This window comes from Salvelinus namaycush, chromosome 29, assembly GCF_016432855.1.
Source record: "Salvelinus namaycush isolate Seneca chromosome 29, SaNama_1.0, whole genome shotgun sequence".
Lineage (NCBI taxonomy): Eukaryota > Metazoa > Chordata > Actinopteri > Salmoniformes > Salmonidae > Salvelinus > Salvelinus namaycush.
Window position 1 is genome coordinate 29211538 of NC_052335.1, and position 115000 is coordinate 29326537.

At 43.5% G+C, this 115000-nt stretch overlaps 3 protein-coding genes across 3 annotated transcripts in view; 1 reads left to right on the forward strand and 2 right to left on the reverse strand.

Annotated features, from left to right (window-relative positions):
- The window catches only part of LOC120024241 (translocating chain-associated membrane protein 2-like), a 30566-nt gene extending 22938 nt beyond the window's left edge, over positions 1–7628 (reverse strand). The window contains exons 1-2 of the mRNA XM_038968435.1: positions 7484–7628; positions 4700–4843 (exon numbers count right to left, since the gene is read on the reverse strand). Coding sequence (XP_038824363.1) covers positions 4700–4843; positions 7484–7628 — 289 coding nt within the window. The remainder of the gene's footprint in view (positions 1–4699; positions 4844–7483) is intronic.
- A 14723-nt stretch (positions 7629–22351) lies between these two features.
- On the reverse strand, positions 22352–80218 carry LOC120024242 (protein eva-1 homolog C-like). Its single transcript, XM_038968437.1, has 4 exons — positions 80128–80218; positions 34320–34543; positions 25043–25166; positions 22352–22524 (listed from the first exon to the last, which is right to left on the reverse strand). The coding sequence occupies exons 1-4, from the start codon at positions 80216–80218 to the stop codon at positions 22352–22354; spliced, it is 612 nt and encodes a 203-aa protein (XP_038824365.1).
- Positions 80219–89385: 9167 nt separating this feature from the next.
- Positions 89386–102234, forward strand: mrpl19 (mitochondrial ribosomal protein L19). The gene is made up of 6 exons (XM_038968329.1): positions 89386–89483; positions 89726–89849; positions 90090–90208; positions 98323–98457; positions 100978–101159; positions 101479–102234. Exons 1-6 carry the CDS (start codon positions 89405–89407, stop codon positions 101698–101700), a joined length of 861 nt encoding a protein of 286 aa, XP_038824257.1. The 5' UTR covers positions 89386–89404; the 3' UTR covers positions 101701–102234.
- Positions 102235–115000: the final 12766 nt, after the last annotated feature.

Sequence of the window (115000 nt, forward strand, 5' to 3'; positions counted from 1 at the left end):
CTCACCACCCCCCGCCTGAACCCTTATCCCCCTATCCCTACCTCTCCTTGAGGGTGCCCGTTGGCCCCAGGTTTTCTCCAGACATGACGCTTGGCAATCAGGCCATCTTGGTTTCATCAGTCCAGAGAATCTAATTTTAGAGTGGCCTTTTATTGTCCCCAGCACAAGGTGCACCTGTGTAATGGCCATGCTGTTTAATCAGCTTCTTGATATGCCACACTTGGCAGGTGGATGGATTATCTTGGCAAAGAACAAAATGCTCACTAACAGGGATGTAAACAAATTTGTGCACAAAATTTGAGAGAAATAACACTTTACATGTTGCGTTTATATTTTGTTTAGTGTAACTTCCGACATTTGGTAGGCCATTTGTTTGTCAACTAGAGTTAAATACATGCAGCTTCTCTTCTGTCATAGCCTAACTTGTTGCCCCAGAAGAATAATTACAGTAGTCCTCACCAGAATAATGTCTTACATCGATAGAATGAAGGCATTAGTAATACAGTTAACACCGGTAAAGTTGTCTGTTTCGTTTAGGGACCGGGGGAAAACGCAATAACTTCAAAACAGTGGAAAGATTGGTCCTGTGCAAAATGTCCAAATGACATCAGTTTGACGGGTTTTAAGGAAATAACAAGCTTAGAGAAGGATGAAAATAAGTCTTCAGTTGGTCATCACTATGTGGTTGAAATACTGTCTGCTTGCATAACAGTGTCAAAGATAACACATTACACACACTGTTACGTCCGTCATCGGAAGGAGCCCAAGGTGCAGCGTGGTAGGCGTACATATTACTTTTATTTTCAAAGATACCAAAAAACAACAAAATGCAAAACGAACGTAAAGCTCTATGCAGCGCAGAAAGCAACTACACACAAAACAAGATCCCACAACTGAAGGTGGGAAAAAGGACTGCCTAAGTGTGATCCCCAATCAGAGACAACGATAAACAGCTGCCTCTGATTGGGAACCAACAAAGAAATAGATAAACAGGCTCTCTAAGGTCAGGGCGTGACACACACATTCGATGCTGAAAGAAAGAAATCATATTTCTCCACTCCTGTTCCCGAGACAAAATGAACATTTGTTGTATCATTTTACTGCAAGAAATGCATAATTCTGCAGGAGTTAATATTATTCTATATGTTAGAGGTTATAGACCTACAGTTAATATTATATTATATGTTAGAGGTTATAGACCTACAGTTAATATTATATTATTTTATATGTTAAAGGTTATAGACCTACAGTCAGTGTCCATCTTTCAGTTACTGTTCCATTTAACCCATATGAACTTCAATGAGGAATATTGTGTTTATTCATGGATACAGGGATACTCGTGAGCGAGATATCAAAGGTGCATGTAAACAGTTTATCCTGAATATGACCATAAGCGGGATATAAGCGATTATCCGGTATACTGTGCTCATGTAAACGTGGTTACTGTCTGGCAAGCCTCTGTCTGGCAAGCCTCTGTCTGGCAAGCCTCTGTCTGGCAAGCCTCTGTCTGGCAAGCCTCTGTCTGGCAAGCCTCTGCCGAGTCCCCAACAACCGGAAGTTCTGATTTTCAGGGAAAATTAAAAGAGATGTGATGCGACTTCCGCATTTGATGGTGAACAACGCGACCTTCCATCTTAACCCCTCCTCCATATTTACTGGATTGGTTGAACATGGCAGAAGAGAACCTCCCCCAACAGTTATTTTCTTCTCGTGAAGACCCAGTATGTAGTGGATCTAGTTTCCGACATTTCTTTTACGTCTGCTAGTTTAGGTTAGGCAAGCCCAGACATACTAGGAAAGGAAACCTAGGAAATCCTATGGTTTACTTCTCCCACTGTGATACCATAGACATATAACCACACTGCATGATTTATGAATGGCAAAGGGATATTTGAGATTGACTTTATTCAGTCAGTTTGACACCTTTTATGAACAATTCAACACTTGCTGTTCAGTTGTCAATCAAAGCTCAGTAAATAGCCTATGTGCCACGACTCCAGGCACCTATTCTGTCAATAGATCGCGAGAAGGTGCTTATCGTTCAATCCCGGCAGGAGAGGGCTCGACGTACTAGCGAACTGAAACTTTTAAATGAAAAGTAGACTAGTTAATATGAAGTGGAAAAAGTAGTCGGCTGAAAATGAGTCTGTAGCCTGCTCAGACGACGACAGTCGCTAATGGAAAACTCTGCATTCTACTACAGATAGAAGGATTTCTCCTTGCCAAAAGTCTCCCCTGCACTACACACCCTGCCTCCACACACACACACACACACACACACACACACACACACACACACACACACACACACACACACACACACACACACACACACACACACACACACACACACACACTCACACACTCCTTCTCTCTATCCATTTCCCTACATTACGCCTACTCCATTCTTTCTTTTCCTTCCATTTCTTCCCACCATACCTAAGCACACACTACATCTCTGGAGCTGGTCAAATCAAATCAAATCAAATTTTATTTGTCACACATACACATGGTTAGCATACATACACATGGTCAGGAGCACACACTACATCTCTGGAGCTGGTCAGGAGTACACACTACATCTCTGGAGCTGGTCAGGAGCACACTCTGGAGCTGGTCAGGAGCACACACTACATCTCTGGAGCTGGTCAGGAGCACACTCTGGAGCTGGTCAGGAGCACACTCTGGAGCTGGTCAGGAGCACACACTACATCTCTGGAACTGGTCAGGAGCACACACTACATCTCTGGAGCTGGTCAGGAGCACACACTACATCTCTGGAGCTGGTCAGGAGCACACACTACATCTCTGGAGCTGGTCAGGAGCACACTCTGGAGCTGGTCAGGAGCACACACTAATCTCTGGAGTGGTCAGGGCACACTCTGGAGCTGGTCAGGAGCACACTCTGGAGCTGGTCAGGAGCACACACTACATCTCTGGAGCTGGTCAGGAGCACACACTACATCTCTGGAGCTGGTCAGGAGCACACACTACATCTCTGGAGCTGGTCAGGAGCACACTCTGGAGCTGGTCAGGAGCACACACTACATCTCTGGAGCTGGTCAGGAGCACACTCTGGAGCTGGTCAGGAGCACACACTACATCTCTGGAGCTGGTCAGGAGCACACACTACATCTCTGGAGCTGGTCAGGAGCACACACAACATCTCTGGATATCAACGTAGAGACGAGGAGGGTCAGACAGAGATTAAAAAGACTCTCAAATCTCAGTTCTACTGTTTTTCTATTGATAGATACTGGACAGTTCTTGTTCTGATAGATACTGGACAGTTCTTGTTCTGATAGATACTGGACAGTTCTTGTTCTGATAGATACTGGACAGTTCTTGTTCTGATAGATACTGGACAGTTCTTGTAGAGCATTCAAACAGGGTTCGGGACAGAGGTTGATCAGCATTAGGGGGTTGTGTGTGAGTGTGTTGTGTGTCGCTGCTGACATGTTCGGTCTGAGAGGCTCCAGACCCTGGCATTGATGGATCAATCCCCGGATCAGCAGGCATCTGGACAACGTGTGTGTGTGTGTGTGTGTGTGTGTGTGTGTGTGTGTGTGTGTGTGTGTGTGTGTGTGTGTGTGTGTGTCCATTAGTTTATGAATGTGTGTGTTAACGAATTATATTGTGCCAGCTCAGGATTAGCCTGGGGGTGTGGTGGCTGGATAGACGGAGACGAAACCAATCTCTCTTCCGTCGAGACAGAGAGCAGAAACTAAACTGTCAAGCACCACTCCTACAAACACCAGACAGTCATCAGACATACATGATAAATATAGACAGACAGACGGACAGAGACAGACAGACGGACAGAGATAAAAGACCGGGAAAAAACTTGGGCCACATACGTAGTTGTATCAAAAGGCAGCCATCCACATCAGCCCCCCATCGACATAGATCAACACACACACACACACACACACACACACACACACACACACACACACACACACACACACACACACACACACACACACACACACACACACACACACACACACACACACACACACACACACACCTGCTGCAGTCTCTTATTAAGATTGCTAAAAACTGCACAATTTAAACACTTTACCAATCCCCTCATCCCCAAACGTGTGTAAATACAGTACTATAAATTGGGCCTTCCTGTATTATACGGATGTTAAAATGTTTATTCTGTTCTACTGAGACATTTACTTTATGTTCCTATTATTATTTATTATTGTTGTTGCATTGTCCAGAAGGAACCTGCAAGTAAGCATTTCATTGGACGGTGTATACCAGGGTTCCCCCAAATTCTCTTTGCAAAGAAGACTGTAAAAACACCAGCCAATCAGCTCCAACTGATGAAAGAAATCTGTTCCACAGTGTTCCCATGCATAATAGAGAGATATATGTGATCGTATACAAATGTAAGCAAGGTTTGAAAGGACTGTTTTAGTAAAACATATCTGTTTGGGCTTCTTGCAATCAATTTTCAGTCTACAAATGATTTGTAATTCTGTTCCGGCCTCCTGACCATATGCTTAAGAAAAACACCGTCCCTCGGCTGAATCTAATTGATGATCCCTCGTTAATATACTATGTGTATCTCCTACGACTAATAAAACATGAAACTTGAGAGAACAGCTCCCCCTAGTGTCCACATAAGGAACTGCTGACTAGGTGTAGTGTGAAAGAACTGCAGCCGGTACAACTGGAGACTCACCACAGGTGTAGATGACACTGAGGTATTTCCTGGTGCCAGAGTAACAGGGGTCCCCGAACTCTCGTGTGGACGCCCGGACCAAACAGCTCCGTTTCCCCTGACAACGGGCCATCAGCACTTGGAGAGCCACGCCCGACTGGCAGTCTGAGAGAGAGAGGTGGGGGGGGGGGGGGGGGGGGGGGGGGGAATTAGAGAGAATAGAGGAAGACACCCTCTGATTCCATAGAGAATACCAGTAAGCAGGAACAGAGGAGTCTCGTAGGACACATTCTATAATATTACACAGGGCACAGAAGGACTGCACAATCTGCAAGCCATTTGGCTCCTTACAACTGTGCATTCTCAACAGTCATTATAGCTGTGCATTCTCAGAAGTCATTATAGCTGTGCATTCTCAACAGTCATTATAGCTGTGCATTCTCAACAGTCATTATAGCTGTGCATTCTCAACAGTCATTATAGCTGTGCATTCTCAACAGTCATTATACCTGTGCATTCTCAACAGTCATTATACCTGTGCATTCTCAACAGTCATTATAGCTGTGCATCCTCAACAGTCATTATAGCTGTGCATTCTCAACAGTCATTATAGCTGTGCATTCTCAACAGTCATTATACCTGTGCATTCTCAACAGTCATTATACCTGTGCATTCTCAACAGTCATTATAGCTGTGCATTCTCAACAGTCATTATACCTGTGCATTCTCAACAGTCATTATAGCTGTGCATTCTCAACAGTCATTATACCTGTGCATTCTCAACAGTCATTATAGCTGTGCATTCTCAACAGTCATTATAGCTGTGCATTTTTAACAGTCATTATAGCTGTGCATTCTCAACAGTCATTTTACCTGTGCATTCTCAACAGTCATTATAGCTGTGCATTCTCAGCAGTCATTATACCTGTGCATTCTCAACAGTCATTATAGCTGTGCATTCTCAACAGTCATTATACCTGTGCATTCTCAGAAGTCATTATAGCTGTGCATTCTCAACAGTCATTATAGCTGTGCATTCTCAACAGTCATTATAGCTGTGCATTCTCAACAGTCATTATAGCTGTGCATTCTCAACAGTCATTATACCTGTGCATTCTCAACAGTCATTATACCTGTGCATTCTCAACAGTCATTATACCTGTGCATTCTCAACAGTCATTATACCTGTGCATTCTCAACAGTCATTATAGCTGTGCATCCTCAACAGTCATTATAGCTGTGCATTCTCAACAGTCATTATAGCTGTGCATTCTCAACAGTCATTATAGCTGTGCATTCTCAACAGTCATTATACCTGTGCATTCTCAACAGTCATTATAGCTGTGCATTCTCAACAGTCATTATACCTGTGCATTCTCAACAGTCATTATAGCTGTGCATTCTCAGTCATTATAGCTGTGCATTTTTAACAGTCATTATAGCTGTGCATTCTCAACAGTCATTTTACCTGTGCATTCTCAACAGTCATTATAGCTGTGCATTCTCAGCAGTCATTATACCTGTGCATTCTCAACAGTCATTATAGCTGTGCATTCTCAACAGTCATTATAGCTGTGCATTCTCAACAGTCAAAAAGTAATGAGATTTTTACAAGAACAGTTTAATATTAAGTGTTAATGAGAATGATAAAAGTAACAAAATATGGCTATTATGTTTTGAAAGGAAACTAAATATCCCAAAACTGCCTTCTACTTTTTTTTTTTAAGTGGTCACTTTCTGAGATGTGTATTTAAATTGTTTTAAAAAGTAGTCATTTTTGATGATCTGTTTTCAAACAGATGTAGTCACCGCCAAAGTAACTATTTGTTCCCCTTCCACAAAGCAGTTAAAACAGGTCTGCTGCACATCGACTTGAGTCCAAATAATTTGGTCATAATGACGATTGAGGCATTTCCATGGTTTAAAAAAAAAATGTATCCGTGAGTCATTATAGCGGTGCATTCTCAACAGTCATTATACCTGTGCATTCTCAACAGTCATTATACCTGTGCATTCTCAACAGTCATTATAGCTGTGCATTCTCAACAGTCATTATAGCTGTGCATTCTCAACAGTCATTATACTTTCCAAATCATTAGGCTCATTAAGTAATTTTTCACAGATAGGAATTAATAAGCCATAAATCTGTCTATAGGCCGACAGTAAAGTAAATCCTAACATGAATAGGCAAGTATCAACGGTCCATGTCTATTCACATCATCATATACATTTATTTATATTCCTGACTCTGATATTGCTCGTTCTGATATTTCTTAATTCCTTTCTTTTAATTTGGGGGATTTGTGTGTGTTGGTAGGTATTACTGCACTGTTGGAGCTAGAAACATAACATAATATCTCTCTCTCTCTCTCTCTCTCTCTCTCTCTCTCTCTCTCTCTCTCTCTCTCTCTCTCTCTCTCTCTCTCTCTCTCTCTCTCTCTCTCTCTCTCTCTCTCTCTCTCTCTCTCTCTCTCTCTCTCTCTCTCTCTCTCTCTCTCTCTCTCTCTCTCTCTCTCTCTCTCTCTCTCTCTCTCTCTCTCTCTCTCTCTCTCTCTCTCTCTCTCTCTCTCTCTCTCCTGACTGGGCTTATTTTCAAGATCCCCGGGACTAGAGGACATCTCGGACACTCCACAAAGGGTCTGTCCCCCCATATCCCTGTCCAGACCTATCCCAGGGACATCCTGGGGCCCGTGTCCAGACCTATCCCAGGGACATCATGGGGCCCCTGGCCAGACCTATCCCAGGGACATCCTGGGGCCCCTGGCCAGACCTATCCCAGGGACATCCTGGGGCCCCTGGCCAGACCTATCCCAGGGACATCCTGGGGCCCCTGTCCAGACCTATCCCGCGTGGGCCCCCCATTGTGAAAAGGGACACCCGAGCTCATGTAGGGGGTGAGAGGGAAGAGGGGGACACACCTGTCAGAGTGATAGATGGAGGGCTCATACATCATCACTAAGCGCCTGCCAGCCCCCCCCCCCCCCCCCCCCCCCCTTCCCGACCCTTACCACCACTCTTCTCATCCTGGACAGATGATGCTCCACCCTTTTCTTTTCCTTTCTTCTCCAGGGAGGATAGACAGAAGGATGTTTTCTTCTCTTCTCCAGGGAGGATAGACAGGCTGCTTTCCTCTCATCTCTTCTGTTCTCTAGGGAGGATAGACACTGGCTTAGTCACTGGCTTACTGGTGCTCTTCCATGCCGTCCCTGGGAGGGGTGCGTAACTTGACTGGGTTGAGTCATTGACGTGATCTTCCTGTCTGGGTTGGCGCCCCCCCTTGGGTTGTGCCGTGGCGGAGATCTTAGTGGGCTATACTCGGCCTTGTCTCAGGATGGTAAGTTGGTGGTTGAAGATATCCCTCTAGTGGTGTGGGGGCTGTGCTTTGGCAAGTGGGTGGGGTTATATCCTGCCTGTTTGGCCCTATCCGGGGGTATCGTCGGATGGGGCCACAGTGTCTCCCGACCACTCCTGTCTCAGCCTCCAGTATTTATGCCACAGTAGTTTATGTCGGGGGGCTAGGGCCAGTCTGTTATATCTGGAATATTTCTCCTGTCTTATCCAGTGTCCTGTGTGAATTTAAGTATACTCTCTCTAACTCTCTTCCTTCCTTTCTTCCTTTCTTCATTTCTTCCTTTCTTCCTTTCTTCCTTTCTTTCTTCCTTTCTTTCTTTCTTTCTTCCTTTCTTCCTTTCTTTCTTTCTTTCTTTCTTTCTTTCTTTCTCTCGGAGGACATGATCCCTAGGACCATGCCTCAGGACTATCTGGCCTGATGACTTCTTGCTGTCCCCAGTCCACCTGGCCGTGCTGCTGCTCCAGTTTCAACTGTTCTGCCTGCGGCTATGGAACCCTGACCTGTTCACCGGACGTGCTACCTGTCCCAGACCTGCTGTTTTCAACTCTCTAGAGACAGCAGGAGCGGTAGAGATACTCTGAATGACCGGCTATGAAAAGCCAACTGACATTTACTCCTGAGGTGCTGACCTGTTGCACCCTTGACAACCACTGTGATTATTATTATTTGACCCTGCTGGTCACCTATGAACATTTGAACATCTTGGCCATGTTCTGTTATAATCTCCACCCGCCACAGCCAGAAGAGGACTGGCCACCCCTCACAGCCTGGTTCCTCTCTAGGTTTCTTCCTAGGTTTTGGCCTTTCTAGTCACCGTGCTTCTACACCGTACTGCTTGCTGTTTGGGGTTTTAGGCTGACCATCATTGTAAATAACAATTTGTTCTTAACTGGCTTGCCTAGTTAAATAAAAGGTAAAAAAATAGACAGGTGATTCAGGAAATGCTGTCTGATGTACTAACATGTTGTGTGTCCACATTGATTGAAATGTCCTTTAAATACAGCAGCTGTGTGGGACTATATATATATTACTGATGTGCTTTTAATGTTTGAACCACAGAATCCAGTTTGAACCACAGAATCCAGTTTGAACCACAGAACCCAGTTTGAACCACAGAACCCAGTTTGAACCACAGAACCCAGTTTGAACCACAGAACCCAGTTTGAACCACAGAATCCAGTTTGAACCACAGAATCCCAGAAGGACTGCTGTAGTAGTAAAGGAGTCCTGGGCCCATTATCACAAAGTAAGAGTGCTGATCTCGGATCAGGCCCCCCTGTCCATGAATAGTATTCATTATGATCTAAAAGGTCAAACTGATCCTAGGTCAGCACTCCTACTCTGAGATGCTTTAAGGAATTCGGGCCCAGGGCTGCGTTTTCAAGGTCTAATAGTTTTGCATTGCCAGATGGATAGGGTTTGTAATTTCGGGACAATTCCATACATGGAAACTCCATTGGTTTCACTGTGCCAGGCTAGCCCAATGAAATGCATCTATAAGTATTTGAAAGAAAACAAAATGGACTATTTGAACCCAAGTCGGGTCGGGACACCAACAAAGACTCTGGAAATGTTGTTGTTAACCCCTGGTTCTGGAGGACGCCCTTTAGGAGGACATGGAACATTAAACCTTACAACAGACCAAGTAGGAGAGAGAGGGGAGTTCCATATGAAAACAGACCCTACTGGACTCTCTCACAGTGTGTCAACAGACTCAGGAAGAATGATGATGGGGGTCACAGGTCAAATAGCCCAACTCAGGAACTAAAGAGCAACACTGACACCAGTTGAATCCTTTCGAGATGCATTGTTTCTTCCTCATTTCTTTGGAGATAATCACTGATCTGCTGTGACAGGATTGGAGGACTTGATCATTTAAATAATAATATGGGCATTTAGTAGACACTTCAACACAAAGCAATTTACAGAACTAGCAACATTAACTGACACATACCAGATATAATCAGTCTGCAGGAATCAAACCCACAACAGTCCCGTACTGGAACCCAGTGATCCATTAGAAAGTCAAGTGAAGGAGTAAGTCAGGGTGGAAGAGTGAAGGTACCAAAACGGAGGAACACTCTCATGGATGACTATATCATTCTAGGTGGGTAGTGAACTTTACTATTCAGAAACAGCAGTCAGGAAACCCCAGCAGAATGCCATCCCAACATCCGTGTCAATCTCGGAGAGGCTGTTCCTGGAACGCTCCCAGCCGGATCGGACACGCTGTAATTTCCCACCAGGATGTGTCGGCCTGACAGGTTGTGGAAACGTTGTGGGAACGTCGTAACCGGAACTGAGTAACGCTGTCACACCGCAATAGGTCGCAGCTTTCTCATTGGAACCTCACGGCCGCACACAAACAACCATGCACGTACACACACACACACACACACACACACACACACACACACACACACACACACACACACACACACACACACACACACACACACACACACACACACACACACACACACCCTTTTCTAACTCTCTCTGAACAAAATGAGTTATATGAATCGCCAGTGTGGCATTGCAGTTGAATCACTCAGTGTGTTTGAAAGAAAACAAATACTATTTGAACTCGGGTCTGTTAAAAAGTCATTTCAAAAGGGACCACAACACACTTTGATCCGTTCAGTTTGTTGGTACCACAACAACATGGCCTCTTCTGTCAGGCTGCGTAATCCTCTTCTGTATCCATTGATACAGCATCCATACACTGTGTGATATTCTTCTCAGTACACAGATACAGCATCCATACACTGTGTGATATTCTTCTCAGTACACAGATACAGCATCCATACACTGTGTGATATTCTTCTCAGTACACAGATATAGAATCTATAGACTGGGTGTGATATTCTTCTCAGTAGCACAGATATAGAATCTATAGACTGGGTGTGACATTCATCTCAGTAGCACATGACTGTAATAGTATGATGTTTGAGTGTATGCCATAACTCCTCTAACACAGAGGAGTTAGCGATAGATCATACACACACAGTGACATGTGTGTGTGTGTGTGTGTGTGTCTTGGCCTGGGTCCAGGACAAGGCCTAATACTCAGTCCAAATAGACCTGTCTTATGCTCAGTGGGCAAAACCGGTTGTAATAACATCAGACTGACGTCCTGGTCAGGTTGTAGTCTGAATGTAAAAGGACGTTTTTTTAGACTGTTTCAGCATCCAGAATAAGACGCCTTTACCTGGTTGTATCAGTCACTTAAACAAGACAACAATCACGATATGACGTCTTTCCAGGCGCCGTGATTTCTTCATGGAGAACTCTGTTCAATAGGTCTTTATTTTCCCTGAATGGCTAAAAGACGTCTTTAAATGGTTGTAATCTGACATTGTATATCAGAAAAATGATGTCCCTTGACAACTTTTGCCCGCTGGGTAACTGTGGAGAAGAATGAGTTCAGTGTAAGGTTGTGTTCGTTGCCACGGCACCACCCTGGTTGTGTTGTTGTTTGTGTGTGTGGTCCTGTCAGGGGAAATGCCAAGTTCACCCGCTCTGGAATGCAGCAGACAGGGCTATGCCAGCAGGTGTGTGTTTGTGTGTGCACAATAATAGTAAATTAAAAGGATTTTGACCAACTAGGTCAAATGCTATTTCTAGGGGGTTTAGGGTTAAGGTTAAAATTAGTGTTAGTGTTAGAATTACGTTAAGCGTTAGGCACTAGGGTAAGGTTTTCGTGTTAAGGTTAGGGTAACGGTAACGGTACGGGTTAGGTTTAGGGGTTAGGGAAAATAGGCTTTTAAATGGGACTGAATTGTATGTTACCACAATGTTAGTTAAACAAGACTGTGTGTGTGTGTGTGTGTTTGTGTATAGTATGTGTATGTTTATGCACATGTTTTCCCCCCAGAGGGATTGTATCAGTCAGTCAGTGTCATGCTGAAACCCTTCCCCCTGGAACAAGAAAGGCCAGTGACAGACAGGCCACTATTAGCCTGCAGTGGATGTGGGCACTGGCGCATTTGGTGACTGTTAGTTCTCAAAGATGATCTTATTTAAAACTATATAGATCCATTAACTTTTCTACATAATGTATATCTAGTTTTAGTAGTTTACACTGAAAATGTTTTACCATTCAGATTCATTTGTTTCATATATACCAGTACTCCTTGTGTATAGCCTGTATATAGCCTCGTTGTTGCTATTGTGATACTATTTATTTATCTATTTGCAAATATTCTTACTTTTTAACTGCGTTGTTGGGGATCGTAAGTAAGGGGTCATAAGTAAGCATTTCACGGTAAAGTCTACACTTGATATATTCGGTGCATGTGACAAATACAATTTTGGCTAGATTTTCTATGATTTGTGTATAGCCTATATAAAAAATATATATATATTTTTTTCAGTGGTGGCCATGATATAGCAGCAGCGGCGCACCACCAATAAATACTCAATAAGAAACCAATAAATACTCAATAAGAAACCAATAAATACTCCGTAAGAAACCAATAAATACTCCGTAAGAAGCCAATAAATACTCAATAAGAAACCAATAAATACTCAATAAGAAACCAATAAATACTCAGTAAGAAACCAATAAATACTCAATAAGAAACCAATAAATACGCAATAAGAAACCAAGAAATACTCAGTAAGAAACCAAGAAATACTCAGTAAGAAACCAATAAATACTCAGTAAGAAACCAACAAATACTCAATAAGAAACCAATAAATACTCAATAAGAAACCAATAAATACTCAATAAGAAACCAATAAATACTCAGTAAGAAACCAATAAATACTCAGTAAGAAACCAATAAATACTCAATAAGAAACCAATAAATACTCAATAAGAAACCAATAAATACTCAATAAGAAACCAATAAATACTCAATAAGAAACCAATAAATACTCAATAAGAAACCAATAAATACTCAGTAAGAAACCAATAAATACTCAGTAAGAAACCAATAAATACTCAGTAAGAAACCAATAAATACTCAGTAAGAAACCAACAAATACTCAATAAGAAACCAATAAACACTCAATAAGAAACCAATAAATACTCAATAAGAAACCAATAAATACTCAATAAGAAACCAATAAATACTCAGTAAGAAACCAATAAATACTCAATAAGAAACCAATAAATACTCAATAAGAAACCAATAAATACTCAATAAGAAACCAATAAATACTCGATAAGAAACCAATAAATACTCAATAAGAAACCAATAAATACTCAGTAAGAAACCAATAAATACGCAGTAAGAAACCAATAAATACTCAGTAAGAAACCAATAAATACTCAATAAGAAACCAATAAATACTCAATAAGAAACCAATAAATACTCAGTAGGAAACCAATAAATACTCAGTAGGAAACCAATAAATACTTAATAAGAAACCAATAAATACTCAGTAGGAAACCAATAAATACTCAGTAAGAAACCAATAAATACTCAGTAAGAAACCAATAAATACTCAGTAAGAAACCAATAAATACTCAATAAGAAACCAATAAATACTCAGTAGGAAACCAATAAATACTTAATAAGAAACCAATAAATACTCAGTAGGAAACCAATAAATACTCAATGAGAAACCAATACTCAATAAGAAACCATTAAATACTCAGTAAGAAACCAATAAATACTAGATAAGAAACCAATAAATACTCGATAAGAAACCAATAAATACTCAATAAGAAACCAATAAATACTCAATAAGAAACCAATAAATATATTTCATTACATTTTTCAAATGATCTTTACCAAAATGTTTGTATATTGTCATATACGCCCTTTTTTAATGTATTTTATTTTATTTTGGTGACCCCATTGCAGTTCCTCTTAAACCCACTAGCATTGCGATGCTATGCTATCATCAGTATCCAATGCCAGAGAGTGTGGGCGGACCTGGATGATGTCACACGTCTAAGACATGTGTGTTGTTTTTGGCCGCTCTAAGTTCACACAGGGTGAAAGGAGCGAAACACACACGTGAACACTGTGTCCTGAAACAAGGTACAATAACACACACCTTTCCTTGGAATGATCCAAAACACACACCCACACCTTTCCTGGAACCTCCCAGACAATGGGTGGACATGCTTACCGGGAGCTGAAGCACCCGTCTCCTCTTCCACTATGAGTCATACTTGAATACCATTGAACTTCACATTTTACACACAAACACACACCCACCTGTTGCAGCATATACACTACACCAAGAAGATGTACTAAAACCAGGGTTATAAAAGAGGGTATATCACGGGAAACTTTCAAAGGGAGGGTATATCACTGAAACCTTTCAAAGGGAGGGTATATTACTGAAACCTTTCAAAGGGAGGGTATATTACTGTTAACTTTCAAAGGGAGGGTATATCACTGGAAACTTTCAAATGGAGGGTATATTACTGTTAACTTTCAAAGGGAGGGTATATCACTGGAAACTTTCAAATGGAGGGTATATTACTGGAAACTTTCAAAGGGAGGGTATATCACTGAAACCTTTCAAAGGGAGGGTATATTACTGGTAACTTTCAAAGGGAGGGTATATCACTGAAACCTTTCAAAGGGAGGGTATATCACTGAAACCTTTCAAAGGGAGGATATATCACTGGAAACTTTCAAAGGGAGGGTATTTTAATTGGAACTTTCAAAGGGAGGGTGTATCACTGGTAACTTTCAAAGGGAGGGTATATCACTGGAACCTTTCAAAGGGAGGATATAGGACTGGAACCTTTCAAAGGGAGGATATTTTAATTGGAACTTTCAAAGGGAGGGTGTATCACTGGTAACTTTCAAAGGGAGGGTATATCACTGGAAACTTTCAAAGGGAGGGTATTTTAATGGAAACTTTCAAAGGGAGGGTATATCACTGGAAACTTTCAAAGGGAGGGTATATCACTGGAAACTTTCAAAGGGAGGGTATTTTAATGGGAACTTTCAAAGGGAGGGTGTATTACTGAAAACGTTCAAAGTTTACCAGTAAACTACCAAAATGTTGTTAACTTTCAAGGATTTTATATAATGTTTCACATTATCATAGGTGTTTAATAATCTCTGGCCCTCTGTGTGGCCTTATCACATGTAAAATATATAAAATAATCAAATACTCTGATTTTAAAATAAAAAATAGAATGACATAGCTGTAAAGCATTATTCTAAGTATAAACCATCAACTCAGTGAATACTCTTGGTGTTTAATATGAAGGTTTCAGCATGAAATGTCCTTTATATGTTTAACACACTTTTATTTGACTATGTCAATATGTCTTTGTTGAAAATGTTTTGTCGCCAAACTGGTGGTAGTTGTGAAAAAAGTTAGTAGTTGGAAGAGTTGCAGAATGAATTAAAATAATGCCATTGTTGATTAGATCCCGAGTGGTGCAGTGGTCTAAGGCATTGCATCTCAGTGCTAGAGTTGTCAGTACAGACACACCTGGTTTGAATCCAGGCTACATCACAACTGGCTGTGATTGGAAGTCCCATAGGGTGGCCCAGTGTCTTCTGGGTTTGGCCGGTGTAGGCCGCCATTGTAAATAAAAATCTGCTCTTAACGGACTTGCCTTGTTAAATATTTTTAATTGGATGTTTAAAAATAATAATTAATTTGTCTATTTTCTCTTGAACCATATGGTCAATCCACTAGAAACTAATGGACAATATGGACACAGATATAACAAAGATGACTATATAAGAATAATATATATTTTTTAAGTTATCAAGTATAAATTACCTAAATTACCATAGATTACCTATTATTAAATATTCTGGTAATTTTGATACATTAGAACATAGAGTACCAGTCAAAAGTTAGGACAAACCTACTCATTCCAGGGTTTTTCTTAATTTGACTATATTCTACATTGTAGATGTATGAAATAACACATATGGAATCATGTAGTAACCAAAAAAGTGTTAAACAAATGAAAATATATTTTATATTTGAGATTCTTCAAAGTAGCCACCCTTCGCCTTGATGACAGCTTTGCCCACTCTTGGCATTCTCTCAACCAGCCTCATGAGGTAGTCACCTGGTATGCATTTCAATTAACAGGTGTGTCTTGTTAAAAGTACATTTGTGGAATTGATTTCCTTCTTAATGTGTTTGAGCCAATCAATTGTGCTGTGACAAGGTAGGGGTGGTATACAGAAGATAGCTCTATTTGGTAAAAGACCAAGTCCGTATTTAGGCAAGAACAGCTCAAATGAGCAAAGAGAAACGACAGTCCATCATTACTTAAAGACATGAAGGTCAGTCAATCCAGAAAATATCAAGAACTTTGAAAGTTTCTTCAAGTGAAGCATGGAGGAGCATGAAGCATGGAGGAGGAGGAGGTGTGATGGTGTGGGGGTGCTTTGCTGGTGACACGGCCTGTGATTTATTTAGAAATCAAGGCACACTTAACCAGCATGGCTACCACAGCATTCTGCAGCGATACACCATCCCATCTGGTTTGCGCTATCATTTGTTTTTCAACAGGACAATGACCCAACACACACCTTCAGGCTGTGTAAGGGATATTTGACCAGGAAAGAGAGTGATGGAATGCTGCATCAGATGACCTGGCCTCCACAATCACCTGACCTCAACCCAATTGAGATGGTTTGGGATGAGTTGGACCGCAGAGTGAAGGAAAAGCAGCCAACAAGTGCTCAGCATATGTGGGAAATCCTTCAAGACTGTTGGAAAAGCATACCAGGTGAAGCTGGTTGAGAGAATGCCAAGAGTGTGCAAAGCTGTCATCAAGGCAAAGGGTGGCTACTTTGAAGAATATCCGATATAAAATATATTTTGATTTATTTAAAACTTTTTTGGTTACTACATGATTCCATATGTGTTATGTCATAGTTTTGATGTCTTCACTATTATTCTACAATGTAGAAAATAGTCAAAATAAAGAAAAACCCTTGAATAAGTTGGTCTGTCCAAATGTTTGACTGGTAGTGTAATTTAACAATATTAGGCTGAGTTAATAAAACAGTAAAACCTATGCACATTTGTTTTTAGTGATACAATCTTTATCAAACAAAAACATACATATGTATTAACAAAAGCATACATACTGTGTCTAAAACAGAAACATTCATATCTTTAAAAACAACAGAGTACATATCTAAAAACACTAAGGTTATTTCAGTCGTTGGCGCACATGCACCTCTGTGTAAACTGATAGATTATCAGAGGCTATAAAAACAACCCTGTGGCGCCTAAACGTGTGTGTATATGTGACTGCTGCACAATGTTCCTCCTGTGTCATTTCCTGACATTGAAGTGCCTGGTCACCTCAGAGGCCTCTGACTCGGGCTGTTGTCATGAAGACATCCAGAGAAGGGTCAAACACACTAATTGTTCCAGAACACATAACATGGGATTCGTCAGCCTACTTCACAAATCAAGACAGAGTGTGCACTGTGCTGCTAAGTCACATACTCAATAACATGACGCTCAATGGTTGTAACAGTGTGTTTGTAGGACTACACTAACAAACAATGTTGGGGTCACTTCATTTTTTAAATTCAGTCAAACATTGAACATTTTTTGTTGAAAATGTATGCGTTTGTACTGTGCTGATATCAGATGAGCAGTCTTCTTCAGGCTACAGGACCAGAGCCATACTTCTTAGGTGGGTTTCTGATCAGGAAAGATCCACAACTATTCTGAGAACAAAATCCTTAAAGACCAACTTAGAAAAGTCAGACCTGGGCACAAACAAACAGTGTCCCCAGACACCTTGGTCCTGGTATTACACAGGAGGGGAAAGCATAATTAACACTGTTAGTCTGGCCTGTCACTCAATAAAACCTCACTTCACTTTCTCTGTACGGTGACATGGTGCCACATGTAAGGGAAGACGACCGGGGGAATCAAGTAGGGGACAGTTTGTGGGGCAGTGGGACATGGTGAGAGAGAGTCAATGATTGGGACAGTTATATGAAATACACAGCACAGGGAAAATATGAGAAAGAAGGGGACTGGGAGGAGATTTGCTCTGTGCTTAAGGTAGTGTAAACCCTCCTTAGAACTAGCCTCGTACTACCGTCCAGATCAGGCAAGCTTAAATACATGTGTTTAGCTGATTCAGTGTAGTGAAATATATGTATGTGAGCTCGCAGATCTGGATGGTAGTTTGAGGCTACCTTACAGTGAGAGCATTGTCGAAGAGAAGTTTAAAAATGAATTATGATGATCTGTGCTCTTTTGCATTATGAAAATGTCACGCTGAGTGTTTGAGGCTGTAAAGAGATCTTTAGAGAATTATGTTTTGTGTACTAAGTCTGACATCTCCCCATTATACCATGATAGTCTTGTGTCTTTCTGTAGTAAAACCGTATAGGACAGCCCCTCAACTACCTCAACAGTAGGAAATGGCATCGTTGCTGCGGGGAAAAAACCTGACTCTGTTTTAACTCACAAACTGTCCTATATTCCTTGTCCACCTGCCAGTGGTGATTATTTGTCACATGCGTGGAATACAACAGGTGTAGAGCTTACAGTGTAATGCTTACTTATAAGCCCTTAACCAACAATGCAGTTTAGAAAAATACCTAAAAAAAAAGAAAGAAAGAAAAGTAGCAGTAAAATAACAATAGAGTCAATGTGCCGGTTAGTTGAGGTAATATGTACATAGTTATTAAAGTGACTATGCATAGATAATAAAAGAGAGTAGCAGCAGCGTAAAAGAGGGGGGGGGGGGGGGCAACGCAAATAGTCTGGGTAGCCATTTGATTAGCTGTTCAGGAGTCTTATGGCTTGGGGGTAGAACCTCTTGGACCTAGACTTGGCACTCCGGTACCGCTTGCTACGGTACCAGAGCACCGGTATCTGCTACGGCAAGCGGTAGCAGAGAGAACAGTCTATGACTAGAGTGGCTGGAGTCTTTGACAATTTTTATGACCTTCCTCTGACACCGCCTGGTATAGAGGTCCTGGATGGCAGGAAGCTTGGCCCTAGTGATGTACTGGGCCGATCGCACTACCCTCTGTAGTGCCTTGCGGTCGGAGGCCGAGCAGTTGCCATACCAGGCAGTGATACAACCAGTCAGGATGCTCTCGATGCTGCAGCTGTAAAACCTTTTGAGGATCTGAGGACCCATGTCAAATCTTTTCAGTCTCCTGGGGGGGAATAGATTTTGCGTGCCCTCTTTCTAAGTTGGTCTTAAAATAGCCCCATGGGCCCTGATCAAAAGTAATGGACTCTATAGGGCTTAGGGTGCCATTTGGGATGCACCCACTGACTGACTGACTGGCTGCTCATATCACATGAAGGACACACACACTGTCGATATCTGACTCTGACACCTGATTCAGCCTCCTGGCCCTATCCTGACACCCCTGTCACACACACACACACACACACACACACACACACACACACACACACACACACACACACACACACACACACACACACACACACACACACACACACACACACACACACACACACACACACACACACACACACACACACACATTTGCCATGGCGACACACACACACACACACACTTGGGGGCATGTCCCCAGTGCATTGTTTGAATCGTGAATTGTGCCAATGACATTTGACCCACTCACCCACACCCACACATGCCTCTATACTTTTCAAAGGAGACAAATTATCAGGACATAGGGCGGCGCACAATTGGCCCAGCGTCGTCCGGGTTTGGCCAGTGACTTACCTAGTTAAATAAAGGTTCAATAAAAAATAGAAAAATGTTTTCAAACGTTAGCAACGGAAAACTAAAATGAGAGTTTCTTATTAGTCCCCCCTGCTTCAGTCTGTTTCCTTTCGTTTGGTGCCTGATAGACGATTCCACGGAATGACTGTTGGCCATACCAACAGAGTAGCTGTAGTTGGAGTGACACCTACCTATCCTAAAGGGGAGTGGTAGCCTAGCGGTTAGCGTGTTAGGTCAGAAACCAAAAGATTGCTGGTTTGAATACCAGAGCAGACAAGGTGAAAACACATTTCACTGCACCAATCTACCTACATGTACAGTACATTAACTCATTTACCTGGACTAACTGGTGCCCCCGCACATTGACTCTGTACAGGTACCCCCTGTATATAGCCTCCACATTGACTCTGTACTGGTACCCTCTGTATATAGCCTCGCTATTTTACTGCTGCTTTTTAATTATTTTTCTTAAAACTGCTTTGTTGGTTAAGGGCTTGTAAGTAAGCATTTCACAGTAAGGTCTACACCTGTTGTATTCGACACATGTGACAAATACAATTTGATTTGGTCTGTTTTTATTTGATTAGATCCAAGAATACAGCCATTAAAATTCCCTTCAACAACATTGCTGCCTGTGAGATATCTCGATACAGCCTCTACAACAAGCACACACACACACACACACATTTGTTAAAAACAAATTACTATCTAGTCTTCTGACTTTCTTTAGGAATGTTCTATTTTTTTTTAAAACCACAGTATTTTTCAGTCCAGTTAGTACATACTTAGCAACACGCATAACCACCAAACCAGACAGGCAAATTCAGGGCAGCTAAAACAACCCAAGCCAAGAACAAATCGCCTTAAATCTACACTTTTATATAGAGCCATAGCTGAATGGAACTTTACCAACCCATATTTCTCAGGCAAAAAGTCAATCCACCTTCAAGAAAAAAATAAAAGAACATATAATGTGATAGACCATATGACTGAACAGGAAATAGAACGCATCAACTGAATGTTAAATGTATTTCCTGTCAGGTATTTAATTGTCTGTATTGTCTACTTGTTGAATGTTTGTGAAGTCTTGATTTGTGGTTGTTTGTAATGTCTTGTTAATTGGTGTTGGACCCCAGGAAGTTTAGCTAGCGTTACGGCGTTAGCTAATGGGGATCCTAATAAAAAGTACACTCACATGCACATGCTCACAAGCACAGACATACACAAACACACCTCAATCCTGTCCTTTTATTACGAGCCAAACTCTCCCCTGTGGATGACAGAGAACTCTGATATAAAGTCCACACCTATTCCTTTGGCTGTGTGTGTCCACTATAGGCATATCCTACAAGCATTTGAAACCTCATGAATACAGAACCAACCATCAGACACACAGTATGTGAGTGATTACTTCCTGATCCAGTATGTGAGTGATTACTTCCTGATCCAGTATATGAGTGATTACTTCCTGATCCAGTATATGAGTGATTACTTCCTGATCCAGTATGTGAGTGATTACTTCCTGATCCAGTATGTGAGTGATTACTTCCTGATCCAGTATATGAGTGATTACTTCCTGATCCAGTATATGAGTGATTACTTCCTGATCCAGTATGTGAGTGATTACTTCCTGATCCAGTATGTGAGTGATTACTTCCTGATCCAGTATATGAGTGATTACTTCCTGATTCAGTATATGAGTGATTACTTCCTGATCCAGTATGTGAGTGATTACTTCCTGATCCAGTATATGAGTGATTACTTCCTGATCCAGTATATGAGTGATTACTTCCTGATCCAGTATATAAGTGATTACTTCCTGATCCAGTATATGAGTGATTACTTCCTGATCCAGTATATGAGTGATAACTTCCTGATCCAGTATATGAGTGATTACTTCCTGGTCCAGTATATAAGTGATTACTTCCTGATCCAGTATATGAGTGATTACTTCCTGATCCAGTATATGAGTGATAACTTCCTGATCCAGTATATGAGTGATTACTTCCTGATCCAGCTGGAGTGATTCACTTGTAGAAAAAACGGGTTCTGAAGCAGCGGCCATTGGTCAGTTATTGGGGCATATAATTAAGTTAATGCTCGGCCCACTGACATAACAAACCCTACCCCTGCACTATTTGCAAATCTGACGGGACAGGTGAAATAAATAAATATGGAGGACACTTCCCTAAGACCTTTGGAAAGCTAGGTGGAGTAACACCATTGGGTGCCAATTTACCAGTCCCTTCAGGTTTCCAAACAATGAAGGTTGTTGTAGGGGCAGGCACCCATAGTGATAGTAAGTGCCTTTTCCCAACTGACCAGTGTATAAAGCCCTTTTCACATCAGCAGTTGTCACAACGTGTTATACAGAAACCCAGCCTAAAACCCCAAACAGCAAGCAATGCAGATGTAGAAGTACAGTGGCTAGGAAACACTCACTAGAAAGACAGGAACCTCAGAAGAAACCTACTGTACAGAGGAACCAGGCTCTGAGGGGTGGCCAGTCCTCTTCTCGCTGTGACGGGTGGATATTAGAAGAGTACATGTGTGGCCATAAAGGCCAGATGGTTATTCTGAGAAAACCTTTCAGTCCTAGTTACCTAGAGACTACAGGCCAAGAGTGTTGAATGATCAGATCAAGCTTTGGGGAAAACTCCAGGTTCTATACATGGGTGACGGTCTTACCTACGGAGGGTGCCCTGTGGTGGGTAGGACACTCCAGGGTCCCCTGTTGGGTTCGACCAAACATGGCAGAGTAGACGGCAATCTGCATCCCCTGTTTACAGCTCAGCTTCATCCTCTCCTCCTCACACACCACCGTACTCTTATACTCATCTGGAAGGGGGTGGAGGGAGAGATATCATCTTTAGTATCATCACAGACACACCTTACCCTTTCTGTCGGTCTCAGGCTTACTCTGAAGTTAGCCTTTTATTTTCCCTGTGAGTGTGCAGGTGTTCAGGTGTGCACGTGTGAAGGTGTGAAAGTGTGCAGGTGTTCAGGTGTGCACGTGCGAAGGTGTGAAAGTGTGTAGGTGTTCAGGTGTGCACGTGTGAAGGTGTGAAAGTGTGCAGGTGTTCAGGTTTTCAGGTGTGAAGGTGTGAAAGTGTGTAGGTGTTCAGGTGTGCACGTGTGAAGGTGTGAAAGTGTGCAGGTGTTCAGGTTTTCAGGTGTGAAAGTGTGTAGGTGTTCAGGTGTGCACGTGTGAAGGTGTGAAAGTGTGTAGGTGTTCAGGTGTGCACGTGTGAAGGTGTGAAAGTGTGTAGGTGTTCAGGTGTGCACGTGTGAAGGTGTGAAAGTGTGCAGGTGTGAAAGTGTGCAGGTGTGAAGGTGTGAAAGTGTGTAGGTGTTCAGGTGTGCACGTGTGAAGGTGTGAAAGTGTGTAGGTGTTCAGGTGTGCATGTGTGAAGGTGTGAAAGTGTGCAGGTGTTCAGGTATTCAGGTGTGTGTGTTCTAAATACTTCTCTCCATCATCCCTTTCTAAGCACCATGAGCCTTCCCTCACTCTTTCTGTCCTACATCCTCAAATTTAAACCTCTCTCCCCATCCATCTTTCCTCCCCTCCCTCCTTCTCTCCTTCTCTCAGAGCCAGAATACTAGTGGTGTAATCCCTTCTCTCAGTCAGAATACCAGTGGTGTAATCCCTTCTCTCAGAGCCAGAATAACAGTGGTGTAATCCCTTCTCTCAGTCAGAATACCAGTGGTGTAATCCCTTCTCTCAGAGCCAGAATACCAGTGGTGTAATCCCTTCTCTCAGTCAGAATACCAGTGGTGTAATCCCTTCTCTCAGAGCCAGAATACCAGTGGTGTAACCCCTTCTCTCAGTCAGAATACCAGTGGTGTAATCCCTTCTCTCAGAGCCAGAATACCAGTGGTGTAATCCCTTCTCTCAGCCAGAATACCAGTGGTGTAACCCCTTCTCTCAGAGCTAGAATACCAGTGGTGTAATCCCTTCTCTCAGAGCCAGAATACCAGTGGTGTAATCCATTCTCTCAGAGTCAGAATACCAGTGGTGTAATCCCTTCTCTCAGAGCCAGAATACCAGTGGTGTAATCCCTTCTCTCATAGTCAGAATACCAGTGGTGTAATCCCTTCTCTCAGAGCCAGAATACCAGTGGTGTAATCCCTTCTCTCAGAGTCAGAATACCAGTGGTGTAATCCCTTCTCTCAGAGCCAGAATACCAGTGGTGTAATCCCTTCTCTCAGAGCCAGAATACCAGTGGTGTAATCCCTTCTCTCAGAGACAGAATACCAGTGGTGTAATACCTTCTCTCAGAGCCAGAATACCAGTGGTGTAATCCCAGCCACCCAGGGTGTTGTAGTAGCTAAATCCATTCATGTTATTCCTGAGCTGTGGTGTGGTCACACTAGACTGACTGGGAGTGGCCACTCACTCCACTGACCCCTCCACTACCCTGACCCTGGACCAATCAACAGCTCTTTTGTCCTCTGTCACTTAACCAATGACTTCTGGGCGACAGAGAAATGTCTCTGTAGGATCTAAGTGGGGTTGTAGTGAGGTGCAACGAGCAGGTGTCACTGCCTCTGAAAGGAAAGAGGGTGAGGGAGGGATGGAAACAGATGAATAGAGAGAGAGGGAGAGAGAGCTGGGTTGAAAATCATCTCTCTCTCTCTCTCATTCCTTGTCCCAGTCTTCTCCGCTGCATTCCTGTCCCACTCCCCCATGTCCATAGTTTGGATTTTCAGAGAGTTCAGCTGTCACAGGTTACTGTGACTGGGCTCTGTTTGTGGAATACCTGTGCATGGCTAAACACATCCACATTGCAGGTTGACAATCATTGGGATGACTCTTGTCTTAGAGGCAGAGCGATTTACACTAGATGGACCAGCTGCAAAGTCAAAATTGTCTATATATCGGAAAAATGTATTCAAACAAAAAATTGCTTTTTGGTCTCAATTTCAAGTTAGTTAGGCATAAAATAAACGGTGTGATCAAGGTCAAGGTTAAAATCAGATTTTATGACTTTGTGGGTGTGCCAGCTAGTGACCACCCTGCAGAGCTGCCTCCAGTACATGAGTCAACCCAATAAATGCCAACTTGCATCCACATTATCAAGGCTTCTGTTTCTGCACATTAGTATGAATGGGATTTAAACCTTCATAGTGTCACCAAGGATGTCTTTGTGTATGTGTGTGTGTATGTGTGTGTGTGTGTGTGTGTGTGTGTGTGTGTGTGTGTGTGTGTGTGTGTGTGTGTGTGTGTGTGTGTGTGTGTGTGTGTGTGTGTGTGTGTGTGTGTGTGTGTGTGTAAGAAATAGACAGACAGGATCAGTCACTATAAGGTAGAGTATAAATGACAAAGAAACTCAGGGGTGATGAGGGAGGGACTTACTAGGCATGCATTTGTACCACACAATGAGGTATTTGCTGCTACTGGGGCACGGGTCCATCCCGAAGAGACGACTGGTGACAAGGACCTGACAGATCCTCCTGTCCTGGCACTCATCCAACATTTTCTACCATTGAAAGAGAGATATTGAGGGAGAGAGAGAGAGAACAATGATCAAGCCGGAGGGCACACAAACCAAAAACCACTTCAAACACCCTAACCATCCCCTTCTCCCAGGCCATGGGAACAGTTCTACACTCCAGCTTCCTGGCTTCTCCTTCTCCTCCCAGGCCATGGGAACAGTTCTACACTCCAGCTTCCTGGCATCTCCTTCTCCTCCCAGGCCATGGGAACAGTTCTACACTCCAGCTTCCTGGCATCTCCTTCTCCTTCCAGGCCATGGGAACAGTTCTACACTCCAGCTTCCTGGCATCTCCTTCTCCTTCCAGGCCATGGGAACAGTTCTACACTCCAGCTTCCTGGCTTCTCCTTCTCCTCCCAGGCCATGGGAACAGTTCTACACTCCAGCTTCCTGGCATCTCCTTCTCCTCCCAGGCCATGGGAACAGTTCTACACTCCAGCTTCCTGGCATCTCCTTCTCCTTCCAGGCCATGGGAACAGTTCTACACTCCAGCTTCCTGGCATCTCCTTCTCCTCCCAGGCCATGGGAACAGTTCTACACTCCAGCTTCCTGGCATCTCCTTCTCCTCCCAGGCCATGGGAACAGTTCTACACTCCAGCTTCCTGGCATCTCCTTCTCCTCCCAGGCCATGGGAACAGTTCTACACTCCAGCTTCCTGGCATCTCCTTCTCCTCCCAGGCCATGGGAACAGTTCTACACTCCAGCTTCCTGGCATCTCCTTCTCCTTCCAGGCCATGGGAACAGTTCTACACTCCAGCTTCCTGGCATCTCCTTCTCCTCCCAGGCCATAGGAACAGTTCTACACTCCAGCTTCCTGGCATCTCCTTCTCCTTCCAGGCCATGGGAACAGTTCTACACTCCAGCTTCCTGGCATCTCCTTCTCCTCCAGGCCATCGGAACAGTTCTACACTCCAGCTTCCTGGCATCTCCTTCTCCTTCCAGGCCATGGGAACAGTTCTACACTCCAGCTTCCTGGCATCTCCTTCTCCTTCCAGGCCATGGGAACAGTTCTACACTCCAGCTTCCTGGCATCTCCTTCTCCTTCCAGGCCATGGGAACAGTTCTACACTCCAGCTTCCTGGCATCTCCTTCTCCTTCCAGGCCATGGGAACAGTTCTACACTCCAGCTTCCTGGCATCTCCTTCTCCTTCCAGGCCATGGGAACAGTTCTACACTCCAGCTTCCTGGCATCTCCTTCTCCTCCCAGGCCATGTGAACAGTTCTACACTCCAGCTTCCTGGCATCTCCTTCTCCTTCCAGGCCATGGGAACAGTTCTACACTCCAGCTTCCTGGCATCTCTTTCTCCTTCCAGGCCATGGGAACAGTTCTACACTCCAGCTTCCTGGCATCTCCTTCTCCTTCCAGGCCATGGGAACAGTTCTACACTCCAGCTTCCTGGCATCTCCTTCTCCTCCCAGGCCATGGGAACAGTTCTACACTCCAGCTTCCTGGCATCTCCTTCTCCTCCCAGGCCATGGGAACAGTTCTACACTCCAGCTTCCTGGCATCTCCTTCTCCTCCCAGGCCATGGGAACAGTTCTACACTCCAGCTTCCTGGCATCTCCTTCTCCTCCCAGGCCATGGGAACAGTTCTACACTCCAGCTTCCTGGCATCTCCTTCTCCTCCAGGCCATCGGAACAGTTCTACACTCCAGCTTCCTGGCATCTCCTTCTCCTTCCAGGCCATGGGAACAGTTCTACACTCCAGCTTCCTGGCATCTCCTTCTCCTTCCAGGCCATGGGAACAGTTCTACACTCCAGCTTCCTGGCATCTCCTTCTCCTTCCAGGCCATGGGAACAGTTCTACACTCCAGCTTCCTGGCATCTCCTTCTCCTTCCAGGCCATGGGAACAGTTCTACACTCCAGCTTCCTGGCATCTCCTTCTCCTTCCAGGCCATGGGAACAGTTCTACACTCCAGCTTCCTGGCATCTCCTTCTCCTCCCAGGCCATGGGAACAGTTCTACACTCCAGCTTCCTGGCATCTCCTTCTCCTTCCAGGCCATGGGAACAGTTCTACACTCCAGCTTCCTGGCATCTCTTTCTCCTTCCAGGCCATGGGAACAGTTCTACACTCCAGCTTCCTGGCATCTCCTTCTCCTTCCAGGCCATGGGAACAGTTCTACACTCCAGCTTCCTGGCATCTCCTTCTCCTCCCAGGCCATGGGAACAGTTCTACACTCCAGCTTCCTGGCATCTCCTTCTCCTCCCAGGCCATGGGAACAGTTCTACACTCCAGCTTCCTGGCATCTCCTTCTCCTCCCAGGCCATGGGAACAGTTCTACACTCCAGCTTCCTGGCATCTCCTTCTCCTCCCAGGCCATGGGAACAGTTCTACACTCCAGCTTCCTGGCATCTCCTTCTCCTCCCAGGCCATGGGAACAGTTCTACACTCCAGCTTCCTGGCATTTCATCCATAGCTCAGATTTCACAGTCTTAAGGCGTCAGCATGCTTTGCCTAGCTGAACGATTGTGCTCGCAAACTCCCTTAAAAGACTTTAACTTGAAAAACAAGCGGCAATAGTACCGTTTGTCCATCTTGAGACGTCATTGCCAGTCTGCCTCAAAATAGTCTAATTAATCTAAGGTAACTCAAGAAATCTGTCAATAATACATCGAACTAAGATGTCTGGTGAAGTATTTCTCAAGTGAAGAAATTTGCATGAAAAGGATTTGTCTCTCATTAAATGACAACAAACACTTAATTGAAGAATCCCTACTGTTGACCAATCACAGACGAAACAACATAGATTTCGCCTATCGACAACAGGCTTGCCTCCTACAAAAAATTGTGAGCGTGAACAGCCGAAGAAACCCATGCCAAAGACTAAAACGTCACAAAATGTCGTCATAACATATGCATATGAACTGTTCCGAAACTTTTGGGATGGGATGCATGAAGAATCCTTCACACCTTTCCTTCTTTTCTGAGTAACATTCTACTACATTCCACAACAAGGAATTATACCTCCCTCCCTCCCTCCCTGACCAAATTCCCATTTCCTAGAGGTGAATAGAAAAATTATTTAAAATTATTTTGTTTCTGTAATTTTTTACCAGAATGCATCACACTATTGACGTATGCCACTTTTATGCTGGGCGGCGCCCATTTATGATTGCATGTGGAAGTGGGAGTTGTGACCAGTAGATCGGTGCCTTTTTCTGGGCAAAGTTGGCAAACGAGCAATGACTTCCATTAAAACAAAAAGAGATGTTTTGAAGACGTCTCCTGGCGTGTAGAAGACAACCTCCCAGAGTTCTGGTGTGTAGAAGACAACCTCCCAGTGTTCTGGTGTGTAGAAGACAACCTCCCAGTGTTCTGGTGTGTAGAAGACAACCTCCCAGTGTTCTGGTGTGTAGAAGACAACCTCCCAGTGTTCTGGTGTGTAGAAGACAACCTCCCAGTGTTCTGGTGTGTAGAAGACAACCTCCCAGAGTTCTGGTGTGTAGAAGACAACCTCCCAGAGTTCTGGCGTGTAGAAGACAACCTCCCAGTGTTCTCCTGGCGTGTAGAAGACAACCTCCCAGTGTTCTGGTGTGTAGAAGACAACCTCCCAGTGTTCTGGTGTGTAGAAGACAACCTCCCAGAGTTCTCCTGGTGTGTAGAAGACAACCTCCCAGTGTTCTGGTGTGTAGAAGACAACCTCCCAGTGTTCTGGTGTGTAGAAGACAACCTCCCAGAGTTCTCCTGGTGTGTAGAAGACAACCTCCCAGAGTTCTCCTGGTGTGTAGAAGACAACCTCCCAGAGTTCTCCTGGTGTGTAGAAGACAACCTCCCAGAGTTCTCCTGGTGTGTAGAAGACAACCTCCCAGAGTTCTCCTGGTGTGTAGAAGACAACCTCCCAGAGTTCTCCTGGTGTGTAGAAGACAACCTCCCAGAGTTCTGGTGTGTAGAAGACAACCTCCCAGTGTTCTGGTGTGTAGAAGACAACCTCCCAGTGTTCTGGTGTGTAGAAGACAACCTCCCAGTGTTCTGGTGTGTAGAAGACAACCTCCCAGAGTTCTGGTGTGTAGAAGACAACCTCCCAGAGTTCTGGCGTGTAGAAGACAACCTCCCAGTGTTCTCCTGGCGTGTAGAAGACAACCTCCCAGTGTTCTGGTGTGTAGAAGACAACCTCCCAGTGTTCTGGTGTGTAGAAAACAACCTCCCAGAGTTCTGGTGTGTAGAAGACAACCTCCCAGTGTTCTGGTGTGTAGAAGACAACCTCCCAGTGTTCTGGTGTGTAGAAGACAACCTCCCAGAGTTCTGGCGTGTAGAAGACAACCTCCCAGTGTTCTCCTGGCGTGTAGAAGACAACCTCCCAGTGTTCTGGTGTGTAGAAGACAACCTCCCAGTGTTCTGGTGTGTAGAAGACAACCTCCCAGTGTTCTGGTGTGTAGAAGACAACCTCCCAGTGTTCTGGTGTGTAGAAGACAACCTCCCAGAGTTCTCCTGGTGTGTAGAAGACAACCTCCCAGAGTTCTCCTGGTGTGTAGAAGACAACCTCCCAGTGTTCTGGTGTGTAGAAGACAACCTCCCAGTGTTCTGGTGTGTAGAAGACAACCTCCCAGAGTTCTGGTGTGTAGAAGACAACCTCCCAGAGTTCTCCTGGTGTGTAGAAGACAACCTCCCAGAGTTCTCCTGGTGTGTAGAAGACAACCTCCCAGAGTTCTGGTGTGTAGAAGACAACCTCCCAGTGTTCTGGTGTGTAGAAGACAACCTCCCAGTGTTCTGGTGTGTAGAAGACAACCTCCCAGTGTTATGGTGTGTAGAAGACAACCTCCCAGTGTTCTGGTGTGTGGAAGACAACCTCCCAGTGTTCTCCCGGAGTGTAGAAGACAACCTCCCAGAGTTCTGGTGTGTAGAAGACAACCTCCCAGTGTTCTGGTGTGTAGAAGACAACCTCCCAGAGTTCTGGTGTGTAGAAGACAACCTCCCACTGTTCTGGCGTGTAGAAGACAGCCTCCCAGTGTTCTGGTGTGTAGAAGACAACCTCCCAGTGTTCTGGTGTGTAGAAGATAACCTCCCAGAGTTCTGGTGTGTAGAAGACAACCTCCCACTGTTCTGGCGTGTAGAAGACAACCTCCCAGTGTTCCGGCGTGTAGAAGACAACCTCCCAGTGTTTTGGTGTGTAGAAGACAACCTCCCAGTGTTCTGGTGTGTAGAAGACAACCTCCCAGTGTTCTGGTGTGTAGAAGACAACCTCCCAGTGTTCCAGCGTGTAGAAGACAACCTCCCAGTGTTTTGGTGTGTAGAAGACAACCTCCCAGTGTGCTGGTGTGTAGAAGACAACCTCCCAGAATTCTGGTGTGTAGAAGACAACCTCCCAGTGTTCCAGCGTGTAGAAGACAACCTCCCAGTGTTTTGGTGTGTAGAAGACAACCTCCCAGTGTGCTGGTGTGTAGAAGACAACCTCCCAGAGTTCTGGTGTGTAGAAGACAACCTCCCAGTGTTCCAGCGTGTAGAAGACAACCTCCCAGTGTTCTGGTGTGTAGAAGACAACCTCCCAGTGTTCTGGTGTGTAGAAGACAACCTCCCCGTGTTCTGGTGTGTAGAAGACAACCTCCCCGTGTTCTGGTGTGTAGAAGACAACCTCCCAGTGTTCTGGTGTGTAGAAGACAACCTCCCAGTGTTCTGGTGTGTAGAAGACAACCTCCCAGTGTTCTCCTGGTGTGTAGAAGACAACCTCCCAGTGTTCTGGTGTGTAGAAGACAACCTCCCAGTGTTCTGGTGTGTAGAAGACAACCTCCCAGAGTTCTCCTGGTGTGTAGAAGACAACCTCCCAGTGTTCTGGTGTGTAGAAGACAACCTCCCACTGTTCTGGCGTGTAGAAGACAACCTCCCAGTGTTCTCCTGGTGTGTAGAAGACAACCTCCCACTGTTCTGGCGTGTAGAAGACAACCTCCCAGTGTTCTCCTGGTGTGTAGAAGACAACCTCCCAGTGTTCTGGTGTGTAGAAGACAACCTCCCACTGTTCTGGCGTGTAGAAGACAACCTCCCAGTGTTCTCCTGGTGTGTAGAAGACAACCTCCCACTGTTCTGGCGTGTAGAAGACAACCTCCCAGTGTTCTCCTGGTGTGTAGAAGACAACCTCCCAGTGTTCTGGTGTGTAGAAGACAACCTCCCAGTGTTCTCCTGGCGTGTAGAAGACAACCTCCCAGTGTTCTGGTGTGTAGAAGACAACCTCCCAGTGTTCTGGTGTGTAGAAGACAACCTCCCCGTGTTCTGGTGTGTAGAAGACAACCTCCCAGTGTTCTGGTGTGTAGAAGACAACCTCCCAGTGTTCTGGTGTGTAGAAGACAACCTCCCAGTGTTCTGGTGTGTAGAAGACAACCTCCCAGTGTTCTGGTGTGTAGAAGACAACCTCCCAGTGTTCTCCTGGCGTGTAGAAGACAACCTCCCAGTGTTCTCCTGGCGTGTAGAAGACAACCTCCCAGTGTTCTCCTGGCGTGTAGAAGACAACCTCCCAGTGTTCTGGTGTGTAGAAGACAACCTCCCCGTGTTCTGGTGTGTAGAAGACAACCTCCCAGTGTTCTGGTGTGTAGAAGACAACCTCCCAGTGTTCTGGTGTGTAGAAGACAACCTCCCAGTGTTCTGGTGTGTAGAAGACAACCTCCCAGTGTTCTCCTGGCGTGTAGAAGACAACCTCCCAGTGTTCTCCTGGCGTGTAGAAGACAACCTCCCAGTGTTCTCCTGGCGTGTAGAAGACAACCTCCCAGTGTTCTGGTGTGTAGAAGACAACCTCCCAGAGTTCTTCTGGCGTGTAGAAGACAACCTCCCAGTGTTCTGGTGTGTAGAAGACAACCTCCCAGAGTTCTTCTGGCATATGTGTGCTGCTGCCGTATGCTGCCAGATCATAAATCTCAAGCACGCTGACATTTATGTCATGTCGTCACGCGTCATTAAGGAGACATAATGGCCAGGGATAGGATATGGGAAAAAGTACAGCAGCCTATACCCCCCATGTAGTCCTAAAAAAGCTTGTGACTTCGTATCTACCTGTCTTCAAAGCTCTTTATATTAAAGATTTTGAAATCGGGATTAAAACCGCTACCATCACATCAATTGTTTCTTTCAAGACGTTGTTGGAACAGACAAGAGTTGAATTGAGCAAAGTTGCTACACTCTAGTACCAAGTGATTGCAACTGAGGGCCTCTGGGTTGGTTTCTCTCATTTGGGCACCATCTCTAGATCTGAAGCTTAGCGCTCATGATCGTCATTCAGCTATTTTGAGATAAAGTGGGAGGGAGACGAGGGCAACAGAACTCTGAAAGGACAGGAGTGGGTGTGTGTGTGTACCCCCCACACAAAAGGAGGCCTTCAGTCTATTCGTTGCACCCCCAATCAATTTAAGATGGGGATGTCGTGGCAAAGACTCAATGAAACGGCTTTGTGTAGTAGGGCTGGCTGGGCCTGCCTCTCCATGCCTTCTCCTTAAAGTGTGTCACTTGCCGGAAAACATTCTCACACAAAGCGTTACGCAATCAGCGGTGGCGGCATTGGCATTGGCTGGGTTTTAACCCTTGTTGTGTGGAGGCTTTTCTCTTTCTGGAAGTTTCTCAGACGGCTTTAGGTGCCAAACAACGACAGGCTCTGTTGAGATGGAGGGAGGGATGTGGTAGATGAGTGAATGAGGATCCAGAAGGGGGGGGGGGGGGGGGGGAATACATGAGAAAGAGAGAAGGGTGCAACCTTCTCTGAAATCCCCAGAGCATTATAGCTACTGTTTCAAATGCCTGGGTCTGTATTCAAAAAGCATCACAGAGTACTGATCTAAGATGGGGCGGCAGGTAGCATAGTGGTTAGAGCAGGTAGCCTAGTGGTTAGAGCAGGTAGCCTAGTGGTTAGAGCAGGTAGCATAGTGGTTAGAGCAGGTAGCCTAGTGGTTAGAGCAGGTAGCCTAGTGGTTAGAGCAGGTAGCCTAGTGGCTAGAGGCAGGTAGCCTAGTGGTTAGAGCAGGTAGCCTAGTGGTTAGAGCAGGTAGCCTAGTGGTTAGAGGTAGGTAGCCTAGTGGTTAGAGCAGATAGCCTAGTGGTTAGAGCAGGTAGCCTAGTGGTTAGAGCAGGTAGCCTAGTGGTTAGAGCAGGTAGCCTAGTGGTTAGAGCAGGTAGCCTAGTGGTTAGAGGTAGGTAGCCTAGTGGTTAGAGCAGGTAGCCTAGTGGTTAGAGCAGGTAGCCTAGTGGTTAGAGCAGGTAGCCTAGTGGTTAGAGGCAGGTAGCCTAGTGGTTAGAGCAGGTAGCATAGTGGTTAGAGCAGGTAGCATAGTGGTTAGAGCAGGTAGCCTAGTGGTTAGAGCAGGTAGCATAGTGGTTAGAGCAGGTAGCCTAGTGGTTAGAGCAGGTAGCCTAGTGGTTAGAGCAGGTAGCCTAGTGGCTAGAGGCAGGTAGCCTAGTGGTTAGAGCAGGTAGCCTAGTGGTTAGAGCAGGTAGCCTAGTGGTTAGAGGTAGGTAGCCTAGTGGTTAGAGCAGATAGCCTAGTGGTTAGAGCAGATAGCCTAGTGGTTAGAGCAGGTAGCCTAGTGGTTAGAGCAGGTAGCCTAGTGGTTAGAGCAGGTAGCCTAGTGGTTAGAGCAGGTAGCCTAGTGGTTAGAGGTAGGTAGCCTAGTGGTTAGAGCAGGTAGCCTAGTGGTTAGAGCAGGTAGCCTAGTGGTTAGAGCAGGTAGCCTAGTGGTTAGAGCAGGTAGCCTAGTGGTTAGAGTGTTGGGCCATTAACCGGAAGGTTGCTAGATCAAATCCCCAAGCCGACAAGGTAAAAATTTGTCGTTCTGCCCCTGAACAAGGCAGTTAACCCACTGTTTCTAGGCCGTCATTGTAAATAAGAATTTGTTCTTAACTGACTTGCCTAGTTAAATAAAACAATAGGATCTGGTTCTCCCTGTCCTTCCATTCCTGTTCATTGTGATCTAATAGCTAAAAGTGATCCTAAATCAGCACTCCTTTTCTGAGATGCTTTATGGATATGGGCCCTGATCTGACTAAAGAGGAGAAGAAAGTATTGTTTCCCAGAGAGAAAAATAATGAGCCATTTTGATAAGAGGCTTTTGGGAAACACAACCTGGACAAATGTCGAAACCAGAAGATGAGCATTATTGAATGACTGTCGTTACTGTACTAGTGGCAGAGAGAAGCATTAAAGTACATGGGGTGTGTATGGTTACCTGTAGTGCAGTGGACATGTAACAATATGTGTCATCCTCCAGTGGGTGTGTCCCTACAAGGGTGTATCTCGGGTAGGACGGGCACTGCTGGGGGTGGGAGGGGCCTTTCCTGCCGTAGAAAGCCGATTGGACGGTGATGGTGGTGCGGGGCGGGCAGCGGACCGACAGGAAGTCGCCGTCACAAGCCTGCTCGGTGTAGTTCCTCAACACTTTGGATAGGTAACCTAGGAGATAAGAAAAACACCATGGTTACCACGAAAACAGCTGCACTCCAACACCTATTTACAGTCCATCAACTCTTAAGTGGTGTTCCAGGTCATCTTTTCAGCAGATTGCTATATCATGTCAATGTGTATTTCCTGAGATGCTAATCACTTCTACAGGTGTTGTGAGATCTGATCCTCAGTGCAGTGTGACTGCATTAAAGACAATCTGGAATGCAAAGCCTAAAATCATACTCCAAACAAAAGACACGATGAATAGGAGACCATTCACTACAAAACAAAGATTATCTGAATAGGAGACATTTCACTCCTCCACCTCCCCAGTGTAAAGAAACACACACACACAGTCCCCAGGATGTTCAAATGGACAAAGCCATGGGTGTGTTGAATCCTGAAAGACTTTTACTTAGAATGTGTGGCACACAGCTGCAGCAGTTCTATCTCAGTCAATTGGCATCAAAGAGGAACAAAACACATACTGGATAATAAGGCAATCAGCAATGCCAATCACACACACAGCCTGGCAAGCTTTGCTTTGTCTTGCATGGGTTGGACCACCTCGGAAGAAACACTCTCCTCCTTCCTTTAATTTAATCCCTCATTTCATGGTGATGATGTCATATTGAGAGAGCTAGCGTGTTGTCTTATCTGCGCTATATTTTGTTTTTGTTCGTTAACACAGACACACCCTGTCAAGGGAGGCAGCGCCAATATGGTCGCGTAGTGGTTTTGTGTCTAGATAATAGGAAGCTTCTGTGGAAGAGCCCCCTGTTTCCATGGTCCATTAGTCATGTTACACATCAACAAGCCCTGACAAAACGACTGCCTTCACTTAACCATATCAAAAACCATGGCTCCGGGCCTAGAATACCACAACACTACACAGACGCTAAAAGTCCTGGCCCTAGCGTCATTAGCTGTTAGCATTGTTAGCCTCCAGGCATATCTAAAGAACAGACCCAGCATTTAAAGCTATCTGAGCTTCCTAGGCTTGAGCTAAAGCCCTCGCTAAGCTAACCAGCGCGAGTGCTAAGTCTGCTAACCCTGAGTTTGTCTCACCCTGTCTCCATCGGTAAGCCCTTTGTTTGTTAGAGTTAGTGAGTCTCTTCTCGGACTAGGTGTCAGTTAGCCAACCACCATGTTTAGAAATGCATTCCATATTTAAAAAGTGTATTTAAAAAAAAAACATAAATAGGCCTATTGGGAAACAATCATAAAACACTTGTAATGTTATTTTACTTGAAACTTCACAGGTCTAGACTGTCTCTTTGAATGCTATAGCTAATTACGGTGTTAGCCAGCATTCTCTGTCATTGTGAGCCCCCAGCCTGTCAGTCAGTCAGTCAGTCAGTCAGTCAGTCAGTCAGTCAGTCAGTCAGTCAGTCAGTCAGTCAGTCAGTCAGTCAGTCAGTCAGTCAGGAGAGCTGAACCCCATCACAAAGAACCAGCACCATTAACATTCCTGCCTGCGAGAAGGAGAGCGGAGATAAAAGAGGGAGCACTGCTTTGTCATATGGTGTCTTTTTTCCTCCTTCTTTGTGAAACTATTCAGCCAAATGATTGACAGCTGGCAGAGGAACATTCAGGACAAAAGTTGTCAAGATAAACAGAGGCTGCGTCTCAAGTGATACTCTATTCTCTGAATATTGCACTACTGTTGACCAGGTCCCAAGGAGCTCTGGTCAAAAGCAGTGCCCTAAATGGGGAATAGGGTTCCATAGAGCTCTGGTCGAAAGTAGTGCCCTATATGGGAAATAGGGTTCCATTGGGCTCTGGTCAAAGTAGTGCCCTGTATAGGGAATAGGGTGCCATTTGGAACAGAAATCGGCCTATTGGCAGTAGGGAATTGTTTTCAATACAGGCCCTGTGCCAAAATAAGGTTTGAAACCCATGTTCCACTTTACTTGAACCCATCGACCATAAGGGCTAGATAAAACTATCATACCAATGACCTTATCATCTATCATAAGCAGTCATAAGCAGTCATGACTGTTCGCGTCAGCTTATGACAAATTACTGTTAACGAAACCTATAACATGCATGATGGAATAAAACGATTTGACATAGGCCCTCAGATCCTCAAAAAGCTCTACAGCTACACCATTGAGAGCATCTTGACTGGATGCATCACCGCTTGGTATGGCAACCAATAAGGCGCGACAGAGGGTAGGTCATACGGCCCAGTACATCACTGGGGCCAAGCTCCCAGCCATCCAAGACATGTATACCAGACGGTGTCAGAGATAGACCCTAAAAATTGTCAAGACTCCAGCCACCCAAGTCAGCCACTCGCTTGCACTGGATCTATGCACACTCACTGGACTCTACCCACAGTCACACATCCTACACTGACAATCCAAAGTACACATGCCCACACACTACATACGCTAACATACAGAAGACACACACACATGCAGATTGACGCCACACACAAGCTGCTGCTACTCTGTTTATTATCTACCTTGATTGCCTAGTCACCTTTACCCCTACCTACATGTACATACAGTTGAAGTCGGAAGTTTACGTAAACTTAGGTTGGAGTCATTAAAACTATTTTTTCAACCACTCCACAAATTTCTTGTTAACAAACTATAGTTTCGACAAGTCGGTTAGGACATCTACTTTGTGCATGACACAAGTAATTTTTCCAACAATTGTTTACAGACAGATTATTTCACTTATAATTCACTGTATCACAATTCCAGTGGGTCAGAAGTTTACATACACTAAGTTGACTGTGCCTTTAAACAGCTTGGAAAATTCCATACAATTATGTAATGGCTTTAGAAGCTTCTGATAGGCTAATTAAAATAATTTGAGTCAATTGGAGGTGTACCTGTGGATGTATTTCAAGGCCTACCTTCAAACTCAGTGCCTCTTTGCTTGACATCATGGGAAAATCAAAAGAACTCAGCCAAGACCTCAGATAAAAATTGTAGACCACCACAAGGTACCACGTTCATCTGTACAAACAATAGTATGCAAGTATAAACACCATGGGACCACGCAGCTGTCATACCGCTCAGGAAGGAGACGCGTTCTGTCTCCTAGAGATGAACGTACTTTGGTGCGAAAAGGGAAAATCAATCCCAGAACAACAGCAAAGGACCTTGTGAAGATGCTGGAGGAAATAGGTACAAAACTATCTATATCCACAGTAAAACGAGTCCTATGTCGACATAACCTGAAAGGCCGCGCAGCAAGGAAGAAGCCACTGCTACAAAACCGACATAAAAAAGCCAGACTACGGTTTGCAACTGCACATGGGGACCAAGATCGTACTTTTTGGAGAAATGTCCTCTGGTCTGATGAAACAAAAATAGAACTGTTTAGCCATAATGACCATCGTTATGTTTGGAGGAAAAAGGGGCAGGCTTGCAAGCCGAAGAACACCATCCCAACCGTAAAGCAGCATCATGTTGTGGGGGTGCTTTGCTGCAGGAGGGACTGGTGCACTTCACAAAATAGATGGCATTATGAGGTAGAAAAATTTGTTGTTGTGGCAAAATGGCTTAAGGACAACTAAGTCAAGGTATTGGAGTGGCCATCACAAAGCCCTGACCTCAATCCTATAGAAAATTTGTGGGCAGAACTGAAAAAGCGTGTGCGAGCAAAGAGGCGTACAAACCTGACTCAGTTACACCAGCTCTGTCAGGAGAAATGGGCCAAAATTCATCCACTTATTGTGGGAAGCTTGTGGAAGGCTACACGAAACATTTTACAGAAGTTAAACAATTTAAAGGCAATGCTACCAAATACTAATTGAGTGCATGTAAACTTCTGACCCACGGGGAATGTGATGAAAGAAATAAAAGCTGAAATAAATCATTCTCTCTACTATTATTCTGACATTTCACATTCTTCAAATAAAGTGGTGATCCTAACTGACCTAAGACAGGGAATTTTTACTAGGACTAAATGTCAGAAATTGTGAAAAACGGAGTTGAAATGTATTTGGGTAAGGTGTATTTAAACTTCCGACTTCAACTGTATTACCTCAACTATCTCGTACCCCTGCACATTAACTCAGTACTGGTACTCCTTGTATATAATCTTGTTATTGTTATTTTATTGTGTTACTATTACCTTAAAAAAAAAAAATCCTTTGCATTATTGGGAGAGGGCTCGTAAGTAAGCATTTCACAGTAAAGTCTACACCTTTTGCATTCGGCGCATGTGAAAAATTCATAAAATCAAATTGTCTTTACCCAAAACAAGGAGCCATTTTAAGGCTGTCAGCAATCCATTGGTACAAAACTTTGCTTGGAAAATTAAGTTTAAAAAGATGACCAGTTTGATTCAGCCAGCTGAACATCAATATGTCAAATGTTTCCACTGTTGAGTGCTTCGCAAACACTACAGGTACATTAGAGGATGTAGGAACTGTTTCCATACACAGTGACACACACACACACACACACACACACACACACACACACACACACACACACACACACACACACACACACACACACACACACACACACACACACACACACACACACACACAAACACAAACACACAACACACACCTTTTTACCATGGTTACCTCTAACAGTGCAGTAGTTCCATAGAGTGTGGTCATGAAACTCTGATAGCTGAAAGAGTCAACACCGGGACATAATTAGACAACAGTGGCGCCCAGCACAGCCTCTGTTCTTTCGCTGTTCTATTGACACTGCCTTATCTCGAAAATGAAAGCAGGAAAACTTGACTTCAATGCTTTTAACTATTACAGTAAGCTACTTAAGCTTTAATGGCGATGCCTTTTAAGGCCAGAGAGATTTGCAGAGTCAGGTATAGATCGACCTCTTTGATCATAAAACGCAAAGCTAAGTTAGCCTGGTCTGAAGTGCACACACTTGGAACTAAGTAACTTCACAAACACACACCTCTGCTGGCATAGCCCTGTCTGCTGCATTCCAGAGCGGGTGAACTTGGCATTTCCCCTGACAGGACCACACACACAAACAACAACACAACCAGGGTGGCTGCCGTGGCAACGAACACAACCTTACACTGAACTCATTCTTCTCCACAGTTACCCAGCGGGCAAAAGTTGTCAAGGGACATCATTTTTCTGATATACAATGTCAGATTACAACCATTTAAAGTCGTCTTTTAGCCCTTCAGGGAAAATAAAGACCTATTGAACGGAGTTCTCCATGAAGAAATCACGGCGCCTGGAAAGACGTCATATCGTGATTGTTGTCTTGTTTAAGTGACTGATACAACCAGGTAAAGGCGTCTTATTCTGGATGCTAAAACAGTCTAAAAAAACGTCCTTTTACATTCAGACTACAACCTGACCAGGACGTCAGTCTGATGTTATTGCAACCGGTTTTGCCCACTGAGCATAAGACAGGTCTATTTGGACTGAGTATTAGGCCTTGTCCTGGACCCAGGCCAAGACCATGATAGAGCATGTGCACTGCCAGCCCTATACCGCTCCAGCCACTGAGCTGGGTGCCACATGGAAAATGTGGCAACTACCAAGCATGTGAGGGACAAGGGAGAGGGACAAACAGAGGATTGAAACGATAAAGGACAAGTCACACAAACACTAACAAGAAATATCCAGACTTTATCCAACAACCCAGCAGGCAAATCTAGTTGAAATTACACCTTTGCATTTGCAAACAGTTTGTAACCGGAACTGGATGCAATTTAGTCATTTCAAGCCGTTTTGACAACTGGTAAAGGACTTTCTCAAAGGTGAAGCGGTGGGTTACTAACTAAACCGTTTTTTACTTGTTCCTGAAGCAACTGTTTCTGAGCCACAAAACACACTGCAACACCTTCCTTCATCTTGTCCTGTGGGATTGTGGGTAAAAGCAAACAGATTATCTCATAAACGCCCCCGGAGCACTTTTCCACTTTTTGTACGTATTGTTCCACCCTCCTCTGTTAACCCTCCACCTGTTGATTGACGCCCCCTTTCACGACTAACAATCAGGCGGGGTTAAGACACCTGTGTAAACCAGGTAGCCAATGACATGCGTCGCCCTGAGGGACAGCTTGGACAATGCCACCAGGGGGAAAACACAGACACACATCTCTCTCTCCTTTTTCATTTGGGGCCATCCTAACTCCTTCTCTAGATAAAAAATAATAATAATAATCTTATTTGCAATGACGGCCTACCCCAGCCAAACTCTAACCCGGACGAAGGAAGGAGAGGAAGGAGAGAAGGTTATGTCTGATGGTGGCTATGTGGGGTGAGGAAGGAGAGGAAGGAGAGGAGGTTATGAATGATGGTGGTTATGTGGGGTGAGGAAGGAGAGGAAGGAGAGGAGGTTATGAATGATGGTGGTTATGTGGGGTGAGGAAGGAGAGGAGGTTATGAATGATGGTGGTTATGTGGGGTGAGAAAGGAGAGGAGGTTATGAATGATGGTGGTTATGTGGGATGAGGAAGGAGAGGAAGGAGAGGAGGTTATGAATGATGGTGGTTATGTGGGGTGAGGAAGGAGAGGAAGGAGAGGAGGTTATGAATGATGGTGGTTATGTGGGGTGAGGAAGGAGAGGAAGGAGAGGAGGTTATGAATGATGGTGGTTATGTGGGGTGAGGAAGGAGAGGAGGTTATGAATGATGGTGGTTATGTGGGGTGAGAAAGGAGAGGAGGTTATGAATGATGGTGGTTATGTGGGGTGAGGAAGGAGAGGAGGTTATGAATGATGGTGGTTATGTGGGGTGAGAAAGGAGAGGAGGTTATGAATGATGGTGGTTATGTGGGATGAGGAAGGAGAGGAAGGAGAGGAGGTTATGAATGATGGTGGTTATGTGGGGTGAGAAAGGAGAGGAGGTTATGAATGATGGTGGTTATGTGGGATGAGGAAGGAGAGGAGGTTATGAATGATGGTGGTTATGTGGGGTGAGAAAGGAGAGGAGGTTATGAATGATGGTGGTTATGTGGGGTGAGGAAGGAGAGGAGGTTATGAATGATGGTGGTTATGTGGGGTGAGAAAGGAGAGGAGGTTATGAATGATGGTGGTTATGTGGGGTGAGGAAGGAGAGGAGGTTATGAATGATGGTGGTTATGTGGGGTGAGGAAGGAGAGGAGGTTATGAATGATGGTGGTTATGTGGGGTGAGAAAGGAGAGGAGGTTATGAATGATGGTGGTTATGTGGGGTGAGGAAGGAGAGGAAGGAGAGGAGGTTATGAATGATGGTGGTTATGTGGGATGAGGGAGGAAGGAGAGGAAGGAGAGGAGGTTATGTCTGATGGTGGTTATGTGGGGTGAGGAAGGAGAGGAGGTTATGAATGATGGTGGTTATGTGGGATGAGGGAGGAAGGAGAGGAAGGAGAGGAGGTTATGTCTGATGGTGGTTATGTGGGGTGAGGAAGGAGAGGAGGTTATGAATGATGGTGGTTATGTGGGATGAGGGAGGAAGGAGAGGAAGGAGAGGAGGTTATAAATGATGGTGGTTATGTGGGGTGAGAAAGGAGAGGAGGTTATGAATGATGGTGGTTATGTGGGGTGAGAATGGAGAGGAGGTTATGAATGATGGTGGTTATGTGGGGTGAGAAAGGAGAGGAGGTTATGAATGATGGTGGTTATGTGGGGTGAGGAAGGAGAGGAAGGAGAGGAAGGAGAGGAAGGAGAGGAGGTTATAAATGATGGTGGTTATGTGGGGTGAGGAAGGAGAGGAAGGAGAGGCGGTTATGAATGATGGTGGTTATGTGGGGTGAGAAAGGAGAGGAGGTTATGAATGATGGTGGTTATGTGGGGTGAGGAAGGAGAGGAGGTTATAAATGATGGTGGTTATGTGGGATGAGGAAGGAGAGGAGGTTATGAATGATGGTGGTTATGTGGGGTGAGAAAGGAGAGGAGGTTATGAATGATGGTGGTTATGTGGGATGAGGAAGGAGAGGAAGGAGAGGAGGTTATGAATGATGGTGGTTATGTGGGGTGAGGAAGGAGAGGAAGGAGAGGAGGTTATGAATGATGGTGGTTATGAGGGGTGAGGAAGGAGAGGAGGTTATAAATGATGGTGGTTATGTGGGGTGAGAAAGGAGAGGAGGTTATGAATGATGGTGGTTATGTGGGGTGAGAAAGGAGAGGAGGTTATGAATGATGGTGGTTATGTGGGGTGAGGAAGGAGAGGAAGGAGAGGAGGTTATGAATGATGGTGGTTATGAGGGGTGAGGAAGGAGAGGAGGTTATAAATGATGGTGGTTATGTGGGGTGAGAAAGGAGAGGAGGTTATGAATGATGGTGGTTATGTGGGATGAGGGAGGAAGGAGAGGAGGTTATAAATGATGGTGGTTATGTGGGATGAGGGAGGAAGGAGAGGAGGTTATAAATGATGGTGGTTATGTGGGATGAGGGAGGAAGGAGAGGAGGTTATAAATGATGGTGGTTATGTGGGGTGAGAAAGGAGAGGAGGTTATGAATGATGGTGGTTATGTGGGGTGAGAAAGGAGAGGAGGTTATGAATGATGGTGGTTATGTGGGGTGAGGAAGGAGAGGAAGGAGAGGAAGGAGAGGAGGTTATAAATGATGGTGGTTATGTGGGGTGAGGAAGGAGAGGAAGGAGAGGCGGTTATGAATGATGGTGATTATGTGGGGTGAGAAAGGAGAGGAGGTTATGAATGATGGTGGTTATGTGGGGTGAGGAAGGAGAGGAGGTTATAAATGATGGTGGTTATGTGGGATGAGGAAGGAGAGGAGGTTATGAATGATGGTGGTTATGTGGGATGAGGAAGGAGAGGAAGGAGAGGAGGTTATGAATGATGGTGGTTATGTGGGGTGAGAAAGGAGAGGAGGTTATGAATGATGGTGGTTATGTGGGGTGAGGAAGGAGAGGAAGGAGAGGAGGTTATGAATGATGGTGGTTATGTGGGGTGAGGAAGGAGAGGAAGGAGAGGAGGTTATGAATGATGGTGGTTATGAGGGGTGAGGAAGGAGAGGAGGTTATAAATGATGGTGGTTATGTGGGGTGAGAAAGGAGAGGAGGTTATGAATGATGGTGGTTATGTGGGGTGAGAAAGGAGAGGAGGTTATGAATGATGGTGGTTATGTGGGGTGAGGAAGGAGAGGAAGGAGAGGAGGTTATGAATGATGGTGGTTATGAGGGGTGAGGAAGGAGAGGAGGTTATAAATGATGGTGGTTATGTGGGGTGAGAAAGGAGAGGAGGTTATGAATGATGGTGGTTATGTGGGGTGAGAAAGGAGAGGAGGTTATGAATGATGGTGGTTATGTGGGATGAGGGAGGAAGGAGAGGAAGGAGAGGAAGGAGAGGAGGTTATAAATGATGTTGGTTATGTGGGGTGAGGAAGGAGAGGAGGTTATGAATGACGGTGGTTATGTGGGGTGAGGAAGGAGAGGAAGGAGAGGAGGTTATGAATGATGTTGGTTATGTGGGGTGAGGAAGGAGAGGAGGTTATGAATGATGGTGGTTATGTGGGGTGAGGAAGGAGAGGAGGTTATGAATGAGATGAGATTCTCAAGACAGAAATACAGTGCGACAGACTGGGTTTGATTCCGGGTCTCCTGCACCCATAAATTCCAGGGCTTTACTTGACTTTACCTCAACATCCTGTGTGTGTTCGCAGTCTGAGGTAAAATCATTAGGTGTGGGAGCTAAGGCAAGTCTTCAGCTTCTCAGGCAAGGCTACTACTCATCATGGTAGCTTCATAAACCAGCCCCATTTACATATACAACGGAACGACATCCTCAATCCCGTCATCTGCAGGATACTGGTAAGCAAATGACTACGGGTCAATTCACAAGGTATATAATGCATGAATTGTGTACACAAGCAGGTAGTCTGGGCATATCATATGCATGGGGCATGACAACTCAACCAGCCCTAAAATAGCTGGTGCAGAGTTGTAGCTTCCCCTCATAACACACCATGTCATAACCCCCAAGTCATGTGATAGGAATTAACCGTAATTGGGCTTCCACTACGTCATGTGATCTCCCATGCCCGTAAGCCTATCACAATGCTGAAAACCCGAGGAGGTAATTAGTTCCTCATTTGCGGTTATGTGATGGCCCCGCAGCCTAACCCTGGCGTTAGAGGGGTCAGGTAGGGCTGAGATTAGGGACAAACCACTGTGTTGTGTCAACATGGGTTCCTACCCCCCGGCCCATCACACAGAGACTTCCTGTTCAGGACTCACTGATTAGATGCGGTCCTACAGCAGGTCCAAAGAGATGTTGAATCCATGCTTTCCTCATGATTCAGCTCAGAGAGTAAGTATGAGGAGAGAGTGTGTGTGTAGGCCAATATATCCCCTTGCCTGCGGTGTGGTGTGGTGTGGTGTTGGTGTGTGTGTGTGTGTGTGTGTGATGTGTGTATGAGAGAGAGAAAGAAAGAGAGAGAGGTGTGCATAGATTGTTGACTACATATGTGTGTCCGAATGTAAAAAAGTCAAATATGATCAACTAATTCAACAAACAACAGCAGGACACATTGCAAAATCCCTGGCTCTCCCTCCACTATGCAGAGGTGTCAGCTACAAGCTGGAATGCATAGAGAGATGTGCTCTCTGGTATGAGCAGTGGTGTGGTGGGGAGGCAGGGAGGGAGTCAGGGATGTCTCTCTAACTGCACTGTCTGCCTGCTAGGCTAGGGATTACTCTCTACTCAGGGCTTTCTCCTCTGTTTGAAAGATGCCACCGTATCCCATTGGAGAACTCAGCTCAAAAGTAACCTATGCAGGTTAGAGACACTCTGCTGGGTTCTCTGCTACAGAGGATTAATGCAGCACTGATAACAGGGTAAGATCTTATCATATGGCTGACTCTAGTACTCAATAAAACAGTCAATAGTACATGTTCCTCATGCAACAACTTCATAGAGCACACAGTATCAAACATTATGAAACATTTTACCGCCCCAAAAATTACATACAAAATAACGAATATACATTTTAAAGGGATAGTTGAAGGGATAAGCATCATTTTCCCAGATTTTGTTGTTGTTGTTGTGAGAATAGATTATAAAGTTATCATCTTGGTGCATTAGGCATTTACACGAGAGGGAGAGACAGAGAAAGAGTGAGAGACAGAGAGAAAGAGAGAGAGAGACAGTGATGTGGCAGTAGAAAGGCCACAAGGGCCGGTGGCTTTAGATCTTGTTAGTAATTAGTCCTGACCATGGTTCTATCCATTGGCCACAGAACCAGCCTTAACAGAGCTTGGCCCCATCCCTAACTGGCTTTTTTTTTTTATCATCTAGAATACAGATGTTTGATTATATAACGTCCAAATTCATGATCACATTTAAAAACATTTACACTTCAATCGCATTCATTAGGCATCAAATGGAAGAAAACAAACTGAAACAAGGAGAGACTACCAAAACCTAAAACCTGTCCAATAAAATGTTTTGCTACATTTTGCAGAAATGAAATAGACCCATGTCTGGCCTGAAAAGCTCCTGAATCATACTGTGGTCATAACTCCCCATGCACTGCTATCCCCTCCAGCACTAAGTGTAAGGTTAGGTAAACTACACTCCTGTGTGATTAAGTAGGAGTGTATTGGTTTAGGTTATCTAAACATAGACAGGCTGACAGGTTCATGAAGTGTGTGGAGGGGGAGATAACATGGGACTCCAACAGACCAGAATATCAGAGAGACTCTACATTCACATTCATTTCAATAGGATGGAATTATGTTGTTTATCACACATGATTTGTGATAATTAATACATTCAATGGCCCTGTACATACAGACAATGCAACTACTGCTGCTACTACTGTAACTGCTGCTATTTCTACTACTACTGTTACTGCTTCTATTTCTACTACTACTGTTACTGCTGCTATTTCTACTACTACTACTGTTACTGCTGCTATTTATACTACTACTACTGTTACTGCTGCTATTTCTACTACTACTGTTACTGCTGTTATTTCTACTACTACTGTTACTGCTGCTATTTATACTACTACTGTTACTGCTGCTATTTATACTACTACTACTGTTACTGCTGCTATTTATACTACTACTACTGTTACTGCTGCTATTTCTACTACTACTGTAACTGCTGCTATTTCTACTACTACTGTTACTGCTGCTATTTATACTACTACTACTGTAACTGCTGCTATTTCTACTACTACTACTGTTACTGCTGCTATTTCTACTACTACTGTTACTGCTGCTATTTATACTACTACTGTTACTGCTGCTATTTCTACTACTACTACTACTGTTACTGCTGCTATTTCTACTACTACTACTACTGTTACTGCTGCTATTTCTACTACTACTGTTACTGCTGCTATTTCTACTACTACTACTGTTACTGCTGCTATTTCTACTACTACTGTTACTGCTGCTATTTCTACTACTACTACTGTTACTGCTGCTATTTATACTACTACTGTTACTGCTGCTAGTTCTACTACTACTACTGTTACTGCTGTTATTTATACTACTACTACTGTTACTGCTGTTATTTCTACTACTACTACTGTTACTGCTGCTATTTCTACTACTACTACTGTTACTGCTGCTATTTCTACTACTACTACTGTTACTGCTGCTATTTCTACTACTACTACTGTTACTGCTGCTATTTCTACTACTACTACTGTTACTGCTGCTATTTCTACTACTACTGTTACTGCTGCTATTTCTACTACTACTACTGTTACTGCTGCTATTTCTACTACTACTGTTACTGCTGCTATTTCTACTACTACTACTGTTACTGCTGCTATTTCTACTACTACTACTGTTACTGCTGCTATTTATACTACTACTACTGTTACTGCTGCTATTTCTACTACTACTACTGTTACTGCTGCTATTTCTACTACTACTACTGTAACTGCTGCTATTTCTACTACTACTACTGTTACTGCTGCTATTTCTACTACTACTGTTACTGCTGCTATTTCTACTACTACTGTTACTGCTGCTATTTCTACTACTACTACTGTTACTGCTGCTATTTCTACTACTACTACTGTTACTGCTGCTATTTCTACTACTACTACTGTTACTGCTGCTATTTCTACTACTACTACTGTTACTGCTGCTATTTCTACTACTACTACTGTTACTGCTGCTATTTCTACTACTACTACTGTTACTGCTGCTATTTCTACTACTACTACTGTAACTGCTGCTATTTCTACTACTACTACTGTTACTGCTGCTATTTCTACTACTACTGTTACTGCTGCTATTTCTACTACTACTACTGTAACTGCTGCTATTTCTACTACTACTACTGTTACTGCTGCTATTTCTACTACTACTGTTACTGCTGCTATTTATACTACTACTGTTACTGCTGCTATTTATACTACTACTACTACTGTTACTGCTGCTATTTATACTACTACTACTACTGTTACTGCTGCTATTTCTACTACTACTACTACTGTTACTGCTGCTATTTCTACTACTACTGTTACTGCTGCTATTTCTACTACTACTATTGTTACTGCTGCTATTTCTACTACTACTACTACTGTTACTGCTGCTATTTATACTACTACTACTGTTACTGCTGCTATTTCTACTACTACTACTACTGTTACTGCGGCTATTTCTACTACTACTGTTACTGCTGCTATTTCTACTACTACTATTGTTACTGCTGCTATTTCTACTACTACTACTACTGTTACTGCTGCTATTTCTACTACTACTACTGTTACTGCTGCTATTTCTACTACTACTGTTACTGCTGCTATTTCTACTACTACTATTGTTACTGCTGCTATTTCTACTACTACTACTACTGTTACTGCTGCTATTTCTACTACTACTGTTACTGCTGCTATTTCTACTACTACTATTGTTACTGCTGCTATTTCTACTACTACTACTACTGTTACTGCTGCTATTTCTACTACTACTGTTACTGCTGCTATTTCTACTACTACTACTGTTACTGCTGCTATTTCTACTACTACTGTTACTGCTGTTATTTCTACTACTACTACTGTTACTGCTGCTATTTCTACTACTACTGTTACTGCTGCTATTTCTACTACTACTGTTACTGATGTTATTTATACTACTACTACTGTTACTGTTGCTATTTCTACTACTACTGTTACTGCTGCTATTTATACTACTACTTTTACTGCTGTTATTTCTACTACTACTACTGTTACTGCTGCTATTTATACTACTACTGTTACTGCTGTTATTTCTACTACTACTACTGTTACTGCTGTTATTTATACTACTACTACTGTTACTGCTGCTATTTCTACTACTACTGTTACTGCTGCTATTTATACTACTACTACTGTTACTGCTGTTATTTCTACTACTACTACTGTTACTGCTGCTATTTAAACTACTACTGTTACTGCTGCTATTTCTACTACTACTGTTACTGCTGTTATTTCTACTACTACTACTGTTACTGCTGTCATTTATACTACTACTACTGTTACTGCTGCTATTTCTACTACTACTACTGTTACTGCTGCTATTTCTACTACTACTACTGTTACTGCTGCTATTTCTACTACTACTGTTACTGCTGCTATTTCTACTACTACTGTTACTGCTGCTATTTCTACTACTACTGTTACTGCTGCTATTTCTTCTACTACTACTGTTACTGCTGCTATTTCTACTACTACTACTGTTACTGCTGTTATTTCTACTACTACTACTGTTACTGCTGTCATTTCTACTACTACTACTGTTACTGCTGCTATTTCTACTATTACTGTTACTGCTGCTATTTCTACTACTACTACTATTGTTACTGCTGCTATTTATACTACTACTACTGTTACTGCTGCTATTTATACTACTACTACTACTGTTACTGCTGCTATTTCTACTACTACTGTTACTGCTGCTATTTATACTACTACTACTTTTACTGCTGTTATTTCTACTACTACTGTTACTGCTGCTATTTCTACTACTACTACTACTGTTACTGCTGTTATTTATACTACTACTACTGTTACTGCTGCTATTTCTACTACTACTGTTACTGCTGCTATTTCTACTACTACTACTACTGTTACTGCTGCTATTTCTACTACTACTACTGTTACTGCTGTTATTTCTACTACTACTACTGTTACTGCTGCTATTTCTACTACTACTACTGTTACTGCTGCTATTTCTACTACTACTACTGTTACTGCTGTTATTTCTACTACTACTACTGTTACTGCTGCTATTTCTACTACTACTGTTACTGCTGCTATTTCTACTACTACTACTACTGTTACTGCTGCTATTTCTACTACTACTACTGTTACTGCTGCTATTTCTACTACTACTGTTACTGCTGCTATTTCTACTACTACTACTGTTACTGCTGCTATTTCTACTACTACTACTGTTACTGCTGCTATTTCTACTACTACTGTTACTGCTGCTATTTCTACTACTACTACTGTTATTGCTGCTATTTCTACTACTACTACTGTTACTGCTGCTATTTCTACTACTACTACTGTTACTGCTGCTATTTCTACTACTACTACTGTTACTGCTGCTATTTCTACTACTACTGTTACTGCTGCTATTTCTACTACTACTACTGTTACTGCTGCTATTTCTACTACTACTACTGTTACTGCTGCTATTTCTACTACTACTACTGTTACTGCTGCTATTTCTACTACTACTACTGTTACTGCTGCTATTTCTACTGTTACTGCTGCTATTTCTACTACTACTGTTACTGCTGCTATTTCTTCTACTACTACTGTTACTGCTGCTATTTATACTACTACTACTGTTACTGCTGTTATTTCTACTACTACTGTTACTGCTGCTATTTCTACTACTACTACTACTGTTACTGCTGTTATTTATACTACTACTACTGTTACTGCTGCTATTTCTACTACTACTGTTACTGCTGCTATTTCTACTACTACTGTTACTGCTGCTATTTCTACTACTACTACTGTTACTGCTGCTATTTCTACTACTACTACTGTTACTGCTGCTATTTCTACTACTACTACTGTTACTGCTGCTATTTCTACTACTACTACTGTTACTGCTGCTATTTCTACTGTTACTGCTGCTATTTCTACTACTACTGTTACTGCTGCTATTTCTTCTACTACTACTGTTACTGCTGCTATTTATACTACTACTACTGTTACTGCTGTTATTTCTACTACTACTGTTACTGCTGCTATTTCTACTACTACTACTACTGTTACTGCTGTTATTTATACTACTACTACTGTTACTGCTGCTATTTCTACTACTACTGTTACTGCTGCTATTTCTACTACTACTACTGTTACTGCTGTTATTTCTACTACTACTACTGTTACTGCTGCTATTTCTACTACTACTACTGTTACTGCTGTTATTTATACTACTACTACTGTTACTGCTGCTATTTCTACTACTACTGTTACTGCTGCTATTTCTACTACTACTGTTACTGCTGCTATTTCTACTACTACTACTGTTACTGCTGTTATTTCTACTACTACTACTGTTACTGCTGTTATTTCTACTACTACTACTGTTACTGCTGTCATTTCTACTACTACTACTGTTACTGCTGCTATTTCTACTACTACTACTGTTACTGCTGTTATTTCTACTACTACTACTGTTACTGCTGTCATTTATACTACTACTACTGTTACTGCTGCTATTTCTACTACTACTGTTACTGCTGCTATTTCTACTACTACTACTGTTACTGCTGCTATTTCTACTACTACTGTTACTGCTGCTATTTCTACTACTACTGTTACTGCTGCTATTTCTACTACTACTACTGTTACTGCTGCTATTTCTACTACTACTGTTACTGCTGCTATTTCTACTACTACTGTTACTGCTGCTATTTCTACTACTACTACTGTTACTGCTGTTATTTCTACTACTACTACTGTTACTGCTGCTATTTCTACTACTACTACTGTTACTGCTGCTATTTCTACTACTACTACTGTTACTGCTGTTATTTATACTACTACTACTGTTACTGCTGTTATTTATACTACTACTACTGTTACTGCTGCTATTTCTACTACTACTACTGTTACTGCTGCTATTTCTACTACTACTACTGTTACTGCTGCTATTTCTACTACTACTACTGTTACTGCTGCTATTTCTACTACTACTGTTACTGCTGCTATTTCTACTACTACTACTGTTACTGCTGCTATTTCTACTACTACTACTGTTACTGCTGCTATTTCTACTACTACTGTTACTGCTGCTATTTCTACTACTACTGTTACTGCTGCTATTTCTACTACTACTACTGTTACTGCTGCTATTTCTACTACTACTGTTACTGCTGCTATTTCTACTACTACTACTGTTACTGCTGCTATTTCTACTACTACTGTTACTGCTGCTATTTCTACTACTACTACTGTTACTGCTGCTATTTCTACTACTACTACTGTTACTGCTGCTATTTCTACTACTACTACTGTTACTGCTGCTATTTCTACTACTACTACTGTTACTGCTGTTATTTCTACTACTACTACTGTTACTGCTGCTATTTCTACTACTACTGTTACTGCTGCTATTTCTACTACTACTGTTACTGTTGCTATTTATACTACTACTACTGTTACTGCTGTTATTTATACTACTACTACTGTTACTGCTGCTATTTCTACTACTACTGTTACTGCTGCTATTTCTACTACTACTACTGTTACTGCTGCTATTTCTACTACTACTACTGTTACTGCTGCTATTTCTACTACTACTACTGTTACTGCTGTTATTTCTACTACTACTACTGTTACTGCTGCTATTTCTACTACTACTGTTACTGCTGCTATTTCTACTACTACTGTTACTGCTGCTATTTCTACTACTACTACTGTTACTGCTGCTATTTCTACTACTACTACTGTTACTGCTGCTATTTCTACTACTACTACTGTTACTGCTGCTATTTCTACTACTACTACTGTTACTGCTGCTATTTCTACTACTACTACTGTTACTGCTGCTATTTCTACTACTACTACTGTTACTGCTGCTATTTCTACTACTACTACTGTTACTGCTGCTATTTCTACTACTACTACTGTTACTGCTGTCATTTCTACTACTACTGTTACTGCTGCTATTTCTACTACTACTGTTACTTCTACTACTACTACTGTTACTGCTGCTATTTATACTAATACTACTGTTACTGCTGTCATTTCTACTACTACTACTGTTACTGCTGCTATTTATACTACTACTACTGTTACTGCTGCTATTTATACTACTACTACTGTTACTGCTGTCATTTCTACTACTACTACTGTTACTGCTGCTATTTCTACTACTACTACTGTTACTGCTGCTATTTATACTACTACTACTGTTACTGCTGCTATTTATACTACTACTGTTACTGCTGCTATTTCTACTACTACTACTGTTACTGCTGTTATTTCTACTACTACTGTTACTGCTGCTATTTCTACTACTACTACTGTTACTGCTGCTATTTCTACTACTACTACTGTTACTGCTGCTATTTCTACTACTACTACTGTTACTGCTGCTATTTCTACTACTACTACTGTTACTGCTGCTATTTCTACTACTACTACTGTTACTGCTGCTATTTCTACTACTACTACTGTTACTGCTGCTATTTATACTACTACTACTGTTACTGCTGCTATTTATACTACTACTACTGTTACTGCTGTCATTTCTACTACTACTACTGTTACTGCTGCTATTTCTACTACTACTACTGTTACTGCTGTCATTTCTACTACTACTGTTACTGCTGCTATTTCTACTACTACTGTTACTGCTGCTATTTCTACTACTACTGTTACTGCTGCTATTTCTACTACTACTACTGTTACTGCTGTTATTTCTACTACTACTACTGTTACTGCTGCTATTTCTACTACTACTACTGTTACTGCTGCTATTTCTACTACTACTACTGTTACTGCTGCTATTTCTACTACTACTGTTACTGCTGCTATTTCTACTACTACTGTTACTGCTGCTATTTCTTCTACTACTACTGTTACTGCTGCTATTTCTTCTACTACTACTGTTACTGCTGCTATTTCTACTACTACTACTGTTACTGCTGCTATTTATACTACTACTACTGTTACTGCTGTTATTTCTACTACTACTACTGTTACTGCTGTTATTTCTACTGCTACTACTGTTACTGCTGCTATTTCTACTACTACTACTGTTACTGCTGCTATTTCTACTACTACTGTAACTGCTGCTATTTCTACGACTACTACTGTTACTGCTGCTATTTCTACTACTACTGTTACTGCTGCTATTTATACTACTACTACTGTTACTGCTGTTATTTATACTACTACTACTGTTACTGCTGCTATTTCTACTACTACTGTTACTGCTGCTATTTCTACTACTACTGTTACTGCTGTTATTTCTACTACTACTGTAACTGCTGCTATTTCTACTACTACTACTACTACTGTTACTGCTGCTATTTCTACGACTACTACTGTTACTGCTGCTATTTATACTACTACTACTGTTAATGCTGCTATTTCTACTACTACTACTGTTACTGCTGCTATTTCTACGACTACTACTGTTACTGCTGCTATTTCTACTACTACTGTTACTGCTGCTATTTCTTCTACTACTACTGTTACTGCTGCTATTTATACTACTACTACTGTTACTGCTGCTATTTCTACTACTACTACTGTTACTGCTGCTATTTCTACTACTACTGTTACTGCTGCTATTTATACTACTACTACTGTTACTGCTGTTATTTCTACTACTACTACTGTTACTGCTGTTATTTATACTACTACTACTGTTACTGCTGTTATTTCTACTACTACTGTTACTGCTGCTATTTATACTACTACTACTGTTACTGCTGCTATTTCTACTACTACTACTGTTACTGCTGTTATTTATACTACTACTACTGTTACTGCTGCTATTTCTATTACTACTACTGTTACTGCTGCTATTTCTACTACTACTACTGTTACTGCTGCTATTTCTACTACTACTACTGTTACTGCTGTCATTTCTACTACTACTGTTACTGCTGCTATTTCTACTACTACTGTTACTGCTGCTATTTATACTACTACTACTGTTACTGCTGCTATTTCTATTACTACTACTGTTACTGCTGCTATTTCTACTACTACTACTGTTACTGCTGCTATTTCTACTACTACTACTGTTACTGCTGTCATTTCTACTACTACTGTTACTGCTGCTATTTCTACTACTACTACTGTTACTGCTGTCATTTCTACTACTACTGTTACTGCTGCTATTTCTACTACTACTACTGTTACTGCTGTCATTTCTACTACTACTGTTACTGCTGCTATTTCTACTACTACTGTTACTGCTGTTATTTCTACTACTACTGTTACTGCTGCTATTTATACTACTACTACTGTTACTGCTGCTATTTCTACTACTACTACTGTTACTGCTGTTATTTATACTACTACTACTGTTACTGCTGCTATTTCTATTACTACTACTGTTACTGCTGCTATTTCTACTACTACTACTGTTACTGCTGTTATTTCTACTACTACTACTGTTACTGCTGTTATTTATACTACTACTACTGTTACTGCTGTTATTTCTACTACTACTGTTACTGCTGCTATTTATACTACTACTACTGTTACTGCTGCTATTTCTACTACTACTACTGTTACTGCTGTTATTTATACTACTACTACTGTTACTGCTGCTATTTCTATTACTACTACTGTTACTGCTGCTATTTCTACTACTACTACTGTTACTGCTGCTATTTATACTACTACTACTGTTACTGCTGTCATTTCTACTACTACTACTGTTACTGCTGCTATTTATACTACTACTACTGTTACTGCTGCTATTTATACTACTACTACTGTTACTGCTGTCATTTCTACTACTACTACTGTTACTGCTGCTATTTCTACTACTACTACTGTTACTGCTGCTATTTATACTACTACTACTGTTACTGCTGCTATTTATACTACTACTGTTACTGCTGCTATTTATACTACTACTACTGTTACTGCTGTTATTTCTACTACTACTGTTACTGCTGCTATTTCTACTACTACTACTGTTACTGCTGCTATTTCTACTACTACTACTGTTACTGCTGCTATTTATACTACTACTACTGTTACTGCTGCTATTTATACTACTACTACTGTTACTGCTGCTATTTATACTACTACTACTGTTACTGCTGCTATTTATACTACTACTACTGTTACTGCTGCTATTTCTACTACTACTACTGTTACTGCTGTCATTTCTACTACTACTGTTACTGCTGTCATTTCTACTACTACTGTTACTGCTGCTATTTCTACTACTACTGTTACTGCTGCTATTTCTACTACTACTGTTACTGCTGCTATTTCTACTACTACTACTGTTACTGCTGCTATTTCTACTACTACTACTGTTACTGCTGTCATTTCTACTACTACTACTGTTACTGCTGCTATTTCTACTACTACTACTGTTACTGCTGCTATTTCTACTACTACTACTGTTACTGCTGTTATTTCTACTACTACTACTGTTACTGCTGCTATTTCTACTACTACTGTTACTGCTGTCATTTCTACTACTACTACTGTTACTGCTGCTATTTCTACTACTACTACTGTTACTGCTGCTATTTCTACTACTACTACTGTTACTGCTGTTATTTCTACTACTACTACTGTTACTGCTGCTATTTCTACTACTACTGTTACTGCTGTTATTTCTACTACTACTACTGTTACTGCTGCTATTTCTACTACTACTGTTACTGCTGCTATTTCTACTACTACTACTGTTACTGCTGCTATTTCTACTACTACTGTTACTGCTGCTATTTCTACTACTACTGTTACTGCTGCTATTTCTTCTACTACTACTGTTACTGCTGCTATTTCTACTACTACTACTGTTACTGCTGCTATTTATACTACTACTGTTACTGCTGTTATTTCTACTACTACTGTTACTGCTGTCATTTCTACTACTACTGTTACTGCTGCTATTTCTACTACTACTACTGTTACTGCTGCTATTTCTACTACTACTACTGTTACTGCTGTTATTTCTACTGCTACTACTGTTACTGCTGCTATTTCTACTACTACTGTTACTGCTGTTATTTCTACTACTACTGTTACTGCTGCTATTTCTACTACTACTACTGTTACTGCTGCTATTTCTACTACTACTACTGTTACTGCTGCTATTTATACTACTACTACTGTTACTGCTGCTATTTATACTACTACTACTGTTACTGCTGCTATGTATACTACTACTACTGTTACTGCTGCTATTTATACTACTACTACTGTTACTGCTGCTATTTCTACTACTACTACTGTTACTGCTGTCATTTCTACTACTACTGTTACTGCTGTCATTTCTACTACTACTGTTACTGCTGCTATTTCTACTACTACTGTTACTGCTGCTATTTCTACTACTACTGTTACTGCTGCTATTTCTACTACTACTACTGTTACTGCTGCTATTTCTACTACTACTACTGTTACTGCTGTCATTTCTACTACTACTACTGTTACTGCTGCTATTTCTACTACTACTACTGTTACTGCTGCTATTTCTACTACTACTACTGTTACTGCTGTTATTTCTACTACTACTACTGTTACTGCTGCTATTTCTACTACTACTGTTACTGCTGTCATTTCTACTACTACTACTGTTACTGCTGCTATTTCTACTACTACTACTGTTACTGCTGCTATTTCTACTACTACTACTGTTACTGCTGTTATTTCTACTACTACTACTGTTACTGCTGCTATTTCTACTACTACTGTTACTGCTGTTATTTCTACTACTACTACTGTTACTGCTGCTATTTCTACTACTACTGTTACTGCTGCTATTTCTACTACTACTACTGTTACTGCTGCTATTTCTACTACTACTGTTACTGCTGCTATTTCTACTACTACTGTTACTGCTGCTATTTCTTCTACTACTACTGTTACTGCTGCTATTTCTACTACTACTACTGTTACTGCTGCTATTTATACTACTACTGTTACTGCTGTTATTTCTACTACTACTGTTACTGCTGTCATTTCTACTACTACTGTTACTGCTGCTATTTCTACTACTACTACTGTTACTGCTGCTATTTCTACTACTACTACTGTTACTGCTGTTATTTCTACTGCTACTACTGTTACTGCTGCTATTTCTACTACTACTGTTACTGCTGCTATTTCTACTACTACTACTGTTACTGCTGCTATTTCTACTACTACTACTGTTACTGCTGCTATTTCTACTACTACTGTAACTGCTGCAATTTCTACGACTACTACTGTTACTGCTGCTATTTCTACTACTACTGTTACTGCTGCTATTTATACTACTACTACTGTTAATGCTGCTATTTCTACTACTACTACTGTTACTGCTGTTATTTCTACTACTACTACTGTTACTGCTGTTATTTCTACTACTACTACTGTTACTGCTGCTATTTATACTACTACTACTGTTACTGCTGTTATTTCTACTACTACTACTGTTACTGCTGCTATTTCTACTACTACTACTGTAACTGCTGCTATTTCTACTACTACTACTGTTACTGCTGCTATTTATACTACTACTACTGTTACTGCTGTTATTTCTACTACTACTACTGTTACTGCTGCTATTTCTACTACTACTACTGTTACTGCTGCTATTTCTACTACTACTGTAACTGCTGCTATTTCTACTACTACTACTGTTACTGCTGCTATTTCTACTACTACTGTAACTGCTGCTATTTCTACTACTACTACTGTTACTGCTGCTATTTCTACTACTACTGTAACTGCTGCTATTTCTACTACTACTACTGTTACTGCTGCTATTTCTACTACTACTACTGTTACTGCTGCTATTTATACTACTACTACTGTTACTGCTGCTATTTATACTACTACTACTGTTACTGCTGCTATTTCTACTACTACTACTGTTACTGCTGCTATTTCTACGACTACTGTAACTGCTGCTATTTCTACTACTACTACTGTTACTGCTGCTATTTCTACTACTACTGTAACTGCTGCTATTTCTACTACTACTACTGTTACTGCTGCTATTTCTACTACTACTGTAACTGCTGCTATTTCTACTACTACTACTGTTACTGCTGCTATTTCTACTACTACTACTGTTACTGCTGCTATTTATACTACTACTACTGTTACTGCTGCTATTTATACTACTACTACTGTTACTGCTGCTATTTCTACTACTACTACTGTTACTGCTGCTATTTCTACGACTACTGTTACTGCTGTTATTTCTACTACTACTGTTACTGCTGCTATTTATACTACTACTACTGTTACTGCTGCTATTTCTACTACTACTACTGTTACTGCTGTTATTTATACTACTACTACTGTTACTGCTGCTATTTCTACTACTACTGTTACTGCTGCTATTTCTACTACTACTACTGTTACTGCTGCTATTTCTACTACTACTACTGTTACTGCTGTTATTTATACTACTACTACTGTTACTGCTGCTATTTCTACTACTATTTTTTCTTCTACTACTACTACTACTACGTACTATACACTAGTGAGGCTAGTTCCTCCGTGGCCAGAGTGGCCACATTCTGGATTAGTTTTTTACAGTTCCTGAGGCTGATCTCATGGTTTCATTGACACAAGACAGCCACCAATAACATGTGTGTGTGTGTTAGTTTGTGTTTATGTGTATAGTGACAGAATCAATGGTTCTAGCTCACGAGGGAGGGGTGTTGACTTGGGTTGGCTTACGCCCACCCTCCAATCCACTCCTGATTCCACCATGTGCACACACAGTTATTTCTGTCGCACGCACACATCCCTCCCATCCACCCACAGATATGTGTGGGGATCAGCTGAGGGGGCTTACTCACATGAGGTTGAACCTTGCATGGCATTAATAACTGAAAAAGTGGACTATAGTTCAGTATGGCAGACCCTGAGCCTTGCTTGTACACTAAACCTCCAGTAAGGGCCACACACGATCCAGGCAACCCGCCTACTCACTGGTGAGTGAGTGAGTGTGTGTGTGAGAGAGTTACTGCTTTGCCCTCCCAAGTCTCTCCTGGGTTCTTCCAAAGCATTTTCCTATGTCTCCAAATGGGTGAAACCACAATTTCCCTTTTACAGTCCGGTATCAGGGGTGAAACCACGATTTCCCTTTTACAGTCCGGTATCAGGGGTGAAACCACGATTTCCCTTTTACAGTCCGGTAATCAGAGCTTACTTAGCCTGTATATACTGTACAAACAAGTGAATTAGGGAGATATGTGGGAATGTGAACGGTTACAGATTAAAGAGTGAATGAAGGGAACCTCTCTCTCTCTCTCTCAAAGACCGCAGATGGAGGGAGTGACACAGTCAACGAGCCTCGCTGGCTTTGTGTCTTGTGATGGGGTGTAAATCATCATGGGCTGCAGAGCAACTCTGCTGTCCTCACAACTGGATCATTATACACTGATTGACATGTTTTCCTCCTCCTCCTCCTCCTCTCTCTCTCTTATGAGGCCTAGGCTACTATATGTGTTGTAGGTCGGTTGCACATTGCTAGAGTAACATGGCAATAGGTCTAGGCCAACTATGCATTTCTTTCATAAACTTTCCTCAGCTATAGCCTCAGTGTTCTTTTCACTCCTCTACATCTTGGTATTGTTTGCTAAATTTTACTTCTTGTGGCCTGAAATATTTGTCAATTCAAAATAAATCTGTGAATGAGAATAGCATAGATGGAAATGTTCATATTTCCATTTTAAAGCTGCAACTTTAGGACATTAAGCACTGTTAGAATAGTTTGGAAAATACTCTTCATAATATGAATTTGTCTTTATGATACTTCAGTTAGTAGGATTAGGCTTTTGGTCATTTGGTTCGCTACAACAAGGAAGGATTTTTTTGCTGGCCTCAGATGCCTGCATCATTTCTGTCTTATAATGCTTTGCTCAACTATAAGGTTTGTTAAAATTTCTCATTCGATTTTTATATCTTGCTTTTACATTTTAGCAGACACTCTTATCCAGAGCGACTTACAGGAGCAATTAGGATTACATGCCTTGCTCAAGGGCACAGCAGCAGATGTTTCCAGCTAGTCGGCTCATGGATTCCAACCAGCACCCTTTCGGTTACTGGCACAACACTCTAACCCGCTAGACTACCTGCAGCCCCTATTGTTTCTTCTCTCTCATTATTACCTTAGGCCTCCCATGTTTTTGGGATTATTCAAAAACAACTTCAAACTTTCTGAAACAACCTAGAAGTCTGTTAGATTCATTCATTGTTTGATCATGGGGGCTCCCGAGTGGCGCAGCGGTCTAAGGCACTGCATCTCAGTGATAGAGGCGTCACTACAGACCCTGGTTTGATTCCAGGCTGTATCACAACCGGCTGTGATTGAGAGTCCCATAGGGCGGCGCACAATTGGCCCAGCGTCATCCTGGTTAGGGTTTGGCCGGGGTAGGCCGTCATTGTAAATAAGAGTTTGTTCTCAACTGACTTGCCTAGTTAAATAAAGCTAAAATAAAAATAATTAAATAGTGTGGCAGAAGAAATCTAGCATTACACTGGAAGTGGCTTAATAGGACAAGTTATATTCATATCAAATGAAAAAAAACAAAAAACACTTGGGCTTCTACAACGAGACACCCGAGTCCCCGCTATAAAAAACAGACTTCGGCTATTGGCCTAGATCAGACATTTGAGAGAGAATTCTGATCGGAGTAATTGTTTGACAATGTGATTTTTTACCTGTCAATTCGGACAACTGAAATCTATTTTCTGGTTATCCGACTATTTTTAATGTAATGGTTGTAGTGGAACTCCCGTGCCCTTTTGCCCCTCCTGTCCTTCCCTGTAAGGGAGAGTGGAGCCTGACTGAGTCTGAGGACAGCTGAAGCCATAAACACAGTCTAGTCTAGAGACAAACAACAACACCGGCCTGACTGTTCCAACTGTTTCCCAGAGACACTCCGGCAGTCTAGAACATTTCCCCAAACTCAGCACCCCTCCCTGGCATCTAGGCATACACCTCTACCCCAACCCAAGACTCCTATCCCCTACTGTAGGTAGCCAAATGGAAGATGGCCCGGTAGTAAACTCTCTACGGACAGATACTGGTTTACGGCACAGAGGTTGGGAACTCCATGTCCCCATCCCCAGATTGACTAAACAGAGGGCTATGTATTTGTCCATGTCATTTTGAGTAGCCTATACTGTAGATCCAATTGTGACAGTCCCTCCAGGCGTTTATATAGCTAGGCTGTGTGTTATGACTTATAGAGACTGACACCAGCTTAGTATAGCGCCAGGAAGTCGCCCACAAAGCAAGACCTGAGAGAGAAGAGAAAGAGCTCATCCTCAGGGAATATCTGTCAGATTGTAATGTCTTTTACGAAAGTTCAAATCAGGAAGGCTGGTCTGAATGCTCTTTTAAATAAAACATTTACAATAAGTAAAATACAAATCTGCTTTATATTCATAGCACCACTCCAACATCAACATACAATACCAGTCAAAAGTTTGGATACACCTACTCATTCAAGGGTTTTTCTTAATTTTTACTATTTTCTACATTGTAGCATAATAGTGAAGACATCAAAACGATGTAATAACACCTATGGAATCATGTAGTAACCAAAAAAGTGTTAAATCAAATTATATTTGAGATTCTTCAAAGTAGCCACCCTTGGCCTTGGTGACAGCTTTGCACACTCTTGGCATTCTCTCAACCAGCTTCATCTGGAAGGCTTTTCCAACAGTCTTGAAGGAGTCCCCACATATGCTGAGCACTTGTAATCGCCACCAAAGGTGCTTCTACAAAAGTATTGACTCAGGGCTGTGAATACTTATATATATTTCTGGATTTAATTCGCAATACATTTGCAAAACTTTCTCAAAGCAGGTCTTCATTTTTTATTATGGGGTATTGTGTGTAGATGAGTGAGAAAAAACTCAAATGTTATACATGTTGAATCCAGGCTGTAACAACAAATGTGGAATCAGGGGTAAGAATACTTTCTGAAGGCTCTGTGTGTCAATGTTGGGGTGGTGCTGGAGATGAATAATATCAAGTTGTCATTGTTTTATTTGCTCAAGTAAGCATAGCATAATTCTCTGTTTCGTATTCTAGGGGCATAGTGGGAAAGAATACAAACGTATCATCATCAGCATAGCGTCTTGTTTACATTTACATTTAAGTCATTTAGCAGACGCTCTTATCCAGAGCGACTTACAAATTGTTTGTTCTCCTCTTTCCTATTAGCCATGTGTGGAATGTCATTCCCTTATTAACCTTATAGCCTATAAGCACAGCATAATAATGCACATTCCCTGATCTTGCTGTTTAACACATGGGCTCACTCTTGTAATTATCACCTTCTCTCTCAACCAATGGGTGCAAATCTCTGTATATATTTATATGTCAACTTATCCATGTTCTCTCAATTGCTGTTTTTCAGCAACAGTTTTCAACCTCCCCAAAACCACCAGCTATAATAACCTTAAAGCAGCAATCAGCAGTAGAAGCAATAACAACGTGGCCTCCCCACCCCTGCACAGGGCTACCTGCCATCACATCATCTGGCTCCGAGAATCTTCCATGAGATGAGGACATTCCCCAAATTATTTAAAAATGTCATTTGCATTCCGTCTTTGTTGTTCATTCAGTTAAGCATGTACTAGATTGAACTGTCCTTCTTAACCTAATTATCCTAACCTGCTGTGTAAGTTCTCCTAACCTGCTATGAAAAAGTAGTAGCTGTATGGAAGTGGAGTGTTTTTAGGGAATCTCAGGAGGGCAGCTCTCCAGGAACAGGGTTGGCGAGCTCCGCTTTAGTGTGTGGTCAACTATGGTCCAGTAGCAACCGTTTTTATCCAGTCATTTACACAACTATAGACATCGACACATTACCAGTAGCCTCCACGTAGCCCATGCAGGAATTTAACCCACAACTCTCGTCTTTCCAGTGTGGAGGATATGAAACTTACCCAGTTACCTGGAGACATCAACTTCAATGAGATCTGAAGCCAATCATGAGCGACAGACCAGTAGTAATCTCTTGCTCGGTTGGTGGTTGGCATTGAGTGTACTTGTTGTTGTGTAGAAGGTTGCGAGTTGTAGCCCCGCTCGAGGCAGAACAGAATGCACTGTTACACCAGCACCTGCTCTAACCTACTGCGTCATTAGAATCACATATCTGTGTGGGCATCTGTGTGGGCATCTGCGTGGGCATCTGTGTGGGCATCTGTGTGGGCGGGCTTTCTGTGCAAGCTTGAGACAATGAGAAAATGTCCACCTGTGAGCCTGCTCTCTACGTCTCTCATGGGGTTCTGTAGGTCATCTTTAAAGAAACAATCTGGAGATTGTCATTCAGCCTCAAGATAATGCCTTTAATATCTGTTGGGGCTTGAGGTATCTGTAAAGCCCTCTCTCTCTCAGCATGCTAGAGGCTCCTTACAGCTTAGCTTCCGAAGGGGTGCCACTGCCCTCTCGGCTAGCGCGTGCCTGTCCCCCTGACCCCTGTAGGTCAGAGGTCAGCAAGAGGACACTTTCACTCTGAGATGTGGGGGGGGGATATCCATTCGGCTGCCCTCTGACTCTAGCACACCCACACACACCCACGCCCTTTCCCTGACAGTCACCATTCATCAATTTAATGCATTAACAGTCACACCACATACCTTTTCAGGAGGTTCAAAAGCCCAGGCGGGGAAGACAGGGAGGAGAAAAGGAGGAGGAATTCCCATAACAAAATGGGGGAGTGGGTGGGCCCAGAAAGGGAGAGCTTTGCCTGGGAATTAACAGGCTTATCCAAGGGTCTGTTCACAGAGGAGTGAACCACAGGTGGAGGGGCAGACTAGCACCTCTGTGGGTTGAAAGAACAGGGACTGAGGGAAGCTTGTCCAATAGGACTTAACCAAGAAGATCCTAATAGACCTAAGGCCTGATGGAACAGCTAGCCACTAAGAGTCTCTTATGGTTCAGCTCACTAGACAGACAGACAGGAGTGGGAACTTCCTTTTTTTCTGTCCTTCTCCTCTCTCTTCCTTCCTTCCTCTTCTCACTGCAGACTCCCTTCTTGCTACCTCCCTCTATCCTGATTTCTCATCTCTTCTACCTCCTCTCCTTCTCTCACCAAACCAGCTTCATCTCTTCTACCTCCTCTCCTTCTCTCACCAAACCAGCTTCATCTCTTCTACCTCCTATCCTTCTCTCACCAAACCAGCTTCATCTCTTCTTTTGGTTTCTCTCCCCCTCCTCCTCTGTCACTTCCTCATCTTACCACACCCGCTCTCTCTTTTCATTATTTCTCCCTCTCTCACTTCTCCTCCCTCAGTCTGAGCTTACCTGAGGTTGCCAAAACAATCAATCGTCTGCAGAGCTCCCTTCCTTTCTGTTCCCTTCATTCTTTCATCCCCCTCTTCCCTTCCCTCCATCTGAGCTTACGTGAGGTTGCCCCGGGCCCAGGGAGGCTGAGCAGCAGCAGACCAGTATGGCTTTGAGGGCTCTGCTGTAGCATGCCGTAATGCAGACTGTCAGTCTGAACCAGGGGCTACACAATGGCTCCTTGTTTCAGCTGGTCCCACCACCACTGCACCCTGCACTACTCTACCTTTCCTCTCTCTCTCTACATCACTTTCTTTCAACCTGTCGCTCTTTCTCTCCCTCCCGCCCGCTCTTCTCCTCCTCCTGCCATACCTCTAATGGGCCTTCAAATATCTTGTTCCACCCTGACTGTGCTTGTATCGTCTCCCGTAAACACATCATAAAATGAGAAGAGGGGGATAAGGGAAACGAGAGAGAGAGAGAGAGAGAGATGGATGGATGAAGGGATGGATAAGAACTTGTAAAGGGCTGTATTGGAACAGACGCGTCGACAGCTCTTCACAAGGAACATAAATCAGCGACCAGGAAGCAAGGGAAGAGTGAGAGAGTGAGGGGGGGGGCATCAAAGCGTGGCTGACATTCCCTCAGCGCAGGAGCGAGGGGTGGTGGGGAGGGGTGGCAGTGTTGAGAGGATAATTTGATAGCCACACGTAAGTGGGGTGGACGGGGAGGAGATAATCGTTGATGTACACAGACACACCCACCGGTCTCCAGCTACATCTCCGACCATAATAACTCTCAATAGCACCGTCTGGAAACATCGATGACGATAACGTATTATTCTCAGTAAAGTCTGAGCAAAGCCAGCGATGCTGCAATACAATCTGAGTAGTGAGACAGTCTGTGTCCCCCCACTCCCTACCTGTAGAAGCAAGCCTGGGCCATCCCTCTTCATCATTTCTTGAACGTTTGATTTGTGTTTCATAGTGTCTAGAGCTTCCCGACCGCTTTCAGACAATGGAACTGGAATTTACTTGATGAATGTTGCCTAACCGCAAACCAAAATGAGAACTGACTGAAATCCTAATTCCCTTATTTTCAGCGAATGTTTAGACAAATCTGCCTTTGACTGACTGTCCATCTGAGTCTAAGCGTTGATCAGGAGTTCAACAGAGAAATACAAGGGTGTTAAACTGATCCGTTTCATTGATGTTGCATTCAGATTCCAGCCGGCGCAGCAGTGCAGAGGTGTCACTTAGGAATCCTCTGTGTGTTTGCTTTGGGGCTCCTCATCTAACCCCCATGCCAGAAGGGGCAAGCTCCAACACACCTCCGCCGCCTAGATTAGACTGGCTGGTTCAGGGGTTAAACGTTTCGGGAATGAAGTTCACCACCATAACAGTCATTACCGCATGTTATTACTGTAACACCCTCCAACTAGGGATCTGATTGGGCGGTTAAGGGAGGGTTTTTAAGGATAAAAAGCCATCCCTATGCAAAATAATGATTATAAAATGAAGTTTCAGCCCTGGGTTGGTTGTGGGGGATGACTGTTTAATGCAGGCCTTGTTCGAGACAGTCATTACCCTCATTAGGAGTCAACTTCCGTCAGGATTTACACATTCCCTCTATGTTTGTGTTGGGATTTCTGGGATCCAACATTCCATGGTTTATCTGTTATTAGTGAGTTATCATATGACGTTCAAGCTCTCTGGGTTTGTTGGTTGTGGGTTAGACTCTGGTGGAGAAGTGTCCTCTTTAAAAAGGGGATGATTATAAAATTCAGATTGCCTAATTGGCATGTCTCTGGGGGTTTGTGAGCCATGGGTGCCACAGCTACAGAGTTGGTTTTTGTCTTCATATTTCATGATTTAATTACAACCGCGGCAGCGGCCAAATCATGTAACAGGCATTATTATCTCACTCAGGATGTGTTCCCTTCCCCTCACATCTCTAGTCATGTAGCAGGCATTATCTCACTCAGAATGTGTTCCCTTCCTTTCACATCTCTAGTCATGTAACAGGCATTATTATCTCACTCAGAATGTGTTCCCTTCCCCTCACATCTCTAGTCATGTAACAGGCATTATCATCTCACTCAGAATGTGTTCCCTTCCCTTCACATCTCTAGTCATGTAACAGGCATTATTATCTCACTCAGGATGTGTTCCCTTCCCTTCACATCTCTAGTCATGTAACAGGCATTATTATCTCACTCAGAATGTGTTCCCTTCACATCTCTAGTCATGTAACAGGCATTATTATCTCACTCAGAATGTGTTCCCTTCCCTTCACATCTCTAGTCATGTAACAGGCATTATTATCTCACTCAGGATGTGTTCCCTTCCCTTCACATCTCTAGTCATGTAACAGGCATTATTATCTCACTCAGAATATGTTCCCTTCCCTTCACATCTCTAGTCATGTAACAGGCATTATTATCTCACTCAGAATGTGTTCCCTTCACATCTCTAGTCATGTAACAGGCATTATTATCTCACTCAGAATGTGTTCCCTTCCCTTCACATCTCTAGTCATGTAACAGGCATTATTATCTCACTCAGAAAGTGTTCCCTTCCCTTCACATCTCTAGTCATGTAACAGGCATTATTATATCACTCAGAATGTGTTCCCTTCCCTTCACATCTCTAGTCATGTAACAGGCATTATTATCTCACTCAGGATGTGTTCCCTTCCCTTCACATCTCTAGTCATGTAACAGGCATTATTATCTCACTCAGGATGTGTTCCCTTCCCCTCACATCTCTAGTCATGTAACAGGGATTATTATCTCACTCAGAATGTGTTCCCTTCCCTTCACATCTCTAGTCATGTAACAGGCATTATTATCTCACTCAGGATGTGTTCCCTTCCCTTCACATCTCTAGTCATGTAACAGGCATTATTATCTCACTCAGAATGTGTTCCCTTCCCTTCACATCTCTAGTCATGTAACAGGCATTATTATCTCACTCAGAATGTGTTCCCTTCCCCTCACATCTCTAGTCATGTAACAGGGATTATTATCTCACTCAGGATGTGTTCCCTTCCCCTCACATCTCTAGTCATGTAACAGGCATTATTATCTCACTCAGAATGTGTTCCCTTCCCTTCACATCTCTAGTCATGTAACAGGCATTATTATCTCACTCAGAATGTGTTCCCTTCCCCTCACATCTCTAGTCATGTAACAGGCATTATTATCTCACTCAGGATGTGTTCCCTTCCCCTCACATCTCTAGTCATGTAGCAGGCATTATCTCACTCAGAATGTGTTCCCTTCCTTTCACATCTCTAGTCATGTAACAGGCATTATTATCTCACTCAGGATGTGTTCCCTTCCCCTCACATCTCTAGTCATGTAACAGGCATTATCATCTCACTCAGAATGTGTTCCCTTCCCTTCTCTAGTCATGTAACAGGGATTATTATCTCACTCAGAATGTGTTCCCTTCCCTTCACATCTCTAGTCATGTAACAGGCATTATTATCTCACTCAGGATGTGTTCCCTTCCCCTCACATCTCTAGTCATGTAGCAGGCATTATCTCACTCAGAATGTGTTCCCTTCCTTTCACATCTCTAGTCATGTAACAGGCATTATTATCTCACTCAGGATGTGTTCCCTTCCCCTCACATCTCTAGTCATGTAACAGGCATTATTATCTCACTCAGAATGTGTTCCCTTCCCTTCAGATCTCTAGTCATGTAACAGGCATTATTATCTCACTCAGAATGTGTTCCCTTCCCCTCACATCTCTAGTCATGTAACAGGCATTATTATCTCACTCAGGATGTGTTCCCTTCCCCTCACATCTCTAGTCATGTAGCAGGCATTATTTCACTCAGAATGTGTTCCCTTCCTTTCACATCTCTAGTCATGTAACAGGCATTATTATCTCACTCAGAATGTGTTCCCTTCCCTTCACATCTCTAGGCATGTAACAGGCATTATTATCTCACTCAGAATGTGTTCCCTTCACATCTCTAGTCATGTAACAGGCATTATTATCTCACTCAGAATGTGTTCCCTTCCCCTCACATCTCTAGTCATGTAACAGGCATTATTATCTCACTCAGAATGTGTTCCCTTCCCTTCACATCTCTAGTCATGTAACAGGCATTATTATCTCACTCAGAATGTGTTCCCTTCCCCTCACATCTCTAGTCATGTAACAGGGATTATTATCTCACTCAGAATGTGTTCCCTTCCCTTCACATCTCTAGTCATGTAACAGGCATTATTATCTCACTCAGGATGTGTTCCCTTCCCCTCACATCTCTAGTCATGTAACAGGTATTATTATCTCACTCAGAATGTGTTCCCTTCCCTTCACATCTCTAGTTATGTAACAGGCATTATTATCTCACTCAGGATGTGTTCCCTTCCCCTCACATCTCTAGTCATGTAACAGGGATTATTATCTCACTCAGAATGTGTTCCCTTCCCTTCACATCTCTAGTCATGTAACAGGTATTATTATCTCACTCAGGATGTGTTCCCTTCCCTTCACATCTCTAGTTATGTAACAGGCATTATTATCTCACTCAGGATGTGTTCCCTTCCCCTCACATCTCTAGTCATGTAACAGGGATTATTATCTCACTCAGAATGTGTTCCCTTCCCTTCACATCTCTAGTCATGTAACAGGCATTATTATCTCACTCAGGATGTGTTCCCTTCCCCTCACATCTCTAGTCATGTAACAGGCATTATTATCTCACTCAGAATGTGTTCCCTTCCCCTCACATCTCTAGTCATGTAACAGGCATTATTATCTCACTCAGAATGTGTTCCCTTCCCTTCACATCTCTAGTTATGTAACAGGCATTATTATCTCACTCAGAATGTGTTCCCTTCCCCTCACATCTCTTGGCAACGTGGCCAACCAACGCTGCTGTTTGACTGGATTACAGACAGTTTTATAGGCAATTTGCAGAGACTTGAAAAAGCCAATGCAAAAGTAGCCTAATCATATCAAGACTGCAGGCTACTTCTCAGAGCACTTTAGGCCAATGCCTTTCCACACGAAAGTAAAGCACAAAAAAAAAGAAAAAAAAGAGACTAAATGTAGCCAAAATATTAACTCATTTTGACAGCAGTATTATAGACAGTCTGATAAATTACATTTGTCATAACTCTATCCTGAAAAAGGCCCTGAAATATCTGCCTTGATTGAAACTGGGTCATGTTCATTATGCACCAAATAGTAGAAAACAGGGGTTTGTCCAACCTGACCTTGTCCAATAGGAAAATGCTAATTTGTTTTGGGCGCAAAGCATTTTGTAACAGTGTGTCCTAATGAACACAGCCCAGATAATTCCCCCCCATGTTGACCTCACATGGGGAGGTGTTTCCTTCTGTAAACAACACGCCCAGGCATCTCTCGTCGCCAGTACATCTCTCTGTTTCCACAGGAGCCACACTCTCGATGTGGGGTATAGGAGGTAGGTAAGGGTGTTAACAAGTTTGGCCTCACCCTCCCACACACACAGGTAAACACACACACAAGTGCCAAGTGTTAGAGAGGATGCACACTGGCCATGTCCAAATACACCTACTAGCGTACTACAAACTTAAACATAGTATGTACTCATCATCTCATAGTATTTAGCAGGTACTGTTTAGTAAAAAGTATGCAGTACACGGCTGCAACGTAGTAGCTACTCCTAATTGGCTGGGGCGGGGCCGAGTGCGGGTGGATTTTTACAAATTCAACATGCATCACATTAACCAGCCTGATAATAGCTCATTTACCATTTGATGCATTTCTCTAAACTGAATAGAATAGGAATGGAGTTATTGGCCTATTCAGGCTGGTTATAGTCAGACTATCACATTCAACCTAATGGAGTTATTGGCCTACTCAGGCTGGTTATAGGCAGACTATCACATTCAACCTAATGGAGTTATAGGCCTACTCAGGCTGGTTATAGTCAGACTATCACATTCAACCTAATGGAGTTATAGGCCTACCCAGGCTGGTTATAGGCAGACTATCACATTCAACCTAATGGAGTTATAGGCCTACTCAGGCTGGTTATAGGCAGACTATCACATTCAACCTAATGGAGTTATAGGCCTATTCAGCCTGGTTATAGGCAGACTATCACATTCAACCTAATGGAGTTATAGGCCTACCCAGGCTGGTTATAGGCAGACTATCACATTCAACCTAATGGAGTTATAGGCCTACCCAGACTGGTTATAGTCAGACTATCACATTCAACCTAATGGAGTTATAGGCCTACCCAGGCTGGTTATAGGCAGACTATCACATTCAAACTAATGGAGTTATAGGCCTACCCAGGCTGGTTATAGGCAGACTATCACATTCAACCTAATGGAGTTATAGGTCTACTCAGGCTGGTTATAGGCAGACTATCACATTCAACCTACTGGAGTTATAGACCTACTCAGGCTGGTTATAGTCAGACTATCACATTCAACCTAATGGAGTTATAGGCCTACTCAGGCTGGTTATAGTCAGACTATCACATTCAACCTAATGGAGTTATAGGCCTACTCAGCCTGGTTATAGGCAGACTATCACATTCAACCTAATGGAGTTATTGGCCTACTCAGGCTGGTTATAGTCAGACTATCACATTCAACCTAATGGAGTTATAGGCCTATTCAGCCTGGTTATAGGCAGACTATCACATTCAACCTAATGGAGTTATAGGCCTACTCAGGCTGGTTATAGTCAGACTATCACATTCAACCTAATGGAGTTATAGGCCTACTCAGGCTGGTTATAGGCAGACTATCACATTCAACCTAATGGAGTTATAGGCCTACCCAGGCTGGTTATAGGCAGACTATCACATTCAACCTAATGGAGTTATAGACCTACCCAGGCTGGTTATAGGCAGACTATCACATTCAACCTAATGGAGTTATAGGCCTACTCAGGCTGGTTATAGGCAGACTATCACATTTAACCTAATGGAGTTATAGGCCTACTCAGGCTGGTTATAGTCAGACTATCACATTCAACCTAATGGAGTTATAGGCCTACTCAGCCTGGTTATAGGCAGACTATCACATTCAACCTAATGGAGTTATTGGCCTACTCAGGCTGGTTATAGTCAGACTATCACATTCAACCTAATGGAGTTATAGTCTGCCTATAACCAGGCTGAATAGGCCTATCACATTCAACCTAATGGAGTTATAGGCCTACTCAGCCTGGTTATAGGCAGACTATCACATTCAACCTAATGGAGTTATTGGCCTACTCAGGCTGGTTATAGTCAGACTATCACATTCAACCTAATGGAGTTATAGTCTGCCTATAACCAGGCTGAATAGGCCTATCACATTCAACCTAATGGAGTTATAGGCCTACTCAGGCTGGTTATAGTCAGACTATCACATTCAACCTAATGGAGTTATAGGCCTGCTCAGGCTGGTTATAGGCAGACTATCACATTCAACCTAATGGAGTTATAGGCCTACTCAGGCTGGTTATAGGCAGACTATCACATTCAACCTAATGGAGTTACAGACCTACCCAGGCTGGTTATAGGCAGACTATCACATTCAACCTAATGGAGTTATAGGCCTACTCAGGCTGGTTATAGTCAGACTATCACATTCAACCTAATGGAGTTATAGGCCTACTCAGGCTGGTTGTAGGCAGACTATCACATTCAACCTAATGGAGTTATAGGCCTACTCAGGCTGGTTGTAGGCAGACTATCACATTCAACCTACTGGAGTTATAGGCCTACTCAGGCTGGTTATAGTCAGACTATCACATTCAACCTAATGGAGTTATTGGCCTACTCAGGCTGGTTGTAGGCAGACTATCACATTCAACCTAATGGAGTTATAGGCCTACTCAGGCTGGTTATAGTCAGACTATCACATTCAACCTAATGGAGTTATTGGCCTACTCAGGCTGGTTATAGGCAGACTATCACATTCAACCGAATGGAGTTATAGGCCTACTCAGGCTGGTTGTAGGCAGACTATCACATTCAAACTAATGGAGTTATAGGCCTACTCAGGCTGGTTATAGTCAGACTATTACATTCAACCTAATGGAGTTATAATCCTACTCAGGCTGGTTATAGGCAGACTATCACATTCAACCTATAATGTAACCCATATAGCCCATCAATCCTATTTAAAAAGGACCTTCAGATAGAAACAGATCATTTGGTTCCATTTCAACATATTTATTAGTGAAACCAAAGTGCTGTAACATATCAAATAGCCTAGTACACACACCAAAACTGTTCAAAATGTTCAAATCAAAAGGCTATCGCACAGAAAAACGTAGACAGTCAGGTGTGTCGCACATTTCCAAACCGCTGGATAGCAACATAATAAACTAAAGCAGTGATCATTGGGAACGACAACATACTAAACTAAAGCAGTGATCATTGGGAACGACAACATAATAAACTAAAGCAGTGATCATTGGGAACGACAACATAATAAACTAAAGCAGTGATCATTGGGAACGACAACATAATAAACTAAAGCAGTGATCACTGGGAACGACAACATAATAAACTAAAGCAGTGATCATTGGAAACGACAACATAATAAACTAAAGCAGTGATCATTGGGAACGACAACATAATAAACTAAAGCAGTGATCACTGGGAACGACAACATAATAAACTAAAGCAGTGATCATTGGGAACGACAACATAATAAACTAAAGCAGTGATCATTGGGAACGACAACATACTAAACTAAAGCAGTGATCATTGGGAACGACAACATAATAAACTAAAGCAGTGATCATTGGGAACAACAACATAATAAACTAAAGCAGTGATCACTGGGAACGACAACATACTAAACTAAAGCAGTGATCATTGGGAACGACAACATAATAAACTAAAGCAGTGATCAATGGGAACGACAACATAATAAACTAAAGCAGTGATCATTGGGAACGACAACATACTAAACTAAAGCAGTGATCATTGGGAACGACAACATAATAAACTAAAGCAGTGATCATTGGGAACGACAACATACTAAACTAAAGCAGTGATCATTGGGAACGACAACATACTAAACTAAAGCAGTGATCATTGGGAACGACAACATAATAAACTAAAGCAGTGATCATTGGGAACGACAACATAATAAACTAAAGCAGTGATCACTGGGAACGACAACATAATAAACTAAAGCAGTGATCATTGGGAACGACAACATAATAAACTAAAGCAGTGATCATTGGGAACGAGATCAGAATGACTGCTAAAGACCCATAAGCCCTCAAAACTAAAACCATCCATATGTTCCAATCAAAAGGCCTGATTAACATGACATCATTATCGCAGTCCCATCCCAGTCCCCGGTGCCGACACATTCACAAATCAAAAGATGGTTTAGTATTTACTTTAAAAGCTCTGATGAAGGCCAAGTGAACAAGAAACTTTTGAATGTCAAAAAAATAAATAGATTTTTTTATTTTTTTTATTTTTTAAAATACTTATTTCAAGGGGAACAAGAACTACTTAACCTACATTTTAACACCACCGCAGAAGCTTTGCTATTCAGCATTTTCCCAATTAAGTAGCCTCATTGTGTTGTTTGGCTACTTGCAGAGAACTAGGGCCAATCACTCACAGCCCACCTCGTCCAATGCATGGTGGAAAAGTGTGCATTTAATTCTACGAGATGAAGAGCTGAGATGAGTACAACATCCTGGCATTTAAACCACTCTCGATTTGAGAAAATTCACATACTATAAAACATTATATTTTCGCATACTGAGAATGAGTAATGCGCACTCTTACAATTGAGTGTCATACAATACGTTAGTGTGTTCTATCACATTGTCACAAATATAGAAGTGTTTGTTGTTGTGTGTGTGTGTGTGTGTGTGTGTGTGTGTGTGCGTGCGTGCGTGCGTGTGATATCTGACAGGATACTGGTCATTACTACATGACGTACTGCTGCTGGATGATATAAAACATGGATCTGTGTGATAATAGCGACACACTGTTAAACAGAGTACACCGTGAGGTACACAACATTACAAAACACTCCACTGATATGTAGCATTCCCTGCCATCTCCACTTCGTCTTTGGTTACATACTGTCAAGAGGGATGAATGGAGTCCTTCACAATCTGGCTTCATAGAACATAATTTACAAAAAGTGAGGCACTTTGAAGTTTTGTTATTTTCTTCTCTTAAGAGAATACCAGCCTTGTGCCACCCCCATTCCGCCTGCCTCCCTCCGTCCGTCCCTCCCGCCTGCCTCCGCCCGCTGTAGACAAAACAAGCAGGAGGGGGGTTGTTTGGACAGAGCTCACCTGGCACACCGACACAGAAACACAGTAGTGCTCAGGCAAAAGCCCTGGGTAGGAGGGGCAGAGTGGGGGATGGAGGGGGAGGTAGACCGGGAGGAGAGGAGGGAGGTATGGTGGAGGGAGGAGGGGCAGAGTGGAGTGGGGGAGGAGGAGTGGGGGAGGGAGGAGGGGGAGGTATGGTGGAGGGAGGAGGGGCTTACACAATAAAATAGGGGGGCCTGGTTCACTCTAACCAGCTCTCTCCAAAATCAGAGCAGGATTAAGATATGAGAGGAGAGCTGGATGATGAGGGAAGGTGTGTGTGTGTGTGTGTGTGTGTGTGTGTGTGTGTGTGTGTGTGTGTGTGTGTGTGTGTGCAGGAAGGGAGAGCTGTGAAAAGGCTCTTAACCCCATCAGAGTGCTCCATAATTGGGGGTTAGGCAGATAACCCAAAACCCATCACAGGTGAGAGATGAACTGACCTCCTTAACCAGGGCAAAGGTCGCCATGACAACCAGTACAATAGGATTGCTTAGTTGTTGTCCGACAACAGCAGGCACTAAAAGTTAGGTTGTGCCATAGTTTTTAAAGAGCAATTGCCATAATGCGTGTGCAAAACAGTGTTTTAAAGTATAAACTTTTTAGTGCCTGCAACTCCAGCCAGCCACACTGCCTTTATAGACCAAGTGAATAACTATACAAGCCAAAGTGTCTCGCTGTCTCAACGCCGTCCAGTAAAAAACCCTAGACACCTTTGATAGCGGTGTGAGAAGCATTTTCATAATACAAGTATGACCCATGGCCCGACTGCCCTGGCCGAGCCAAACAAAGTGTCCCCGACGCAACCCCGGCACAAGAGGGTCAGCCTTTGTGTGAGACGCTCACTAAGTTAGCATTTCAGAGCTAACGCGACAACAATGGGGGTAAACACACAGCAACAATGGAGTGACTGTCTTGTAAAGAAGACCATGCTGGTTTGACATGGAGGTCCCTGGTGGGGTTACAGTAGGTTAGCATGCTCTCCAAGTGGGCTATTGTTGCTAACTCTTGCTACTGCCTGCCTATCCACGTACAAAAGAAACCAATAAAGCTTTGTATAAATCAGACATCTCATTTAATAACAGGAACACAACCAAACAAAACAAAACACTAAGATTTGGGTGGCCTCTTTGGAAATTGTCGATAAAAAAACACAAAACTCTCCACTCTATGTACTCTCACATCAATAGCAGAGAGGAGAGACAGAGCAAGGCAAGATGGATGTTTAGCCTTCCTGCCACACACACACACACACATTAGCTAGGATGGTTTGACCTTTGTTGACCCCGTGACACTTTAACAGCCATTGACTGAGGTTAAATGGGTCTCTAGGCCACAGGTTTACGAGACACAGAAAGAGAGAGAGGGGAGAGTTTTCACTGTAACACCCTGGTGGGTCAATAATAGAGACCTATGGTGCAACCCTTTTTCATGCTTTGGGCTGGGCGACACCAAAAGCATTGGGAAAAATACTTCTGCAGCTGGGGTTACATGCCACACTGGTTCTCCCAAAAACATATAAAAAGGTGAATGAATGTACTGTATGTTTGTTTAAGTAGTACATGCATCTTTGATGTATCTGTGTGCCTTTAAAGTTCCCTTTACTATCTGTAGTTGGAATTTGGATGGACTATCCCTTTAAAATGCCACTGTTGGCAACTCTGCATTGCTGGGTTAGAAGGACCTGGCTTCAAGCACTATGATTCAAGTACTTATCATGATGATGATTCTAATTCCCCAAGCATCAGATAAGATAAAGGTATTTTAGTACTCTGCTAGAGTTAAAGAGCTAGCTCATAGCCAAGGGGGTCTTTCACATGAAGCGCTCACTCCTCACTTTTAATTAGTCATTCAGGCAGCTGTGTGTTGGAATGATAGAGGTGATAAGAGAGAGAGAGAACTCAATCACCTACCACTGACATTTGTTTTTATATCTAGGGTGAATGAAATCATTAAAAGCGATAGACTCAGACTATTTAAAATAACATTCAGTCAGTACTGGTTTAGCCATGATTTCTAGGTTTCTCTTCTCGAAGAGTGGACGTGACATTTCGACAACTGGAAATGCATGACTAGCACTGATATGCACTGGTTATATGTACACAAAGCCCAAAACATCTTAGCCAAATACATTTAAACAGTTTTTCACAATTCCTGACATTTAATCCTAGCAAAAATTCCTGTTTTTAGGTCAGTTAGGATCACCACTTTATTTTAAGAATGTGAGATGTCAGAATAACAGTGGAGAGAATGATTTATTTCAGCTTTTATTTCTTTCATCACATTCCCAGTGGGTCAGAAGTTTACATACACTTAATTAGTATTTGGTAGCATTGCCTTTAAATTGTTTAACTTCGGTAAAACGTTTCGGGTAGCCTTCCACAAGCTTCCCACAATAAGTTGGGAGAAATTTGGCCCATTCCTCCTGACAGAGCTGGTGTAACTGAGTCAGGTTTGTACGCCTCCTTGCTCGCACACGCTTTTTCAGTTCTGCCCACAAATTTTCTATAGGATTGAGGTCAGGGCTTTGTGATAGCCACTCCAATACCTTGACTTTGTTGTCCTTAAGCCATTTTGCCACAACTTTGGCAACTTTGCTTGGGGTCATTGTCCATTTGGAAGACTCATTTGCGACCAAGCTTTAACTTCCTGACTGATGTCTTGATGTTTCTTCAATATATCTACATAATTTTCCTTCTCATGATGCCATCTATTTTGTGAAGTGCACCAGTCCCTCCTGCAGCAAAGCACCTCCACAACATGATGCTTCCAACCCTTCGACTTGCAAGCCTCCCCCTTTTTCCTCCAAACATAACGGTGGTCATTATGCCCAAACAGTTATATTTTTGTCTCCAAAAAGTACGATCTTTGTCCCCATGTGCAGTTGCAAACTGTAGTCTGGCTTTTTTATGGCGGTTTTGGAGCAGTGGCTTCTTCCTTGCTGAGCGGCCTTTCAGGTTATGTCGATATAGGACTCATTTTACTGTGGATATAGATACTTTTCTACCTGTTTCCTCCAGCATCTTCACAAGGTCCTTTGCTGTTGTTCTGGGATTGATTTGCACTTTTCGCACCAAAGTACATTCATCTCTAGGAGACAGAACGCCTCTCCTTCCTGAGCGGTATGATGGCTGCATGGTCCCATGGTGTTTATACTTGCGTACTATTGTTTGTACAGATGAACGTGGTACCTTCAGGCGTTTGGAAATTACTCCCAAGGATGAACCAGACTTGTGGAGGTCTACATTTTTTTCTGAGGTCTTGGCTGATTTCTTTTGATTTTCCCATAATGTCAAGCAAAGAGGCACTGAGTTTGAAGGTAGGCCTTGAAATACATCCACAGGTACACCTCCAATTGACTCAAATTATGTCAATTAGCCTATCAGAAGCTTCTAAAGCCAAGACAACATTTTCTGGAATTTTCAAAGTTGTTTAAAGGCACAGTCAACTTAGTGTATGTAAACTTCTGACCCCACGGAATTGTGAAACAGTGAAATAATCTGTCTGTAAACAATTGTAAACAAAATTACTTGTCATGCACAAAGTAGATGTCCTAACCGACTTGCCAAAACTATAGTTTGTTAACAAGACATTTGTGGAGTGGTTGAAAAACGAGTTTTAATGACTCCAACCTAAGTGTATGTAAACTTCCGACTTCAACTGTAAGTGCACATACACTGGACTTAAGCGTAAATTGTTCATTAAAGTCAATGGGAGATTTGAAAAAGCATTTGACTGAAGCACATTAGGATTCAAGCCTTAATGAACTCCTCTCTTTTATGACCCTTGACGACACGATAGGCTTAAGAGTAACGGTGAAAAGTAACTGGAAACCTATCCCTATACAAGAAAGAAAACCATTCATTACAATTGAGTTACAGCTTCAGACCAAGGGACAGAACGTCTAGCCTTTCCTCCCTGCAGATGTAGGCTAGGCCTAGAGACGACCATCTTCTCTCACTGACAGATGTAGGGTCTCAAATCAGCCACTTCTGTCACTGTCCTCAGCTCAGCAGGCAGATGTCAATCAAAGGCTTGGTCCTTGGTCTCCAAGGAGATGCCAGTTGGCCAAGAATGTGCCTGATTGCTAAAGTTGTCTTTCAGTCCCCGAGATGGTATTCGGGAGCAGGATTCTTTTCTTAATTCACGTTGAATTGAATGCGGCCAAGTCAGCAGTTTTTGCATTGGTATGTTGGGTTGCAGTGGTCCTGGTGAGCAAACAAGTTTCCGAACCCCCGGCCCTGTACCTAATATAACTTAAGAGTTTAGGAACCAGGAATGAAGGGACGTATATGACAATGACGTTTCCTTTCCCATCCCCGGCCTAAAGGAACAACTCCTGCCTACCACCCAATGTTTCGATAATCGAGTCTAACCCAGGATATTCATAAAGCTGTTCCAAGGGCTGTCCCGGGGTGGCAGGTAGCCTAGTGGTTAGATTGTTGGACTAGTAACCGAAAGGTTGCAAGATCGAATCCCCGAGCTGACAAGGTAAAAATCTGTCATTCTGCCCCTGAACAAGGCAGTTAACCCACTGTTCCCTGGTAGGCCGTCATTGAAAATAAGAATTTGTTCATAACTGACTTGCCTAGTTAAATAAAGGTAAAATATAAAAAACTGCTCTGACATTAAATCTAGACTATACTGGTTTTAGTAACATGTTTTCTGTGAGGTTGCATTAGTCCCATCCATTGACTCAATCTATTTCTGGACAATATAGAGTTGAACAGACTCAAAATGTAAAGTTATCAGCATTTTGAGAGGTAATGACAGAGCAATCGCCTAAGCAACAGGCACTAACGCACACATTAACTTAACACATCTGCTCTTTAACACCTTGGCCCCAGTCAGGCATTTGTCTGCTCATTTACAACCATTAGGAGACCCATTAGACGCCAATTCACATTGACACAAAGCTCTCCTCCTGGTTTATGACACAGTAAACAAAACTTACAGCCCTGCTGCAGCTTAGAGGGCTGGTCTAGGCTGGGGGCTAGAGAATCACTGAAGCCTCCAATCTCAAATGAGAGACTTTTCCCATTCATTACAATAGACCATGACAGTTAGGGCTTGTGCTTTATCGCATGGCATTATTCTGTAGAAATAAAGAAAACGTGCAAGGATATTAAGTAGATGAAACACATGTAGGCCTATAGAACTGTCAGAAATACTGCTTCAGTTTTAAATAACAAGGAAACATTCCCATAAATACCACTGTATATATCCATATCTGTCAATGCTCTTGAAACATTCACATAAATACCACTGTATATATCCATATCTGTCAATGCTCTTGAAACATTCACATAAATACCACTGTATATATCCATATCTGTCAATGCTCTTGAAACATTCACATAAATACCACTGTATATATCCATATCTGTCAATGCTCTTGAAACATTCACATAAATACCACTGTATATATCCATATCTGTCAATGCTCTTGAAACATTCACATAAATACCACTGTATATATCCATATCTGTCAATGCTCTTGAAACATTCACATAAATACCACTGTATATATCCATATCTGTCAATGCTCTTGAAACATTCACATAAATACCACTGTATATATCCATATCTGTCAATGCTCTTGAAACATTCACATAAATACCACTGTATATATCCATATCTGTCAATGCTCTTGAAACATTCTCAACATGTCTTGGAAGTCCAAAGAATGTGGGTTATTTCCAACTGGGTGAGGTAGTAGTATAATCTTTTATGTAGTAAAACATTAACACCATTCTGACATGTCTTTATCTACAAGCATGATCAGGAAGTTAAATGTGCTATTTACAAATGTCAGTGCGTTAGAGTACTAGGCTAATGAAAATAGGCCTACAATAACTGATACCGAGGCACTGGCAACAGTAAAAGCATGTGGGCTATTGACAAGTAGCAAAACAACGGGGTAGATGTTAAACCCCCTATTTTGGCAGTATTAGAAGTACCATGACACACAGACCAAGGCACATGAGGCTTTCAGCATGTTTAAAGCCACAGTGTAAGATTTCCTGTAAATTCATAGGATGTTGAGGTTAGTACAACTCTATAACGTATCATAACAACAAAAAACAATGTTTATGGCTTTGTTGTCATAGAATTTGAAGAATGACGTAGCTATAAAAAAAATAGTGACGTTGCTCTATGAAATGTCATTCCTTGAATAGCCATAGCCGTCCCGCATTATCACCATTGTTTACGTTTGTTTTGGTGCTCCACTCTGCACATGGCATGCACATGGGAAATTCCATTTTTCACTTAAAAAATGTATGCCAAACAAAAAACATTGATTTCAAAGTTTAACAAACCATACAAATCTAGGACTGCTTTGAACAATTTAGGCTACACAGAAAATGTCAGAATTAGGGTAAAATCTCCCTGAGTTTTTTATGCAACCACATTTTCCAAAATCTCTTAAAATAACTACTACGAATTAAGATTCAAAGACACCTGCAGAAATAATTGGGTGTCAGCTATGACATAACACCTTGAATTTGACATTTTTATTTGTCACGATGCTCGTAATAATGGTCGGACCAAGGCGCAGCGTACGTAGAGTTCCACATAATTTATTATAAAGTGAAACTTAGCAAAACAAACAATAAACAATAAACGAACAACAAACCGTGACTACAGCAGTGCACCGTGCACTACTCAAAACAATATCCCATAACCCACAGGTGGGAAAAATGATACTTAAGTATGATCCCCAATTAGAGACAACGATAGCCAGCTGCCTCTAATTGGGAATCATACTAAAACACCAACATAGAAAAATCAAACTAGAACCCCACATAGAAAATATAAACTAGACTAACCCCTAGTCACGCCCTGACCTACTCTACCATAGACAATAAGGACTCTCTATGGCCAGGACGTGACAGTATTTTGGTTATTGAACTACAGTAGGTGAAGTGAATTTACATCCTCTAACATAATTATGGTAACGTAATTGTAACATGGGTCCCTGATCTGTACTATACTGAAATGAATAATTATGGATATGAATGTCATTCTCTACATGGTGATTTATCCTGAATGGGTACACAAAGTAATATGCAACATGCTTTTTTTTGTTGTTTGCATATTTGGGTTTTATTCTACACACGGGCTATTATTGTAATGAGCTCCACCCCCAAACAAGACCACATTTGGTTGGTCACAAGATTGGATATCACTGTAGAGTACAGTACAGTAAATTAGACATGTTTAGTACATTACAGTAGAGTACAGTGCAATACAGCACATTACACTGTACTCCACTATAGTGTGCTCTACTGTACTCTACTTTTCTTTAATGTACTGTTCTGTATATAGCTACACTACATGACCAAAAGTATGTGGACACCTGCTTGTCGAACATCTCATTCCAAAATCATGGCCATTAATATGGAGTTGGTCCCCCCTTTGTTGCTATAACAGCCTCCACTCTTCTGGGAAGGCTTTCCACTACACGTTGGAACATTGCTGCGGGGACTTGCTTACATTCAGCCACAAGACCATTCGTGAGATCGGCACTGATGTTGGGCAATTAGGCATGGCTCTGCGTTCCAATTCATCCCAAAGGTGTTAGATGGGGTTGAGGTCAGTGCTCTGTGCAGGCCAGTCAAGTTCTTCCACACTGATCTCGACAAACCATTTCCGTATGGACCTTGCTTTGTGCACATGTCATGCTGAAACAGGAAAGGGCCTTCCCCAAACTGTTGCCACAAAGTTGGAAGCACAGGATCATCTAGAATGTCATTGTATGCTGTAGCGTTAAGATTTCCCTTCACTGGAACTAAGGGGCCTAGCCCGAACCATGAAAAACAGCCCCAGATCATTATTCCTCCTCCACCAAACTTTACAGTTGGCACTATGCATTGGGGTAGGTAGCGTTCTCCTGGGATCCGCCAAACCCTAATTCGTCCGTCGGACTGCCAGATGGTAAAGCGTGATTCATCACTCCAGAGAACATGTTTCCACTGCTCCGGAGTCCAATGGCGGCGAGCTTTACACCACACCAGCCAACACTTGGCATTGCGCATGGTGATCTTAGGCTTGTGTGCGGCTGCTCGGCCATGAAAACCCTTTTCTTGGAGCTCCCGAAGAAAAGTTATTGTGCTGACGTTGCTTCCAGAGGCAGTTTTCTTTATTTTACTATTTTCTACATTGTAGAATAATTGAAACTATGAAATAACACATATGGAATCATGTAGTAACCAAAGTGTTAAACAAATCAAAATATATTTTATATTTGAGATTCTTCAAAGTAGTCACCCTTTGCCTTGATGACAGCTTTGCACACCCTTGGCATTCCCTCAACCAGCTTCATGAGGTAGTCACCTGGTATGCATTTCGATTAACAGGTGTGCCTTGTTAAATGTTAATTTGTGGAATTTCTTTCCTTCTTAATGTGTTTGAACCAATCAGTTGTGTTGTGACAAGGGGGTGGTATACAGAAGAAAGCCCCATTTGGTAACAGACCAAGTCCATACTATGGCAAGAACAGCTCAAATAAGCAAAGAGAAACGACAGTCCATCATTACTTTAAGACATGAAGGTCAATCAATCCGGGAAAAAATGTCAAGTTTCTTCAAGTGCAGACGCAAAAACCATCAAGCGCTATGATGAAACTGACTCTCATGAGGACCGCCACAGGAAAGGAAGACCCAGAGTTTCCTCTGCTGCAGAGGATAAGTTCATTAGAGTTACCAGCCTCAGAAATTGCAGCCCAAATAAATGCTTCACAGAGTTCAACTAACAGACACATCTCAACATCAACTCTTCAGAAGAGACTGCGTGAATCAGGCCTTCATGGTCGAACTGCTGCAAAGAAACCAATATGAAAGGACAACAATAATAAGAAGACACTTGTTTGGCCCAAGAAACATGAGCAATGGACATTAGACGAGTGGAAATCTGTCCTTTGGTCTGATGAGTCCAAATTTTAGATTTTTGGTTCCAACCACCGTGTCTTTGTGAGACGCAGAATAGGTGAACAGATGATTGCCGCATGTGTGGATCCCACAGTGAAGCATGGAGGAGGAGGTGTGATGGTGCTTTGCTGGTGACTCTATCAGTGATTTATTTAGAATTCAAGGCACACTTAACCAGCATGCCTACCACAGCATTCTGCAGCGATACGCCATCCCATCTGGTTTGCACTTAGTGGGACTATAATTTGTTTTTCAACAGGACAATGACCCAACACACCTCCAGGCTGTGTAAGGGCTATTTGACCAAGAAGGATAGTGATGGAGTGCTGTATCATATGGTCATATGACCTGGCCTCCACACTCACCCGGCCTCAACCCAATTGAGATGGTTTGGGATGAGTTGGACCGCAGAGTGAAGGAAAAGCAGCCAACAAGTGCTCAGCATATGTGGGAACTCTTTCAAGATTGTTGGAAAAGCATTCCAGGTGAAGCTGGTTGAGAGAATGCCAAGAGTGTGCAAAGCTGTCATCAAGGCAAAGGGTGGCTACTTTGAAGAATCTAAACTCTAAAATAGGGGAGAAGGGCCTTGGTCAGGAAGGTGACCAAGAACCCAATGTTCACTCTAACAGAGCTCTAAAGTTCCTCTGTGGAGATGGGAGAAGCTTCCAGAGGACATCTCTGCAACACTCCACCAATCAGGCCTATATGGTAGAGTGGCCAGACGGAAGCCACTCCTCAGTAAAAGGCACATGACAACCGGCTTGGAGTTTGCCAAAAGGCACCTAAAAACTCTCAGTCTGATGAAACATAGATTGAACTCTTTGGCCTGGATGCCAAGCGCCACGTCTGGAGAAAGCCTGGCACCATCCCTACGATGAAGCATGGTCGTGGCATTATCATGTTGTGGGGATATTTTTCAGCAGCACGGACTGGGAGACTAGTCAGGATCGAGGGAGAGATGAACGGAGCAAAGTACAGAGAGAGCCTCGATGAAAACCTGCTCCAGAGCGCTCAGACTGGGGCGAAGGTTCACCTTCCAACAGGACAACGACTCTAAGCACACATCCAAGAAAACGCAGGAGTGGCTTCGGGACAAGTCTCTGAATGTCCTTGAGGTGCCCAGCCAGAGCCCAGACTTTAACCCAATCAAACATCTCTGGAGAGACCTGAAAATAGCTGTGCAGCAACGTTCCCCATCCAACATGACAGAGCTTGAGAGGATCTGCAGAGAAGAATGGGAGAAACTACACAAATACAGATGTGCCAAGCTTCATAGTGTCATACCCAAGAAGACGCGATGCTGTAATCGCAGTCAAAGGTGCTTCAACAAAGTACTGACTAAAGGGTCTGAATACTTATGTAAATGATTTATTTCCGTTTTTTTGTTGTAATAAATTAGCAAACATTTCTAAAAACCTGTTTTTGCTTTGTCATTATGGGGTATTGTGTGTAGATTGATGAGGGGAGGGGGGGGGGTGGGGTGAACGATTTAATCCATTTTAGAATAAGGCTGTAACATAACAAAATGTGGAAAAAGTCAAGGGGTCTGAATACTTCCCGAAGGCACTGTGTGTGTGTATATATATATATATGCCTTAATTTCTCAAAAAAAATTGATTCTTAGTTTTGACACCCAATTGGACATGCTCCTATGAACATCCCATGTTGGTGCTCATGGGTCCTTGTAGTTGGAAATACCTACATCTTACTGCGTGCCTTTAAAAGCGTTAGTCTTTTTGATTTGAAGCAAACACATGCACCGCAGGTTGTAACACGCCAAATGGGGCCCATAGACTACAAAACATGTAGTAAAAACTACAACCAATAACAATCCGCACTGCACTCTGCAAATCTGAAATATAAAGTAGCCTAGCCCAAAATACTTTCTGTGCAGATGACCGCGACTTTATCACCTGACCAACACCACCCAATATGGATTTTCTCAATGTATCGCCCTCACTTGTTCTAGCCAAAAACAACTAGTATAAGGCATGTATTACACAAAGTATAGACTACAATGTTAAAACAAACGCAGCATCAATTAGACTGGGGTAAGCATGCTTTCCCAACCTGAAAACTCAGAGGAACTTTTGGTGAAGTTGCAGAAGACCGTCAGACACGTTATTCCCAACACGAGCGCGTAATTGATGGCTGAGAGAGGCACATCTGGGAAGAACATCCTTGAAACAGCGACACGTTTTGGAGTTACTTCTCCTCCACGTTCTGAAGGTCCAGGGTTGCTTTGGAGTTTAGGTTCTGCGTGGCAAGCATCAATACATGCTCGGTCCCATTGTTGGTGCTCCGAATCACCTCATCATTCCTCGGAGGAGAGAAGGAACGAGAGCTCGAGCCAAGCAGCAATTCACTTGGAAACTTAGATTACCAACTGCGTGTGGAAGTGGCTGGCTGGCCCACCTGTAGGAGCGGTATCCGCATGGTCTCAAAGCCCGCTCTTTGGGGCGCTGTAACGTCTCTGATTGGACAGTCACTATATTACAAGCGATTATATCCATTTTTGTATCCATTCAGAAATATAATAAAAATAACTTTATTTCTTCCCAGAGACAACTTCGACTCTGTCATTCGGATTAGATTTTAAAAAATAAACCAAAATAATACCATAATTCAAAGATGACAGTTACAAAATCAGATGCATTAAACAAGATAAATACAAAGTCATTAGAAAAGATTTACATCAGTACATTTATGGAATTGAAAACAATTTTAAAAAATTCAGTTCAATGAACTCTTCGCATAGAACTGAGATTGTCACAGAATGTCACCAGCCTGCTTGTGCAGTGGCGATTTTAGCATGTAAACGTTGGTGGGGTAAAAAAATGCATGCCAGCAAAGCCACTACACAAAACAACACTAAACAATATATTAATTGCAATATAACGGTGACAAATGCTGCCCACAAACTGTTAGGACCTACATAAAGCTGTCCCAACAGCAGCCCCAACACCTTACCACTGCTACACCTGCCTATCAGCAGAGCCTTGTCTGGCAGTGAAACAGTTCATTCAGCCTCATTTACTGCCTTAAAAAAAACATGACTGATATGGCTGACTTGCTTAAACAAATGTGGTTTCTAATGACAATTGAGATGTACGAACTATGGTATAAGGGGAAGACAAGCGTGTAAGAGGCAATCCGTAACTTCAATTATGACATTAATGAGCGAGCGAGGACGGACGTAGTCAATTTAACTATTTGTTTAGCACTTTTGAAATGTACAGTGACAGAATTCAGAACATGGGCCATTCTTACAGTGTTCTTCCTGTACACCAAGTCAGAACCGTAGGATACATAAAGGGGACATAAAAGCAGACAATGAAAGCGCTTACAATATTCAATGATTACATTTCTATAAAACAGGTTATAGGCTACATGTGTACCACCGAGTCAGAACAGTAGGAAAAATTAAGAGGGGTAAATGGACCAAATTATTAGGGTGAGGCACATGGGCTACTAACATCTTACTACACAACATACACTTAGTATTAGTGTCTTAGCTACAGTATACATATCTCCCTGGCATATTACATAATTTATGCAGCAGCATACAATACACTTTTGGACTCACCTTGTTGTGCTGTGCTCTTTTGAACAGGAAAGTGGCGCGGCAGTCCTTCGTGGGCAAATTTTGTCATCAAAGTCTTTCGTTGCAACGCTCCGTATTTTCTACTGGCTTGCCCCACCACCACAGAAAACACTGAGCTAGGCTGAAACACCTGCATTTTGGAGCTGCCTTACTCAAGAAAACAAAAAAAAGGTCATGTTTGTATGTGGCTTTATTAACTCAATGACATACACTACCGTTCAAAAGTTTGGGGTCACTTCATTAAAGAGTACCCGCAAAACACCAGTCTCAACGTCATAAGTGAGAGGCGACTCCGGGATGCTGGCCTTCTAGGCAGATTTCCTCAAACTAGACACTCTAATGTACTTGTACTCTTGCTCAGTTGTGCACCGGGGCCTCCCACTCCTCTTTCTATTCTGGTTAGAGCCAGCTGTTCTGGGAAGGGAGTAGTACACAGCGTTGTATGAGATTTTCAGTTTCTTGGCAATTTCTCGCATGGAATAGCCTTCATTTCTCAGAACAAGAGTAGACTGACGAGTTTCAGAAGAAAGTTATTTGTTTCTGGCCATTTGGAGCCTGTAATCGAACCCACAAATGCTGATGCTCCAGATACTCAACTAGTTTAAAGAAGGCCAGTTTTATTGCTTCTTTAATCAGAACAACAGTTTTCAGCTGTGCTAAAATAATAACAAAAGGGTTTTCTAATGATCAATTAGCCTTTTAAAATGATAAACTTGGATTAGCTAACACAACATGCCATTGAAACACAGGGGTGATGGTTGCTGATAATGGGCCTCTGTACGCCTATTTAGATATTCCATAAAAAATCTGCCGTTTCCAGTTACAATAGTCATTTACAATATTAACAATGTCTACACTGTATTCCTGATCAATTTGATGTTATTTTAATGGACAAAAAATTTGCTTTCCTTTCAAAAACAAGAACATTTCTAAGTGACCCCAAACCTTTGAACGGTAGTCTATATATTTTTTTACATTGTTTGCAAAAAACTTTTTATGCAAAAAATTGGGGCTCAAAACAGTTGGGCCCAGAATGACGGGTCGCCACTGTGTTTGTGAGAAGGATGCCTCTTGGCCAGCGTTTCCCAAACTCGGTCCTGGGGACCCCAATGGGTGCCGGTGCACAAAACCCCCCGAAATGTGTAGTTTGGGAAACCCTGGCCAAGAGGCATGGTTTAAACATGGCACTGGCTGATCCTCTTTAATTGCTACATTAATGGAATCCCTCAGAACCTAGTTGGAAATGTTCCCTGGTTCGCATTGGGGTTTGGACGCAGGGTGGGAATAGTGTAGCATCTGTATGGCAAGGTATACTGCCTGTACCAAGAGGCCCAGGCTTTTTTTTCACAGATGGTAGTGTAGGGCAGGCTACTGACACTGTAACTACAGGGCGGTAGTTCAAGCTCTCCTTCAGTGGATCCTCCTCATTGCTAAAGCACAGTAGGTTATATCTTCGGCATTGGAATCAACTGAAATTATTATGACTGATTGAAATGCTGAAATGATTCAACACCACCATCCTCCTCTTCCTCCTACACCTCCTCTTTGTCATGTTTGTCGGTGGCTCTTTGATGTAGCCTATGTCTTTAGTGACATCGTGTGGATGAAAGGATGATGTGCATGTTGCGTCTCTTGAGACACATCCCTTTTCGGCTTCCGTAACAATTCACATGTGACAGCGAAGGTCAGCATCCAATATGGCTGCTTGCACGAGAAGGCTTGACAAAGTTATGTTTTCAATAAGGCTGTTACGGAATATACAACAGCAAAATGAACGTAAGTCACATGGAATGATAAAATAAGTGTATCTCGAAGGGTTGCTAGCAATGTGTTGGGTATTCCTTAGCAAGATTTAGCCCCAAATGCCCTAAACGTTGCTAGTTAGCTACGTTAGCTAGCTAGCTAGTCACTGTTACAAAATTACATTGGTGTTAGCTAGCTAGCTGCTGTTCTAGTGCGACATTGCTATTAAAATGTTTAATATTATAAACAGACTGAGTCTTTTGTTTCCTCCTTAGGTTTCTTGTCCACATCTATGCGTCGCCTCGCACAGGGGAGTGACGGTGGCAAGCCAACAAAATTCACCCCTCCACCAAAACCTGTCATCATTGACAAAACACAGTCCGAGGCTTCACTGCGAAAGTAAGAACATTCTAGCTAACAAGCTGTGTTCATAACACTGAACACATGGTGATGTGATGCTGACCTGGTCCTATAGTTGTTCTTGCCAACTCCATTTCTGTCATTGTCAAACATTGGCATGATAACACAAACTGCAATGTGATTTCTAGTTAGGTTCCTTTTGCAATTCCTCTTGTTTTATCAGCAATTATGCAACATGATTTCATCCCATTCCTGTTTTGGTTCTGTTTTTGAATACAGGTTCCTGAGTCCAGAATTCATCCCTCCCCGACAGAGAATAAACCCACTGAAGTTTTCCATTGAGCGCAAAGACATGATCCAGAGGAGGAAAGTGCTCAACATTCCAGAGTTTTATGTTGGTAAGAGACCTTTTGAGACAGTTGGTGTATATATGAGACTTCAATACACACCATCCTATCTAGGCTACTAGTTAGCTCTCTCAAACTCTAGGCGGCAATCTGCCTCCTCCCTACAGTTCTCAGCCATTAACTTTGCCTGCGACTGCCTCGTGAACTACAATCCCGACGCTTGTGTTACGGCTTTCAAGACAAACAGCCCTTTCTCTTTCATCAGCAAGAAAGAATCCTTTAAATAAAAAAGATGTGCTTTCTGTAGCAGTTACAGAGCCATACAGCCTCCATCCTACTAAACTACACTGTAGCAGTTAGATCCATACAGCTATAGAGCCTCCATCCTACTAAACTACACTGTAGCAGTTACAGATCCATACAGCTATAGAACCTCCATCCTACTAAACTACACTGTAGCAGTTAGAGCCATACAGCTATAGAGCCTCCATCCTACTAAACTACAATGTAGCAGTTACAGATCCATACAGCTATGGGTGCCTCCATCCTACTAAACTACACTGTAGCAGTTACAGAGCCATACAGCTATAGAGCCTCCATCCTACTAAACTACACTGTAGCAGTTACAGAGCCATACAGCTATAGAACCTCCATACTACTAAACTACACTGTAGCAGTTACAGAGCCATACAGCTATAGAACCTCCATACTACTAAACTACACTGTAGCAGTTACAGATCCATACAGCTATAGAACCTCCATACTACTAAACTACACTGTAGTAGTTACAGATCCATACAGCTATAGAGCCTCCATCCTACTAAACTACACTGTAGCAGTTACAGAGCCATACAGCTATAGAGCCTCCATCCTACTAAACTACACTGTAGCAGTTACAGATCCATACAGCTATAGAGCCTCCATCCTACTAAACTACACTGTAGTAGTTACAGATCCATACAGCTATAGAGCCTCCATACTATTAAACTACACTGTAGTAGTTACAGATCCATACAGCTATAGAGCCTCCATCCTACTGAACTACACTGTAGTAGTTACAGATCCATACAGCTATAGAGCCCCCATCCTACTGAACTGCACTGTAGCAGTTACAGATCCATACAGCTATAGAGCCCCCATCCTACTGAACTACACTGTAGCAGTTACAGAGCCATACAGCTATAGAACCTCCATCCTACTAAACTACACTGTAGTAGTTACAGATCCATACAGCTATAGAGCCTCCATCCTACTAAACTACACTGTAGCAGTTACAGAGCCATACAGCTATAGAGCCTCCATCCTACTAAACTACACTGTAGCAGTTACAGATCCATACAGCTATAGAACCTCCATCCTACTGAACTACACTGTAGTAGTTACAGATCCATACAGCTATAGAGCCTCCATCCTACTAAACTACACTGTAGCAGTTACAGATCCATACAGCTATAGAACCTCCATCCTACTGAACTACACTGTAGTAGTTACAGATCCATACAGCTATAGAGCCCCCATCCTACTGAACTACACTGTAGTAGTTACAGATCCATACAGCTATAGAGCCCCCATCCTACTGAACTACACTGTAGTAGTTACAGATCCATACAGCTATAGAGCCTCCATCCTACTGAACTACACTGTAGTAGTTACAGATCCATACAGCTATAGAGCCTCCATCCTACTAAACTACACTGTAGTAGTTACAGATCCATACAGCTATAGAGCCTCCATCCTACTGAACTACACTGTAGTAGTTACAGATCCATACAGCTATAGAGCCTCCATCCTACTAAACTACACTGTAGTAGTTACAGATCCATACAGCTATAGAGCCTCCATCCTACTAAACTACACTGTAGCAGTTACAGATCCATACAGCTATAGAGCCTCCATCCTACTAAACTACACTGTAGCAGTTACAGATCCATACAGCTATAGAGCCTCCATCCTACTAAACTACACTGTAGCAGTTAGAGATCCATACAGCTATAGAGCCTCCATCCTACTAAACTACACTGTAGCAGTTAGAGATCCATACAGCCATAGAGCCTCCATCCTACTAAACTACACTGTAGCAGTTACAGATCCATACAGCTATAGAGCCTCCATCCTACTAAACTACACTGTAGCAGTTACAGAGCCATACAGCTATAGAGCCTCCATCCTACTAAACTACACTGTAGCAGTTACAGATCCATACAGCTATAGAGCCTCCATCCTACTAAACTACACTGTAGTAGTTACAGATCCATACAGCTATAGAGCCTCCATCCTACTAAACTACACTGTAGTAGTTACAGATCCATACAGCTATAGAGCCTCCATCCTACTAAACTACACTGTAGTAGTTACAGATCCATACAGCTATAGAGCCTCCATCCTACTAAACTACACTGTAGCAGTTACAGATACATACAGCTATAGAGCCTCCATCCTACTAAACTACACTGTAGCAGTTACAGATCCATACAGCTATAGGTGCCTCCATCTGACAAAACTGCATTTCTGCTACTCTTCCCCAGTTACTCTTACACGCAGGTATTCGGACCATGCTAGATAGCTAATTAACACAGAGGGTCCCCCTTTGTCCTCCGTCTGCTTTCCATAAAGGAGCTTTGTAACATGGAGATATGGCCGTGTGGGAGCACTGAGGTCTGTACGCTTCCAATACCGTACCGCAAGCAACGTGTGTTAATGTTGAGATTTGAGCACCGGCGAGCTTAACAAAACTCCCCTCTATAGAAGACGCCTTCGTCCAATGACTCTTATGTATAATGTAATGGAAGAGAGAGTCCTGAGCAAAGGGCTAGGCTACTAGCCAGCCCTGTACAGAACAGTCTATTGAGAGTGCCATTCAACGAACCATGCTGAAAATGTGATATATTCTGTTGCAATAAAGCTACTTGCGTTCAGTCATCATTGTAAAGCTTTTATTGGATTGCTAATGTAACAGGCCTCACTCTGCTGCTTAACAGAAGGGCTTCCTTGCTCACAGCATCCTTACCAGTTCTTGATCTGGCACCCATCACACATGCTGAGCTGCCAATGTAGCAGTGTTGTTTTAGAAACACTGGTGTGAGGAATTTAAAACGCTTTCCCTGCTTCAGTTGTCTCCTTTTATAATGGTAGGAAAAACAAATGTCCACACGCCAAAGAGGGTCTGTGAGAGTTCAAGAGGCTGCTGTTTGGCTGTATTTTTACATTTTAGTAGACACACTTATCCAGAGTGACTTACAGGAGTAATTAGGGTTAAGTGCCTTGCTCAAGGGCACATTGAAAGATTTTTCACCTAGTCGGCTCGGGGAACCAGCAACATTTCGATTACTTCGCCAATACACGTGACCGCCAGGTTGACAATAAAAAAAAACCAGTTATGCGACCCCGAAAAGGATCTGTTGTGATGGCACCTCGAGCTTATGAGACAGTCTTATCTCTGTCACACAAACATCCTTCTCTTCTTCCCGTTTGGGTCTCATTTAGCAAAAATGAGCGATGAAATTATACAAGGATTTTCAGTGCCCACTGCCACCTAGCGATCACGTTGCCGCGCAATATGGACGGCCTCCATTTTTTTATATACTTTTATTTGAACAGGGTCAATGTTTTATATATACTGAACAAAAATATAAACGCAAACATGTAAGGTGTTGGTCCCATGTTTCATGAGCTGAAATAAGACTCCAGAAATGTTCAATACTCACAAAAAGCTTATTTCTCTCAAATTTTGTGCACAAATTTGTTTACATCCCTGTTAGTGAGAATTTCTCATTTGCCAAGATAGTCCATCCACCTGACAGGTGTGGCATATCAATAAGCTGATTAAACAGCCTGATCATTACACAAGTGCACCTTGTGCTGGGGACAATAAAAGGCCACTCTAAAATGTCCAGTTTTGTCACGCCATGCCACAGATTCCTCAAGTTTTGAGGGAGTTTGCAATTGGCATGCTGACTGCAGGAATGTCCACCAGATCTGTTGCCAGAGCATTTAATGTTCATTTCTCTACCATAAGCCGCCTGAAGTCTTTTTAGAGATTTTGGCAGTACGTCCAACTCGCCTCACAACCGCAGACCACATGTAACCATGCCAGCCTAGGACCTCCACCTTCGGCTTCTTCACCTGCGGGATCGTCTGAAACCAGCCACTTAGACAGCTGAAGAAACCGAGGAGTATTTCTGTCTATAACAAAGCCCTTTTATCGGGAAAGGCTCATTCTGATTGGCTGGGTCTGGCTCCCCAGTGGGTGGACTCCTGCCCATCATGTGAAATCTATAGATTAGGGCCTAATGAATTTTTTTCAATTGACTGATTTCCTTGTATGAGCTGTAACTCAGTAAAATCATTGCAATTGTTGCATGTTGCTTTTATATTTTTGTTCAGTAGGTTTATTAAACAGGGACAATGTTTTATATACTGTAGGTTTATTGAACAGGGACAATGTTTTATATACTGTAGGTTTATTGAACAGGGACAATGTTTTATATACTGTAGGTTTATTGAACAGGGACAATGTTTTATATACTGTAGGTTTATTGAACAGGGACAATGTTTTATATACTGTAGGTTTATTGAACAGGGACAATGTTTTATATACTGTAGGTTTATTGAACAGGGACAATGTTTTATATACTGTAGGTTTATTGAACAGGGACAATGTTTTATATACTGTAGGTTTATTGAACAGGGACAATGTACAACAAAAACACAAGTCTCAGTACACTTGAGAAAAGATGAGTTGTACCATATTTAGCTAACAACTCATTTCCAGAGGTAACCGTGTCCAGGAATATTTTTGGGTTCTATAATGAGGTAACTTTAATTTCAGTCAGTATTCCCTGCAACATCAGGAATGAGTCTCTTCATTTCCCAACAACATAATAAATAAATAAAAAACATTGCCAACTCCTACCACCCCTCGTGACATAATAAAAACACTGAGCTTTGTTTAATCATTTATTAATTATCATTGTATTTGAAGATATATTTTTCAGTAAGTCTGTTTATTGGGACATAAACATCAGGTGCTAAACTAAGTATGGACAGAATAAAACAATTATAAAATATATTTATAAAATAACAAGAACATTGATGGAAATATGAATACCGGCATACTATGAATATTACTTTGAATACATCAATTAGGCTTCAACACAGTCGCAGTATCAGGGGCATGTTGCGTCCAGTTTGGTAACACATCCCCTACAAGCCACAGCCAATGTATCCCCTACAGTGGTTGCTCCACTAGAAGTTTTGTGATTATGCTGCGGGACATAGAGGTAATTTGTGGTTTAGTACGGTACCCTGCGTCACCACTTCATTGCTCCAGACCACCACAAGGGGGAGTTAGAGCACTGATTGTGCTATTGGCTCCTACTGTGTCTGTGACAATGAATGGACATAAACCTAAATAGAAACTAAACGTTATTTGAAAAGGAAATCATCTCCAAAATGTTATTTTTTAAACAAAGCGATTATTATTATTCATTTAGAATGATATAAAAGCCCCTTGGATATTCTCACAGATATATTATTAACCCTGTTATTAGCAGGACAGTTCTATTGGTCATGGCTCCCGAGCGGCGCACAATCGGATTGCCTTGCAGTTCTCCAGGTTTATCCACTAAAAGTAGGGTTCAAGGCCGGGGGCACGGGATGGGCTGCAGAGCCGCACACAGAAGACAGACTTAGCCCATGGGGAAGGGAGGAGGGTGGACAGGTTACATGGAGGGTCGTCCATTGACATTATTTTCTGGCACATTGGACATTCCTGAGTTCCCTTCTGTTTCCAGAATTCCTTCAGACAAACTTTGCAGACGCTGTGTGTACACAGGACAGCAGAGATCCTCCTCAGGAAGGAAAGGTTTAGAGGTCATTGTTTCACCACAGTCTCTCCTGTAAATTAAGGTTTACTTTAACTTTTGAAAACGTTTTGAAAAGAGCAGTAGAGTCAGTTGAACTTGGATATCACAGTTTAGAATACTTCATGCCGTCTCTTTGTCTTCTGCTTATTTATTTCCAACAATTATAAATCCATTGAATTGGCAAATGTATTACTTAGCCCGAATGCTAAGAGCATTGCTGAATATCTGTATGCTGTTGTGTTGTGAGCTTTACACCCTCCTGTTCGACAGGTGGAGCTCTGCAAATTAGGAGTCTGCATACAGGTCGTGTGTGTGTGTTCAGTTTAATTTTCTAATTGCAGAAAGACTGCAAGCTCTCTCTGCTATACTAGACATTTACAAAACACCAGCTCCAATGAACAATTACAATGTAATATTTACTGATATGGTATACCATAAACAAAAATACGGAAAGTATTCAGAACCCTTGACTTTTCCCATATTTTTTACGTTACAGCCTTATTCTAAAATTGAATAAAACATGTTTTCCCCTCATCAATCTACACACAATACCCCATAATGACAAAACAAAAACTGTTTTTAGAAATATATAACTGATTTTACATTTACATAAGTAAATTAAGTATTATATTTACATAAGTATTCAGACCCTTTACTCAGTACTTTGTTGAAGCACCTTTGGCAGAGATTACAGCCTTGAGTCTTCTTGGGTATGACGCTACAAGTTTGGCTCACCTGCATCTGGGAAGTTTCTCTATAAGTATTATATTTACATAAGTATTCAGACCCTTTACTCAGTACTTTGTTGAAGCACCTTTGGCAGAGATTACAGCCTTGAGTCTTCTTGGGTATGACGCTACAAGTTTGGCTCACCTGCATCTGGGAAGTTTCTCCCGTTCTTCTCTGCAGATCCTCTCAAGCTCTGTCAGGTTGGATGGGGAGTGTCGCTGCACAGCTATTTACAGGTCTCTCCAGAGATGTTTGAATGGTTTCAAGTCTGAGCTCTGGCTATGCCACTCAAGGACATTCAGAGACTTGTCCCGAAGCCACTTCTGCGTTGTCTTGACTGTGTGCTTAGGGTCATTGTCCTTTTGGAAAGTGAACCTTCGTCCCAGTCTGAGGTCCTGAGCACTCTGGAGCAGGTTTTCATCAAGTATCTCTCTGTACTTCGCTCTGTTAATCTCTCCTTCGATCCTGACTAGTCATCCAGTCTCTGCCACTGAAAAACATTCCCACAGCATGATGCTGCCACCACCATGCTTCACTGTAGGGATGGTGCCAGGTTTCCTCCAGACGTGGCGCTTGGCATTCAGGCCAAAGAGTTAAATCTTGGTTTCATCAGACCAGAGAATCTTGTTTCTCATGGTCAGAGTCTTTTAGGTGCCTTTTGACAAACTCCAGCAGGCTGTCATGTGCCTTTTACTGAGGAGTGGCTTCCGTCTGGCCACTACCATGAAGGCCTGATTGATGGAGTGCTGCAGAGATGGTTGTCCTTCAGGAAGGTTCTCCCATCTCCACAGAGGAACTCTGGAGCTCTGTCAGCATGACCATCCAGTTCTTGGGCCTAGGTCAGGGAGGTTACCTTCTCCCCCGATTGCTCAGTTTGGCCGGGTGGCCAGCTCTAGGAAGAGTCTTGGTGGTTCCAAACTTCTTCCATTTAAGAATGATGGAGGCCACTGTGTTCTTGGGGACATTCAATGCGGTAGGAATGTTTTGGTACCCTTCCCCAGATCTGTGCCTCGACACAGTCCTGTCTCAGAGCTCTACGGACAATTCCTTCGACCTCATTGCTTGGTTTTCGCTCTGATATGCACTGTCAACTGTGGGACCTTATATAGACAGGTGTGTGCCTTTCCAAATCATGTTCAATCAATTGAATTTACCACAGGTAGACTGCAAGTTGTAGAAACTTCTCAAGGATGATAAGTGGAAACAGGATGCACCTGAGCTCAATTTCAAGTATCAGAGCAAAGGGTCTGAATGCTTATGTATTTAAGCTATTTCTGTAATTTATTTTTTATATTTGCAAAAAAATTGCAAAAAATTCTAAATGCCTGTTTTCGCTTTGTCATTATGGGATATTGTGTGTAAATTTGAGGAAAAACATTTAAATCCATTTTTGAATAAGGCTGTAACGTTACAAAATGTGGAAAAAGGGAAGGGGTCTGAATACCTTCCGAAGGCACTGTATTGTATCTCATCACATTATGAGGAGAGATACTGGCCTTTTATCTTTTTAAAGGAGTTATCAAATGAATGTGTTGATTTTGATAGACTTAAATTAGTCGTTGTGTTTTGCAGGAAGTGTCTTAGCTGTGACCATGGCGGACCCTCACGCCAGCGGTAAAACCAACCGCTTTATGGGCATCTGCATCCAGAGAGGTGGCCATGGACTGGGAGCCACATTTGTCCTTAGGAATATCATCGACGGCCAAGGTGGGGATACTCATGAAGTACACAGCAGTTCTCATGTGAAGAGAGAGTGTGTGCGTGTTTGCACCGCCAAGGCTCTTCTGGAGGTTAAATCAGTATGTTGCTTACGGGATAAATATCTCCGTTGGATGAGTCTGAAACATCAGTCGTGACACTATTCAATCTGAAGTGTAGAACCTCAGTTTCCATTGTGACACTATTCAATCTGAAGTGTAGAACCTCGGTTTCCATTGTGACACTATTCAATCTGAAGTGTAGAACCTCAGTTTCCATTGTGAAACTATTCAATCTGAAGTGTAGAACCTCAGTTTCCATTGTGACACTATTCAATCTGAAGTGTAGAACCTGAGTTTCCATTGTGAAACTATTCAATCTGAAGTGTAGAACCTCAGTTTCCATTGTGACACTATTCAATCTGAAGTGTAGAACCTCAGTTTCCAATGATTTAGTGCACATGGGTGGCCAATACTTCCTGGAGAGCTACTGGGTAGGCTCCCGTGTAGCGCAGCGGTCTAAGGCACTGTATCTCAGGCTGTATCACAACCGGCCGTGATTGGCAGTCCCATAGGGCGGTGCACAATTGGCCCAGCGTCATCCGGGTTTGGCCGGGGTAGGCCGTCATTGTAAATAATAATTTGTTCTTTACTGACTTGTCTAATTAAATAAAGGTTCAATAAAAAATGTTTTAAATAGGCATGCTTTCACTCTCTCCTGGTTAGCAGCAAATTATTCTGAACAAAAAAAAAATATATGTATATGTGTATATAAACGCGTCATGTAAAGTGTTGGTCCCATGTTTCAAAGATCCCAGAAATGTTTCATACGTACAAAAAGCTTATTTCTCCAAAATGTTGTGCTCAAATGTGTTAACCCTGTTAGTGAGCATTTTTCCTTTGCCAAATAATCCATCCACCTGACAGGTGTGGCATATTAAGAACAGCATGATCATTACACAGGTGTACCTTGTGCTGGGGACAAAAGGCCACTGTAAAATGTGCAGTTTTGTCACACAACACAATGCTACAGATGTCTCAAGTTTTGATGGAGTGTGCAATTGGCATGCTGATTGCAGGAAGGTCCACCAGTAATGTTGCCAGAAAATGTCATGTTAATTTCTTTACCGTAAGCTACCCTCCAACGTCGTTTTAGAGAATTTGGCAGTACGTCCAACCAGCCTCACAACCACCGACCACGTGTAACCACACCAGCCCAGGACCTCCACATCCGGGTTCTTCACCTCCGGGATTGTCTGAGACCAGCCACCCGGACAGATGATGAAACTGAGTTTGCACAACCAAAGAATTTCTGCACAAACTGTTAGACAGTCTCAGGGAAGCTCATCTGCATGCTCGTCGTCCTCACCAGGGTCTTGACCTGACTGCAGTTCAGTGTTGTAACTGACTTCAGTGGGAAAATGTTCACCTATGATGGCAACTGGCATGTTGGAGAAGTGTGCTCTTCACGGATGAATCCCGGTTTCAACTGTACCAGGCAGATGGCAGACAGCGTGTATGGTGTCGTGTTGGCGAGCAGTTTGCTGATGTCAACATTGTGAACAGAGTGCCCCATGGTGGTGGTGGGGTTATGTTATGGGCAGGCTTAAACTATGGACAACGAACACAATTGTATTTTATTGATTGCAATTTGAATGCACAGAGATACCGTGACGAGATCCTGAGGCCCATTGTCGTGACATTCATCCACCTCCATCACCTCATGTTTCAGCATGATAATGCACGGCCCCATGTCGCAAGGATCTGTACACAATTCCTTGAAGCTCAGTTCTTCCATGGCCTGCATACTCACCAGATATGTCACCCATTGTGCGTGTTCCAGTCCCCCCCAATATCCAGCAGCTTCACACAGCCATTGAAGAGTGAGACAACATTCCACAATCAACAGCCTGATCAACTCTATGTGAAGGAGATGTCACGCTGCATGAGGCAAACGGTTGTCACAGCAGATAGTGACTGGTTTTCTGATCCACACCCCTACCTTTATTTAAGGTGTCTGTGATCAACAGATACATATCTGTATTCCCAGTCATGTGAAATACATAGATTAGGGCCTAATTTATTTATTTCAATTGACTGATTTCCTTATATGAACTGTAACTCGGTAAAATCTTTGAAATTGTTGCATGTTGTGTTTTCTAGATTTTGTTCAGTGTATTAGAATCAGGTGTTCTAGATCAGGATTGTAGCGAATGGCAGCAGAAGGGTGACTCCAGGACCAGGTTTGGGCAGACCTGATTTAGTGTGCCTGTGAACTCTGATTAAAGGCCAGGGGTGGCACACACTTCCTGGAGGGCTCTGTCTGCTGGCTGTTGTTACTTCCTTTCAATTTGTGTCCAATTAAGACCTAGACAACCAGGTGAGGGGAGTTCCTAACTAATCAGTGAGCTTAATTGATCGATCAAGTACAAAGGAGAAACTTGCAGGCTCTCTGCCCTCTAGGACGGGAATTTGACACGTGCCCTAGGCCATGATAATCATTAGCTGAGTGTATCTCTCTCTCCCTCAGGAGTTGAGATCTGCTATGAAATGTACAGCCCGCGGCTGCAGCAGCTGGAGGTGCTGAAGCTGGAGAAAAGGCTGGACAACAATCTGATGTACCTGAGAGACGCCCTGCCCGAGTACAGCACCGTGAACTTGGACATGAAGCCCGTGCCCCACTCTGTCACCGGGGACGTGCCCGTCAATAAAGTAAGTGGCTGGCTTCCACTCTCTCATAACACATAGTTGTCAATCAGTCAGTCATATTGACCTCTGAATAGACATCAGATATGGCTGTTAGCCAGCTCAAATCAAACTTGAGTTATTAATTCTGTTTAACACGATGCTGAGACACTTCATATTTAGACGTGTTTCACTTAACAATTGAAGTCAGTTAACATAACATGGAAGTGGCCTTTTATTTTATACCGAACATGTATTGCTAAAGCTATGATTGGTACAGATTCATCACCCGAGGCCTGTCTGTACAGGGCAGTATTGGTTTGACCTGTACCTCTCTTCCCTCTAGATCAGAGTGCGGATGCGGCCCAAGCCGTGGTCCAAGCGCTGGGAGCGGCCCAAGTACAACGTGCAGGGCATCCGATTCGACCTGTGTCTGTCGCCCGAGAAGCTGGAGCACGCCCAGAAGTGGGCGATGCCCTGGCTGGAGTATGACATGCTGAAAGAGTACGACACCACAGCCCTGGAGGAGCACATCCTTAAGGAGGTGCAGACAGAGATGAGCAAGTGAACATGCCCCTAACCCCTCACCCCAACCCTCTCTCAACCAGGGGTGGGTAGTTCAGTAAGCGGGTGGGTAGTTCAATAAGCGGGTGGGTAGTTCCAGTAAGCGGGTGGGCAGCCCCGGCAGTAGTGTCTTCTGGTTTTACTGTCAAATCAATAAATTACATAAAGTTGGGGGGGGGGGAAATCTAGTTTATTCACTCCATGAGCAATTAGTGACATGAATAGATGGATGAAGTGCCTGGGAGATGAAAAGCACCAGACAGTGCTGCCTCTGAGGAACAGTGTTCAGCCACCCCTGTTAAGCTCTTTCAACACTTGATGTCCCTTGGTCTTCCACCTGTCTCCATGTACATGATGTCTGGTGAGAGGTGGAGAGGAACATTGAGGAGTCTGAATCTCCCAGGGACAATGGTGGAACCGTCTGCATAGCTGTGCTTACCTGCTTGCTTCATCGTGTCTTGTATGTCTGGAAAGTGGTTTTGCATATCAATGTGCAGTTGCAAGTATCCATTTCTAAATTAAAAAGCTATTAAACATGTTTCCCTTGTCCTTTTAATACATGGTGTATGATGTTGTAAGATACTTGATAGGTCCCATTTTCTAGACAAACAATGACTGTTTTATAATGCATTGATTTCAGTTGTAACAGAGCCGAAGCACTTGACCGTGAGAATTTGTCTGTAGTCATGTGAAGTGTGCATTAGTGCTAGTTGGTCGCTGAACGTGATCTCAGAGGAACTGAGAGCTGTACTAATTACCATTTCAGTATTAATGATGACAGGAAGACCCATATTAGGACAATCTCAGAAGGCTAGCTTAAACCTCATAAGGAGTTCCTGTGTGGTCTTCAGTCAATGGAACAGTGTGCCAGCCCAGAGAGAAGGCCTATGTCCAAATTTTCGTAGTACGTCCTAGTTGGTATGTCTTTTGTGTATGCAAAAATAGGAAGTCAAGTCTTATGCAAAATGTATCAAATTTGAGTAGGTTTTAAATTCCAGGATGGCATGCTCATTTTCCTTTTCATGATAGAGTAAAAGCCAGTAGCTCTCCAGGAAGATGGTTGGCCAGCCCTGCACTACCTCATCATATTCAAATAAGAAACTGCTACTTTGACCTTTTTGTGTTTTAGTTAACTGTACAAAGTTACAAGGAGCTTGCAGTTTTCCCATGTAATTACCATGTTGGAACACTTCATATTGCCACTAGGGAGCACTGTTGTGCCATAACATTGAACGGAACCGGCTTTGTTGAAACTGATGGCTTTCATGAGGCATTGTATTGCTTAATGTGCACTTTTAGTATCTACTTAAACGTAGCGCAGCAGCACATAGGGGAAAAAAGACTTTGAAAAAGATTCCTTTGCAAAAGAAGGGCAAATATGTTCATATCCTTGAGTAGATGTTTACATCCAACTAGCTGTGACTGGACACCTGCTGCAGTTTACTTTTCCTATAGTGAGTGGAAACACAATGTGGTTTTGAGATGACATGTTCCATAGTGTTAGTTACAGTTAGCACTGTAAAGTCATGCCGGTGATGTTTGTGTTGGTAAACACCCTTGGAGCCTGTAATGCCATGCCTGTGATCTGTGTGTGTGCTTGGACTCTCCCCTACACTCTGTAATTTCTCCACATTACAGGAGCGCTCTGTAATACAGGAATGCCAGATGTTTACTCAACTCATTATGGACCACACATCCTCATAAACACGCGCCCACACACAGACATATGCATGCACACACTCGCAGCACTCACACAAATGTGACACCGTGACAGAATAAAATATTTATCCCAACAGTTTATAGTGCCAACGTCGACCTTTCCTTTGTAGATGAGTTTCTATAATGGTATATAGATGGAGGAATTCAGGTATGATGTCATTGTTTTTAGCACTACCCATTATTAAACTACGACACGCGACGTGGTTCATTGTGCCTATAATTCAGCAAAAACGTTTCAAATTGCCGCCGTCTTGGATCTAAAATTGGGATCATGTATACTCTGCTAATGACCGTACAAGAAAGAGTAACAGAGAGCACTGTACAATACGGAGAACTTAACAAATGAGGCGTTATATCTTCATCGCTCTCTTTCATGTTCTGTCTCTCATTCTCTCCTTTTCTGTGTTCTATCTAGTCTTTCTCTCTCTTCCTCTCTGTCTCCGTTTGTCTCTCTTCCTCTCTGTCTCCGTTTGTCTTTCTTCCTCTCTGTCTCCGTTTGTCTCTCTCCGTGTGATCATGTCCCTGCCTGTGATTTCTTTTTTAAGACAAAACCCATGCGTATCTGTAAATTTGTTGAACTCTCAATCTCTCTGTGTGTGTGTGTGTGTGTGTGTGTGTGTGTGTGTGTGTGTGTGTGTGTGTGTGTGTGTGTGTGTGTGTTCATGCGTGCGAGAGAGAACTGTGCTGTGCCACAAGATATTAGGACCACCCATAGACCCATATAAATTACAGGCTTGAGTTACACCCCGCTGTGACTGTTTGTCTGTGCGTTCTTGCACGTTCCTACATGTGTGTGTGTGTTCCGGTCCTCTGGGTCACCGTAGTCCTAGGTAAATGACACACTTGAGTATCACCATATGTTCCAGTGAAATAACATGACCGCCTGCTGCTCCTCCCTCCCACTGCCCCCTCGGGCCAGACTGATGCTCCTGCTGCTCCTCCCTCCCACTGTCCCCTCGGGCCAGACTGATGCTCCTGCTGCTCCTCCCTCCCACTGTCCCCTCGGGCCAGACTGACGCTCCTGCTGCTCCTCCCTCCCACTGTCCCCTCGGGCCAGACTGACGCTCCTGCTGCTCCTCCCTCCCACTGTCCCCTCGGGCCAGACTGATGCTCCTGCTGCTCCTCCCTCCCACTGTCCCCTCGGGCCAGACTGACACTCCTGCTGCTCCTCCCTCCCACTGTCCCCTCGGGCCAGACTGACGCTCCTGCTGCTCCTCCCTCCCACTGTCCCCTCGGGCCAGACTGACGCTCCTGCTGCTCCTCCCTCCCACTGTCCCCTCGGGCCAGACTGACACTCCTGCTGCTCCTCCCTCTCACTTTCCCCTCGGGCCAGACTGGAACTCCTGCTGCCTTCACACATGCAGGTGTGAGGGTTGTGACGACAGTCCCCTGACAGAGAAGATAGTGTGAAAGACTATAATCTTATCTAGATGGTGATATCCAGAGCCATTACTTCTCTGCGTCTTTTAGTCCATAAAGACGGGACAGAGCAGTACAGGTTACGAAGGACGTCACGCTGAGACATACTGTTCTGTCTGTCTCTCTGTCTGTCTGTCGGTCTGTCTGTCTGTCTGTCTGCAACTGTGTGTGTGTGTCTGTGCAACTGTGCCTGTGTGTGTGTTTCTCTCTCTCTGTGTGCGACTGTGCCTGTGTGTGTGTGTGTCTGTCTGTGTGCTTGAATGACCAGTACACATGCCCATCATACAGGCAGTAATACAGCTGCTACATTAATATTACACCCAGCTAACATAACCCATTGTACATTAATATTACACCACAACATCTAGCTAACATAACCCATTGTACATTAATATTACACCACAACATCTAGCTAATGTAACAGTTTAACTTTACGTCCGTCCCCTCGCCCCGACCCGGGCGCGAACCAGGGACCCTCTGCACACATCAACATCAGTCACCCACGAAGCATCGTTACCCATCGCTCCACAAAACCCACGGCCCTTGCAGAGCAAGGGGAACCACTACTTCAAGGTTTCAGAGCAAGTGACGTCACCGACTGAAAGGCTGCTAGCGCGCACCACCGCTACCTAGCTAGCCATTTCACATCGGTTACACTAACATAACCCATCGTACATTAATACTACACCACAACATCTAGCTAACATAACAGCTGTCCAACTTTGTCCTTGATGGAAAACCATTCTCCATGAGTGTGTGTATAGGTGGTGGAATCCACGTATTCATGTGTGTGTGTATGTGTTGTGCTTTGAGGATGTCCCTGCCCACATGTGGTCTAAGATAAGCACAGTCAAGGCTGTTTGATACATTCCTCACATTTCCTTCATATCACCCCATGTTCCTGCCACCCAATGTTCCTGCCACCTCATGTTCCTGTATGTGTGTGTGTGTGTGTGTGTGTGTGTGTGTGTGTGTGTGTGTGTGTGTGTGTGTGTGTGTGTGTGTGTGTGTGTGTGTGTGTGTGTGTGTGTGTGTGTGTGTGTGTGTGTGTGTGTGTGTGTGTGTGTGTGTGTGTAGCATTCTGTTGTGGTTAGGTCAAAATAAGGCACATTGTTTCACCTTGAAGGGTTGTAATTCCTGTACAGTCGACCTGACTGCTGTTTGGGGAACAGAAGACTGTATGTATGTATCTGTGTGGTCTATGTCTGTGTCTATATCTGTCTGAACCAAACTGTATGTTGATGTGTTGTTGTTTACCAACTGTTTCCTAGATAGCCCACAGTAATGGGCAGTCTATATTTTTGTCCTTGCCCTGCACTAAACACACCTTATTCATGTCATGGACTTATCAACAAACCCTTGAATAGTGTGTCAGTGGTATAGCCTGGTATAGCAAACTCCTATGGTTGTTGTGTTGCCAAACATAACTATAGGAGACTGCACTAACAGATCAGAGACCAGGCTAGAGCAGGGCTAGCTGTGTGGTGGTGGGTCACCCAGGAGAGGATTGGGGAAAGCTGAATAAAGAGGGTGTAGTTTCTACCTGTGGTCACTAAGTGGCGCCCTTACAGTTCCACATGGAAGCTAGCTACTTCCTCGCTCACAGCTGGGCGGCTTTCTTCTTTCAGAACTTTAATTGCAGCGCTGGCCTGGGAAGGAGAGAGAGGGAGGAAATCCCAGAGCTTTCGCCTGGAACAAGGACCGATTTCAGAAGAACGAGGAGAGGAATAAGAAAAAAAGAAAGGTTTTGGTTTCAAATAATAATGTAAGGGAGGCGTTGTTGCTGGAGAAGTGAAGGAGAGGAGAGGAGGGGAGTAGATAGCTAGAGGTGGGGGAGGAAGAGAGGGAGGGGAGGAGAGGAGAAAGGGTTGAAGAGAGGAGGGGAGTAGATAGCTAGAGGTGGGGGAGGAAGAGAGGGAGGGGAGGAGAGGAGAAGAGAAAGGGTTGAAGAGAGGAGGGGAGTAGATAGCTAGAGGTGGGGGAGGAAGAGAGGGAGGGGAGGAGAGGAGAGGAGAAAGGGTTGAAGAGAGGAGGGGAGTAGATAGCTAGAGGTGGGGGAGGAAGAGAGGGAGGGGAGGAGAGGAGAAGAGAAAGGGTTGAAGAGAGGAGGGGAGTAGATAGCTAAAGGTGGGGGAGGAAGAGAGGGAGGGGAGGAGAGGAGAAGAGAAAGGGTTAAAGAGAGGAGGGGAGTAGATAGCTAGAGGTGGGGGAGGAAGAGAGGGAGGAGAGTAGATAGCTAGAGGTGGGGGAGGAAGAGAGGGAGGGGAGGAGAGGAGAGGAGAAAGGGTTGAAGAGAGGAGGGGAGTAGATAGCTAGAGGTGGGGGAGGAAGAGAGGGAGGGGAGGAGAGGAGAAAGGGTTGAAGAGAGGAGGGGAGTAGATAGCTAGAGGTGGGGGAGGAAGAGAGGGAGGGGAGGAGAAGAGAAAGGGTTGAAGAGAGGAGGGGAGTGAAGGAGAAGAGAAAGGGTTGAAGAGAGGAGGGGAGTAGATAGCTAGAGGTGGGGGAGGAAGAGAGGGAGGGGAGGAGAGGAGAGGAGAAAGGGTTGAAGAGAGGAGGGGAGTAGATAGCTAGAGGTGGGGGAGGAAGAGAGGGAGGGGAGGAGAAGAGAAAGGGTTGAAGAGAGGAGGGGAGTAGATAGCTAGAGGTGGGGGAGGAAGAGAGGGAGGGGAGGAGAGGAGAAAGGGTTGTCAGAGAGGAGGGGAGTAGATAGCTAGAGGTGGGGGAGGAAGAGAGGGAGGGGAGTAGATAGGTAGAGGAAGAGAGGAGGGGAGTAGATAGGTAGAGTGGGAGAGGAAGAGAGGGAGGGGAGCAGATAGGTAGAGTTGGGAGAGGAAGAGAGGGAGGGGAGCAGATAGGTAGAGTTGGGAGTGGAAGAGAGGGGGTAGTAGATAGGTAGAGGTGGGAGAGAGGGAGGGGAGCAGATAGGTAGAGGTGGGAGAGGAAGAGAGGGAGGGGAGCAGATAGGTAGAGTTAGGAGTGGAAGAGAGGGGGGGAGTAGATAGGTAGAGGTGGGAGAGAGGGAGGGGAGCAGATAGGTAGAGGTGGGAGAGAGGGAGGGAGTAGATAGGTAGAGGTGGGAGAGAGGGAGGGGAGTAGATAGGTAGAGGTGGGAGAGAGGGAGGGGAGTAGATTGGTAGAGGTGGGAGAGAGGGAGGGGAGTAGATAGGTAGAGGTGGGAGAGAGGGAGGGGAGCAGATAGGTAGAGGTGGGAGAGAGGGAGGAGAGTAGATAGGTAGAGGTGGGAGAGAGGGAGGGGAGTAGATTGGTAGAGGTGGGAGAGAGGGGGGGAGTAGATAGGTAGAGGTGGGAGAGAGGGAGGGGAGCAGATAGGTAGAGGTGGGAGAGAGGGAGGAGAGTAGATAGGTAGAGGTGGGAGAGAGGGAGGGGAGTAGATTGGTAGAGGTGGGAGAGAGGGGGGGAGTAGATAGGTAGAGGTGGGAGAGAGGGAGGGGAGTAGATAGGTAGAGGTGGGAGAGAGGGAGGGGAGTAGATAGGTAGAGGTGGGAGAGAGGGAGGAGAGTAGCTAGAGGAAGAGAGGAGAAGGGTAGGGGGAGTAGAGAGGTACACACTAAAAACAAATGGCTCTGTATGGTGACAAATAAGGGTTATTTGGCTGGTAACCATAGCTGATCCCTTTTTGGCGATATAACCATGCTCATAAGGTTAAAAATGGAACATGTATGGTGCTTTAAACAACCCTTTCCTAGGTTTTATAAAGAACCATTAAAAAAAGGTTTAATATAGCACCCTTTTTAGAACCCTTTTTTATGGTTCTTTTCAGAATGTTTATGGTTTGATGAAGAACCTTTCTCAATCTCAAAGGTTCTTTGTAGAACCTCTTGAAGATTCTGTAGGTGTTATTATTGTGTTCATTGACAAGTTGAATCAGGTGTGCTAACTCTGGAACAGTTGGGGATCCCTGAAGAAAGAGCTGAGAACCACTGATTTAATCAACACAAATCATACGCGAGTCTTTCACAAGACACCATCACTGGCCATAGTCATATATAACATGTAACGGCATAACGCAACAGATTACATAAACTGGAATGACACTCTCAAGCGAGGTTACACAGAAAGATCTGAGAGAAAACCATGACACAAAATATTCTAATGAGCCGTCACCCCTACATTTGAACTATCTTAAAAAGAGGAAAATAACTGTTAACTGTAAAGAACCCTTGAAGGGCTCAAAATGTTATTTAAGTCATTATGGTTCCACATTGAAACATCACCCTTCCCAAAGAACCCTTGGGGAACCCTGTTTTCTTGGTGTGTGGAAGTGGGAAATAAGGGGACTGAGGAAGAGAGGAAGGCAAGGGGGTTGGTGATGGTTTTAGGAGGAGGAGGGGTGTGCGTTAAAACAGTCAGGGCCAGGCAATTTGCTATTGAGGGCTCTAAACATGGATGCAGCACTCTCCCTCTTTCTCTCTCTCTCTCCCTCGCTCTCTTTTCCTTTCTCTCTCACTCTCTCTCTTTCTCTGCTCTGTATTCACCTTGATCCTCTGCCAAGAATGCAGCAGGCAGGACACAAGAGGGAATGAGGTAGTTGTGCTTGCCTCACCTCTGCTTTACAACTATCACCAATTTGCAGCTCACTGCAGGATCGACTGGGGAAACTGATGTTCCATTTCACTCAAATCAACGAATGTTTAGTATAATCACCTGTTATAGTCCTCATCTTGCTATTCAGTTATTTTGCTCATATGAGAATCATTATTTCAGACATCAAAGGAAGTCAAGACACACCATTGTTTGTGCAAGTCCAGCTACTATATATTGCTCAACACAAAATGCATAAAAAAAGATAAGCACCGAATAGAATCAGGAAATTACATGGTTTGTATCTTTTCTGGTGAATCTAACAAATGGCGAGGGGCGTGCACTTACAGTATCTTAATATATGACCACTTTTTTAAAAAGTGAAAACATTGGACAAATGTACATTTTGGAGTGTAAATTACGGTAAGCCTTGTTATAAGACATTATACAGGTACAATATTAATGTCAATTTACACTCTTAGTTTATATCACATGTACCTAGGCTGCCACTCTAAAGAAAAAAAGTAAGAAATAAATGCAGGGAACTTATCATATTGATCACACAGGATTTTGTAATAATACAATTGGTATGTAAAGAGGATCAAAAAGAGGTGGGCCTACACCCCCAACTCCCCATCCCATTCCCCCCATCCCATCCCCCCCAACTCCCCATCCCATCACCCCCAACTCCCCATCCCCAGCCCATTCCCCCCAACTCCCCATCCCATCACCCCCAACTCCCCATCCCATTCCCCCCAACTCCCCATCCCATTCCCCCCAACTCCCCATCCCATCCCCCCCAGCTCCCCATCCCATCCCCCCCAACTCCCCATCCCATTCCCCCCAACTCCCCATCCCATTCCCCCCTAGCTCCCCATCCCATCCCATCACCCCCAACTCCCCATCCCATTCCCCCCAACTCCCCATCCCATTCCCCCCAACTCCCCATTCCATTCCCCCCAACTCCCCATCCCATCCCCCCCAGCTCCCCATCCCATTACCCCCAACTCCCCATCCCATTCCCCCCAACTCCCCATCCCATTCCCCCCAACTCCCCATCCCATCCCCCCCAGCTCCCCATCCCATTACCCCCAACTCCCCATCCCATTCCCCCCAAATCCCCATCCCCCCAGCTCCTCATCCCCCCAGCTCCCCATCCCATTCCCTGCAGCCCAACATCACCCCCAACTCCCAATCCCATTCCCCACAACTTTCCATCCCATTACCCCCAACTCTCCATCCCATTCCCCCCAACTCCCCATCCCCCCAGCTCCCCATCCCATTCCCTGTAGCCCAACATCACCCCCAACTCCCAATCATATTCCCCACAACTCCCCATCCCATCCCCCCCAGCTCCCCATCCCATTTCCCACAGTCCAACATCACCCCCAACACTACCCCCAACTCCCCATTCCATTCCCCCCAACTCCCCATCCCATTACCCCCAACTCCCCATCCCATTCCCTCCAACTCCCCATCCCATCCCCCCCAACTCCCCATCCCATTCCCCCCAACTCACCATCCCATTCCCCCCAGCTCCCCATGCCATTCCCCACAACTTTCCATCCCATTCCCCCCAACTCCCCATCCCATCCCCCCAACCCCCATCCCATTCCCCCCAGCTCCCTATCCCATTCCCCCCATCCCATCCCCCCCAGCTCCCAATCCCATTCCCCCCAGCTCCTCATGCCATTCCCCACAACTTTCCATCCCATCACCCCCAACTCCCAATCCCAATCCCCCCAACTCCCCATCCCCCCTAGCTCCCCATCCCCCCAGCTCCCCATCCCATTCCCTGCAGCCCAACATCACCCCCAACTCCCAATCCCAATCCCCCCAACTCCCCATCCCATCCCCCCCAGCTCCCCATCCCATTCCCCACAGTCCAACATCACCCCCAACACTACCCCCAACTCCCCATTCCATTCCCCCCAACTCCCCATCCCATTACCCCCAACTCCCCATCCCATTCCCCCCAACTCCCCATCCCATTCCCCCCAACTCCCCTTCCCATTCCCCCCTAGCTCCCCATCCCATCCCATCACCCCCAACTCCCCATCCCATTCCCCACAACTCCCCATCCCATTCCCCCCAACTCCCCATTCCATTCCCCCCAACTCCCCATCCCATCCCCCCCAGCTCCCCATCCCATTACCCCCAACTCCTCATCCCATTCCCCCCAACTCCCCATCCCATTCCCCCCAACTCCCCATCCCACCCCCCCAGCTCCCCATCCCATTACCCCCAACTCCCCATCCCATTCCCCCCAAATCCCCATCCCCCCCAGCTCCTCATCCCCCCAGCTCCCCATCCCATTCCCTGCAGCCCAACATCACCCCCAACTCCCAATCCCATTCCCCACAACTTTCCATCCCATTACCCCCAACTCTCCATCCCATTCCCCCCAACTCCCCATCCCCCCAGCTCCCCATCCCATTCCCTGTAGCCCAACATCACCCCCAACTCCCAATCACATTCCCCACAACTCCCCATCCCATCCCCCCCAGCTCCCCATCCCATTTCCCACAGTCCAACATCACCCCCAACACTACCCCCAACTCCCCATTCCATTCCCCCCAACTCCCCATCCCATTACCCCCAACTCCCCATCCCATTCCCTCCAACTCCCCATCCCATCCCCCCCAACTCCCCATCCCATTCCCCCCAACTCACCATCCCATTCCCCCCAGCTCCCCATGCCATTCCCCACAACTTTCCATCCCATTACCCCCAACTCCCCATCCCATCCCCCCCCAACTCCCCATCCCATCCCCCCAACCCCCATCCCATTCCCCCAGCTCCCTATCCCATTCCCCCCATCCCATCCCCCCCAGCTCCCAATCCCATTCCCCCCAGCTCCTCATGCCATTCCCCACAACTTTCCATCCCATCACCCCCAACTCCCAATCCCAATCCCCCCAACTCCCCATCCCCCCTAGCTCCCCATCCCCCCAGCTCCCCATCCCATTCCCTGCAGCCCAACATCACCCCCAACTCCCAATCCCAATCCCCCCAACTCCCCATCCCATCCCCCCCAGCTCCCCATCCCATTCCCCACAGTCCAACATCACCCCCAACACTACCCCCAACTCCCCATTCCATTCCCCCCAACTCCCCATCCCATTACCCCCAACTCCCCATCCCATTCCCCCCAACTCCCCATCCCATCCCCCCCAGCTCCCCATCCCATTCCCCCAAACTCCCCATCCCATTCCCCCCAGCTCCCCATGCCATTCCCCCCAGCTCCCAATCCCATTCCCCGCAGCCCAACATCACCCCCAACTCCCCATCCCACTCCCCACATTCCAACATCACCCCCAACACTACCCCCAACTCCCCATTCCATTCCCCCAACTCCCCATCCTGTTCCCCCAGCTCCCCATCCTGTTCCCCCCAGCTCCCCATCCCATTCCCCCCAGCTCCCCATCCCATTCCCCCCAGCTCCCCATCCCATTCCCCCCAGCTCCCCATCCCATTCCCCCCAGCCCAACATCACCACCAACTCCCCATCCCATCCCATTCCCCCCAACTCCCCATCCCATTCCCCACAACTCCCCATCCCATTTCCCCCAACTCCCCATCCCATTCCCCCCAACTCCCCATCCCATTCCCCCCAGCTCCCCATCCCATTCCCCCCAGCCCAACATCACCACCAACTCCCCATCCCATTCCCCACAACTCCCCATCCCATTCCCCACAACTCCCCATCCCATTCCCCCCAACTCCCCATCCCATTCCCCACAACTCCCCATCCCATTTCCCCCAACTCCCCATCCCATTCCCCGCAGCCCAACATCACCCCCGACATCACCCCAACTCCCCATTCCCCCAACTCCCCATCCCATTCCAACTCCCTGCACCCCCCCAACCCGGAAACCATGTTTTCCACCTGTTCCCATCCCGTCTAGCAACACAGGTTGGTTTGCAGTCCCGACCCACCTATATCTCTATCTACCCTCCCACCACTTATCATGCACTTCTAAATTATTTTTGTAACTTAGTCCCAGAAGCAATAAACTGCAAGACACTCCCACATCATATGGAGGAATGTGCCTACCTGATTCAGGGGACACAGTGAACAGTTGGGAGTTTAGGCCAATGTCATCGTAAAACATTTCCTTGGTGTTAAATACAGTCTGTGAACAAAGTTTCTGGTTCGGATTACTGGATGTCAAGGTCACATTTTTCCATATTCTGTTCCAGTTCCAGATGGTTCAAATTCACTTAGATCTGTGGACCAACTTTTTAATTCATCTCAGAATACGAGCTTTCCATAAGTTGTTTATCTATTATAGAGATCCTTTCAGGAGCCCAGATAATGTATTTTTAAATATCGTAATTGGATGGTTCAGTAGTTGGGTTTCTAAAGGCCCTCCATAGCTGACCGAATATAGAAAATAGGAGTTGCCTGATTCAACAACAACAAAATCAAATCAAATCAAATGTCATTAGTCACAAGGGCCTAATACAACAGGTGTAGACCTTACAGTGAAATGCTTACTTACGAGCCCTAACCAACAATGCAGTTAAAAAAAAATACGGATAAGAATAAGAGATAAAAGTAACAAGTAATTAAAGAGCAGCAGTAAAATAACAATAGCGAGACTGTATACAGGGGGGTACCGATACAGAGTCAAAGTGCGGGGGCACCGGTTAGTATATATTTAACCTTTATTTAACTAGGCAAGTCAGTTAAGAACAAATTCTTATTTACAATGACGGCCTACCCCGGCCAAACCTGGACGACGCTGGTCCAATTGTGCGCCGCCCTATGGGACTCCCAATCACGTCCGGTTGTGATAGAGCCTGGAATCGAATCAGGGTCTGTAGTAATGTCTCTAGCACTGAGATGCAGTGCCTTAGACCGCTGCGCCACTCAGGAAGCCCTGTTAATGTGTCTTTCAAATCTTGGAATGTTCTCAAACCATTAATTTCCATAATATTGGCAAAGCTCACACATGCTTATAACAAGTTGTAAATCATTATACCTGGATTGTCACGTTCTGACCTTAGTTCCTTTGTTATGTCTTTATTTTAGTTTGGTCAGAGTGTGAGTTGGGGTAGGCATTCTATGTTGTTTTTCTATGTTTTGTTCTGTTGTTCTATTTCTATGTGTTTGGCCTAGTATGGTTCTCAATTAGAGGCAGGTGTCAGTCGTTGTCTCTGATTGGGAGCCATATTTAGGTAGCCTGTTTTCCTTTGTGTTTTGAGAATCTAAAGTCTGCATTATTGAAGAGCATTTCTGCTCGTTACAGTCAGAGTTGTAATGGATGGATGGGTGGCCGACTGGCCGTCTATCTGGGCTGTGTAGAATGAAAGAGTCTTTGGAGTCTGTTTGTTGGTGTTGAATGGACTTTAAAGTGAATTTTGGTGGTTGTTTCCTGTGTCTGTGTTTGCACCATACGGGACTGTTTCGATTTTCGTTTGTTCATTCACTTTGTTATTTTGTATTTTTGTAGTGTTCAGTTTTATATATTAAAATGGACACTTACCACGCTGCACATTGGTCCGATATCTCTTACTCCTCGTCAGAAGAAGAGGAAAGTCGTTACATGGATGCTTTAGGTAAAGTGTTACCAAAATTCCCTTTAAAGTCCATTCAACACCAACAAACAGACTCCAAA

Coding starts and splice junctions, on each gene's coding strand:
- mrpl19 (XM_038968329.1), top strand. CDS start 89,405: ATGGCTGCTTGCACGAGAAGGCTTGACAAAGTTATGTTTTCAATAAGG. Junction 90,209..98,322: donor CATTCCAGAGTTTTATGTTG/GTAAGAGACCTT, acceptor TGTGTTTTGCAG/GAAGTGTCTTAGCTGTGACC. Junction 98,458..100,977: donor GAATATCATCGACGGCCAAG/GTGGGGATACTC, acceptor TCTCTCCCTCAG/GAGTTGAGATCTGCTATGAA.
- LOC120024242 (XM_038968437.1), bottom strand. CDS start 80,218: ATGAATGGGAAAAGTCTCTCATTTGAGATTGGAGGCTTCAGTGATTCT. Junction 25,167..34,319: donor ACATGTCCACTGCACTACAG/GTAACCATACAC, acceptor TTTCAATGGTAG/AAAATGTTGGATGAGTGCCA. Junction 22,525..25,042: donor GTGGTACAAATGCATGCCTA/GTAAGTCCCTCC, acceptor ACCCCCTTCCAG/ATGAGTATAAGAGTACGGTG.